The 136,394-nt window shown below is 51.6% G+C and overlaps 10 protein-coding genes and 1 pseudogene across 12 annotated transcripts; 4 read left to right on the top strand and 7 right to left on the bottom strand.

The window, feature by feature from the left end:
• Positions 1-1,706: 1,706 nt before the first annotated feature.
• Positions 1,707-18,267, bottom strand: Agap2 (ArfGAP with GTPase domain, ankyrin repeat and PH domain 2). 3 transcript variants are annotated; one of them, XM_038314527.1, is made up of 18 exons: positions 17,975-18,267; positions 10,928-10,986; positions 10,102-10,189; positions 9,858-9,943; positions 9,562-9,709; positions 8,304-8,438; positions 7,869-7,978; positions 7,304-7,462; positions 7,061-7,147; positions 6,873-6,977; positions 6,323-6,485; positions 6,064-6,180; positions 4,851-4,979; positions 3,624-3,772; positions 3,443-3,533; positions 3,079-3,301; positions 2,727-2,982; positions 1,707-2,605 (listed from the first exon to the last, which is right to left on the bottom strand). In XM_038314527.1, the coding sequence occupies exons 1-18, from the start codon at positions 18,132-18,134 to the stop codon at positions 2,363-2,365; spliced, it is 2,508 nt and encodes an 835-aa protein (XP_038170455.1). In that variant the 5' UTR covers positions 18,135-18,267; the 3' UTR covers positions 1,707-2,362. The 3 variants fall into 3 exon arrangements, with proteins under 3 accessions (XP_038170455.1, XP_038170454.1, XP_038170453.1); XM_038314526.1 differs by having other exon boundaries at positions 6,064-6,183; XM_038314525.1 differs by lacking the exon at positions 17,975-18,267 and adding an exon at positions 12,592-13,741 and having other exon boundaries at positions 6,064-6,183.
• Positions 18,268-22,696: 4,429 nt separating this feature from the next.
• Tspan31 (tetraspanin 31) lies at positions 22,697-25,653 on the top strand. The gene is made up of 6 exons (XM_038314529.1): positions 22,697-22,889; positions 23,466-23,633; positions 23,974-24,054; positions 24,282-24,413; positions 24,586-24,699; positions 24,791-25,653. Exons 1-6 carry the CDS (start codon positions 22,827-22,829, stop codon positions 24,863-24,865), a joined length of 633 nt encoding a protein of 210 aa, XP_038170457.1. The 5' UTR covers positions 22,697-22,826; the 3' UTR covers positions 24,866-25,653.
• On the bottom strand, positions 25,637-28,941 carry Cdk4 (cyclin dependent kinase 4). Its single transcript, XM_038314528.1, has 8 exons — positions 28,748-28,941; positions 28,071-28,307; positions 27,794-27,929; positions 27,513-27,680; positions 27,250-27,359; positions 26,694-26,744; positions 26,426-26,561; positions 25,637-26,006 (listed from the first exon to the last, which is right to left on the bottom strand). The coding sequence occupies exons 2-8, from the start codon at positions 28,286-28,288 to the stop codon at positions 25,914-25,916; spliced, it is 912 nt and encodes a 303-aa protein (XP_038170456.1). The 5' UTR covers positions 28,289-28,307; positions 28,748-28,941; the 3' UTR covers positions 25,637-25,913.
• Positions 28,942-32,990: 4,049 nt separating this feature from the next.
• On the top strand, positions 32,991-36,297 carry Marchf9 (membrane associated ring-CH-type finger 9). The gene is made up of 4 exons (XM_038314927.1): positions 32,991-33,347; positions 34,341-34,496; positions 35,009-35,201; positions 35,438-36,297. The coding sequence occupies exons 1-4, from the start codon at positions 32,991-32,993 to the stop codon at positions 35,770-35,772; spliced, it is 1,041 nt and encodes a 346-aa protein (XP_038170855.1). The 3' UTR covers positions 35,773-36,297.
• A 3,624-nt stretch (positions 36,298-39,921) lies between these two features.
• On the bottom strand, positions 39,922-43,676 carry LOC119803686 (25-hydroxyvitamin D-1 alpha hydroxylase, mitochondrial). The gene is made up of 9 exons (XM_038315105.1): positions 43,470-43,676; positions 42,700-42,890; positions 42,085-42,287; positions 41,793-41,993; positions 41,508-41,680; positions 41,145-41,311; positions 40,902-40,980; positions 40,317-40,514; positions 39,922-40,035 (listed from the first exon to the last, which is right to left on the bottom strand). Exons 1-9 carry the CDS (start codon positions 43,662-43,664, stop codon positions 39,922-39,924), a joined length of 1,521 nt encoding a protein of 506 aa, XP_038171033.1. The 5' UTR covers positions 43,665-43,676.
• Positions 43,677-45,385: 1,709 nt separating this feature from the next.
• On the bottom strand, positions 45,386-49,531 carry Mettl1 (methyltransferase 1, tRNA methylguanosine). Its single transcript, XM_038314706.1, has 6 exons — positions 49,399-49,531; positions 48,398-48,561; positions 46,979-47,163; positions 46,752-46,865; positions 46,306-46,407; positions 45,386-46,152 (listed from the first exon to the last, which is right to left on the bottom strand). Exons 1-6 carry the CDS (start codon positions 49,485-49,487, stop codon positions 45,997-45,999), a joined length of 810 nt encoding a protein of 269 aa, XP_038170634.1. The 5' UTR covers positions 49,488-49,531; the 3' UTR covers positions 45,386-45,996.
• A 488-nt stretch (positions 49,532-50,019) lies between these two features.
• Positions 50,020-58,082, top strand: Eef1akmt3 (EEF1A lysine methyltransferase 3). The gene is made up of 3 exons (XM_038314707.1): positions 50,020-50,260; positions 50,380-50,491; positions 57,376-58,082. The coding sequence occupies exons 1-3, from the start codon at positions 50,084-50,086 to the stop codon at positions 57,783-57,785; spliced, it is 699 nt and encodes a 232-aa protein (XP_038170635.1). The 5' UTR covers positions 50,020-50,083; the 3' UTR covers positions 57,786-58,082.
• Positions 58,083-59,663: 1,581 nt separating this feature from the next.
• Tsfm (Ts translation elongation factor, mitochondrial) lies at positions 59,664-67,165 on the top strand. The gene is made up of 6 exons (XM_038314663.1): positions 59,664-59,789; positions 59,959-60,129; positions 60,964-61,092; positions 62,098-62,220; positions 64,466-64,553; positions 66,683-67,165. Exons 1-6 carry the CDS (start codon positions 59,736-59,738, stop codon positions 67,087-67,089), a joined length of 972 nt encoding a protein of 323 aa, XP_038170591.1. The 5' UTR covers positions 59,664-59,735; the 3' UTR covers positions 67,090-67,165.
• A 2,084-nt stretch (positions 67,166-69,249) lies between these two features.
• Positions 69,250-88,468, bottom strand: Avil (advillin). The gene is made up of 19 exons (XM_038314874.1): positions 88,403-88,468; positions 86,710-86,784; positions 85,311-85,507; positions 83,942-84,050; positions 83,753-83,863; positions 83,281-83,483; positions 82,804-82,882; positions 82,584-82,682; positions 81,430-81,583; positions 81,231-81,331; positions 80,648-80,785; positions 80,407-80,565; positions 79,589-79,768; positions 77,087-77,232; positions 76,299-76,443; positions 73,686-73,874; positions 72,975-73,043; positions 71,294-71,419; positions 69,250-69,426 (listed from the first exon to the last, which is right to left on the bottom strand). The coding sequence occupies exons 1-19, from the start codon at positions 88,466-88,468 to the stop codon at positions 69,313-69,315; spliced, it is 2,460 nt and encodes an 819-aa protein (XP_038170802.1). The 3' UTR covers positions 69,250-69,312.
• A 3,312-nt stretch (positions 88,469-91,780) lies between these two features.
• Positions 91,781-113,280, bottom strand: Ctdsp2 (CTD small phosphatase 2). The gene is made up of 8 exons (XM_038314863.2): positions 112,911-113,280; positions 100,598-100,743; positions 99,047-99,085; positions 98,613-98,714; positions 97,913-97,969; positions 95,839-95,931; positions 95,555-95,740; positions 91,781-95,411 (listed from the first exon to the last, which is right to left on the bottom strand). Exons 1-8 carry the CDS (start codon positions 112,972-112,974, stop codon positions 95,286-95,288), a joined length of 813 nt encoding a protein of 270 aa, XP_038170791.1. The 5' UTR covers positions 112,975-113,280; the 3' UTR covers positions 91,781-95,285.
• A 13,262-nt stretch (positions 113,281-126,542) lies between these two features.
• On the bottom strand, positions 126,543-126,931 carry LOC119803216 (annotated as a pseudogene).
• Positions 126,932-136,394: the final 9,463 nt, after the last annotated feature.

The following is a 136,394-nucleotide window of genomic DNA, read 5'->3' on the forward strand; positions in this document are numbered from 1 at the left end:
AGGGTCCTTGTTCCTCCCCATATCTAACTCCCTGAGCTTCTGAGGAAGGAAGATGAAGACGGCCAACGGTCTCAGCTGATAGACAGCAGGACCTGCCAGTCTTCCTGTCTTTCCCCAGACCACACACCTCCCTGCCCTCAAGTCTGTTCCTCCCTCGGTCAGACTGATGTGTGAGGCTCTGCAGAACAGCTTCCAGGGTTATGACCGGATCTTATCAGTTCCCACACTTCTAAAGATAAAGACTTATGGAGGACACCCAAGAGTTAGAGTGAACTCTACCCCAAGACGCCAATACCACCAACCCAGTCCTTAAGATGTGCTACAGCATGTGGGACCAAACCTGCATTTGCTACCAGCCTAGCCTTTATCCGGCCTGATGCTTATACTTCTACACCCCAAAACCCAGCAGGGTTGACTACGCAACAGGCTGTGGTGCAGTGACCCAGGTTTCTGTGACCTGTGTGACCTCATAATAAAAGTAGGCAAATGCCTACATCAACTGGCGTGGATCTTGTGGACACAGGGGAACTGCAAATGGTTGAGAAAGCTCTTACCCCTGCAGTCCCTGGCACCCCCTATTGGCTCTGATGCCTGTGATCAAGGTAACCTACTGAGCAGGCTACCCTAGGGCAGTGCCTCCCCAGGATCACAGCACTTACAAGTGCCCTCTCAACATATGTCCCTGAAGTCACTTGCCCAGCATACCCAGGCTAAGGAACATGGGCCAGGTTTTGAAACTAAATCTCATTCTTGAACCCAAACAAGCCCACTGTTTCAGACCTCAACTCCCCAGGTCTGTCTGTTTCTCCAAACACCATGCTCCAACTCTGCGAAGCTTGGCATCAACCCCCTACCATTGCGCCTACCTCACAAACCCAGGATTGCACAAAGCTGAGACTACCTCTGTGCCTGTGGGTAGTGCCCTGACCCCAGACCAGAGGGGACCTCTGCCTGGCCCTTCCCCGTCTCCAGTTCCCCAACATCCACCAAGACCATACCCTCGCCTGCCTCTTCAATAACAGACCAGCAGCTCACCCCCTAGACAAAATCACTTCCTCTTTAATTGCTGTTAAAGATTCACATAACCTGCTTTGGAGGTGAGGGGGGCAACCCCTGCCCCCTCCTCACCCCACTCTCCGATTACCTGGTCTTTTGCAAAATATTTTAGCCAGGAAGAAAAAAAAAAAAAGACCGGAAACCACTGACACAGACGGCCCAAAGCCTGGGTTGACTGAGGAAGGCAGGGCTGGGCTAGGTAAATCCATTCCACTTCCCCCTTTCTGGGGACAGGGGGTCAGGACCTGGACACCTTCCCAGCCGCTGCACAGCCTCTCAGCCCTGGCTGGGAGGGAGCAAAGGATAGAAAAACAGATCTGGAGCTGCTCCAGTCAGAGAGGGGCTGGACAGAAAGGATTGTGGGGGAGGGGCCCCATTATAGGGGTGCCCCCTTCCCCAGATCACCACGGGCGCTGCACAGTCACACGTACGCAGTCACAGTCACAGACACAACCCGAGAGCACCCCCACCCCACCCCACCCCTGCCCACCCTTGGCTTCCCCTACCCTGAAATGCCCTCCCCTCGCCCCTACCCACCCCAATTGGGGAACAAAGCAATAAATTACAAGGCCCCTCTCTAGCCCCCTCCTGTCCCAATCCTTCTCCCCCACCCCAAGATCGTAAGGGGAAGGACCCAGGCTCTCGGCTCCCCCTGGCTCTTTAGCTTCCATTCATAGACATGTAGAGGGAGATTCTGATTTCCACTCCTCATGGACCCTTTCACAGAAAGGGTTGGGGACCCCTCCACCTCCACGGGCAGCAGGGGTCCTGCCCCTCGCTGCCCTTCCCCCTCACTGGGCAGTGAGATCAGCATGGAAGGGGTGGGGTCCCCATATTGGTCCGAAGTCCCAGGACTAGTCTTCCACCTACTAACCCCTCCCTGTGGCGTGGCGTTGCCCCAGGAGCCAGCCTGGGTTTTGGGCTTCGGCCACCAGATTGTAGAACGCAGGCAGGACTGGATCTTTTACCCGCCCCTAGGTGGGGACGAGCCAGTAAGTCCGAGCGCCCTGGAGCCGGCACAGCTGCAAAGGCAGCAAGTATACAGACCCAGGGTAATCCAAGTATGGAAACAGTGGAGTAGGGGCGTGTTGAGCTAGGGTCTCCATGCCTCGTGGGGAGAGGGAGGTGAGTTTGTGTCTCCTGGGAGGCGTGTGGGACTGTGCCCTCGTGGGGGGGTAGGAAGTGCTCCCGTGGGACTGGGTGCGGACTGGAGAGGTGAGTGGGTGCATCTGTCCAGCGGTCCACCCGGTGTGGTCGTGCCCGGCCCGCGCAGGGGTGGGAGTGTGTCTCTCCCGCTGCTGAGCAACTATACCAGCGCTATCGTGGTATCCACGCGGCCCAAGCTGGCAGCGCTGCTCCGGCGCCTCGGGCTGGGCGTGGCGGTAATGCTGGGGGTGGTGGCCGCGCTCGGTGTGGTGGCTGTGCTGCCGCCCTCTCCCGGGCAGCCGTGCTGGAGGAGGATATCTGCACACAGCTGGCTGCCAGCTTGGCGGGCGTAGAACAGTGCCGTGCGGCCCTGCGCATCACGGGCCGCCACGTCCGCGCCGTACTGCAGGAGGAAAGAGCCGTATGACCACGCGCCATCCAAGGGACCTCCACCCGCACACCTCCCACTCTACGCCTCCAAATCCACCTCCGGGCTCCTTTTCCCTACCTCTCGGCTCACGTACCCACAACAGCAGCTGCGTGATGACAACGTGGGCGAGCTCAGCCGCCAAGTGGAGCGGCGAACGGAGCTGCGGGTCCTCCACGCTGGTGTCGAGTGGCCCATGTCGCGCGTGGGCCAGAAGCAGCAGAACGGTGGCCACGTCCTGGGCCTGCACAGCGGCCCACAGCTGGCGGCCCAACGGCTCCTCTGTGGTACCCAGAGGCGCCAGGAACAGCAGCTGCTCGTACTTGGCGCGAATCCACGACTCACGCTCCTCCCTGCAGTACCAGGGACCAAAGGAAAGAGTTGTAGGGGACCTCTAATCAGGACCTCCCAGGAACCATACCCTCTCCACACTGATGCTCTATTCTTACCGCGAAGAGTCCCGCGTGGGCTTGGCACGGCCCCGAGTGTCGCTCTCCCACACGCGGTTGGCCGTGTCGTTGCCAATAGCCATCAGCACCAGGGTCAGCTCCCGCGGCCAGTCATCCAAGTCCAGCGAACGCACGCGGGACAGGTGTGTGCCCAGGTTCCGGTGGATGCCAGAACACTCAATGCAGATGAGCGCACCCAGATTCAAACTGGCCCACGTGGGGTCTGGGGATAGGATGCAACACAAGCGATAAACTCAGGTTAGCAGCAGGTCAACAAGACACCCCACCTTTTGCCAGACTCCAGCTAGTCTGGGATCCTGCCCCCCTGTTCCCTCGGCAGTACCCCCGCCTGCCTCGCACTCACTGGGAGCTCCACAGTCCACGCAGGTAGAGTTTCCCTTTGCGTTTCGGATTGCCTGGATGGCCACAGCTTCGCTTTGGCTGTCAGTGCGCAGCTGCAGAGAAAAGTGAGGTCAGAGCTGCACCTCTCTGACCCTCAGCCACTGTAGCTAGCTAGCGTCCATCAATAGCTCAAAGACGTTTACCTTGACCTTGCTGCTTTCACAGCACTGCAGACTGGCCAGAATCTGACTCTCGATGGCCTGAACCCAGGCATCCCGCTCCTCGAAGCTGGCTGCCTCAAAGTGCCACGTCTGCCCAGTGCTGGACACGATCAGGAACTCAAAGTTTTCCTCTGGGTAGGTGGATGGGAGAGGTCATGAGGGGCAGAGTTCAAGCAGGAGGCCTTCCCCAAACCCTTCCTCCCTGATGTCCTTGGAGCCCCTAGGAGTGGGACAATGGAGGGAGGGGAAGCAGAGGGTGGGAAACAGCAGGAAGCCCGAGCACATGCAGGGAGAAGCAGGGCACCCCCACCCCTCTGCACCCCAGCTTAGCACCCCTCCCGGCTCCCGCTTGTTACCTGCTTTATAAATATTTCTTAAACTACCAAAGGATTTTAGTTTCCACATTTTGCGCTTGGCTGGTTTCCCGAAGCGAAGGAGATAGAGACAGAATGGAAAGAACAACAGAGAAAGAGACCAAGGAAAGAGGAAGAGGCAGATGGAGAGATGGAGAGACGGTGACAGAGACAGCCAGAGACGAAGCAGGACAGACAGATGGGGAGAGAAAGCAGAACTAAAGTCAGTGGCCCCGGAGCAGAGTGGAGCGGAAGCCAAGAGCCATGAGAGTCGGCAGATCTGGAACCTGGGTCTCAGCACCCGGCAGAGAACGGGGCAGCAGTGGGTGGGGAGGCCAGGCAGGTATTGTGACTAGAGAGAAATCTGGTCTCTGTAGGGGGAGGGGTGTCAGACTTCGTGTGAACAGTAGGAAAGGGGCAGAGATGAGGGGCCTGGGGCTCAGAAGGCAGAAGAACTGGGAGCAGGGATTATTATTGGGGGGTGGGGATGGGGACGAGGACAGGTATGGGGTGAGTGCCTGAGGCCTCCTGGAGGAACCTGCCAATCATGGGTTATTGAGAGCAGGGTCTGGGGAGTCAATAGGGACACCGAGTCCAGGGGTTGCAGTACCAAATATGGGTACAAAGGATGGGGTCAGAGTGCAGGAACTAGGAGAAAAGAGCAGGAGCTGGGAGTAGTGGGGTGGACAGGAGCTGTGTGGTGTTCATCCATTTCCCCACCGAGTTATGTGCGGTGGTAATGACAGTCAGGCACTCGGTTCACACACCTATCCCGCTCTGCGAGAGCTAGGTCAGGGGTTCGGATAGGGGATGAGGGTCCGAAGTGGGAGTGGAACCCCGCCCAGCACAGCCTCACCTTCAGCCTGCACGGTTGAGCCTTCAGTCTTGGACGGTGTGCTCAATTTCTTCCTCCTCTGCTTCTTTACCATGGGAGAAGGTGGGGGTTCCCGACTTAGGGGGCTCAGGTCTCCAGATGGGGTACAGTCTTAGGGAAGGGGACACAGTGTCTCAGCTGCCCTTCCATAGACTCCCCTATAACTAGTATCCTGCCCTGAACTTTCATTTTAGGGTATTCCTTCTCAGCTGTCCCTGTCCAAGAGCCCTCCCCCCATCATTCCTGGGAGGTGAGGGCTTTAGAATCAGATCTGCATTCAACTCTTCTTAAAAATAATTTATTTTCGAGCCAGGCGGTGGTGGCGCACGCCTTTAATCCCAGCACTTGGGAGGCAGAGGCAGGCGGATCTCTGAGTTCGAGGCCAGCCTGGTCTACAAGAGCTAGTTCCAGGACAGGCTCTAGAAACTACAGGAAACCCTGTCTCGAAAAACCAAAAAAAAATTTATTTTCATTTTATGTGCATTGGTGTTTTGTCTACATGGATGTCTATGTGGGGGGTGTTGGATCCCCTGTAACTGGAGTTACAGACAGTTGTAAGCAGCCATGTGGGTGCTGGGGATTGAACCCAGGTCCTCCGGAAGAGCAGCTGGTACCCTTAACCGCTGAGCCATCTTTCCAGCCCATGCTCAACTCTTGACTGTGCAACTTACTAGCCTTGAGACCCTGAACAAGTTAATTTATTTTCTGAGCCTCAGATTTTTTTTCATCCCTAAAATGGGGATAATAACGTTGACCTGGTAAGTTGCTGTGAGAAACATTTACTACGGTGTTACTTCCTATTCGTGTCTATATTTGTATACTCTACACATCGTATACAGTTTATAGATATAATGTCCAAACACTTCAAACACTGATGGCTGACTATGTGCTGGTCAAGACCCTCAGCTTGTTAAACTAAGCCTCGGAGAAACTTCCTATAGGGTAGACACTGGGGCATGACGAGGTCCTGTGGCAAGGCAAGGATCTGAGCTCAGGCAGGCAGACTAGCTCTCGAGTCTAGCTGTCTTCAGTGCCAGGACAGACACAGCATATGAGCTTGGTGCCAGTCACCCAGCAGACATCCCTCGTGTTCCCTCAAACATTTGTTCCTGCACCAAGCCTCCACTTGATTTCACTTCCCACCCAGATCCCATTTGGATTTGGAAGCCAGTAGATGGAGGATGGTCCCACTAACCAGTGCTAAGGGCCCGGGCCAAATTCCGGTCTGGCTTCAGCAGGTGCTTGGATGTCTGGTCCGGTGGAAGCTGCAGGGAGCTGGGGCTGGGGCTGGGGCTGGGCATGGGAGTAGTGGCTTCTGTGGGAAGGAGAGGGAGAAATACCAGTGAGCTTGTCTCCAGGCACCACGCCACACAGCCAGGGTAGCACCAGCTCCTCTCGCCACCTTCCTCTGTCCCTGTCTCCTTCCCTGGGCACTTGTCATGGGCCCCACTTACCAGGGCCTTCGCCCATCTGGACGGTGCTCATGTCCTTGACCAAACCGTTGATGCTGGCTGAGGGGCCAAAAGCAGAGATAGCTCTTGGAGGCCGCTTGCCTGGGACTTTGACAGTTGTTCGTAGCAAGTCCATCTCTTTGCCGTGTGTACTGTGGATGTAATCCTGTAGAGGTACAGGGTTGAGAGTTGCACGGGTGGGGGGGGTGGGGAGTTCCAGCTTTTGTGCTGGAAAGTAAGCAGTATTAATACGATACAGAGGGGCTCTGAGAGCTGACTGGACTGGAAAGAGCTCGTAGGGGGCAGTCCTGCCAGACTTGGCTAGGAAACATTCCTTGAATGGCAGGCTTCCCTGGGCCTGTCCATGGTACTCCCCCAACTGCAAGTTCCTGGAGCAAGGAGTTTACTTCCTATGCCCAGCACAGACAAGCTTCATAAGCCTAAGAGAATAGAACTAAAGGCCCCCAGAAATGATGCCAGGACTTGTCAGAGACACAGAAAGAACTAGAAGGACATCCAAGGTTTTCTGGCGTGGACCATCTCTGCTACTCACGTTGATGCTGGGGTGGTAGAGTAGAAAGCCATTACTAGAAAGAGTCACGTATTTCTTCTTCCACTCTTTGTTCAAGGAATTGCCACTTCTCTTTAGCAAGAAGCTCTGGAAGAGCAGGAAGATGTGTGGGAGAAAAGTCAGCTAAGAACGGCTGCTTCCGACCCTTCTTCAGCTTCCAAACCCCTTACCTGTTTAATGGGGATGGCTCGCCCACTCCCAGTTGTCTCTCCCCGACTGTCTAGGCTCCGCTTCTCAGAGTCACTGCCCCGACGGTTCTGGAATGGTTACTGGAATTAGCCAGAGGATGGGTAGGATACGAGGAAGGGAAGTAGCGGAAAGGAAAAGGGGGAGAGCCAAAAGAGACATCCAGAGACTGAGGACGACAGGCAGGCAACAGAACAGGAGGAAAAGGGGGCCGGTATGTCCAATACCGCAAAAAGGCTGGTCCTTCGCTTGGCTGCTCGGTGTAGGGACCCTGGGGTGCTTAACCCAGCCACAGTGGCAGCCTCAGCTCGGAGCTCCCGGTGTCCAACATTGGGCGAGGATGGAAGTGAAGAAGAGTAGTCGCTAGTGTGGCCCCCGTTACTAGCCTGGAGGCATACGGAGGAGTCAGCAGAGCTTAGCACCTACACCCACCAAGCCAAGCTGACACCCAGTATGAGACATTCCCTACTGCCCCATCCTTATTCACTCAGTGCCATCACCAACATGACTCTTCCCTAGCTCTGTCATACCACTGTTTCAAGTGTTGCAAAGTCTGGTTTCCTGATAAAGGCAGGTGGCTGGCTTAGAGACATTGCAAACGGCAGCCCTGGCCCCTCTGGAGCTCACCATGTAGATCAGGTTATCCTCAAACTCAGAGATCCACCTGCCCCTGTCTCTGGAGTGCTGGGATTCAAGTCGTGTGCCACCACTGCCCAGCTTCAATGTTGTTCTCGAAGCCCACTCATTTCCCTGCTTCTGAATTTGACATCAGTCTCTGACACCCAAACTCACCTGCCCAGCTACAGGAGTAGAAGCGGCTGAATGGCTTGGTGAGCTGGGCAGGGACTTGCAGGCAGCCAGGAGTTGCTGCTGTTTGCGCAAAGTCACCACCTTCTGGGCCACTGGAGGGGAGAGGCGTTGGGGGAGTCGTGAGCAGGAAAGATACCCAAGACCACTTTCCCAGGCCCTCTTCTGAGAAGCCCCAGGAGATAAGATAGCCCCAACTTCCTTGTCTCTAGACCCCCAAGCCATCTATGGCCTAGCCAGATTCTCCAGCCCAGAAAGAATCTGTGAATTAACCGAAGCGTCCATAGGCTCCCAGACCCCTCCTCACTCCCAGAGACCAATTTCCTATCACTAGGAAACACAGAACAGAAAACTGGGCACCTACAATATCGCGTGGCCTCTGGCTTTCCATGCTCATGTGCCGGCGACTACCACACTCACCCTCCTGAAAGACCCGGTCCACATTGAGCCCGTAGGTCGCACAGGTCTCATAGTAGCTGCAGCGTTTCATGTCTGTGCAGAGAGCCCGAGCTCGAGCGTCACCCACCACTCGCGGAGAGGAGGCACTGATCCTGTCTGAGGGGACAGGCAAAGGGGCAGGATGGGTGAGGTGCCCTTCCGCCAGTGTTCATGATTCCCTTTACCATGTGTCTGGAGCCCAGGTTAGACCCTTCTAGAGTTAGGGTGTTGGAGAACATCTGTCCTCAAGCAGACTGTTAGGTGTATAATAAAGCCCCTTTGTGAATACCATGCCCAGTTAAGTCTGTGTATGTGTGTGTTTTTCTGTGTGTGTGTGTCTGTATGTCTCTGTATGTGTCTGTCTTTCTCTCTGTGTGTATGTGTCTTTCTGTGTGTCTCTATGTGTGTGTGTCTGACTTTCTCTCTTTCTGTATGTGTGTCTTTCTGTCTTTCTGTTTGTCTGTCTGTCTGTGTCTATTTTTCCAGGCAATACTCCTAAAGCTGAGTGGAGGTTCCTGACAATAGCTCAGACAAATACCCTGAGAATCACTGAACCTGAGACCTGAGGGAGAGGAAAAGTTCAATGCCAAATGTAACAGGTGGGCTACTCATTCTACAAGTCAGACAAAGGACAAGGAGGCAAGGGACAGGCGGAGGCTTGAACCTGCAACAGCATCGGCACCAACATCAGCACCAGCACGTGCAGCCACACAAAGCATCCTGCCAGCTGGACAGCAATGGCAGAGACAATGCTCCTCCTGCCATGCACGGTACAGTCTGAGTGATTCTGAGCTCCTACTAGGAGAACCGAAAGTTTTCTGCTCTCCTTATTTCTCCAGTATCTCCGTGTTTCCTCTCTGTAGAGAAATTCCTTTCTAACAGTGTCAGCCTGACCCAGCTGAAGAGAAAGGCTTTCAGCCACACTAGGACTTGACATTTTCTGTGTGTCCCACGGTAGTGGCGTCAGAAATGGCAGAGAGAACACAAGGTAGGCAACATGTCCAGAGATGGTCATTACAGCGGTCCCCTCCTCCCAGGCTGTCCTCTTTTCTCTGCTGAGACCTTGGGAGGTTTGTTTGGTTCATTATTTCCTTATTTGGACATCAGGCTCCCTCTAGAGGGTTGCCGGAATCTAAATAGCCAGTTCGACACCTTGCCAAATTATCAGCCATGGTGGGCAATACTTTAGAGGTACCCTCCACCCGCCTCTAAAAACAAGATTTCCATATTCCCTCCTTACCTTGGGTCCCAACCAGAGCCAGGGCCAGACCTCCTCGTCCTTCCCCACGAAGGGAGCTCAGCTGCCCATGGAGACGGCTCACAGCCTGGAAGCTGCTCTCATCCTCCAGGCTGAAGACGAAGATCACAGCATCCGCCCAGCCTGAGAACTTGCAGGGGATGAGAAGGCAAACACAGGGTCATACAGGCCCCATCCCCTCTGGATACCATCCAGAGGGTGTCCTAGCAAGACAGGACGCTTCCATGTCCAATACTGACCCCAGCCAGCCTACTATGGCCAGCGCCTCCGTTCCTCACCTTGGCATCGGGCGCTCCCGCTTCCTCTCGGATCAGCACCAGATGAGTCTGCCCGTCCACCAGCATCTCTTTCTTGTACTGCTCACCTGTCCAGAAGAGTTGAGCCAAGTCACCAAACCTTCTCACATTCCCTCAACTTTAGTTCTTATGCCTCAAGTCCCATCTTGGTACCTGCCCAGGCCCGGATCTTACTGGTGGATCCCTGGCCCCCAGTCTTAGCTTACTGTGGTTCCCGGGCACTCACTCTCTGTCTTCTCCAGCACCTGGTATGAACCCGTGAGGAATCTGTGGATGAGGGATGACTTCCCACTTCTGACATCACCCAGCACACCCTAAAGGAGAGATGTGGAGCAAGATGCTGGGTCTGTTCATGCCAGAGAATCCACAGGGACTGGCCACCCAAAAAGGCCCTCCAGGGCCTCCGGCCAGCTGGGAAGAGCAGGCATGGTATGGCAAGAAATGACCCCAAAGTTTAAAAAAAAAAAAAAAAAAAAAACAAGCTAAGCAATACCCTTTTGTGTTTGTGTGTGCGTGTGCATGTGTGAGCTGTTCACTAAACACATTAAACCTGTGTGTGTAGTAGGGTATAGCCCAAGGCATTAGTTGAAAGGTTTTTTACCCTGTTTAAAGCAAAAGAACACCAACCGTTTAAAAAAGAAAGTGAGGGACTGTAGAGATGGCTCAGAGGTTAAAAGCACTAGCTGCTCTTTCAGAGGTCCTGAGTTCAATTCCCAGCAACTCATGGTGGCTCACAACCATATATAGTGGGGATCTGATGCCCTCTTATGCAATAAAGGACTACGGGCAGATAGAACACTTATACATAAAATAATTTAACAAAATCTTAAGAAAAATGCTAGAAAGGAGAAGACTGGACAAATAGGAAGAGACAAAATGAAGACAAGTCATGAAGCTGTTCTAAGCCGCCAGCCCCCTTAAGAAGGCTATGCTGCTAAACTCAGATCGGAGCGTTCTTGGTTCTCGAAGAGAGGAGAGAGGCGAAGGGAGAGAATGGGGCATGCCGGGGGAAGGTAAAGCTCGCCTGTAAGCCAAGGGCCTGGGCTACTTACCAGGCGCAGTTCGGGAATTGAGCGGCTCAGAGTCCATTCCTGGCTATTGACTACAGCCTCTGCAAAGGGAAAAGTGCAGTAAGGAGGAAGGCTGTGGCCTAGGAGGACTTCCAGCCCACAGGCGCTCTCTTTTCTGAGGGCTTCAGTAACCCCTAAGACCCTGCCTGCACTGGAGCGTGGTCCCCAGTCCTCCCATCCCAGCCACTCTCTCCACAGCTGTTGCCGCCGCTCAGTGGTTGCTTAGCAACAGAGCTGGCAAGACGAAAATACTTCAGTTGGCATCTCCCTTAAAACACATCCTCAAACGTGGGTCCCTACCCCAGACCAGATCAGGACGACTTTACTAGTGATGAGTCTCCTCCCACCACATAGAATAGAGGGTCCCGTCCCCCCCTCCCGCGCCCCGACATTCTCAGAGCAGACCTAAGGAGGAAGGCCTGAGACCTAGAATGGAGTGGGTCTCCCTCAATCTCCATTTCACAGGAGCAAAGAGGTGGTGAGGGCTTTCCTGCCCTTTTTCAAGGTCAGTGGCACAGGTAGTTCTAACTCCTGTTCACCACACAAGGGGGACAGAACTTTGATTTTCCTCTGCCTAGATCTCCACAGCCTCCGAAAGAACCGTGGGGGGCGGTAAGGCTCCATTCCCAGGCAGAGAGAAGCCACAGGCCTGGGGAGAAAAGATTCTCCTTGCACCCGCCGGGTCCAACCCCCGCGCCTGACACTGGCCGGACGTTCCCGGGGCGCCGCAGCTGCGGCGGGAACTCAGGGATCCGGAGCCATCTGCTCCCACCCGCTCAGGAGCCAAACCCCCCGGGGCCGCCCCCGCTTCCAGACCCGCCTCCCCTCCAGGGAATGTGAGCGGAACCAAGTCGTGGGTCGCTACCCACCCCCCCACCCCCGCGCGCCTGTCTCTACCATTTAGAAAATAATAATAAAAGTACCCCTTGGGAGGAAAAAAAATAAAAATTAAATAAAGCTACCTCCTTGTATGGCTTCCCAAGTCTCCCGGGCTAAGAATTGTCTTTACAGCAGTTCCGCCCCCTGACTCACTCCGGGGTCAGCCCTGAGCGGGTTTCGACGCCTCTGTGGGGCGGGGGTGGGTAGTGCGGGAAGCCAGGCTTCCTATCTGCCCCCCTTTTCAGTTCACATTTAAATCTGCACGTTCCAGCCCCCGCTCACTCAAGAAACGCCCAATCCACCTTCAGTGCCTGGAAAAACCACCAGCCGGCTCTCAACCCAGGAAACCTGTCTCTGGCGAGGAACAGGCTGCAAGGTCACCGCCACACCACCTGTGCCAATTACTCAGGGGAAACTGAGGCTTCCACCTTCCCTGCATCTCCAGTGTCCCTCCACACAAGGCAAAGTCCCTATCGCCTGGCTTCTAGACTCCAACCAGGGCTGAGATTGGGGTCTGAGGCTTCTGTGGGATGCTTTCCTACAGTAAGCATGAACCAAGGCCACCGTTCTCCAGGAAGCACCAAGAACACTCCTGTCACGTCTCAACGCTTCAGGACCTCTTCCTAGTCTTTGCCTCAGCCCTTGGTCGAGAAGCGAGCCTAACTCCTCCATCCACTCAAGAGAAAAGCTTCCCTGATTCTTGCACAGCGTTCCCCCAACCCCAAATAAGCCTCCAGGTGACTCCGGCCTTGACCCTCCCTACTCACTAGGGGAGGCGCGTAGCTCTGCGCCCAGCAGCTCCCTGGACCCGCTGCTGGAAGACAAGCCTGGGGGTCCGGGAAGGGGACCGGGGCCAGGAGGCCCCCCTGTGCTCTTGGTGAAGATACCGCTGATAAACTTGAGCATCTTGCGGTCACGAGTGGACGCTCGGCCGCCCTCGCGGCCCCTTTTCAGCCCTGGAGCTGGTGGCTCCAGAGTGATAGGGGGTGCAGGCCCGAGGGGCTGCGTGGAGGTGGTGGTGACAGAAGTGGCAGGAACTGGGGTTGCTGGCACGGTGAGCGGAGGAGAGCCGGCAGTGGGTCCTGGATGCAAGTCACTATTGTCCAAGGTCTTACTCTTGCCTTTCCGAGGGGACAGCTTTCCTCTCGCTCCAGCCCCAGCCCCGACCCCACCAGAGGTCGTGACTGCAGCGCCCCCTCCCCCGCCGGTCACAGTGGCAGAAGCTCCAGTTCCGGCGCTGCTCTTTGACCCCTTGACCCTGGGCTTGCCCTCGCTTTCGGGCCATGACAGGCGGCTACCCGCGCCCTTGCCCCCGCCGGCTTTGGCTCCACTAGTGGTCACGGTCTTGAAAGGCTTGGGAGCCGGTGGAGGAGGCGCCACCTTGAGCCTTCGGCTGCCGGTGCCAGGATGCGGGGAGGACGAGCCCGGGACACCGCCTCCCGTCCGGCCTTCAGGTTCCGGACCCCCCCAGCTCGGGCTGCTGAGTAGAGGGCGTCGGGAGGAAGAGGGGGCGCCCCCCGGTTTGGAGTCTGGGCTCAGCCCCCCGGAGAGCGGGGGTCCCGGAGGGGCGGCCCAGAGGGACAGTCGGCGGCCCGGAGCCGGGGAGACCGGGCGAGCAGGACTGGCCGGAGCCGGGGACAGCGTGGGGGGCTCCGCGCCCCCGGCGCCCGCGCTACTGGTGCTGATCCACAGCGCATCCTGCCGGTGGAAAAGACGCTCGTGCCGCTTCTTGCCGGGTTCCTCCGCGCCTCGGGGGCTGCCAGGATCTCGGGGCTCGGAGCTTCTGGCCCCGGGGGCGCCGGCCGCCGCTGCAGACGGAGAAGGCGGCGGCGGAGGTACCGACTCGAGCTTGACCAGGGTCAGCGAGATGAGGTAGGTCGTTGTCCGGCGCTGAAGCGCGCCCGCGCCCCGGCTCATGGGGCCCGGAGACCCCCGAGCTGGGGAGGGGAGGGAACTCCCCGGGACTGCCTCAGGGGGGCCCGGCCATGGGGCCGCCCTGCTCGCTGCCCCCAGTCCCCGGACCCCACTGAGCCCCCAGCCCGGCTCCGCTGTCGCCGCCGCCTCCGCCGCCTCCTCTTGCGCCCCCCTCCCATCACATGGGGCGCCCCCTCCCCATGCTCCCCGCCCTGCGCTCCCACCCCCTTGGAGCCCCGGGACCTTGGTGCTGCTCCAGGGAGGCGCGCCGGACCCTGCACCCCGGCCTGGGTGGGGGCGCTGAGATGGGCGGAGGAGGGTGGGGAGGACAGTAGTGGGGGCAAATGGGTAAGAAGGAAAAAGGGGCAGAAAAGGGGACAGGGGACTGGGGGAGAAGCACGGGTGCGGGGAAGGCAGGGGCGGGAATGCGGACTCAATGGGCAGAGGCCACGGATGCAGTGGGAAAAGGGGGGTCTTGAGGGTAGGAGACTAGTAGGGCTGTCTGTGCGGGGGATTCGCTGGAGCACGGGGAGGATGCTAGGGATGGAGAGATTGGAGGCGGTGGGGGAGGAAAGAAGGAACGGGAGGGGTAGGAACCCAAGGGTCTGGGGTCTGGGAGGGGAGGGGCGTGGATCCTGGCGAAGAGTCCGGGGGGCCTCGCCCGGGATCGGCTCGGTCCGGATGCGCGTTGTGTCCGGGCGCTCCCCTCACATTGAGGAGGAGGCGGCCCGCGGGCCCCCCCACCCTATCTCCCCCCCCCCCCCCCCCCCGCCACCAGCACCGCTGTCTGCTAGGGCGGTACAAAATCCAGGACTGGATTTCCCTTCCAAAACCTGGACTGGATTTCCTGGGTCTTGGATTCACCTCTGCCAACTACCTGACACCCTCCTTTCTCACACCAAGGTTAGGGAACACGAATGTGGAGTGTGACATTTAGGGACAAAGATAAAAACACCGATCTATTGGCTGGACAGGTACAGGAAACAGAACTCTTTTGGTCTCTGTCAATTCTGGGTAACTGAAACCGGAATGTTGTGAGCCCTGACATTCCTTCCCGGGACCCCTGTTCTTTCCTTTCTCGGGGTACCTGGATGAATTTCCTTTCTCATCACCCAGCTCCCTCTTCCACCCCAACTCCCACCCCATACTGAATACTTTTACGGCACTGTGGCTTGGACTGATTGTCCCAAAGTGAACTTGCAAAGTGTTCCCCAGGGATGGGGACAAACAAGGAACTTAGTAGGGTAGAAGGGGGGGTGCGGGGGGGTTTGCCTCTCTCTAGAGGAGAGAGACTTGAGGGCTCCGGAGCCCAAGCTGCAGGCGTGAGTCAAAGGCCCCAGCTCAAGGTGGAAGAAATACATCTACCAATTGACACCCCCCTATTCCAAAATGCATCTAGTCTCCATAGCAACCGTAGCTCCAAGAGTGCCTCAGAAGCTGCGGCGGGGATAAGCGGAGAGGAGGGATCAGTGTGTAGGATGGGTGGGGGACCAATCAAGGGACGCTGGGTTAGTGAAGGCACTATCTCACACCTGGTTACCCACCTGCGGGAGATTTTGCTCCCTGGACACAAGGAACCCCCTCAGTTGAGGCAGCGGGAGCCGGCCTCGTAGGTATTTGCATTCAGTCTCCTGAGGTCTATGTAGCCGGGCTCTTAAGAGCAGGTTAAAGGGAATGGACACCATTTGCGCTGTGTCCCCACCCCTTTAGGGGCTTTGGAGTTCAAGGCTTTGTCCTCCAGAGGGGCTGAGAAACATGAGCAGTTAAATCCATGCAGAAGATAGGCTGAGTCCCCATGGAGGGGGGCGGTGGGCAGGAAGGAAGAAAGTCTCCCTGAAGCCTTGGAGACCCCTGCTCAGGATTTAGAGTCTCGGAGGTCCTTTGATTTGGCTTTCCACCCTCTTGACGCAACCGAGACTATAATAAGTGCGGGCCGTGGGCGGCTCTTGGAGGCAAGAGCCAGTAGTGTGTTCGGCCTGGTGGGGGGGTAAGGGTTGGGGGCTGAACCGGGTTGTGGGGAGCCCTTTGTCCTCCAGAGGCCCATGCCCACTCTCTTCCAGATCCTATCTTGGAGGTCAGTGGTTTCTAGGGAGTTCTCTTCAGAACTAGGATGACACACTTGGCAGGAGACACACTCTAGTCTATCATGAAGGAGAGGATAAGGGGGAATTGTTAGTTTCTTAATATTGGGGGGCATCTCAGTTTTCCTTTGTGTTCAGTGGGAACAGATTGCTGTCTCACCCAGAGTAGAGCAAATTACCCATGAAGAGAAGAGCTTTGACAAGTGAAGTGGTGTACCCTTTTGAGGATGCTGAGGCAGGAAGATTGCTGGAAATTCAAGGCCAGCCTGAGCTACACAGTGAGTTAAAGGCTAGCCTGAGCTACATAGTGAGTTCAAGACTAGCCTGAGATAGACAGTGAGTTCAAGGCTAGCCTGAGATAGACAGTGAGTTCGAGGCTAGCCTGAGCTACACAGTGAGTTCAAGGCTAGCCTGAGATAGACAGTAAGTTCAAGACTAGCCTGAGCTACACAGTGAGTTCAAGGATAGCCTGAGCTACATAGTGAGTTCAAGACTAGCCTAAAATAAACAGTGAGTTCAAAGCTAGCCTGAGATAGACAGTAGGATCCAAACCCAGTTTCAAAAAGGAAAAACAAAACAAAAGCTAGTGTGGGGCTGAGGTGTAGAGGGGTGGAGCTTGCCTGGCACCAGGACGCGTGAAGGCCCTGGGTTCCAACATTCCCAGCAACACACACCCCACACAGAAGTATGGGGAAGAGGTCTACTCTGCCTCCCACCATTCTCTCTTTGCCCCTCCTTTTTGAAACTTTTTTTTCTCAATAGTTGCTCATTATGTAGTTGAGTCTGAGGCTGGTTTAGGATTTGCTATGTAATCCAGGCTGCCCTAGAACTCTTAATCCTGCTCCGTTCTCCTGGGTCGTGAGGCTATAGTGCTAGGATTACTGGTGTGCCCCATCACACTAGCTCTCCCCTTTTCTAGAACTAAGCGGGGTGTCTTTGCCTGGTCCCAACCCCACTCTACTTCCGACGAAGGTAGGATCTAGAGTTCTTTCCTAGGTGGTCCTACTAGGTCTCCTTTTCATCACCTGGGATATCCGAGGAGACACAGCTGTTGTCCTGTCAGAGGGTTGGATGCAGGAGCTGAATGATACTAGCTACAGAAGAGCAAGGAGAAGAGGGAGGCATGGGAAGGGAATGGGACTATCCCACCAAATCCTAAACCATCCAAACCTTCCTCTAAACTGTGCCCTGGTGTCAGGAGGTGTCCTTGATGGAATTTTTTTTTTTTTTTTGACATTTCCTTCCTGGAAAAGTTGCTGAGAATGGAGACGCTTGGTATCTGGAATGGTCAGGGTATGATAAAGATGGGTTTCTGCCTGACACACTTCACAGGCAAGAAAACTTGCTTTTGTGAGTTCCTGGGCATCCAAAGATGGATGAAATATAAACAGATTACCCCAGTTCCTCTGTGGTGGGCCTTTGTGGATGGAGAACAGGCTTGCCAGGGCCCCACCACAGGATCCAAGGCTACAGTGGGCAAGGAGGATGTGGCGGATGGTGTTGCCATGACAGCACTTCCTCCCTGTGTTGTCATCACCTATTCTAATGGCACTAAGGAGGCAGAACGGAAGGCACTAAGGAGGTGAGGGGGAAGACAAGAAAGGGAACACAGGAGGAGAGGGACTGAGTCAAGTCCTGGGGACCTCACCACACTGCAGCTATACAAAGCATGCAGCTTAAGTGTGAGTGTGTCCCTGACATATCAGACCCCCTCCCTTCTGCATGTGTGTTTCTCTCAGCTGGAAAGAAGAGGTCCCTGATCTTTAGTGGGTCCTGGGAATGAATACATTATCAAGTCCCAGAACCTCCTGCCCCTGAGTGCCTCCCATTCTGGACTCCCCAGACAGGGACTACATCTATCTAAAGGGTCTGTTACAGCCTGTCTCCCCAACGCTTATCCACTCTCTACTGCCGAGAAGGTCGGCTCCACAATGACTATTATTTTGTTCAGAGGCGATTTTGGAAAGGGGAATAATGATGCTCCCCTCCACATCTTTTGCCATCCTCCCCAAACGTCCTCTTCCCGAGTCCCAGCTCCATCTTACGAACTAGGAAGTGACTGCTTGAACAGCAAGCAGTTATGACATGGTTAAGCCTTTCTGTGTCCCCTGCTGGTCCCCAAAACAGTCAGGTTAGGGATTGATGTGCCTCTTACCTCGTATGTTGTCCAGTGAGGCCTGGATGCCATCTCGGAGATCAGGGTCACCCACTCTCTCTGCCAGCTTCCTGAGTCGGCTTAGAGCCTGCTTGGCCACCTCATGTCGTCTGACTTCTGCTCTTACTGTGGCTAGAGCCAGCTGCCTCTGGGCATGCATGTTGCACAGACCTGGCTCGCCAGACTAACAACCACCCCTGGCCCTGAAACCCATGACCTCCCGGCCCCCAAACTTCAGAAGGCCCCTTCTGCTGTGCCCCAGAACTCCTCAACCCTGCCCGCCCTTCCGTCTGTCGGCCTCACTTCCTGACTGGTGAGTTTCAAACCCACAACCCACACAGTACTTACTACCTCTTACACCTCCTGCCCCCTCTAGCGTTGGCCCTTCAGTTCTGACAATCAGTCCCGGTACGACTCCAGTCAGGTGAAGGGAGCGACCTTAATAAGAGTTCTCACAGCCTCTGTGGGAGGTAGCTAATTAAGATGGGTGTTGGTTCTGGGAGAATGTGGCCAGCGAGATCACAGGTAGGGTCTTGCACTCTTGAGAATCACACAGAAATCCACATGCCCTTGGCCTGTCACCACAGAGGCCTGTATGCTAGTGTTATTACTAGTCATTACTTTAGGCTCAGCCGTTAAAGCTAAGAGTCATCCTGCTGAACATCAAGAGTTCAAGTCCTAGTTATTCACCCCTCTGTCTACATGTTCCTATTGGCTTCCCTTAGTCAGCTATTCTCTAGAACCATCTCCTGTTTATAGGACCCAAGTAGTTATGGGAAGAATGGGTTATAGGGGAGGAAAATAACCTATAGCCAGATAAAACTATGTGCTCCAAGTCCAGCTTCTGTCATAATAATTAGCATGTCTTAATAATAATAATAATAATAAGCATGTGTATAGCATTTAATCATTTAAAACATGCTTTTATATATAATAACGACAAGCCCAAAGGGTAGGATAATTTACCACCATTATGCAGAAGTGCAAAGTATTGCTCAGAAAGGCCCATATCCGGTGAACAAAGATCCAATTGTACTTTTAATCTAATACACACACAATTGAGATACTTGCCAGCTAGTCCCTCAGTACCATTGTTCTGCTCTTGAGTCATGGCCTGATATAGAAGAAGAATGAGGAATTGGAAGAGAAAAGGGAGATAAAGCAAGTTGGGGAGGTTGTAGGTAATGGGTAGTTGGCCCAATTATTATTGTTTTTTTGGCAGGTGTATGGTGTGTGTGTTCTCATATGTTCTGGTTTCATCTCTTTTACTGTGTTACAGTTCCCTGGCAAAAAATGAACTTAGTCAAGAAGGGTTTATTTCAGCTATGGTTCTGTATTATAGCCATTGCTGTGGGGTGTCATATGCTCATCTGTTTGTGTTCCGCTCTATTTTTTTTATTTTTTATTTTTTTTTATTTCTTTTTTTATTTTGGTTTTTTCGAGACAAGGTTTCTTTGTAGCTTTGTAGCCTGTCCTGGAACTAGCTCTTGTAGACCAGGCTGGCCTCGAACTCACAGAGATCCGCCTGCCTCTGCCTCCCGAGTGCTGGGATTAAAGGTGTGCGCCGCCACCACCACCACCACCCGGCTTGTGTTCTGCTCTGTTGCCACTCTTGTGCAGGTCATAACTTCCTGCCTACGGAATGGGACCACCGACTGTGGACCGGTTCTTTTTCACATCAGTTAACTTAATTAAGACACCCCCACAGAGACTTGCCCACGAGTCAACCTCAGGTAGAAAAACTGTCATTGAGCCCCTCTCCCCAGATGATCCTAAACCCTATCAACACAGTTAGAGCTGCCCATCACAGCATGCGTGTGTGGGTGCACATGGGAATGCATGTGCGGGTGCACACGGGCATGCGTGTGCAATGCACACGGACGTGCGTGTGCGATGCACATGGGCGTGCGTGTGCGGGTGCACGTGGGCGTGCGGGTGCGGGTGCACGTGGGCATGCGTGCCTTTGTGTGTGGGGGTTAGTCCAAACTTGTCATTGTGTCTTCCTTGATTGCTCTCCTGACGTGAGAATTTACAAAGGTCTTTATTACGGGGATTCAAAGGGAAATGTAGGCTCACAAAACACAGGACAAGGTGGAAGCCGCTATGGGTCCAGCTGCCCGACCTCCCAAGAGAGTGAGAGAGACCCCTCCTCTTCCTAATAAGAGATCAGAAACTACAGGGAAACCCTGTCTCGAAAAACCAAAAAAAAAAAAGAGAGAGATCACGTCTGCACACAGAAGCCATGCCCTAAGACCGGTACCCCAAAACTACTGGCGGAAATGAACTCCCACAACACTCTCCATGGTATTCATTGAGGCAAGGTCTTTCAGCAAGCCTAGAACTTTCTGACTAAACTAGCTAGCCAGCTTTCCCTGAAGACCCCGTCTCCACCTCTAGAGTGCCAGAGTTACAGGAAGCAGGCTGCCCGGCCTTTATGTACACTCTGGGATCCAAGTTCTGGTCCGTACACTTGCAGAACAAGCCCCTTCTCTCCACAGCTTTGGCCTAATTATTTTGTTTCAAAGACAGATTGAACAATATACCAAATTATTTAATTTTGTATCACTTCTTTAAAAAAAACTATTTTAAAAGTATTTATTTTATTTTATTGTTTTTTGAGACAGAGGTTTTCTCTGTAGCCCTTGCTGTCCTGGAACTCACTCTGTAGACCAGGCTGGCCTTGAACTCACAGAGATCTGTCTGCCTCTGTTTTCCAAGTGTTGGGATTAAAGGCGAGCACCACTATGGATCAGCCATAATTTTTAAAAAATATTTATTTATTTATTTATTTATTTATTTATTTATTTATTTATTTATTATGTATAGAATGTTCTGTCTGTGTGTATGCCTGCAAGCCAGAAGAGGGCACCAGACCTCATTACAGATGGTTGTGAGCCACCATGTGGTTGCTGGGAATTGAACTCAGGACCTCTGGAAGAGCAGCCAGTGCTCTTAACCTCTGAGCCATCTCTCCAGCCCCATTATTTATTTTATTTAAAAATTTATTTATTTTCTGTGTATGAGTGTGCCTGCACATATGTATGTGTGCTACGTGTGTGCTTGGTGCCTCTGTAGGTAAGAAGGTGTTGGGTCCTGTGGAACTGGAGCTATGGATGGTTGTGAGCCACCAGGTGGGTTCTGGGGACTGAACTTGAGTACCAACTCTTTAGATTTTCATGCATATTTTTTGAGGATAGTTTACAAAGAGTAACTATGGACAGCTTTATATTTAAAGAGATGGGGGTTAAGTTTGGATCATTTACTGGACTCCATAAAAATGGGTTAAACAGTAATAACCGAGTTGCTAGGTACTGGGTATTGACTGGGGCATTTTATATATTCTAGCTCCCTCAGTGCTCACAAGAATCTGGGAGTTTCCAGAGCAGCATTGTTAGAGGTAGGTGCATCGCCATCTATCCCCATTTTATGGCTGAAGAAGTAGAGAGGGCTTAAGTACTTTGCACACACAGATAGTCAGTCCCAAAGTTAAAACCCTGCAGTTTGACTCCCCCATTAGGACTAGACTGTAGGGAAGGATTGTGCCATCTCTCACTCCTATTCAAAGGGTACTATGTTATTGCTTATGCAATAACGTTATTGACCCATTATACCCCCATCTGAAGTGGAAGTATGGAAAATCGGGGTTGGAGAGATGGCTCAGTGGTTAAGAACACTGGCTGCTTCCCCAGAGGACCTGGATTAAATTTCCAACATCCACAGGACAGCTCACAACTGTCTAACTCCAGTTCCCGGGGATCTGAAACCCTCGCACAGACATACGTACAGGCAAAAGGCTAATGCACTTAGAGTAAAAAAAAAAAAAAAAAAAAAAAAAAACAAAGTATGGCCGGGCGGTGGTGGCGCACGCCTTAATCCCTTAATCCCAGCACTCGGGAGGCAGAGGCAGGCGAATCCCTGTGAGTTCGAGGCCAGCCTGGTCTACAAGAGCTAGTTCCAGGACAGCTAGTACTGTTATACAGGGAATCACTGTCTCAAAAAACAAAACAAACAAAAAGTATGGATACTCTTTATTTATTCATATTCCGGTCCCGCCCCCACACATGTGTCATTTTGTGCCAGCCATGTGTTCTAAGGACACCAGTCTGCGCCTGTAATTTTGTCAGGAATGGGAATGCACCGGCTTCCAAGTCACGGTTTCTACTTGAATTTCTGGCATGGTCACTGCAGAGGAAGGAATGCAGAACAGGACATGCGTACTAGTAGACACATTTAACAAATGCGTGAGGATTTGCCGGCTGTTGCTATGCCTGACTTGGATCCTCTCTAGCTGGGCTGCACAGCTCAATATCTGTGTCCTCTTGCTGATCCAGAGTGTGACGCACGAACAACAAAACGACGGCATCATCGTGAGATTACCGTGAAACATGAGGTAAACGGCGGGGAAGGGTTATCCTTGGAGGGGAGGAGCCCCTTCCTCCCACGTCTACAAGCCCCCCTTTTTTTTCTGTTCACCTGAGTTCCTCGGGTTCCTAATGTCGCAGCTCGGAGCACAGGAATCCAGGGCTTTGAAGTTTAGGCTCTGTTCCCTAAGAAACTGTCTAGAAACCCAGTCTTCAGTTTTTTTTAAGTTTCGTCCAATGAAGAAAGTGAGGGAAGGACTAGGAGGCGGGCTGGTGACGTAATGCAGATTGATTGGCACTGAAATCCTGGATGTCCTGGATTAGCCACGAGTTTCGCCAATCCAGAGGCAGGGGTGGGACGGTGCAGGCGCAGAGAATTGATTTGACTGGTTTGTATTTAAAGCGATAGAAGCTGTTGGAGTCCTACAAGACGGTTCCCAATACCCTCTCCTCAAGTCCTTGGGACCATTTGGGTCCCCAGAACTGGGGAGATGGTTTGCGGCGGATTTGCCTGTTCCAAGAATGCGTTATGTGCTCTCAACGTGGTTTATATGGTGAGGATTTGGAGGTGGGGAAAGCTCTGGGACGGAAAGAAGGGAAGAATTTCTAGGGTACTTCCGGTGGGAAGAGGGGTTTACTAGGGGTTCTGGGAAGCTTCCCAGAAACTTCCGGCGAAGAGGGAATTCCTGGGGACTTCCGTGGAAGAGAAGAGACTTCCGGTGATGAGGGGTTTGTTTGGTGGTGGGGAGGGGTGGATCGAAGACTGTGGGCCTATAGTCCCAGTCTTCACTTATGCTCCAGTTTTTTTCCCAGAATAGAGATGCTGGACAACCCTGAGGGGTTCGTATCTCGAGACGCTACTGCCATTGCCCCACGGTCCCAGCTATTCCAAGTTACTTGCGAAGAGCGCCCAGAAAGCATATCTCAGTTGGTTACCCTATTTATCTATCACAAGGGGACGTGGACTAGCCTTTGGCCGTGCTGCATGCTAGAATTCTTTGGCGATGACAGGGTCTCACTATGTAGCGAGTACAGGTTAACCTGGAACTTTGTTGTGCTGAGGTTGCATGGATCACAAGTGTGAGCCACCACATCAGGCTGAAGTGTACTCTACTTTCTGTTTCTTGCAGCTCGTGGGCTTATTGCTCATTGGCGTGGCTGCCTGGGGCAAGGGCCTGGGTCTGGTGTCCAGCATTCACATCATTGGAGGAGTCATTGCTGTGGGAGTCTTCCTTCTCCTGATTGCGGTGGCTGGTCTCGTGGGGGCTGTTAATCACCACCAAGTGCTGCTCTTCTTTGTATCCTGACCTGGAGTAATTGGGGTCCCTGGGTAGGCTTTTCCTAGAGGGGCAGGAAACCTCAGATGTATCTTTGTTTTTATTCTGTAACTCACAGAAATTGACATTTTTGTTCTCAACTCGATAAAACTATGGTTTTATGGACAGAGAAGGGCCTTGAACTCTGCCCCCTCGCCTGCCACATTGCAGTTACAAATTACACTGAGTGAGATTTTTAAAAAAAAAAAAAAAATGGGATCGTGCTACATAGTCCTGCTAGCCTGGAACTTACACCAGGCTGGCCTTCACACTGAGATATTTTCAATGGAAACCAGATCTTTTTGCCATAACTTCCTCTCAGTACATGATCATCCTTGGCTTGGTCTTCATCTTCCAGTTTGGAATCTCTTGCTCATGTCTGGCTATTAACCGCAGCAAACAGGTAAGGTGATGCCCTCTCAAGTGCGTGCTTTCCCCGCCTTTAGAGCTAAGTCTGACCATTTCACACCTTCATCCTCTGACATGTATGGCTACTTCCCTAAGATGTAGACTCTGAGACACTTGACATTGTGACCATGACATGCGCCCTGTGTCTGTGGGATTCTGTGTGCTGATTGCCCTTGCTGGAGTGCAGGGGTAGGTTGACGCTCCTCTGCCTATATGCTCTAGACAGATGTCATCAATGCATCTTGGTGGGTCATGAGCAACAGTACCCGGCATGAATTGGAGAGAAGCTTTGACTGCTGTGGTTTGTTCAACCTTACAGCTCCATACCCACAAGACGATACTTCCTGCGGTGCGGTAAGTTCAAGGATGGGGAGCACAGCTAGGAAGTAGGCAAGGGGCACAGGTCGCCGCAGGGTGAGGCATCAGTCTCCACTGAGCGATGCTAAAGAAATAGAGGCTGCAAGGGTTTAACCAAGTGGGGCTCCAGTCTGGGAATGACGTGCACCGCAGCTACTTTTGTCCTCAGATGTGCAAGACCAGGAGTTCTCCGTGCCAGATGTGTGGGGAGAAGTTCCTTAAACACTCAGACAAAGCCCTGAAAATCCTAGGTGGTGTTGGGCTCTTCTTTAGCTTCACAGAGGTAATGATTCCCATTTCCTTCATGTAGACACCTATAAGCCTTAAAACCCAAGACTGGAAAATAACTTGCTTTCTCTCTCCCTTTCCTGTAGATCCTCGGTGTTTGGCTGGCAATGAGATTCCGGAATCAGAAGGACCCCCGAGCCAACCCCAGCGCCTTTCTATAAGCTTGGTCTTCCAGACGGCCTTGGCTGGCTTCCAACTTTCCATGTAGCCAAGGATGACCCTGGGTTCTGGATCCCCCTGCCACAGCCCCCAGGTGGTAGGATTACAGGTGTGTCACCACACTCAGCAAGTCTCTGGATCCTCCTGACTTGGTTTTCGGTTCTCCCAGCTTTTTTTACCACCCCCCCACACACCTAAATTTTTGAAAACCTGGGTGGGGACCGCCATCTGGTTTTTGTTTTAAAGAAAAAGGCCCCTTGCCTCATTTCCTAAAACTCATCAATACATATTTTGATGGGAACAAGATATAGGAAAAGGAAAACTTGATACCTCTCCCTAGAGAATACTCTTAGAAGCATGGGTGGGGGCTGCATACCCTTCATAACCGTTTCCCCTCCTTTTTACTCCTTAGGTTGGCTCCAAGGACAAATCAGAAAGTGCCAGGGGGAAACAACTTTGGGGGGGGGGTGCTGGGGCTTTAGCCCAGGGCCTCACACATGCCAGGCAAGTGTTCCCACCACTGAACTATAGTCCCACCAGAGCCCCAGCTCTACAAGTCTTGCCAAGGCAGGACTCAGAATGAAGCAGTGAACTCGAAACTAAAGCCATTTTAACTGAGTATTCAGAGAAAGGAATTGAAAGATTCTTTCCAACCTTGTCAGCCAAAGAGTTGGGCTGCTCATCTGGGTCCTGTGTAACCGTCTACAGATGTTACAGGGAACCTTCCCACGGGGCCCTCAAATCTCCCAAAGGCAAAGCCAATCAGAAAAACATTAAAGAAAAGACCATATTTCTTTGTCTTGTTTTGCTGTATAAAAAAGATCCCAATATAAATCAGGGAGGGGAGAAGACAGATACACCCGCCCTTTAGTGTAGAGAATCGGGGGGCAAGAGGGTAAGCCTCCTAAGGAGAAGTGGGGAAGGGAATGTCATTTAAGGCTTAAAATATTCTCTGTAAAAAACTGGAGGAGTCTCCACAGCCCCAGAGGAAGGCAGAGGTTGAGTCTCGTGCTCGGTGTCCAGAGACGAGGAAAGGCAGCCAGCTACTCCTCACTCTGGGTCACTTTCTTCCTTGTGGAGGTAAGAGTGCTGCAGGGCCCGGAAGGCAGAGATCCGCTTATGTGGGTTAAAAGTCAGCATCTCCTAAGGGGAGAGGCAAAGGTCAGAAAGAGCGGAAGAGGGGGATGCCCACTCCAGCAAAGCTGCGAGGGGTTTCCTTCGCCCTCCTCTGCCACCCATTCTCAGCAGCAATGAAAACCACAGCCTGTCCACTAACCAGACCTGGGCTGCACGCTGGTCTGTGTGTGCACGTGTTCATGTGTGAGAGAATGTGGGCGTGTCACGGTGCCTCACTTTCTTGTCAGTACTGTATTCACCAGGCTATCTGGCCTGTGAGCTTCCAGGGAATTCTGCCCCCACTCCCATCTTGCTGTAGTAACACTAGAGAAGCTAGCTGCCACACACAGCTTGGTTCTGGGGATTTGAACTCAGGTCCACACTTATGTCCTAAGAGCTTCATCCACAGAGCCACCCCCGCCCCCACCCCAGCCCATGCACAGTACCAGCAGCAGCTGTGCTCCGGATTCCTCCATCTCCGGCACCACCGACTGCACTGGCCGAGGCCCTCTCGGGGAAAAGGCTCCTCGGGGCAGAGAGACCTCTCGAGGCCAGTCCTCTTCTGGAGGCAACCCAATCAGACTGTAGGGATAGGACAACCCTGCTCAGGGGGCCTTTCCGGTTCTCATCTCCAGGGTGAGCCAGTTGCCCACTGGAGCTGAGCAGAAATGGAACTCAGAAAGGGAATTTCCTTCCTCCTGACTGAATACTTACTCAAAGATTTTGCCCAACTGATCGGCTTCCGAGTTTCCACAGAAGAGAGGCCTAAGGTAGAAAAATATCCCAAGTATATATTATTTCAGGAACAGGAGCGTGCCAACCATGAAGGCTCAGATTAGAGAGGACAGAGGATGAAGGGGGTGTGATGTTTCCAACTCCGAAGCATTTCAGGAGATTCGTCATTTCCAGTTTTAGGCAAGGCTGCCAACAGGGTATGTTGGGACTATAGCTGGGTGGCAGGGTACGCACCTAACACATGCGAGAGCCTAGGTTGGGGGTCTAGCATGGTCAAAAACAGATACGTCTTATAAAAAGACGTGGGTGGGGATTGTAGTTTGGTGGGATAGAGCATTTGCCCCGTGTACGTCCGGTTCTGATTTCAGCATCCAACACCATAAATAATAACAGGCTTGTGGAACTGAAGGTGGCTTAAGAGTTCCAAGCCCTGAGCCAGGCAGATCTGAGTTCAAGGCTAGCATGGTCTACAGAGGGAGTCTACAGAACAGAGAGAAACCCTGTCTCAAAAACAAAAGAGTTTCAAGTCCCATACTTTCGACGGAACATCTCCGCGAAGATACAGCCAACACTCCACATGTCCACAGGTGTGGCGTAGGTGGACTGCAGGAGGACTTCAGGGGCGCGGTACCAGAGCGTGACAACCTGAACAGAAGAGGAGACACCAGTGAGGGCCCGTCACGGGACTCCTAGCTGCCTGGCTTGGGAAACATCAAGTCCAGGATGGCCTGAGTCCCTATGGGCAATTACATCCTACCCACCATCCCAGCCCATTTGGGCGGCCATCTTTCTACTGACCACAGGGGTGAGGGCCATCTGGTAGCTGTAGATTCTGGCTAAGCCAAAGTCAGCCAGCTTGACGGTCCCATTGCTTGTCACCAGGATGTTCTCCGGTTTCAGGTCTCGGTGAACAATGCAATTTGCATGAAGAAAATCTAGGCCGCTTAGAAACTGCCGCATCAGATCCTGGTTTTGAAGAAGAAAGCACAGACCATTGGAAACTATGGAATGTGGCCAAAAATCCCAACAAGTTCTACTGCAAAGATCCCAATCCACTTCTCAGTGTCCACCCCACTCACCTTGATGGTCTCAACTGGCAAGCCTGGAGGCGGGGCTTTGTCCAGGTATGTCCTTAGGTCCTGGTCTATGTGCTCAAACACTAGGGTAACCTTGATGTCTCGGTCAGTTCGGGAAGTAGCACAGACATCCATTAGCCTGACAAAAATAAATGGTCACCAACGGGCCAACCTCCTTTGATCCATCGTGGCCCCCAGATTTCTACGGTCCCACTCCTGACCACACACCCGAATTACAGATCCTATTCTTTCCTCCCGACTCCCAACCCAACCTTCTCACCGTACAACATTGGGATGTTCAAAGGCCTCCAACCTCCTCAGTAAGGCCACCTCACGAACTGTGCTGATGGGAAGGCCCCCTCCAGCTCCTCCTCCGTTAGGAACTCTCACACTCTTGAGGGCCACAAAGTGGCCACTGTGGGGATCCCGGGCCTTGTACACCGTCCCATAGGCGCCGACACCGATTTCAGCCACTGGTTCATACCGAGAGGTTGCCATTCTCGGAGCAGGGGATCTCCTACAATCACAGAGGCTTCAAATACCAAACTCTCTTTCACAGCTGGGAGGGGGATGTCCCAGCAGTAACAAAGGAATTCCTGCCCGCGACCGCACCAACTCAGCAGCCCATCCCCTTCACACTTGCAGAGCCCGCGCCTCAGGTAACACAAAAGGCTCTACCACCAAGCCCTCCAGCCACGTGATGTCCTGGAGAAAAAAGAATGCTTTTCTCTCGGAGGACACCGCACTGGGCACAAAGAAGATCAACACAGTGCACAGGGCGGGTATCGAAGATTCCACACCTCATTCTCTAAAATCACACCCTCGCCCGTGACCACAAAGGCCCCACTTCCCGCCCTTGGGCCACCCTTCCATAAGCAGCCAGCGACGCGCACCCGAGGGGAGCGAGGCGGTGGTGGCGGGGACTGGCACCCCATCCCTGGAAGGGGCTGCACTCACCTTACGCCCGGCCGAGAGCTGGGGAGGTGGCCCTTTATCTGGGCCCGGGAGCCGGTTCCTGCGGCGCCATACACCGGGGATCGGTCCCGGGCAGCTGGACGCTACGGGCCAGACCATAGACACAGGCCGCGAGCTAGAGAGGCCCCCTCACCCCCACCCTCACCATGTGACCAGCTGCCAGAGAGGCGCGCGGAAACTGGGGGGGCGGGGCGAACGCCGGACGTTCGGGACACGTGACCTCCATCCGTCCTGCGCACTGGGTGACCGGGGCCGCTTTGATGGGAGGGGTGTGGTGGAGGAAGGGGGCGGGGACCGGGGGCGACCACGTGACCTGTTGCTATCCCACGTGACACCTCGACTTTGCTCTGAGAAGCAGAGGTGTGGTTACGCTGTGTGGCACGTGACTGGGGTGCCGTTCCCTGATTGCCGAGGGGGGGGTGTGGGGGCGAGAGAGGGTGGAGCACCAGGCGGTGCCATGGCAACCGGGCCAACCAGCGCTCCACACTCGGCTCAAGGCCGAGCCTGAGCGCGTCTTTAGTCTCACTACACGTCTGTACGTGGGCGGGAGGTCGGGGTGCTAGTGGGAGATCCTGGTACCAGAGATGGTGCTGTTACGTTTTCACTCCACCGCCGTGGGGAAACATTCGTATTTGCGTCTTTGTTTTTTACTCGTTCATTCAACAAAATTTTACTAAGTGCTTCCTTTCACTTGGTATGCGATGTTTTTGTTTTGGAGTTTTTCAGTCATCCGCCCTTTAAAGTAACGACAAGGATAGCTAATGTAGGCGAGTGTGGTCTTATGAAACGAGGAGGAGACACTTTCTATCTGAGGGGGAAACTAGAATTAAAAGATGGACGGAAGAAAAGATTAATATAGTTAGCCACTGCAGGGGAAGAGTGGCCCTCCCCTCTTCCAACTTGTAAACCTCCCTGGGAACATTCAAAGCAGCAAGGAGTTATTGGAAATAAGGACACTTGATCGTAAAAGGCTCTTAACACTAAGATTCTGTGTTCTGTTACATGTGTGTGTGGTTGTACATATGAATAGACAACAGCATGTACAAGCGCGGTCACCAGCTCCACTGTAGACCACCACGTTGCCTGAGAATCTCGTGTCTCTGCAAACCTGCGACTCTTGATTGGTGTCACATCCCTTTTAGTTTTCAGGGCAGCCTTTGTAGCGCTACTCTTGCCTAAATAGCATTTCTCAAGTGGTGTGTCTGCCTACAGAAATCTAGGTAGACAGGTATATTGGACATTCGTTGTCTTATGGGCTCCAACTCCTTTATTATTTCCCATCATTAAGGTATATGGGAATAAAGAACCATGTACTCACTTGTGGGAAACAACCTAAAATCTCGAGCTAATTTAAAAAATTTTTTTTAACCAGGCAATGGTGGTGCACGTCTTTAATCCCAGAACCCCGAACGCAGAGGGAGGTGGATCTCTGTGAATTTGAGGCCAGCCTGGTCTACAGAGAGAGTTCCAGGACAGCCCCGGGACTACACAGAGAAACCCTGCCTCAAAACAAACAAACAAACAAACAAACAAATAAAATTGGTTTTAAGTGCTAGGAATTGGAGTCAGTGTTTTTAATTTTTTAATGTGGTAAGCATGTGTTCAGTCACTGTGCTATACTCCAAAACCCTAAACTGAAATCATGTTTGAGACGTATAGCCGAGGCTGGCCTTAAGTTCACAGCAGTTGCTCTGCCTTAGCCTCCTAAATGCTGTTTTTACAGACTTGAGCAGCGACTATGGCTCTGCTTTATTTTTTTGTGGAATTTTGTTTTAATGAGATAAGGTCAACCCAGGTTGACCTTGAAACAGACACGAAGCTAGGCTAGCCTCAAATGTTTGATTGCTTGGTCCTACTGCTCCATCTCTCCAGTAGGTTAGTGGCATGCACTACGATTAATTTCGTTGCTTTCTTTCTTTCTTTTCTTCTTTTTTTTTTTCTCGACAGAGTCTTTTCCTTGTAGCCCAGGCTGACTCCAAACTCTCTGAAGTCCAAGTGCTTGGATTCCAGACCTGAGCCACAACTAGCCTGAAACCATTTTAGCATCTGGTTTGCCACGTGTTCCATTCTAACTTTTATCCTTACTTTCCTGGTTGAGAATGTAACAGTGGTGGGGCATGGTGGGACATGGTGGGGCATGGTGGCACACATCTTTAATCCCGGGGAGGGGCTGGGGGGCAGAGGCAGACGCAGGTGGATGGCCAGCCTGATCTAGTTAGTGAGTTCCAGGCTAGCCAGGAACACATAATCAAACCTTGTCTGAGAGGGGGGTGGGGAGTGGATACACACACACACACACACACACACACACACACACAAACACACACGTCAATGTAACAGCATCGACTCAATATTAATGTAACTCATAATCGAGGACAAAATGGGAGGCACATCAGACAGATTTCCTCTCCTGCTGCTGCTGCTGCTTCTTGTGCCAAGGAGACTGTAAGAAAAACATCAGGGCTAAGGGGCTGGAGAGGTGGGTGTTTCATTGGCTACATTCCTAGGGCTGTTTGGGGGGGGGTTTAGCTTTTTGAAAGGCTACGTGTATGTGAGTTTATTAACACAGTTCTGGTTTTCCTGAGACAGGGTCTCACTGTGTAGCCCTGGTTGTCCTGGAAATTGGTAGACTAGGCTGGCCTCCAACTGACAGAGAGCGCCTGCCTCTGACTTCCGAATGCTGGAATTAAAGACCATCACTGACCTGCTTTATTTATTTATTTTTGTTGGTTGGTTTGGTTTGGTTTTCCCAGTACAGGTATTACCTGCTTCATCTTGCCGCTCCTATCAGCACACTGCAGCTCGCTGTGCTTACAGGAAAAACTATCTTCTTTGTCTTTAACTCACAGACTTTCCCTCTGCTTCATTCATTGGTCCACCCAAAGCACTTGGATGTTTTGCACAAACATGACTGTCTTCGCTACCACTTTCCATTGAGGAGTCTTAATTTGGCAATCTGTCCCTTGTTCGACTTGCTCATTCCCTTCCTTCTCTGTTAATTACTCTTTTACTAATTAATTTTTTTTCTGTGTCTTTGACCCAGTGGGTTCCCGGGGAATCCTTTTTCCCTCAGCTTCACAAAGAGGCTGGGAGGGAAGGTGTAAACATAAAGCCGGGAAAAAAAATGATAGTCTGGTAGTAGTTCTAGGGGTCAACTTGAAACAAAGATTTACGCGTGTATGTGTGGTACTCACTTCAGAGTAGTGGAGCTGAGGACAGGGGGGCATCAAGCAAGACACACCCATGCGTTTGGCATTCCTTTTTCTTCTCGTTCACCACCTTCACACATTAGAATCAATCGCTCGTGTCTCACACACTCTGATTCCTGCACACCACCATCTCACGGTACCGTGCCCGGCACCCTCTACCATCTTTTGTGTGCTACTAGGGGCCATCTCCTGCCCACTCAACGCCCGTACACCTCTAACCCCTTGCGGAGCTCTTTCTCTGCACATTCCCATTGTGCACACACCTCTGGGCCTCGTTACACCTACAGCCTCTGACGACTCTACCTTCCATCCTCACGCCCACCCGCGCGCACACACCTATTCTTCTACCAGGGTACACACTCCCCTTCCTTAGCCACTCCCCTCATTCCTTGTCTCGCACACTCGCCCCGCCCCTGGGGACACCTGCTCGTGCTGGGCAGGGCGGGGATGCGCAGCCGCGGCCCCTTCTCCTCCGCTCCCCCTCCCCGCCCCACCCCTCCCTCCATCCCTCACCGGCTCCCCGGCTCCCGCCCCGCCCGCCCGCCGCTCCGGGGGGGTCTCCGCCGCCGCCGCCGCCGGAAGGAGCCGCCATTTGCCACCGCCGAGCGCACGGGCCGAGCCGAGCCGGATCCGGGAGTCGGAGCGGGACTGGGGCCGGGAGGACAGCGATGGGGGGCGGCCCCGCCGCAGGAGGACCGGGGCGCGTAAGCCCCGGCTCCCGGCCGGCTCCGGACCCCGACCCGCGGGGCGCGGCCCCCTGAGCCTCTTCCCCGCCCCCTGCCCCTGCTCGGGCCATGCCTGTCCACCCTGCCATCCCCGGGCTGATGGCCCTCTCGGCCCCGCGGGCCCTGGAGCCCCGGCGGTGGCAGCAGTGAACGGCGCTTGCAGGCCGCGGAGACCCCGGCCCGGTCCGGCGCTCCCGCGCGCGCCCCCTTCCCGGCCTTGTCCTCGCCCCTCCCCCCGCCGCCCGGGAGCCCCCCCTCGCTCGCCGCCCCCCGCCCCCCGGTGCCCGGACGATGCTCAAGTCTCGGCTCCGCATGTTCCTGAACGAGCTGAAGCTGCTGGTGCTGACGGGCGGGGGGCGGCCCCGGGCCGAGCCGCAGCCCCGGGGGGGCGGGGGAGGCGGCTGCGGCTGGGCGCCCTTCGCTGGCTGCTCCGCCCGGGACGGCGACGGCGACGAGGAGGAGTACTACGGGTCGGAGCCGCGGGCCCGGGGCCTGGCCGGCGACAAGGAACCGCGGGCCGGACCCCCGCCGCCGCCCGCGCCGCCGCCGCCGCCCCCAGGCGCGCTGGACGCCCTGTCGCTCAGCAGCAGCCTGGACAGTGGGCTCCGAACCCCCCAGTGCAGGATCTGCTTCCAAGGCCCGGAGCAGGTCAGGCTCGCCCGAGCACCTGGCTGGGCGGGGAGGGGTGGGGGCGCGCACCTGGGGTGTCCGCGGAGACCGGAGCAGGGGGCGGGGCCTGGGGCAGCTGGGCGGGACCCAGGACCCCGAGTGGGAGTGCGGTGAGCTTGGCCTGTCTGGAGACTGCTGGAGTGTGTCAAGATTGGGGCAGGGGGAGTCGGGGGCTCCCAGAATGGGGTGGGGCTCTCTCCTAGGAGGGCTCAGGATCTCTGTCACCCATTATCAGGGACAGCTGTTAGCACCTGCTCCCTCACCTTAGGGTCGTCGCCATTAGCTGAGGGAGCCCATTTTTCCCGAGGTGGGCCGAGAGGAGAGTACATTTGTTCGCACCTTGAGAGGAGAGGCCGGCCGGGACCCTGCCTCACTCAGTCTCTCCTCTGGTGAGGCACTTTTTGCTCCCATCTGCAACTTTCCAGTTCATTCTAAAGAGCCTTCTTTGTTTAATTTTATAGGTAAAGTTGTCTCGGGATAGTACCGGAGGGCATCCCTGTGCCGTGAGAAATGACTGCTTGACTAAAAGGGACCATGTTGTCCCACTCTTGACCGCAGAACGTCTCCCCATTGTAGTGTGGTTTTATCTATCCTAGTTGGCACCAGACCTATATGCTGGAAGTACTATGGAGTGGGTGAAGGAAGGCATAGCTCAGCCGCTCTGACTCTCCCCTCCCTCCAGATCCTTAGGGAAAGGCTGTCATAATCACCTTTGCAGTTTCTTGGCAAGGGGAGAATGGGCTTCCCTCCCACCCCAAACTGAATCCCTTTAGTTGCAGAAGTTTTTTCTTGAGCTCTGACTTCTTACTTTTATACTGCAGCCATAGCTTCTTTGCTTCTTTCTTAACCCTGCTTTGGGTTAAAAGCCAAAGCACTTAAATGTAGTAGTGTAAGCGGTTTCCTTTCCAGGAGTGCAGCAGAAGGGGTCCGGGTGATGATGGCTGACTGGGGCCCTCCCCTCTCTTCCTCCAGGGGGAGCTCCTGAGTCCTTGCCGCTGTGACGGCTCAGTGCGTTGTACACACCAGCCCTGCCTCATCCGCTGGATCAGTGAGAGGGGCTCTTGGAGCTGTGAACTCTGCTACTTCAAGTACCAGGTCCTGGCGATCAGCACCAAGAACCCATTGCAGGTGAGGTGCCGGGAGAGGACTCAGAATGGGCAAAGGCCGGGTCCATCTTCTTTGCTGTTTTCCTCCCTCTACCGTTATGGCATTCCAAGACTCTGTTCTGGCGCTATTCTAGGGACCTTAGAACAACAGGGAGGGAAAAGATAATATCGGCGATGATAGTGCGTGTACTCTGTTTCCTGTGTGCCGTTTGTTGTATATTAACTCTTCTTACTGGGTATCATGATTATGCCTGTCTTTAGAAACACAGGCACTGACTCACGTAGAATTACTCAACCAGTAAGAGATGGAATTAAGATTGGAGTGCCAATGTATATGTTTGGGTTTCAAAGCTCTTGTCCAATCGCGCCTTTCTAGAATAAGCTAGACTAGTTGTCTCATCTTAGGTTAGACCACTGTATGGAGAAGACAGATTGCTAGTCCTGCCTGGGGTTTAGGGAAGGCTTCTGGAATCTTCTCCTTGCCCCGCTGCCTATCCCTTCCTGTGACTTTTTGGAGCATTTTCTCCCAAACAGTGGCAGGCCATCTCCCTGACTGTCATCGAGAAGGTCCAGATTGCGGCCATAGTTCTGGGCTCACTGTTCCTCGTCGCCAGCATCTCCTGGCTCATCTGGTCCTCGCTCAGCCCTTCAGCCAAGTGGCAGCGCCAGGATCTTCTCTTCCAGATCTGCTACGGCATGTATGGCTTCATGGATGTCGTCTGCATAGGTGAGGACACCTCTCTGCCCTCCCTCTACCCGCTTAGCATCGCCTTTATTCATTCGCCTGACTCCCTGCCCATCTTTCGGTTTCATAGTCCTAACCCAACCCCTGGAGACTGTCGGGGCTATCCTGGGGCCGTCCTCTGTGCTCTGTCTTCTCAGTCTGCAGACACGAATGCTCACGGACCCGTGGCCTATACGTGGGCAGCAGTTCACCCTGGTTCTCTCATCCCTCTTGTTCAGGCCTCATCGTTCACGAAGGCTCTTCCGTCTACCGCATCTTCAAGCGCTGGCAAGCAGTGAACCAACAGTGGAAGGTCCTGAATTATGACAAGACCAAGGACATAGGAGGAGATGCAGGGGGAGGGACAGCAGGGAAACCAGGCCCCAGGACCTCAAGGACCAGCCCCCCGGCTGGGGCCCCCAGCCGGCCCCCAGCTGCCCAGCGCATGCGGACGCTCTTGCCTCAGCGCTGTGGTTATACAATCCTGCATCTCCTTGGACAGCTGCGGCCACCGGATGCCCGTTCCAGCTCTCATTCTGGTCGAGAGGTTGTCATGAGGGTCACTACAGTTTGACCTGGACTCCAGGAGCAGGGATTTCAACTCAGAGCGGCAGCCAGAGATGAGCCCTCCTGGCTGCTGAAGGTACAGCCTAAACAAGGTGTTTGGGGCACAGCGGGCCCACCACTGAGGATCTCTGCGGACAGCCTCAAGCTTGGAAACATTGTCTGGCCTCTACTGCCCACAGAGTAGAGACACCTGGATGACATTCCAGCTCCCACCGACACCACCTCGTGCTCATTTTGAGGATGGCCGGCCAGCAGGCAGGCGGGCGAGCAGCTTTTCTTCTTGGAGAGAACCATCTTTACCTCAGCTCTAGGGCCTCCAGTCCCCTGGCTCCACCATGGTGACTTGGTAAAGGGAGACCAATGCCAGAACACAAGGGGCTGTAGACCCCCATTCCCCACCCCATGGCCACAGGGCATCTGGCAATAAGACTAGTAAACATTGACCTCCCGTTCCCTGCATGAGGGCGGGGGACTTCCCCCTGCCCCACCCCCCATTGCATGGGGGAAGGGCATAAAGAATCATTTATACGCACGTGGAGACTCCTTTCTCATGGGGGCTTTTCTGAAGGCTGGAGGGTGTGGGGAGGCTCCTCAGCATAGGTTCAGAGTCCAAGTGTGGCTGCGCGTTGGTAGCTGGAGGAGGGACCCCTGCTTGCTGGCGAATAGTTCACGCTGGCTGCTAGGTGGCAGTACTTGAGGTAGCAGAGGAAGGTGGACTTGACACCTGTGAGTTATACGACTTAGAAAAAATAATCTGGTCTTTTTTTCCCCCGTCTACCTCATAGACTGGGAGTGAGGCTAAATGAGGGATGGGTTAAATGCCAGGGCAAAGAGAGTTGGTGGTGGTGGAAGAAGGTTCTGGGCTCATTGCTGTCCACTGATTTCAGGCAGTCGGCGGCATATTGTCTGAAGGGCACGGAACTTTAGCGTTCTGAGTGACAGTTACAGTGACCGCAGGACAGTGGTTACTGTAGGAATGAGAACTCTTTGACTCCCCAAACACTGGACTTGGGGCAACGCTGGAGCTACTCAGCCTGTTCTGAGAACACCTGTGTTCAGTCCTTTCCAGGGACTGCGTTCCCCCAAACATGGTGTGCAATGAACATGGACTCATTCGGAATGGCAGGGAAGGAGCCTCTTCCCTCATGGTTAGGTTTTTAATCCCAGTTGAAGCTGTGGCAGTTCAGGGTCACAGGTTTGATCCGGGTGTGCCCAGCTAGTGGTATTACTGGAAGGTAGAAGCATAGGAGAGCTGTTGTTTATTAGAGAAACGGTTTGGGGGTGCGGGTCCGAGGGCTGGGGGTGCGGGTCCGTGGTAGGGGTGCTTGCTGGTGTGCATGAGGTCCTGAGTTTAACTCTCATACCACCAAAAAAACTATGTGGGTCAGCTTGAAGCTTGGTCCCTTTCACCTGAAGCCTGTGGCTGGGTATTATATGAATGATGGTGTCTTTTCAGTGAACCATTCATGAGCAATTAAAAAAATTCCTTCATACATTGCTAAAGTCAGATTCAGAGGCATTTTGTACTATTGGTCCTCTAATAGAAGGTCTGCTCTGCCTCCTCTTGGGAAAGCCTGGAAAAAAAAATGTCTTCTAACAGCCTTACCTTCCCTGGAGCACAGGGAACCTTGTTTATGCCTCTCCAGAAGCGGGGGTGGTGGTGGTGGGGTGACCTTTGGCTGCTGTCCATGGTGCTGGCATCAGTTTGGCTTGTGGGTGTAGGAACCGAAGCTGCGCTGGAGGTCTGACTGACTTCCAAGTGTCCTGAGAGGATGGGGTGAAGAGGGGACCAATACAGAGCTCTCCAGCTCTCTAATAGCAAATTTTTTTTTACCAGAGACACACCCCTCTACTCCTCCCACCAGAAGACAATGGGGCCGGGGTTTATTGATGTTAACAGAAGAGCTAGTGGTGATCGGATGGGGAACAGAAAATCAGCGATTATTCTGCGAAGGAACTCAGATAAGACAAGCATGGGACTTCTGGGCCGAGCCAATGATGTTCATGGTGGCCCTTCATGGAAGTAGGCCATACTTAAGAACACACACACACACACACACACACACACACACGTATCCATGCGCAGTCTGAGTCCCCAAGGCCCACTTGCCCCTCCAGCACCATCTTGGGATGGGGCAATGCAGCTATCTATAGAATCTGTTGCCTGTTTCCGAATTTACAGACCCTTGTCCAGGAAAGGGATTATAGCCACTGTTGTCTCTTCAAAGTGGCATTCTGCATTTCTGTGTAGTCACTGGGTGGCACTGGCAGGTAGACCCTTTACTGAGTTCAGGGAGACAGGTCTCATAGCTTAGGCTGTACTCTCCCCTCCAGCTCAGGTCTACTAAACCTCAGGTATTTTACATTCAGGTTGAACTTGGTGGTGGGTGAGTAGAAGCAGATACTGAATGTATAGTAGAGACGAGAGGAGGCGTAAGGCATGTCCAAAAACCTTGTTCTCTGCGCAAGGCTTCCAAGCATGCCCTGATTCTCTCGGTCATGTCTGACTGGCTCTCCATGGGAAGTTCACCGGCTGACAGCTTCTGTGGTTAGGAGGCCATGTCTGATGGGCCAGAGGAAGTGTGAAGCAGAACCTACACCCAGTTAATTGGAGTGGGAGGGAAGGAAGGAGAAAGAGGCAAGTCCTGACATGGGGAGGGTAGTCTGGGCTAGTACAGAGTGCTGAGAGATCACGTGGGTGGAGGATGAGTGATTCTGGATACATCAGACGGGGAATACTGTGTGCAGCCTGTGAGGGTGGCCAGAGAGTGCTGCCTTAGGCAAACAGAGGTTCTCTTGGCCTGGCCCCTTCTCCTACCCCGGGGCTCCAGGGTTCCTGCCCACTTCTATTCTTTCGTCCCGCCTGATTGACTCCATTTCTCCACCCGTATCCCTGTCTTCCTTTGAGGGAGGGCAGAGTGGTCAGTCTAGGACGGCCTTTGATTCTGGTGGTCCAGGCTCTGAAAGCTCCTTTGTCACCAAGAGTCGAGCTGCCTCTGAGCCATCTCGGTGGAACCATTGGTACCCAGACCCCTGTACATAGGCTTCTGTGCTTACTGTTCACCTCCACGAAGCCCGACTAGGCTTGGCTGTTCCCAGCACAGAGAGAAACTTGTCTGGGTTTGTCACAACACCCTTTTCCAGACGGATCATCCAGACCGCCCATCGTTAAGGGAGTTACTCCCAGAGCCTGAGAAGCCAAGGTGGGAGACGGGGGTCAGATCTTGCCAGGAGTGGGAGGAAAATAGACCCCAAACCAAGGAGTAAACATTTTATTTTAACACTTGATAATATAAATTATTTTCAATATAAAAAAGAAGACAGGCTGGGGGAAGGGACAAGCCAACAGACGTGAAGTAAGAAGTGGAGCAGACCCACTTTAGAGTGGCCGAAGAGCCGAGGGGAGCTTTAAAATACCATAAATGAGACTGGGACAGACTCGCTTTCGTAGAGAAAAGGGGCAGGCAGAGCCTGGTGAGTGTTCATCCCTTCTGCCACAAGGCCCAGATTCGATCTGAGAATGTACATGGTGTTACGTAGCCAGAGATGGACCCTGACAGGTTTAGAGACTGCTAAGACTCTGAGTGGTAGTTTCTGTCTGGAACCCCAACCCTTGGCAAGGTGAAATAAAGAGGGTTGTGAGTTCAAAGACAGCATGAATCACACGTGAATCACACAACAAGTGTCTGACTCAAAAAAGAAACAAAGAAGCCTAATAAACCAATAAGACTTCATCACTCTTCTCAAAGAGCTCAGGTGCTTAGACAGGGACCAACCAGGTGTGCACCAGGTGTGCAGTCACTTAGCTCATGCCATGGTAAACGCTTAGACAGCATATTGGTGAATGCTGTAAGCACGGGAGGAATGGGTTGAATTCCTCCCCAAGTCACCCAGGGCTATTAACTATCATCCGAGTTGACTCTTTAAGGATGTGTTAAAATCTGATGGCTTTGGTCCTTGAAGAGTGACCAGGAGAAGTACCGAGCGAGAGAAAGGGTTGTGGTTCCGTGGGGGCCGGCTGAGTCAGGCCACGCACACACTTTACACGTAGGTCACGTCCTACTTTCTGAAGTTTGTCCAGACAGACAGACCTCGAGGGGAGGTGTGCCCCCTGTGCCTAAGAGAGGGCAGATGACTCCAGCTTCCTTCCGTAGGGCTATCTGTCTATAAACTGCAGGTTGATGCTCCTCTCAGGTACCAGGACAGTCCGGGTCATGGGTCTGACTGGGAGAGCACCCGGCTCAGGCAGCACCTCAAAATGGGTCAAGATCTAAAGAGGGAAGAAGGTTATCACTATGGGTGAGCCTTGATTGGCAAAGAACATTTTTAGCATCAGAATGGCCACTGTTGGGATGGCATCTGTGGCCAGAAAGGGACTTCTTGGTCAACGAAGGCAGGAGTTATGGAAGGGAAAATGAGTGTTTATACTCCAGACCTATAATGGGAATTGGCTGAGTCTTACATATTTCACTGTGTTTGTCAGAGGCCAAGAACACCCATGTTGATTGGGCCTTTCCAGTCAGGGGCTAGTAGAAGTTCTAGATCACTTACCTGGACCAAAGCCATTTGTAGTTCAAGCTCCGCCAGGCGCCTCCCTATGCAGCTGCGTTTGCCAAAGCCAAAAGGAAGAGATGCAAATGGGTGGGGGGCTGAACCGCCCCCCAGCCAGCGAGCTGGATTAAAAGAATTTGGCTCTGGAAACTGGGCGGGGTCCCTTGAAGTGGCATAGTGGCATAGAGAGACCAGCGTCTGAAGGGGGTAAATGCAAACTTGTCAGTTCAGTAGCCAGATTTTGAGTCCACACTAGCAGTTCTAGCCCTCAGGAAACAAGCAGGAGGATGGTGAGTTCAAGGCCAACTGAGGCTATACAGCAAGATCCCATTTCTACACTCCTCCCCTTCCCCCCAAAGCACAGAGCTACAGTTTGAGCCTGAGAGTGCAAGATGGGGAACTCTGAAGAAGATTCATGGACTAGTGTAAAGGCAGGCCCTGGTTGATGGTGAGGAACTTTCTTTATTGCTCCATTATATCTTAGAAAAAGGTATGATGGGGGGAGTCTGGAAGGTTTGGGGGAGTGTTTGAGGATGGCTTGGGCCCACGGGGGTAAGGAATGGCTTAGCAGAAGGATCTACTCACATTTTGGGGGATAATATAGTCACCCACACAGATATCTCTGTCTGGGACACGGGAATTCCCAGGTACCACAGGGTACAATCTAGGTCACAAAACAAATGATGGATTCAGCAAGGTGCGGCTGGGGACCCAGTTCCTCCTCCTCCTTCTCAGAGAGCCAGTTTCCCCTGCTCTCACTCTCTCTCGGCTTCCTCAGCATTTTCTCCCCCAGCATTTTCTCTATTTCCTACTTTTCTCCACGCTCACCTTAACACTTCCTTGATCACAGCCTTCAACAGGCGTAGCTGGGACAGAGCTTGGGGCTGGGCACAGGAACCAGGGGCCACAGCGGCTTTGATCTCACAGTGAAGTGCCGCCTGGACTTCGGGGTGCCGGGACAGCTCATAGAGCGTCCAGGAGAGCGTATTGGATACCTGGAGGAACAGGCCAGACCGTCTGGTGTTAGACATGGGAATCCTGCTGAAGGGGGTAGCAAAGGGAGGGCGTGGTCAGGAACCAAACAGTGACTAAGGCCAAGCCTGTGTACTCGATCAGAGTGGATGCCCTGAATAGTGGCCCTGGAGCCAGGGGAAACTGCGCTCTGGAAATGGGACTATAGAGAATCCTCACCGTGTCCACTCCAGCCAGTAGTAGCTCTGTCACGTTCCCCACGATCGACTGGACTGACAACTTTTCCCGAAAAAGGAAGTGGGTTAAGTGATGCCCAGACTGCACGTCCTCCCCAAGTTTTCCCGGTTTTCTCACGGCTGCTTCGCCTTCTCGCTGCTCCACGTGCTTCTGGGCTGAGAAAGGCAGACTGATGCCTCATGATGCCGGTACAGCTTTAGATACTCCAACACGCCTCCCCTTCTCCCCCACCACCTCCCCCAGCCAACACACACTTCTGTGCCTTACCAAAGGCGAACATTTGGTCCCAGTCTCGGCATAGGCGGGCCCAGGGTCCGGGTACAAGGCGGTGCATCCAGTTGGGCATTGCCATGGTCAAGAGTGTGGACACAAACACCGAGCCCACCGCATGGATGAAGGTCTCTGTGTCCGGAGGGACTTCAGCCTCCAGGCAGCCCAGGCGCGAACCCAGCAGCACCGCACCTATGCCTGACCGGCCGGAAGGGGGCACAGTCAGACACCAGGCGGCTAGGGCCCAGAGCCACCGACACCTGTCCCTAACTGCTATTTTAGGATTCACCTTCTAGGCCAAATTTGTAAAACTCTCCCGCCACATCCTGAACGAGGTTGGGTAGCCCAGAGCCACGACCCCGCTGGCGCCTTAGTCGTCGCACAAGGTCACGGACCACGTTGTCGAGAGTTCCTGCATAGCCAGCCGCTGCTTGAGGCCGGAGGAGTAGCGGGGCCAGGAGACTTCGGAGCCTCTGCCACTCTTCACCATCCCTGCCCGGGTGCAGAGAGCGCGCATCAGGGAAGTGAGCGTGTGTGGAGAAGGCTAGGGTGACCAGAAGTATCGTGCCTGTTCCCTCCGAGTGTAGGAACCTGCCCCTGACCTAACCCATCCTTCATCTCCCTTCTTTACTCATTTCCTGCCCAGGGATGGGAGTGGGTTCTAGGGTAAGTAACATTACGTCCAGATGCTAGTACCACGGATTCTTAGGATCCTGGCCTCAAAGCGGGGAGGGGGAGCGGGGCGGGCAAGGACTCGGCTCTGCCTGAGTTTGGATGGTACAGATTGGAGAACTCGGAGATGCCAGAAGGTTGGTGGAAACTGCCGACTTTTCTCCAAGCCCAACTTGGCTGGATACAGGAGAAGGGTAGGGATGGAGGATTGGGAGGTCAAGGGATCACTCACGCTGTTAGTAATCCGCAAGCCCGTTGGTAGCGGCGTCGGTGCTCTGCCCAAGATGAGAAGCTGCAGCGCTCTGGACAGGCGCTCTCTTGTCGCAGCAGCTGCTCCACAAGTGCAGGGGAGGCCACATACACAGTGCGAAGTGTCCCGAAGCTACCGGACCATATTGGCCCGTAGCGCGCAGCTCCCTGAACCTGAGAACCCGTGCAGAGGACGTTTGAACACTTGGGAGGGTGACTCTCAGTTTGGCTTGTGCCAAGGCCAAGGCGGTGGCTAGGCTTGGTTAAGGGGAGCTTTGCCAGTGCCGGCCCAGATGCGGCAAACTTTTTCTCCCATCCCACGAAAGTTTTGTGGGGAATGACAAAATAGAGGAACTTTGCATAAAGCAGACGTTTAGGACTTCTTTTTAGTTATCTGGCTCTAGCCTAGGGGGAGCAGTTTCTTTAAGGCTCCTCTGCTAGATTGCACCTCAAGACAAGTCTCCAGAAAAAAAAAAAAAAAGGAATGTGCAGCTTTAAGCCAAGAAGGATAGCACAACGCTCTCACCCCTCCGGTACCCTTGTCCTGGATCTGCAGGGTCTCCTATAAGTGATAGCACACCCCTTTGCCAGGTGTGGGTGTAGACTGTGGGGCAATAGAATGGTCTCTAGTTCATTACCCACAGGTACCCATTCTCACTGGCCCTCCTTCTTGCATTCTTCACCGTGGTCCTTTCTGCCATTAAAGCCAGATCTCCCAGCTTAGTCCCACCAATGGCAGGGACTGACCCTTACCTGCAGTTCATGTAGCCTGGACAGCCCCCCTTTGCAGAAAAGTTCTGCCAGGAATCTTGGCATAGAGGGCCCAGGGATGTCAGACAAGCTCTGGAAAGCTAAGTCAGAGCTTCTGGAGGCCAGTGAGGCATCCAGCTGTGGAGGCAGGTGCACTCGATGGAGCACTCTGGAGGCGAGGTTGACAGCCTGGGTCATGTTTTATGTGCAGGGAGTCCTCCACTTCTCCAGAGCATCTTTTGCACTTGCCTGAACCCCTTTATAACCCATTGCCTTGGGGGTGAAGACGCCCCTATCCAGCCCTTCAGCCAATCCCTTTTGCAGAGAGCACAGCACCCAGGAGCAGTAGGCGGGGCTGATTCCCTTGCTCGTTTAGGTCTCCTGTGGTAATGATTGCCATCAGGGCTCCCTCAGTGCTGCTCTTTTTGCTTTGGTCCAGCGGCAGCAGCCAAAAGTTCTCTTCCTGGGAAAGGTTACTGAGCATGGATTTTGGAAGCTAGCACCTCATAGTTCCACCACTTCCCTGGGGAGCCAAGTCTCTTCAGGCCCAGTTCTCTCTTCTCTATCACCCTGAAGTAAGGTAAAGGCAGTTTCAGCTGTCTCCATATCCTAGGTTCTCCCCTTCTCTGCTGCAGGGATTTACCTGTGATACCTAGCCACAACTCTCCTCCTCCTATGCCTAACACGGACAACACCACATGTAGGTTAATGGGTTAAAATGGTACCTTTTTTTTTTTTTGGTATTTTAGTGTTTTTTATGTGTATGATTTGCCTTAATCTGTGTGTGACTTATGCCTGGTGACAGTGGAAGTCAGGAGTTAGAGCCCCTGAACTTTAAGGATGGTTGAGCTACCTGTGAGTGCTGAGAACTGAATCCAGGTTTTCTACAAGAGCAACAAGTGCTCTTAACCACTGAGCCATAGCTCTAATCTCTTTTCTTTGTAAAGATTTTAAACTATGCAGATGTATGTTGGTTTGTGTGTGTATGTGTGCACATGCGCACACGTATATGCATGCTCAGAATCCAGGAGAGGACATCGGGTCTCCTGGAACAGGAGTTACAAGCTGTTGAAAGCCATTCATCCTGGGTGCCGGGAATCGATATCGGGTCTTCTAGAAGACTGAGTGCTCTTATCCACTGAGTCATCTCTCCAGACTCCATTTTTGTTTCTTGGGAGAGGGAGGGTCTTAGCTCCACAAGTCCCTTCCTTTCAGACACGGTGATTAGGGTTTGAAGAGAAAGGAAGAGAGTGTTTCTAGGGCCAGCAAGAAAGTGAACTTGACACCAAGCTGAAGATCTGAGTTTGATTCCAGGGACCCACGGAGCGGAAGATGAGAGGTGACTCCATTGAGTGGTCCTCTACCATCACACATGGGCCTGTGCACACCCTCACCTCCACACACACATGTAAATAATACACGTCAGGCGGTGGTGCACGCCTTTATCCCAGCACTCGGGAGGCAGAGGCAAGCGGATCTCTGTGAGTTTGAGGCCAGCCTGGTCTACAGAGTGAGTTCCAGGACAGCCAGGGCTACACAGAGAAACCCTGTCTTGAGAAACCAATGATACAAAGGAGTTTTGTTGTTGTTTTTGGAAAGTATGTAAGTTTGGAGATTCCGTCTTTGGATAGTATGAAGGCTAAGGTCACTCAGCCTCTTTTAGGCATCTTTGTGGTCAGCAGCCACATACTACTTTGAGCCACAGAATCCTCCTGCTCAGGGGCTGGAGAGATGGTTCAACAGTTAAGAGCACTGACTGCTCTTACAGACGAACAGGGCTTGGTTCCCAGCACCCACATCAGTCTCTCCCAACTGTTTGTAGCTCCAGTTCCAGGGGAACCAACTCCCTTTTCTGGCCCCCAAGGGCCCAGGCACAAGTGTGGCACACATACCTACATGCAGGCAAATACTCACACACATACATTTTAAAAACTAATATTCCGGTTTAGCTCCCTGCTCCTCGGTCTTTCTTCCTCCGCCTTCCCTCCCTCATCCCATCAGGTAGTATGCCAGTCAGTTGGCTGGGAAGGTCTGGAATCAAAGGTCACTGTGGTATCCCTCTCACCCTCCAGTACGAGAGACGGCAACAATAACAGCAGCACAGACAGCCAGGTCAGACTGTAAGCCAGGAGACGGGAGGAGGCACGTGATACACACCCCAGCATTCCTGGGAAACAGCAGCATGGGCACGCGGGCACACACACTATCCCCAGGACTGCAGAGTAAACACAACGGGGGGTGGGCAACCTGAGCCAAACACACAGCTTAGACAGCAGGGCGCTGCCCTCTTCACTCCAGCTGAGGAGAACAAAACCCCACACCCCTCCAAATACACCCTCTGGTCCAAGGTCCTTTGACCTTCTCGGTCAGCTTCTTCTGCTTTCTTCTGACAGTGGAGGGGCAAGAACACAGGCCACACCCAGCTTCTCGGAGAGATCATGCCCCTATCCCAGCAGTCGGAGCAGGCATGGAATGGGAGTTGATCTTTTTTCTAGTTACTAGATGAGTCCAGCTCAGGCAGGATTAGAAGTCAGTGGTCAGGCAGGGTGGGATTGGGGGTCACTGTCTGGAGGACGGGATCCAGTATCCTTCGGAAGATGGCCGGGAAATTCTTTCCTCCATTGCGTAGAACTTTCTTTCCTTCCTCAGTTGAAGTGCCTAGATGTTCCACAATGGGATCTTCACTCTGCAGAAAGAGGGTCCGGCATGTCCCTATCCACCTTTCAAACTGCCCTGGCTGACGAGACTCCCATTCCTGGCCCTACGCTAAGTTCAAGGACTATAGAACCACTTTGAATAGGGCTGGATTCTTGCAATTTCCCTCAGGCATCTTACTTACTAGCTCTTCCAGAGGCACACGCTCAAACAGTGGGTGCTCTTCAAAATGGGTGCACATCCACTGGTGTAGTTCCAGCACATCGGTGATGGTGTATACCAGGCCCTAGAGAGACAACATCATCTAGATATGGGCTGAACGCAACTGAGCAACGAGATGGGCGTGATAGTATGAGTGCCTAAAGGTCCCCCCCAGTTAATTCTTTTTTTTAAAGATTTATTTATTAATTATGTATACAGTATTCTCCGTATTCTATCTGCAAACCAGAAGAGGGGCACCAGATCTTATTATAGATGGTTGTGAGCCACCATGTGGTTGCTGGGAATTAAACTCAGGACCTTTGGAAGAGCAGGCAGTGCTCTTAACCACTAAGCCATCTCTCCAGCCACACCCCCCGTTAATTCTTAGTGGAGAGCCCCGGGCAGGCCACTGACACCCTCCCCGCTCACCCCCACGCTCAGCACGTAGGCATATTCCGCCAGGAGCGTGGCACTGATGATTCGCCACTTATGCTTCGTTCGCTTAAAATGTGGGTCGGGAAAGAGGAAGAACATCTTCGTCAGCTGTGGGACAGATGTGCGCCAACAGGATGGCTTGTGAGTGCCTGGCTTCCCCGCTCCACTGGCCGACCAGCCCACCCCACCCCACCCCACCCCGGCTGCTCCCCAGGCGGCACCTGGCCCTTGCGGAAGAAGTTAGGCAGGTGTTTCATGGCGTTACTGCGGAGGCAGGCAATGTTCTGGAATCCACCTCCAGGGGCGGCACGGAGGGCCCGGATCCTGTCTTGTACGTAGTCCGACACCTTTACCCGGATCTCCAGGCCCAGAATCAGGGTATCTGGGAAGAGTGGCGACAGTGCCACTGGGGACAGAGACGGCAATGGGGTCATCAGCGTCACAGTTCGAGGAAGGACAAAGAGGTTTTAACAGAGGAGAGAAAGTTTCTGTGTGCAGATATCTAAGCCATGAGCAGGGCAGACACCCACACCCGCAGAGTTCTCTGCAGGAGACAGAAAAGACACAGAACTGTCACACGTCACAGGAGCAGCGTGGTGGCTCATGCCTTTAATCCTAAGCATTGGAAATAGGGGAAGGGGGACAGAGGCAGGCAGGATCTCTGTGAGTTCAAAGCCAGCTTGCTCCATATAGCAAGTTCCAGACCAGACAGGGCTACATGGCAAGATCCTGTCTCAAAAAATAAAGTAAAAACCAACAAAAAGATCTGTCGTGTAGACTAGAGTACAAGGGCAGAGACTACAAGCATAGCTGCGCTTGTTTCAGAACAGTGTTTCAACTTCCTGATGCTGTGCGAGAACTTTAGCTCCTCATGGTGTGCTGACCCAACCACACAATTATTTCACTGCTACTTATAATCGTAGTTTTGCTACTGTTATGAGCTGTAATATAAATATGTGATATGCTATCCCAAAGGGTGGCGACCCACAGGTTGAGAACCGCTGCTTGAGCGTCTCTCATGACAAAGTCTCATTTGATCCTTTTCGCGCTCGGTGGCAGAATGTGAAGGTGGGGAAACTGAGGGTCGGAAACGCTCACGATCATAGAACTAACAGGGGAGAACTCAGACGTGAGGCAACATTTCCAGTCTCTACCGCGTTCTCTATAGGGGAAGGGTGAAACACGGGCGAGTAGTTTGGCATGCATGCTCTCGAAACACAACACAACACAACAACACAACAGGAATCCCAGATCCTAAGAGAGTGGGGGCAGAATGTGTTCTGGTAAGAAAGCGGGTAGAAGGGAGAAGCTGGTGGAATCCCCAAGAAAGGCAGTTCGGGATCAGTGCCCGCGGTAGCTGATCTCTGACGCTTGTGCTGACCCAGCACAAGGCAGGTGACATGGCTTGTGTAGGGACTGGAGCCAGACAGAACGGCCCAGTCCTAAGAGACATTTCAGGGAGCCCCCTCCCTTCTCCAGGGCAAAGGCCACAGACCCAGGGTAGAAGAAAGGTGGAGGCTCGCCACCTGATGTCACTGCATCTGGTCACAGGAGGAAAGGTCAACTAACTCTGCGCCTGACCTGCTGAGGTTGCAGATCCCAGGCCTCTCTTTGTCCCAGGGAGACCGCCGGTACCTTACCTAACAAACCACCATAGCCACACCCTATGTCTGCAAACTCCACTTGGGCCCCAGCTTGCTTCTCTTTCTCATCCTTTGCATCATCATGGCTCTTATTTTGAGTAAGCGGAGCAAAGAACTCTGGGTAAAGCTCAGACCAGTCCATCTCTTCTGGTTTCACAGGGCTATTGGAAAGAAGACAGACACATGAGACTGAAGGGCACGCCATTGTGATGTGCTTGAGTAGGGGTGGTGGGGGGTGATGGTAGATTTCTCAAAAAATCCAGTCATGGGCCATGCGGTATCTAGAGGACATGACAGAAAGTCCCCTGGCCCCTAGAGAGTGGATCACAGCCCTTCATGAGGCTATGATTGCTGACCTGCCAATCTCTACTTCTGGGTAGTAATGTGCCAGGCCAGGGAGCTCTCCTTTCTGGAACGCAAGTTCTTTCTCCCAGACACTGACTACCTGAGGCACTGGGACACTAATCTATTTATGTATGTGTTTTCTGTGCAGAGGATGAAGCAAGGGGTGGCCAGGAATGTGTATATGTTTATCTTTTTATAAACTAAAAAAAAATAAAATAAAAGTAAATCGGAGCCCGGTATGGTGGCGCACGCCTTTAATCTCAGTACTCAGGAGGCTGAGGGAGGTGGATCTCCGTGAGTTCGAGGCCAGCCTGGTCTACAGCGCAAGTTCCAGGACAGCCAGAGCTGCCCAGAGAAACCCTGTCTCGAAAAATCAACTTGCTTCGCTTCTTCATTTTAGTTTCAGCAATAGTGCTTTTCTCTTCCCAGATCTGGTTGGCAAGTCCACCCAGACCTGATCTACAACACCACGACCCCTCCCAGCCGCCAGCCGGTCAACTCCGCCTTCTGCTCGCCTCCCTAACCCGTCCCCAGCTGACGTGTCACCCGGACAACCCTCCCGGGTCCTTCTCAGGTCCTAGTTCTGGGGTCAGCCCTTCCCAGGCTGCTTGAGGCGCCCTGCCTCCCTCCCGGATCCCGCCAGGCTCGCTCACTAGCGCAGCGTGTGGTCCGCCATGGGGTTGGAGTGGGCGCGCTGCCGGTAATAGCGCTTCTGCGGCTGGGGGGCCTCCGTTCCCGCCATGATGCCACAGAATCCACGTGGAGAGCCGTGGCTTCGGGCGCAGGTTGATGACGCAGACCGCGGGCTGCCAGTAGGCCCCGCCCCTTAAAGAACCAAGGGCGAATTCTGCTGGACGTGAGGGGAGGACCCTGAAGGGGCGAGCAGGGGAGAGCAAACGCTCTGCTGGACTGACTGAGCTCGCGGGATGGCCAGCTCCAGGCACCCCGCCTTTTCTGTTGGCTTGCTTCTGCCTACTCTGGGCTCCCAGATGCCTCCATGCACCTGTGCGCCCCACAGGTGAGCGGGCTATGCGGAACCCGCCTCTGACAGTCGCATCAAGCATTATTTCTTCTCCCTCCTGGTGGTCTCAGACCAAGTCAGCCGGGTGCGACCTGTGTGGTGCTGCATGGGTCCTGGTCTGTGTGCGCCAGGGACCCGAGCTCGAGGGGTCGTCCCCATCCATCTCCAGGAAGTCCAGCTGGAGGGAGGAGGGCCAGCTGGGGAGGCGGGGCGCGGTGCCTGGGAGCAGCCCAGATGGCTGGCAGTCCCCAGCCTCAACCCAGCCACGGAGTGGGATCCGAGCGCCGGCCGACGTGCTCCGGTGCCCTCTCTGCCTGATGGCCAGCTCTCACCCGGATCCTGAACCCGAGCCCGAATCCGTGTTCCCACGGGAGGTCCGGCTCTTCACCGACTCTTACTCGGAGAGCAGCCGGTTCTGCTTCTGTGGGCACCAGCTGAGCATCACGCAAAACTTTGGGTCGCGCCTTGGGGTGGCGGCACGCGTGTGGGATGCGGTGAGGAAGGGGCTGACCTCAGTGAGGGTCCCTGCGAGATCCAGTTCCCGGACCCCGCCTCTCCCATATGGAACCACGGTCATGACAATCTCTCTCTTTTTCTTTCCAACCCCTCGTAGGCTCTGAGCCTGTGTAACTATTTCGAGAGTCAGAATGTGGATTTTCGAGGCAAGAAGGTGATCGAACTGGGCGCTGGGACGGGCATCGTGGGAATTTTGGCGGCGCTGCAGGGTGCGTGAGCTGGCATCGCAGGAGGAGGGGAGCCGAGTGTGGAAAGTTAATACGTGGATTCCTTGGGGTGGGCAGGACTTTTGAACTCAACTCAGTTCTTTCGTTTTAACAAACCCCTACTTTACTGTGAGGCAGACAGCGCTGGTCGGAGTTCAGAACACCCAGGCTAGTTGGTACAAGGGTGGACAAAACAAACCAAGAAAAATGCTGGAGATGCTCTTGCGTTAAAATGCATGTGTGGGTGGGTATTCGGAAGGGAGAAGAGACCTAGGGCGTTAAACCTCATCAAAGCTTTATAGCTTCATTATGTTAGAGTTTTTTTTAAAAAATCTTCTTTAATCTCTCTTTCTTCTCTCTCTCTCTCTCTTTCTCTTTCTTCTCTCTCTCTCTCTCTTTCTCTCTCTCTCTCCACCCCCCCTCTCCCCCCCCCCCCTCTCTCTCTCTCTCGGATCTGGGATGGGGTGTGGTCTAGTCTAGAAAAGTCTCTTGTTGCCCAGGCTGGCCTAAAATGGTCTTCATGCCTCAATTTTCCAAATGCTGGAATTACAGGTGCATACCACCATACCAAATACAGCTTTAGGTTTTTATTGCTAGAAAAAACAAGGGTGTGAATTTTGGAGGGCTAGGGTGTAATGGTATATATATATATATATATATATATATATATATATATATATATATGTATATGTATATGTATATACATACACACACACATATATATATACATATATATGTGTGTATATATATACATATATATGTATATATATATATACACACACACACATACATATACATTTTAGATGTAGGGGGTAATTAATAGTCAGAAACTAAAAAAGTTCCTTACCTGTGGTCTAAGTCATGCAAATAAGATGTCCTTGTCGTAGGGGCCATAACTGGGTCACGCTGAGGGAAGGCTTTGCAGACACAGACATTCTTCTGTTCATTCAGCCAACATGTATTCTAAGTCCTCTGTGTGCCAAGAGTCGGGCTGGGGGCGCTGACATGGATAACAAGGATTTCCTCTCTTCAAGAACTCGTAGTCTAGGGAGTGGCAGTGTGAGAAGACGCTATGGCACATACTCAGCGGCGGGGCTCTTGTCAGAGCTATTTTGATTGCTGAAGGGTCCATCAAGGGGAGGCTGACAGCTGAGGGGTTGAGGAGGGTGGGTGGATGAGAGTCCGAAAGTTACATGAGGAGGAGAGAAGCTAACTCTAGGGGTTCTTGCCTGTAACCCCAGCACTCAGGAGGCAGAGGTAGGAAGATTGGTCAAGGGTCAACCTGGGCTACAGCATAAGACCCTGTCTCAGGTAGGAAGGGAGGGAAGGAGGAAAGAGAAATGTGTGTATGCGTGCTCGCGCATGTGTGTGCGTGTGTGTGTGTGTGTGTGTGTGTGTGAGAGAGAGAGAGAGAGAGAGAGAGAGAGAGAGAGAGAGAGAGCGAGAGAGAGCGCGCACCTATCTTCACATCTTCACTTACTGTCAGGCCAGCAGGTGCCTTTTTGTGCCTTGTTTAGTTGCCAAGTCTGAAATCTGAGTATGATCTATTCTCTTACTTTGTGTCCCAGAAATCAGCCGGTCCTGTATTCTTAACACACGCACAACTGCCTATTCCTTGTTCATATTTGGTTTGTCCACCACTTCTTGCCCCAGTTTTCCTAAGTGTCTTCATGCTTCCTGATGGGAAGTGTTACCACCTCCAAACTGACCCTGTGATCTTTTCCCACCAAACCTGTTTCTCCCTCAGGCTCTCCCGTCACAAAGCCACCACCCACCCAGTATGGAACCTCGAGTCACCTTTGTCATGTCCCTGCTTTTCTTCCTCATACCCTTCATGTCCTGTGGATTTTAACTCGTAAAAATCTCTTGGATTTTCTTGTGTTTTCTCGACTCCCCTCCTGGCTCCACAGCCTGAGCCACTACCATCATCTGCTCAGACTATAATAAGGAGTTAAACTGGCTGGTCTTCTTGCTTTGAGTTCTGGCCCCCACCTACATCCTGGCTTATTCACACCACCCTGCAATCAGAATGGCTTTTTCAAAATACAGGTAGCATCGCCACACCTCACCACACTCGATCCCTATTTCTTTCCATGTAAAAGTGACCCCTTCAATGTCCCGCCTCCCTCTGTGACCTCTTTCTGTTCTGCTCCCTGGCCTGTATCTATTACTTTTCTCTCCTTTCTACAAACCTGCTTTGATGTCTCCTTCCTTAGGGACTTTGTGGGGGCTGCACTTTCTGCTTGAAACAGTTTTACTGCTTGGCTAATGCAAATGTATTCTTCATCGCTAGGCTCAAATAGCCCTTCCTGCCTCCCCACCACCCCCAGCCCAGGCTGGCTTGGATCTCTCAGTACTCACACAACTGTGCTCATAGACTCACTTTAAGCTGGTTTTCGCTGAGCTCAGGTGGGTTCTTGTGCTACCCAGCTAGCTTGTCAAATTTCCTTTGCCTGCTTATTCTTCCACGCTCTTAGAGTCTATTTCCTAACCTTCTTATTCTTCAAACTGTGGATGCCTCCTCTGCAATTACCACCCTTATCTGTGACTCTGTCTGTCTGTCTATCTATCTCTATCTCTCTATCTCTATCTATCTATCTATCTATCTATCTATCTATCTATCTATCTATCTATCCTTTACACACAGAGTAGTAGCTACATACTGGCTGTGTGTATGCATGTGTATATGATTGATATATATGTACATAGTCATGCTGAATTTCTATTGTGGGGAAGTCAGCGGCCGATCCTACATCATCCCTTACATCCCGTGAGCCATTTCTCTGCTCCGGAGAGAGTAAATCCAAATGTTCACGTCACTGTAGTCCTCTCCTGTCCTTTCCTCAGTCCACCCCAGTTAGGCACTCCCTCCGGGTCTCTAGCTGAGGTTGTGTTTTGAACTCAGGACTAGTTTCTAATGCACTCCAGTTGACTCAGCACTGGACATGATATTCTTCTCTCCTTGAATGTCCTTTGCTTTCTGGGCCAGCGCACTTCTGGCTTCCACCTACACTGCTGGCATACTTTTCCATCCTTTTTATATTAATTCCTTTTCATCCTTACAACAGAGACTTTGAGCACCCCAGAGCTCAGGAGTAGCCCTTTTGACCCCTTATTTTTTTCTGGCTATGCTCCCTCCTGAGAAGTCACATGATTTTGTGGCTTTGAGTGTCCTTTTTATGGTGAGGACCAGGATTCTCACATTTCTATATCCAGACTTGTTTACATAACCCACTGCCTACTCAGTATCTTCACGGGATTGTTTGATAGACATTTCAAACTTTGCTCACAAACGAAATCACGCTCCTGTTTCCAAGTCTGCCTCCTCTCCTGAAGCCCTCTTCAATTACATCACGGGCAATTTGGTCTGAGTTAGGTCAAATGTTCAAAAAACATCCTCAGTCAGTGGTGGCGCATGCTTTTAACCCCAGCACTTGGGAGGCAGAGATAGGCAGATCTCTGTGAGTTTGAGGCCAGCCTGGTCTACAAGAGCTAGTTCCAGGACAGGCTCCAAAGCTACAGAGAAACCCTGTCTCGATTCAAAATAAAAATCCTTAATAAAAATCTCTGTGATTTTTATTAAGAGAGAGAGAGAGAGAGAGAGAGAGAGAGAGAGAGAGAGAGAGAGAGAGAGAGAGAGAGAGAGAGAGAGAATCAGCTTGTTGACACTGGCAGCACCTTCAGAATATATTCAGAATCTGACTGCTTCTTCGTCTTTGTCACTGACCCGATTTCCAACCAAGATCATCTTGCCCCATGACAAGTACCTTTGCAGTTGCCTACTAACTAAATTCCCCTGCTCTGTCCTTGCTCTGCTGCAGTCTTTTGCCTGTGTGTGTGTGTGTGTGTGTTTTAAAGATTTATTTATTTGTGTGTGTGTGTGTGTTCTGCCTGCATGTGTGTACCACATGCGATCCTGGTTCCTGAAGATGTCCGAAGAAAGCACCAGATCACCTGGAACTGGGGTTGCAGATGGTTGTGAGCCACCATGTGGGTCACATGATGGCAGTCAAGCTGGGGTCCTCTGCAAGAGCAACACAAACACGTGCTCGTAACTGCTGAGCCACCTCTCCAGCCGCTTGTGGGTTTTGTTGTTGTTTTTTGTTGTTGTTGTTGTTGTTGTTTAAATCACAGCAATCAAAGTACACCTAGTAAACCCTGAGTCAGTGTAGAAAGTCCTTCCACTTAAAACTGCCCCAGCTTCTCTCGTCACAGGAGTTGGTCCCCCTGTCCCCCCTCCCTCTGCTCCTGCTGCTGTTTGTCCCTGCTGCTCCATCTTCACACATGCCAGGCACCTTCCTGCCTCAAGCTGTCTGTGCCTGCTTGCTGATCAGGTGTTTGGTAGACTTTAGCCAGGGAGAGCCACGTGGATTACTCCATCCCTGCTTCTCTTTGGGTCTTTCCCAAGAATGCTTAGGGAGGATTTCCCAAGCCGTCTGTCCTCAAAGGACTCATGCCTCTTCCTTGCTTGGTGTATTGTGTGTCTTACTTCTTTTTTGCGTTGTTCTTTTAGATGAGGTCTAATGTAACCCTGGTTGGCCTTAAACTGCTCATCTTCTGGCCTCTGTTTCCCAAGTGCTGGGATTATAGGTGTGAGCCACCAGGCCCTGTTTAGTTTTGGTTTGTTGACAATGTGTCTTGCCAATGTAGCCCCAGATGGTCTGAGACTAATAGTCCCTCTGCTTCAGCCTCCCTAGTGCTACGATTACAGGCAGGTGGGTACCACTAGGCTTGGGTATTTCTTTTCTTTTGGTCATGTCTTCTCTTCTTGCCACTGCTTCTTCTTGTTGTTGTTTTTGAAACAGGGCTTCACTGTGTAGTCCTGGCTGTCCTGGAACCCACTCTGTAGACCAGGCTGGCCTCGAACTCAGATCTGCCTGTCTCTGCCTCCCACGTGCTGGGATTAAAGGCGTGCCCACCACTGTCTGGCACCGCTGTTCTTTGTTTAATTGAAAAAGTTACATTTGTTTATTGAGGGGAGCTTACTTGTCATGGCACATGTGTGGAGGTCAAAAGAACATTTGTGGGAGTCAGTTCTCTCTTTCCACCGTATGGGGCTCAAAACTCAAACTCAGATTGTAAGGCTTGGTGGCAAGCGTCTTTATCCACTGAGTTACCTTATTGCCCCATCCCCCTATTTTTGAAACAGAGTCTCCTGGAGTCTAGGCTGGCCTCAAAGTACATAACCAAGGATGACCTTGAACTTCTGATTTGGCTGCCTATTCCTCTCTAGTGTTGGGATTACAGGCATGTACTATCACTTTCGGTCTAAAAATTAATTACTTAATTTATTTGGTGGAATAAAACCAAGGGCCTTATGTATCCTACCAACTGAGCTACAACTCCAGCCTGCTCCCTTTTTAAAACTATTTTATTTTGAAACATTATTATTACTATTATTAGTAGTAGTGTTTTGTTTTTCGCTCCAGCCCTCCTCTAGTTTACTCAGGTGGGGTCTTGCTGTGTAGTTGGTCTCTAAGTGATGATTGTCCCGATTCTGCTCCCCTAGTGCTAAAATCACAGGCAGGTTTTGCCACACCTACACTATTCTATAAACTCAATGGGGGGTGGATTATTATTATTATTATTATTATTATTATTATTATTATTTTGGTTTTTAGAGACAGGGTTTCTCTGTAGTTTTGAAGCGTGTCCTGGAACTTGCTCTTGTAGACCGGATTGGCCTCGAACTCACAGAGATGGGCCTGCTTCTGCCTCCCGAGTGCTGGGATTAAAGGCATGTGCCACCACCGCCCGGTGAGGGGTGGATTCTTATCTGTCTTGTTCACGGCTGTATGCCAGACACCTGGCACAGAGGATCCGTGATGAGGATGGATGAGTGAGATCTTATTGCTTCTGCTTTCTATACTGTTAATTCTGCTTCCGATTAAGTAGTTACTTTTGTGATTTGTGTGTGAGTGTTTCCATGTCCAGAATGAAACTTTAGGGAGGCTGTAGTTTGGTTTTGCTTCCCGTTGTATCCCTAGCATTTAGCAAGAACTCAGTCCCCATTCGTTGTGTGAGTGAAGTATTCTGTAATACTGATCTGATCATCTTTACCCCAGATTCTGCTCTTCAAACCTGTTTCTTGGACCGGGAATATAGCGGCAGAGTGCTTGCTCAGCATGTGAACACACTCTTAAGCCTGACTCTCCTTAGCGTACCATCGGCCTTGGGTAGGGTCTTGACATTTTAGAGCAGTGGTTCTCAGTGTTCCTAATGCTTTAACATTTTAATTCCATGCCTCATGGTGTGGTGACCCCCGGCCATAAAACTATTTTTGTTGTTACTTCATGCCTGTAATTTTACTACTGTTAAATTGTAATGTGAATCTCTGTGTTTACTTCATGCCTGTAATTTTACTGCTGTTGTGAATTGTATGAATCTGTGTTTTCCCGTGGCCATTTGGGGGTAGAGACCTGTAGGTTGAGAACCGCTTTTCTAGACTGTAGCCTTCCTTAACTATGCCGTGCCCTTCGCCTTCCAGGCCCTTGTGCTTTGTTTCGTGCTTGGCAAGCTTCGTCGGACCAACTGTGCTTGTTCTCTGAGGCTCAGCTGAGGTCACGTCTTCTGAGTTTGGGTGGGTAGGTGGGTGGGGGCACACAGCTCGTCGCCAACTTAGTCCTGCCTGGGCTTTTGCTGACATCTGGTTGTTGTGTGTTGGGCAGAGAGGTTGAAGATTAGCTCGGAGAGAATGTTGATGTTGTAGAATGTAGAGTAACGAGACTGGCATGGGTGAGGCTGGGGTTAGGGCAGCTAAAAGCCAAAGTATGGACTTCGGGCTTTCAAGGCATGAGGTCTTGAGGTCTCTGGACCCTCCCGGGCAGGAGTCATGAGCCCTTTCATGGTCCCTCTGACTTGGATTTCTCTTCCTTGCTCTCCCTCAGGGGGGGATGTTACCATCACTGATCTACCATTGGCCTTAGAGCAGATCCAGTATAATGTCCGCGCTAATGTACCGTCTGGAGGCCGGGTGAAGGTTTGTGCCTTGTCCTGGGGAATTGACCAGCATGGCTTTCCTGGAAACTATGACTTGGTGCTGGGGGCAGATATCGTGTACCTGGAACCTACCTTCCCACTGCTGGTGGGGACCCTCCAACACCTGTGTGGGCCTCATGGCACCATCTACCTGGCCTGCAAGATGAGAGAAGAGCATGGGACTGAGAGCTTCTTTCGGCACTTCCTGCCCCAGCACTTCCAGCTGGAGCTGGCCCAGCGGGATGAGGATGTGAATATCAACATCTATAGGGCCAGGCACAGGGAAGTGAGACCTGCTGGGCCTCACCCCTGCTGCTGAGCCCAGCCCCTGCCTCAGCAGAGGATGGCATATCTCCAGAGCCATAAACATCTGGACAAAAGGGAAGGATGGATTGCCTGTCTTCTTTCTTCCCTCTTCCAGTTTGCTCCCCGAGGTATTCTTGTTAAAAATAGCAGAGCCCTAGAAGCATTGAGTTTAAAGCACAAAGAGGGGCCTTCGGCGGAGGAGGATGAGACGGTGTGCAGGATATGGGGGTAAGAGAGGCAAACTGGGTATGAATAGCGGCTGCGGAGAGACTGCCACTGATTACTTCCAGCTCTTTAGAGTGGACGTTTTTGCTTGTTTTTCTGAGACAGGGTTTCTCTGTGTAGCCTTGTCTGTCTTAGAACTCTATGGACCAGGCTGGCCTCGAACACAGAGATTCACCTGCCTCTGCCTCCTGAGGGCTGAGATTAAAGGTGTGTGCCACCACCACCCAGCTTCAGAAAGGACTTTTGAAAAAAAAAAAAGCACATTCTTTGCTTGGGGTGGTGCATGCCTTTAACCCTCCAGCACTCCAGAGGCAGAAGTAGGTGGACCTCTGTGAGTCTGAGGTCTACAGGGTCTACATAGTGAGTTCGAGGCCAGCCAGACTATATAGCGAGATCCTGCCAAACAAACAAACAAACAAACAAACAAACAAAAAACATTCTTTGACATTCTTTAAGGGAAAAATGAGCATTAATCATTTCTTCTGCACCCCCAAAATGTAGATATTGAGGGGGAGCTGGTACCAAGACACCTCAGAACACCTGCTTCTTGCCTGCTATGATACGACTCTCACCAAGACCTGAGCCTGGGAGGGACAAGCTGCAGAGCTGTTCCTTGGGTTATACTTCTTCATCTTTGCAAAGTTCAAGGCCTGACCACAGATTATCACAGATTATCCAACCTGGATTGAGTTCTAGGTTCTTCTGATCTCTAGCTTTTCCTTCCTAATTTGTCTTCCCTTCACGTCTCGTCTCTGCCCTCTGAAGCGGTCTGGACGGGCCTCTTTGCTTACGGTTTAGGCGCACAGCTATCTCTGGTGTGTCTACTGCCTTCTTCTTACCTCCAAACCATTCTTCAGATTCTTGCAGCCTTCCCAAATCTGCTGCATTTAGCTTCTACAGCAGAAACGAATGTCTCTGCCTGGTACTCAGGCTACACCTGCGCGCTCACAAACTGCTTTGTATTTCATTTCCTACCCCTTTGTATTGCACTTTTGACCAAATTGCTAAAGTCCTACTCTTGGTTCCCTAGCTCTGTGCCTGCATTTCCTTACTTCTGTGCTCTTCTTACAGGAAGGGCCACTGCTTCCTGTTAAAATTCACTCTTTGCTTCTGGAAAAACAAAACAAAACCACCCTCCTTTTCCTGGTCCTTCTGTTTGGCTGTGACTTCCTTCTTGGGAGATCTTTATCTGGTAAGGGACCTTATCTTGCCATCTGATTCTATTTCCTCACCAATAGATAGATACCTTGTAGCACAGGGCTGTCTGTGGTTTATTCATCACTAATCCCCTGAAACTGACAACAGCCCGGGCACACTGGTGTTCAGTAGATATTTTGCTGATTTAGTAATTATATATTCGGTTTGTTGAAGGAACTCCATGCCACCTCTCCAGGTGACTTTGGATAGTTTACTGAGCCCACCTACCTGCTTCCCTTTTGTCCTGAGTCATAAATGAATACTGAAAATTGGAAATAAACACAAACTATTGCCTACATGTCATGTGTTGTTATTTTGTAACAATGTTATCCTGTCGTTTTTCTGTTTTACCCACTGAGGTCTAAGTCTTTTGATACAGTTTAAAAAGTCAAGTCAAAGAGGCGATTATATTCCTCCGGTCTGCAGGTGGCAGCATCCTCGCTCGACACGTTCCGCGAGGAGTTTTGGCCCTCGCGCCACGCCGTAGGCCGGGCGTCTCACCTGTGCGCCGGCGCGCGGGCGTGTCCGGCTGCTAGAGAGGATGTCGCTGCTGCGGTCGCTGCGCTTCTTCCCGGTCGCGTGCACCGGCCGCTCGGTGAGGGCTCGTGGTCCAGGGGCTAACCTGCGTCCCCGGGCGTGCCCTTCCCGTTCCTCGATCCAGGCTCCGCGCCGTCCACCCGGCTCGCCCTGCGGACGTGCCCCCGCGCCTCTGTCCAGCCCCGGCCGCTCCCGACTGCTCATCCCTTTCTCCTTCCTCCCTCCAGGCGAGGTCCGTCCTGCTTCAGTCGTCTCAGCCATGGCACACGTTTCACGCGGGCCCCTCGTTGGCATCTGCCTCCAGCAAGGAGCTCCTTATGAAGCTGCGGCGGAAAACAGGCTACTCCTTCGTCAACTGCAAGAAAGCTCTGGAGACTTGTGGCGGTGACCTCAAACAGGTGGGAGGAGGCGCTGCCCGACCTGGTGCTGCCGCTCGACATCATACTTTTCTTCCGGGGCCATTCTGGGGAGCATAGACGTGACCTACGGCCCAGCGTCATTAACGACAGAGCCAAAGCGAAGAATTTGACTTAAACGGTTTTGTCTTCAATTGACCCAGAATCCTAGAGTTGATCCCATGTTAAAGGCCCGTGGGATCAGTGTTTGTGTAAATTTTGAAGTTAGACGCCAGAGGCCCTTGCGCGCCGTAATTTTGTACGTTGCAGTTAATCCTTTAGAGCTATGTCAGCGTTGTCTGTGTAACGAAGACACTATCCCGTAGTGGGGTTGTGAAGATTAAAGCACCGGCTACCTACGGTGCTCGTGTAGAGCACTTAATAGGCACTAGATTTTGTTACAGAATGTGGGAGTGCAGAAAGAATCGGTTGGTTTGGATATAATTTTTGTTTTTTGTTTTGTTTTTCAAGACGGATTTCTATTTGTAGCCTTGGCCGTCCTGGAACTCACTTTGTAGACCAGGCTGACCTCGAACTCACAGAGATCCGCCTGCCTCTGTCTCCCAAGTGCTGGGATTAAAGGCACGCGCCACCACCGCCAGGCTGGTTTGGATATACTTTAAAGCACCATTCATTTTGAGGTAGGTTTAGAAACTAATAGAAGGGTGTGGTAGCTCTCACTTGTGATCTCAACACTTGGGAGACTGAGGCAGGAGGATTACTGTGGTTTTGAGGGCAGCTAGGCGAAAGTGAACGCCTGACTCCTTTACCCCTGAAAAAAATGATAAGAAAGTAAAATAGATTGTTAAAGTTAGTTTTCCTCTTTTCCATTTGTAGGCAGAGGCCTGGCTGCACAAGCAGGCCCAGAAGGAAGGCTGGAGCAAAGCAGCCAAGCTCTATGGGAGGAAGGCCAAAGAAGGCTTGATTGGACTATTGCAGGAGGGAAACACATCCGTGTTAGTAGAGGTGAGTCGTTGGGGATTCCGCGTATTAGAAACAGCTTGTCTTGGAGTACAAGGTCCATGGTGGGGCCTTCGTGTGCTTAAGGGATCTGTTGAGAACTGCAGTGGTGGTCAGAGTTCGGGTCTCATGGCTTGGGTTTAGTGTGGAGATGCACAGGCGTCTTGATGGGAAATGGCCTAGCAACCTAGATCATTTCTCCTCAGTGTGGATCCAGTGCAGCCTTGTTACCTGGAACAGGTAGGTTTAGAAACTAGTAGAAGGGTGTGGTAGCTCTCACCTGTGATCTCAACACTTGGGAGACTGAGGCAGGAGGATTACTGTGGGCTTGAGGGCAGCTAGGCGAAAGTGAACGCCTGACCCCTTTACCCCTGAATAAAAACGGTAAGAAAGTAAGATAGATTGTTAAAGTTAGTAATTATCTTAACGTGTTACTCTGTAACTGAGGACTAGTAAGTAGCGGATTTAGAGGAGGCTGGAGGGTCGGGACTGACAGCAGATGCAGAGAGGCTGGACTAGTAAGTAGCGGATTTAGAGGAGGCTGGAGGGTCGGGACTGACAGCAGATGCAGAGAGGCTGCAGTAAAGGAAGGAGAATAAACAACTGAAGGTAACAGTGGTTTGGAGAGTGGGCATGGTGGTTCCTGGGTGTAATGCTAGCACTTAGAGGCAGAGGGTCATCCACGGCTACTCACCCAATTCACGACCAGCCTGAGACCCTTTCACCAAACAGAAAAGGTTTGGAGTCGGATGGGGTCAATGGACGAAGTGACTGTGGCGTGTGGTGAACTCGGGAGTCCTTCAGGGTGTTCTGGGGTCCCTGCCATGGCAGCAGTCACTTCCTGGTTCCTGCCTCACCAGGACTATGGAACTGCAGCTTTGAACCCTGGGCTGGTTTGCTTCTGTGGAGTCTGCAGCTTGTTCTGTCGACCTCTTGGCTTAGCCGCCAACCTCAAGGACGTTTGAAGACTGTTCGTAAGCAGCTTGTGCAGCTGTACATTTGTTCCCACAGGTGAACTGTGAGACAGATTTTGTCTCTAGAAATTTAAAGTTTCAGCAGTTGGTCCAGCAAGTCGCCCTGGGGACCCTGTCTCACTGTCAGAGCCTACAGGACCAACTGTCCACCTACACCAAGGTGAGTCTGAAGGGCGTCTCTGTTCGCTGAATTTGTCACCACGCCTTAGGGGGTCTGTTCTTTATGCGAGTGCTGGGGATCCAGGTCTCACTGCCTGACCTGGTGACCTCGAGGAAACCCTTCCCAGAAGATTTCCCCTCAGCGATGCTCATTTTGCAGTCCCTGCCAGCATCGATTGTCCGTGTAAAGCAAAGCTTTCACATCGGTGTTCTGGTCTCTTGATAATCACAAGCCCCAGCTGATCAGAAACCTCAGATTGTTAATCCAGAATATCACATCAATGACTCTAATAGAGTCTTTAAAGGAACTATCAAAACAAAGATAAGAGAGATCTTATTCCTTCTCTCTTAAAGATTTTTTATTGCATTGTTATCACAATGTACTTACCGGTGCGTGTGTGCGTGTTTCTGCGTGTGTGTGTGTGTGTGTGTGTGTGTGCTTGGCAGGACTCAGTTCTGTCCTTCCACTGTGTTGGTTCTGCAGCAGCTCAGGTGGTCAGGCTTGGCGGCACACGCCTTTGCCCACTGAGCTGTCTCACTGCCCCCCTTACTCCCTTTTGAATCTCATTATTTTTTCTTATATAAGGTTTATTTTATGTTTATTTGTTTGCACGCACTTGGGTGCCCACAAAGGTAGATGAGAAGGAGTCACAGTGGTTGTCAACTGCCCAATATGGGTGCTGGGAACTGAACTCAGCTTCTCTGTAAGAGCCTTATGTGCTCTTAACCTCTGAGCTGTCTCTCCAGCCTTGAATCCCATTCTCCTTTCTTTCCTTTTTTAAGATTTATTTTTATATTATGCATATGATTGTTTTACCTATATAACGCACTATGTGTGTACGGTGCCCTCACAGGTCAGGAAGAGCGCTGGGTCCCTTGAAACTGGGCTTATAGACAGTTGCGAGCTGCCATATGGTGCTGGGAATTGAACTCTGGTCCTCTGGAAGAGCAAGCAGTCAGTGCTTTTAACCACTGAGCCATCTCTCCAGCTTCTCGAAACCCCATTCTCACCCACTTTTGTAAATAAGTGGGCTCATTGGATCGTGGTTTGACTTTTAAGTATTTCTTGTTACGAAGTATGTGTAAATGTACATTTGATTCCGGTACAGATGGTGACGTGCACACTCGTTTTTTCACTTGTGTGTACCGTGGGAACAGTTCACCGCAGTTCATAAAGACCTTCCTTTGTTCCACCGTGTTCACTATCTCTTTGTCTTTTTTTCCTAGCTCCATAGTGTTCTGCTGTGTGGGTTACTCACTCAGTCTCCTGTGTTTGGGCATTTAGGCTATTGCCAAAATTCAACAATTAGAAATCAAAATTCATTGCTCAATGAATAATGTTGTGTATTTGCACTTTTAAAAAACTCATCAGGGCTGGAGAGATGGCTCAGAGGTTAAGAGCACTGGCTGCTCTTCCAGAGGACCTGAATTCCATTCCTAGCAACCACATGGTAGCTCACAACCATCTGTAATGAGGTCTGGTGCCCTCTTCTGGCCTACAGGCATACACACAGACAGACTATTATATACATAATAACTAAATAAATATTTTTTTAAAAAAACTCATCCTTTTTTATCTTTGAAAGTTCATCACCAAGCTGGTTGTGATGTGTATTTGTAATCCCAGCACTTGGGTGGCAGAGGCAGGAAGATTTCCAGGAGTTAGAGGTCAGCCTGGGCTACAATATTTGTTCCAAGATTTTCAAGATTACAGAATATGACCCTGTCCCCAGAAAATAGTAATAAAAAAAGGAGGAGTGTCCTCAGATGCCCCTTCCTGGGACACAGAGTCAAAGGCTAAGTGCTCAGCTGAAATGGCTCTGCCCTCTCCTGCTCCTGCAGCATCACGAGTTCCTGGCAGCACCCCAAACCCACGAGGGTTGGTCCTCTGTGAGTGTGTAAAATCCTGGCAACACCCCAAAACCACGAGGGTTGGTCCTCTGTGATTGTGTAAAATCCTGGCAACACCCCCAAAACCAAGAGGGTTGATCCTTCATGAGTGTGTAAAATCCTGGTCCCGGTTTCTAGGAGATCTTAAGGAGGTTGCCTGGGATGAGGGTCGAATGGAGAAGGGGGGTGCCCTAGGAGAGTGAGGTTTGTAGGCGTGGCGATGCTGTCGGTCTTTAGCATCCTGGGCCTAGCGGAAGCCTCGTCTGTTTATAGATGGTCATCTTACCATCTTCCCGGGTCCAGGCTCTTTGATTCCATCAGTGCAGAGCCTGCTCATGCTTGTCTCCTGTGCGTAGGGCTTCCTGAACTCCTCTGAGCTTTCTGAACTTGCAGCTGGGCCCGGCACAGAAGGCTCTCTCAAGGATCACTTGGCCTTAGCGATTGGTGAGTATCTGAGGGTTCTGGGAAGTGTAAGTTAAGATCTGGGTTTCCTGCTATTTTCGGTGTACCCCCAAATCTCATGCAGTAATTGTGACCCCTGTTCAGGAGTTGGAGGCAGGTGGTAGGAATGAATATGATAGAAATATGTCATACGTACACATGTGTGAAGCTGTCAGTAATAAATGTGATAGAAATGTGTCATACATGTGTGACATTCTCAGTAGTAAATATGATAGAAATGTGTCATATACGTGTATGAAATTCTCAGTAATAACTAATAAAAAAAAGAATGTGAATCTGGGTTGGCCTGGGAAGCAGCAGACACCCTGAAGAGCACAGGAGGCAGCATCCCCAGGCTCTGACTGGGTAGCGAATTGAGGGACCTGGAGCTCTCACTACTCACTAAACAAAGATGAGGTGGCTCTAGCTTCCAGGTGACCCCTTCTGTGTGTGTTGTAGGGAAAAACACACTAAAGGTGAAAAAAATTTGAGGGGTTGGAGGATGGCTCAGAAGTTAAGAGCCCTGGCTGTTTTTCCAGAGGACCCTGGTTTGATTCCTAACACCAGCTTGGTGGCTAGCGACCATTTCTAACTCCAGTCCTGAGGGATTCTGGCTTTCAAGGGCACAACATGCATGTGGTTCGCAGACACCCATGCAGTCAGAACACCCTACACATGAAATAAAAATAAATCTTTTTTTTCTAAAGAAAATGTAAGCTCATGTGCTTTGGGAATCAGCTGGTAAGTTTATGAGGATGCCCGTCTGCAGAAGCCACTGTGGGGGAGCCCCACCTGGTCACAGGGCTTCAGGAGGGCCGCCTACCCCCTTTCCATGTGTCCTGATGGAGCGAGGGAAGCAGGCTGGTTTTCACTGCTGGGAGTTTCCTGCCGTCTGCAGCTTGTAGTCACAAGGCATAGTTCTGCTTTTGCAAGGTGACCTCGTCCTGCTGCCCAGCAAATCATGGGTGAGCAGCCAGGCCAGCAGCTGTGTTAAGAAATCCTGAAGGAGGGGGCTGGAGAGATGGCTCAGTGGTTAAGAGCACTGCTTGCTCTTCCAAAGGTCCTGAGTTCAATTCCCAGCAACCACATGGTGGCTCACAACCATCTATAGTAAGATCTGGTGCTCTCTTCTGGCTTGCAGACATACATGCAGACAGAATACTGTATACATAATTAATAAATAAATCTTTAAAAAAAAAGAAATCCTGAAGGAAATGGGGGTTTTGATCTTGGCAGCTTCTGGTAGTTGTCTGTTGGGTAGAATTCTGATCTGTCTTCCTATTTACTTGATTTCTGGGTCTTTCTCACTTTATAACCTCTAGCTAGAAGTGTGGCTGTCACTGCATCTTCCCGGACCCTGCTGTTTGGCCTTTGTCCCTCTCTAGTCTTTGTTTCGGCTTCTGGTGGACGGGGATCCTGGGGAAAAGGAGAAGACTAGAGTCTGCTTTTGGTTCTCATGAGGTTTTGAGAGTGTTATCTTTGTACTTCTGGCAGGCGGAAGTTGAAACTGTCAGGGGCTTTTGGTTATAGACCTTTCCCAGACCCTGGTTGTAATGCGAGTTGTGTGTTTCTGTGTGGTTGTGTTTTCAGTGGAGTGGTGTGTGGTGGGGAGAAAATACAGTTACTGCTTCGGGGTCCACTCTGAGTTGTAATTCCAACTCTGCCACATATAGGTGGGTGCATCGCTTGACCTCTCTGAGCCTGAGTTTAGTCTGATGAAAGTAGCCAGGTTCTGAGTACACACTATGTATGAGACACCAGAAGACATGCTTCTTGCGTATGTCGCCTCTTTATTTCTCACAGTAGCCCTGAAAGGTAGGTAGTATTTCCATTGTATAGGTGAGGAAGCTAAGGCTCGGGCAGTTGATAAATGCCCAAGGTCACAGAGCTAGGAAGAGGCAGAACCGCGTGGTGAGTCTGCGGCAGCCAGCCCCATCTAGGATATCCTGTAGGGACTCTGCCATTTTCCTTCCTGCCCGTCCTCCTAGGATACAAGATGAGGCTCGCATCTTCTGTCTCATTGAAGATTTACTGCATGGACAGAAAGGTCGCCATGCACACCTGGCCACATTCGTGCCAGCCTGGTCACCACAATCCAGTGGTCGTTGTTTCTTGTTTTTGCTCTTTTGTAGGGAAACTGGGAGAAAACATGATTCTTAAGCGAGCTGCCTGGGTGAAGGTGCCGTCTGGGTTTTATGTTGGCTCTTACGTGCACGGAGTAACCCAGAGCCCCTCCCTCCACAACCTGGTCCTGGGGAGGTATGCGGCCCTGGTCGTCTGCCAGACCTGTGAGCAGAGCGCAGACCTGCAGGATGTGGGCCGCCGCCTGGGGCAGCATGTGGTGGGCATGGCCCCTCTCTCGGTTGGCTCCCTGGACGATGAGCCTGGAGGAGAGACTGAGACCAGAATGCTGTCTCAACCGTACCTGCTGGACCCTTCCATCACACTGGGGCAGTACGTGCAGCCCCAGGGCGTGTCTGTAGTGGACTTCGTGCGCTTCGAATGTGGAGAAGTGGAAGAGGCAGCGGAGGCTGAATAGGTCTTTGGCCCAGGTGGAAATATTTATTTTTAGATCTGGATTTCCTTATTAAAAATTATTTTCTAAACCTCTCCAACCCTTTGGTTTTTCTTTTTAGCTTATAATGAAATTATATACTCGCTGGTAAAGTTGTTAAATAGTAATAAAGTAGAATTTTCCTCATTTGCATAATACTAGATTTAACTATTTTTGGAATTTTGAAACACTGTAAGTGTATGAGCACACACATGCCAGGCTTGTGTGGTAAGCACTTTTACCCAGCAGGCCATCTCCCCAGTGTTAGTATTCAGGCGTCTGCACTGGCCTGCCCTTGGGGTCCTGACCAGATACATCCTCAGCTGCAGCCACTAAACACCTCCCGTGCACATTCGCCATGTTCTCTTTTAGAAGGTGGGCCTTGCCTCCCATCTCCTTTTCCTCTCTTTTCTGCTGTTCCTGTCCCCAGAGACTGGTTTCCTCCCTCCCATTCCCCCTTTTCCCATTCCCTTTCCCCCAATTAAAAAAAAACCTCCATGTGAGCCCTGTCACGTGCCATCTTTCTCTCTTTTACCATTTTTTAAATTCCAGCACCCAGTCCCCATTGTCAATCTATCACATTGTTCCTTAAGTTTTTTACGGACTCTGTCTTGTTCTATGACAAAACAATCTCTGATTCTGCTTCCATTCTGTGACATTTTAGACCATGCATCTTTCCAGGAGCTTCCCCTGCAGTGTTATCCTGTGCTAGAGTTGTCTGGAAGATGTGGACTCCAATGCTAATGACTGCAGTGTGCCCTCTGAAGTGTGTACACACTAGCATGTGCCCCTGACAACTTCAGCGTGCCCTCTGAAGTGTGTACACACTAGTGTGTGCCCCTGACTACAGCATGCCCTCTGAAGTGTGTACACACTAGCGTGTGCCGTTGACAACTGCAGCGTGCCCTCTGAAGTGTGTATACACTAGCGTGTGCCCCTGACAACTGCAGCGTGCCCTCTGAAGTGTAGACACACTAGCATGTGCTCATGAAATGTGTGTGATTTCCCGGGTAGCTATGAGTCAGGTTTTGACATCCTTGTGCCCGAGACAAAAATATAGTGGTTCAGTTAACTACACGGCTCTCACAATGTTGCCATTTATTTATTTGCTTTTGATGCTGGGGATTGAACTCAGGACCTCAGGCATATTGCCAGGTAAGCATTTTACTACTGTGCACTTTTCTTTTTTTAAAGATTTACTTTTATGTGTATGAGTGTTTGCCTGCATATGTGCATATGTACCGAGTCCATGCCTGGTGCCTGCTTGAGATCAAAAGAAGACATTGGAGCCCCTGGAACTGGAGCTACAGCTGTTTGTGAACCACCATGTGGGAGCTGGGGACTGGCCCTGGGTCCTCTGCAAGAACAGTAAGTGCTCTCAACCCCTGAGCCATCTCTCGGGCGGTGGTGGTGCACACCTTTAATCCCAGCACCCGGGAGGCAGAGGCAGGCGGATCTCTGTGAGTTCCAGACCAGCCTGGTCTACAGAGTGAGTTCCAGGGCAGGCTCCAAAGCTGCAAGGAGAAACCCTGTCTTGGAACTCCCTTCCCCACCCCAAAAAATTCGGAGACTGGCTCTTTGTAATTCACTGAGCTTGGCCTTGAATTCACCCCGCAGTCCAGGCAGGCCTTGACCTCACTGTGTACCTGCCCCAGCTGAGCCGGTAGCTGGGATTACAGGTTTGTTTGTGACCCAGGCCCAGCTTCAGCATGGCTTCTGTGCTTTCTCAGCACTGAAATGCTACTAAAGTCACCATAAGAAGGAAGACTGGAGAGGACGCCGCTGTGCTCGTGTGGCCTCTTTATTTCAAAAGTTGAGCATGCTCTGGTACATGGTAGACCTGGGCCTTTGGAGTCTGGCCTTCAGTGCGTGCAGTAACGCCAGTGCTTGGGGGTACAGGGTGTAGCTTAAAGCAAATGTGGGCCCTGAGGCATTAAATATTTTAAGCTCAGTTTCCAGTTCTCTCAACCTGTCTACATTCATGCTTTCTGCTAAGGCCACAAAAGCCAAACCGTGCGTAGGCAACATTTTAGTATACGACAACCAAGGAATGCAAGGATGAATGGGAAGGAGAAAAGAGCACGCCAGGACTTTCAGATCTGTTGTATCTGAAGCCGCCGAATGCCAGGCTCAGTTGGTGTGACTTCGTGGCTGACGTTGGCACTGTGTGCTTGCTCTCTGATGTGGACAGACACCAGACGCCTGGCTTTAGAAAAGCCCCCTTTCTTTCTTCAGCTGGAGCTGTTTCCAGCCGGGCAGAGCAGTGAACTGTCCTCTTGTCATGCCGAACACAGACACAAAGTCTTGCTCCGAGAGGTAATTCTGTGAGAAAAGGAAACTTGTAATGAGAGGGAAGGCAGAGAGGGAAGGCAGGGCCGGCATCAGTGCCAGCAGGTGAGGGGGTGGGTGGGCTGGCCAAGCAGCTGCGCGACTGGGCGCTTGCCTAGCATGCAAGCGATCCTGCCTGGCTTTGAACCCTAGCACCACAGACAGCAATGGCAGGCCCTGGAAGGCCTGCATCAGATGGATGTCCAGGAAGAATGTAACAGACCAAAGTTCTTCATTGGCCACGGAGTCCCACTGGGCCAGCGGGAGCAGCTGATTGGATTTACAACACGGTTCTGGTTCCTTGCCCCATAGGCAGTGAATGGGTTTTTTAATGTTCTGGATGGATTATAAACATTTGATTTTGGAAGAATGGAGAATCGAATGGAGTGTTCTTTGCTTCGTGCCCTTAACTACCATTCTTTTTTTTTTAAAAATATTTATTTATTATGCATACAATATTCTGTCTGTGTGTATGCCTGCAGGCCAGAAGAGGGCATCAGACCTCATTACAGATGGTTGTCAGCCACCATGTGGTTGCCAGAAATTGAACTCAGGACCTCTGGAAGAGCAGGCAATGCTCTTAACCACTGAGCCATCTCTCCAGCCCCCCCCCCCTTAACTACCATTCTTATTGAACACTTATTTGGTGCTAGAGAGTAGCCCCAGGACTGTCTGAGGAGCCTGAGAATGTGCTCTACCCCTGCACTGTACCCCTAAACCCCAGAATTCTTAAAATGCAAGGTTGAGTAGCTCACACCAATCCAGTGCCCATGTTGAGGTCATTAAGCTACAACCTTTATTTACTATTATTTTCCGAAAGAGCATCTCACCATAGCCCAGGCTGTCATGGAACTCACTGCAGGGCCTTGCTGGCTTGGAACTATAGTGACTCCCCTGCCTTAGTCACCCTAGTGCCTGGATTACTGTCATGGGTCCCCAAGCCCAACTGACCTGTGGCCTCTGCATCTAAGAACAGTGTAGTCTAGATGCTTAAGACTGGGTCATAACATCTTAAGATGTTACAGAATATACAGACTCTTTTAATCAACTCTTTCAAGGGGAAAAACCCATTCACTCATCTGTCCATTCAGCCTGAATATATTCATTCATTTAACTAAAACCTAAGACTTGACAGTCCAAGGGGGTGCGCACTGCAGGGAGGGGGAGGTCGGGACATAGGAAATTGGCAGTCAGGGAAGGCCAACCAGAGCTGAACTCTAACCGGCAAGGGGCTGGCTCTTCTAGGAGCTAGCGTACCGATGCCATGGCTGGAGTGAGCATGTTCGAGGGATAGGAAAGCAGGGCTAGGAGGGTGTTGAGACCCCAAGGAGAGGGCCAGACTGGAGGTCTTTTCAGTGGAAAGCCATTGGAGATGGTATAAAATTTTCACTTGTGAGGGATGCATTTAGAGATCAGGGATTAACTTGTGGGACAATCATCTCCTCACACTATGTGGGTCCTGAGTGCTGAACTCAGGTCATTAAGTTTGATGGCAGATGCCTTTACCCTCTGAGTGGTCTTGCCAGCCTGTGAGGTGTTTATTTTAAATAGAGCGGCATCAGCTGCTTTTGAACAATCCCTGGCTGTTAATTATGATTATGCCAGGGAAGAATTTGGGGCATGGTGAGCAAACAGGTTAGTTCACAGTGCACGGTGGCTGGACTGGACCAGCAGCAGAGAGGCTACCGGATGGATTCCTTTGGGGGTAGGAAGGAAGTCAAGGAGGAGCCTCCAATTGAGTCAGTAGCGCAGATGCCCCTAGAGTGCCTGCCGTGTGTCCAAGCTCCTAAGCCATTTCTCAAGGTTGGTGCTTTAACCTGTGGGGAGTCCACCCCCCACCTTCAGCCCCACGGCTGCATACCTCCTTTTTGGCAGGGTTCACATCCTCGGGCAGCCCCTGGTTCTGACTTTTCCGTAGGACTTCTACAGGGTGATACTTTGGCTCACTCTCATTAGAATTCAGGGAGAGGGTTGCGTTCTTCATATCCTACGTAAGGGAAGAGCACAGACATGGGCAGGGACTGGTGTCTTACGTGTCAGTTCTGTGTGTGCAAGGTTTACATTTTGGCTTCTGCTGCTTTTTAGTCTTTGTGATCATCTTCCAGAATGGTGGTCCCCAAAGCTGGACGCATGTCAGAATGACCTTGGAAAGTTGATTCAGGAGGCCTAACGTGAGTGCTTAGAGCCAGGGCTGTGTACACAATGCACTAGGTCTTTACTGTACTTATTATGTAGTACTGTATTCATTATGTAGTACTGTATTTATTTATGTAGTGCATACTTAGGTCTTTACTGTATTTATTTATGTAGTGCTGAGATTTGAACCCAGAGTTCGTGGGCTAGGCAGGTGCTCTGCCACTGACTCCTGCCTCCAGCCGCAAGGCTTCCCTGAACACTCTGACTACATCCCTTTCCTTGGCATTTTTATTTAGGTCCCATGTTTCCAGTGACTAAACGCCTTGAGACTAAAGGCACGCTTACGTCCAATTTAAACACACTAACCGCCTCCCATTCGCTTTGGGATCTGACATTGTAGAGCACGGTGTTGAACACCCTGTGCCATGCATCCTGTCCTGACACTCCAGGGCTGCTGGCTGCTGGCTGTAAGCTCCACTTTTTTAGCTGTTGAAATAGGGGTCAGCAGCCTGAGCTGCTGCGGATTTCATTGTCGGAAACTAGTATCATTTGGGTTAGAAGCTTGCCTCTGAGAAATACTGCCAGTAACCTTAATCTCTCCTGAGAGGCAGAAAAGCTGAATAATAAGGTAGGTTTTATTCTTATTCTTTCTTTCTTATTTAGTTTGGTTTTTGACGCAGGGTTCATGTATACTCCACTTAATATGTCACCAAGGATGACCTTAAACTCAAGTTGATTTTGTATATTATGTCTGTGGGGGCGTCTATGTGCACACAAGTACAGATGCTCTTGGAGCCAGAGGAACATATACTTCTGGGGCTGTAGTTACCGTCTCTCGTGAGCCACTCAGCACACATGCTGGCAATCTGGACGAACAGCGCATGCTCTCTCTGCCAAGCCAGCACTCCACCCCTATTCCCTCGAGGGCACCCAGCTAAGCCAGCTCTCCGCCCCTGCCCCTCCCCATGTTCTGTAAGGCAGGAAATTAGGAGCTTGGCTCTGAGACCTGCTTTTTCTCCCCCTCCTCCACCCGCCACTATTTTTGAGACGAAGGTCTTACTGTGTAGACTAGGTTGGCCTAGACCTCAGGATTCTCCCATGTTTGCTTTTTAAGTGCTTGTGACCTGCTTTTCTGCTGATTTAAAATACCTCTGAGGATGGGTGTAATTCAACAGTAGAGTCTAGTCTGCACCTCAAACAAAACAAAAACCCCTTTGCATCCAAGGAGACAACTGGGGGAGTCCTTAAAGGCGCCAAGGGTTTGCCTGTGTGGCATCTGTAGCATATGCTGTCGCTCCATGATTCTGGAGAGCCTTGTCTAAGGGAAATAGCACCCCCTTCCCTCCCCTTGGCTGTGATTCGCATGAGAGCAGTGGCAGCCTTGTCTGAGGGTAGACCCCACTTACGGCGGTGATGCGCACGATAGCAGCGGCATCTCCCAGTTCTTTCTTTAACTGCTCGTACGATTTTCCCGCCTGCGAAGAGACAGAGAAAACAGGATGAGGTATTGGCTGATAACAGGGAAGAGGCATCTGAGGGACGGTGTGTATTTTCAGGAAAAGCAAAACGTGGTAGAATCTTTTGTTTTAAATCTTATTTTTCTTTTCTTTCTTTCTTTCTTTCTTTCTTTCTTTCTTTCTTTCTTTCTTTCTTTCTTTCTTTCTTTCTTATGTATACAATATTTTGTCTACATGTGTCCCTACTGGCCAGAAGAGGGCACCAGACCTCATTACAGATGGTTGTGAGCCACCATGTGGTTGCTGGGAATTGAACTCAGGACCTTTGGAAGAGCAGGCAATGCTCTTAACCGCTGAGCCATCTCTCCAGCCCCACGTGGTAGAATCTTAAAGGATTTCGGTTTGCTTGAAGGTCATGTAGGGTCCAAAGGGCCTTACACATGATCGACGTTCTTTGGTGGCAAGAAGAAGCAGGTGGCCACCTCTCAGAGCTCAGCTTTCTCCTGTGGGACTGAAGCCCAAGAGAAGCAAAGCAAGGCAAGGACTTCAGTGGGAAGGGAGAGTGAGGGCCTGGTTTTACTTGGCTCTTGAGTCAGTACCCAACCCCCGCCCTGGGTTCTGAGCTCCCTGGCAGTCAGAACGGCACCCCCAGTTTCTTACACTCCACATGTGAGGGTCCCATGCCAGGAACCAGCCAGTGAAGGTAGGAGGCTCAAAGCCCTGCTTGATGATCAGGATCGGCGTGTCGGGGTCTCGGCCGCTGGGGTGAGTTACCAGGTACTCCTGGGCAGTCGAGAGGGCCCCTTCCTTCTCCATGGCATTGGCCTCAGCTCCTATCCACAGGAACACCTGTGGCACCAGTTTTATAATGTCAGTGTGGTCACGGCAAGGACTAGGTGCTGCTGTGCACATCGCCCCATCCCCCCAGCCAGTCAGAGCCACAGACAATGCTCTCGGCCTCATGTGTGGTCTCAAGAGGAAGGTTCTAGAAGCAGCTTGATTTTGTGATTTTTTTTAATCACCATGTGTCTCTTCATTCCTAAACCTAAGCTTCCCGAGTTAACAGCCTACAAAACAGTCATGCTTTCTCTGTGTTCCTCAAACCTCAGCAGAGCCAAATGTAGCCCTTTCTGTCTAAGTGCCTACTGAAATGTCCATTCTTGGTATGCCTGAGCCATCCAGTCACCCTAGGCTAGGACGTCATGACAGTCCGGGCCATAGTCTATATCCAGTGAGTCGTTGGACTTGCCAGCTTGACCAAGGCAGACCTCTGGTCTGTCACCACCTCTCTCTTCCTGTCACTGCCTTCGTGCAGCCAGCAGCAGCTCTTTCTGGGCCCCCATCCTGCTCTCCAGTGATTGATAGGCCAGGTCCACAGTCCACAGCTACTTCTCAGATGCTATCCCTAGGGTGCATCTTAGCTCTGTCTTTCTGTTTGTTTGGTTGGTTTTGAGACAGTATCTCACTCTATAGCCCAGGCTGGCCTCAAGCTTACTCTTTCCCTCTGCAGCCAAAGCTAACCATTAACTCACATAAATTCTCCTGCCTCAGCCTCCCAAGTGCTGGGATTTCAAGTGTGACCCACCTTGTCAGGCTTATTTTACTCTCTGTTAGGATTTCATGTCTTACTGTCCAGGTACCAGTTCCTTTGCCCCGGACCCTACTCATCCTTTGCTATTCATCTGGGAGCCGTCTCCTCCAGGAGATTCCTCTCAGAACCCTGAACCATATTGAATGTCTTCTATACCTCATAAAGCACTGATGATTCTTTGCCTGGCCCTCCCCAGTAGCCTGTAAACACTGTCGGGTGGGCTCTTCACCCGGCGACATTGCTTAGCTCACCCATTAGCATGGAGGAAGCTCGCTAAGCTGCTCTGAAGACAATGACACACTCAGGGAGACATCTCATTCATACTTCCTAGAAGGCTTTGGGATCCGGTGTCATCCATCCTCAAATAGGGGCAGGATATATGCTACGTACGCTTTGCTTTCCAAAGTAAGGCGAGAAAGTTCCCAGGGTGGTGAGAGGAATTTGTTTCGTTTAAATTTTCTATTGTATCCATTTATTTAACATATGTGGGCACATGTGTGCCACAGTGTAGGTGTGGAGGTCAGAGGGCAACTTACAGGAGTCAGAGTTCTTGCCTTCCACTGTGTGGGTCTTGGGGATTGAACTCTGGTCATCACCTTTGGTGGCAAGCACCTTACTCACTGGGCTGTCTTGCTAGCCCAATTTCTAGGTTTTTGAGACAGGGACCCTGGCTGGCCTTAAACTTTGATCCTCCTGCCTCTACCTGCTAGCTGGGTTTCTATATAGCTGGATTCCAGGCATGTGCCGGTATATGGGCTTAAGGCTGGTGTCGTTTGAAAGAAACTGGGTCTCAAAGTGAGTGGCACTCTCAGGAATGTGGCCTTGTTGGAGTAGGGGTGGTCTTGTTGGAGGAAATGTGTCACTGGGGAGGCGGGCTTTGAGGTCTCTTATATGCTCAAGCTATGCCCAGCATAACAGACTACTTCCTGTTACCTGTGAGTCAAGATGTAAGAACTCTCAGCCCCTTCTCTCGGAGTCATGTCTACCTGCATGCTGTCTTGCTTTCTCATTGGAGAAATTCTCATTGCTTTCTCATTGTCTCATGGAGACAATGGGATTAAACTTCTGAACTGTAAGCGAGCCACCCCAATTAAATCTTTTCATTTATAAGAGTTGCTGTGGTTATGGTGTCTTATCACAGCAATAGAAACCCTAATATAGTTTGTGAGTTTCATTGTTATTGTTGTTTTGAGACAGGGTTTCTATATGTAGCTGTCCTGAAACTCACCCTGCAGAACAGGCTGGCCCTAAACCCAGAGATCGCCTGCCCCTGCCTCCTGAGCGCTGGGATTAAAGGCATGAGCCGCCACACCCTGTCTTAGCTGGAAAGGTTTTTTTTTTTTTTGGTTTTTCGAGACAGGGTTTCCCTGTAGTTTCTAGAGCCTGTCCTGGAACTAGCTCTTGTAGACCAGGCTGGCCTCGAACTCGCAGAGATCCGCCTGCCTCTGCCTCCCGAGTGCTGGGATTAAAGGCGTGCGCCACCACCGCCCGGCTTTTAGCTGGAAAGTTTTAAAGACCATTCTGTTCTGACTGTGGCATAAAGCAGTCTCTCTAGTAACCACTGAAGATGTTTTACTTAGTTGGTCCAGCACTAGCTTTCATCCTGGGTGGGGACGCCACGCATAATCCGGCCCAAACTATGATCTTTGCTAGTCGTCCTGAACTCTAGGGCTGTGTCTTACCTGGTCCCAGGTGTCCAGGAGCATCACATCACCTGTGTTCAGGTCATCCTGGGTGAAGTCCGTGACCTCGGTAACAAGGAACCGGCCAGTCTTATTGGAACATTCGAAGAGCCGGACCTGTACGTCCAGGATTCCTTGCTGTAGCCTGCAGGACAGTCATGCGGAAGGGCAGAGCTGCACAGGAATCCTGGTCATTGTGTGGGTGCCTGTGTGTGTGCACGCACATGTGTGCATGTACACATGAGGGCAGAGGTGGCTTTGGGTGTCTTCCTCCGTAGCGCTCCACCCTCGTTTTTTGAGACAGGGTCTCTCACAGAGCCTGGAGTGTGTCAATTTGGCTAGACTAGCTGGCCAGCAGTCTAAGGGATCCTCTTGTCTCCACCCCACCCCCAGCGGCAGGATTGCAGCCCTGTGTTGCAGTAGCTATTTTTTGTCTGTCTGTCTTGTTGGGTTTTTTTGTTTGTTTGTTTTTTCGAGACAGGGTTTCCCTGTAGTTTCTAGAGCCTGTCCTGGAACTAGCTCTTGTAGACCAGGCTGGCCTCGAACTCAGAGATCCGCCTGCCTCTGCCTCCCGAGTGCTGGGATTAAAGGCGTGCGCCACCTCCGCCCAGCTGTCTGTCTGTCTTGTAATGTACATTCTGAGGGATGGAACTCAGGCCCGATGCTTGCACAAGGACTTTGCTGTGTCCCCAGCTCAGAAATCACATTTAACACCATGAAGGATCTTAGGATCTGTACAGGCCATGAGCCTAGAGGAACCAGGATACAGGGCTGGTGTGTTCATGTACCTTTTGTCATTAGCATAGGGTGCTTTTCCTCCCAGAAGGCCCCAGAACTCAGGTGGCTCCTGGCCCTCGGCCACAGTGTCCGCGTTGCCATCACAGAGAAGTTCCACCAGCTCCTTAGCCATTGCCCGCTCATCCCCGCTGGACCCCTGAGTGGGTGAGGGAGGCATAGGTGTTAGAAACATGGGGCTCTTTGATAGGGGACGCAAGACTGGATGGGGTCAGCTCTGAGCTGCACCGCCTAAGGATGGGGAGGGGAGGAAGGCAGGACATGCAGGCAAAGGGTAGGCCTGTTCCGGAGCCCGCAGCGGTCACTGCTGGTTTAGCTTCACCAAGAATCCCAGCGCATGAGCTCCCTGATTGTAAATGCGGGGGTATTCAGCCTAGGGTCGTGCACATGCATAGCAAATGCTTTGCCTCTAGAGCAAGCACTAGATCTCCCAGGCCTAATGTGCACTTTTCATTCTTTCTCTTGGTGCAAGGGTTTTCAAGACGGGGTTTCTCTGTATAACAGCCCTGGCTGTCCTGGAACTCACTCTGTAGACCAGGCTGGCCTTGAACTCACAGAGATTCACCTGCCTCTGCCTCCCAAGTACTGGGATTAAAGGCGTGTGCCACCACCCGGTCTCTGTGCTGTAATATTTTTTAAAATTACAGTGAAGTTGACTGTGCTGGGCTCCACAAGGCTTAAAAACAGAACTCGGTTGCCACAGTGCCATTACGGTGACATTTCCTACCCGTCTGGAGGGGAGCCCTGAACTTGTGACAGCTGCTAAACGAGGCTGTTCTCCGTTAGAACAATCTCGCCATTTCTAGACTCTCTTAAGTGGAAGCAAGTGACATTCAGCCTCAGCGTTCGGATACTTTGAGTCAGCATGAATTGAAGACTCCTCCACGCTGAGTGTGCAAGTGGCTTTCATCTTCACTGCAGAGTGCTCCATTGTATGAACACACTTGTGTCTCTCCGTCCTCCAGATTTCTTCTGATTTGGGGGGATTGCGAATACGTGTGCTCTCCAAGTGTGTACAACTCTTTGTGTAAGGGGTTTTTGTTTGCTGGGTGTTTTTTTTAGGATTTATTTTATGTGTATGAGTGTTTTGTCCGTGTGTGTATGCACTAATGCGTGCAGTGCCTGGAGGTCAAAGAGCACTGGATCTCCTGGAACAAGGGCTACAGATGGCTATGAGCCACATGTGGGAACTAAGCCCAGGTCCTGTGCAAGAGGCACCTCTGCTGAGCCGTTTCTCCAGCCCCTAAAGAGTGTGCGTCTCTGTGTTCGTGTTCGTGTGTGTGTGTGTGTGTGTGTGTGTGTGTGTATGTGTATATATGTGTGTATGTGTGTGCATATATGTGTGTGTGTGTATGTGTGTATGCATGCCTATATGTGTGTGCAGGTTATTCTCAGCCTTTCGTGGTGCTGGGGATCAGAACCCGGGTGCTTGTGCTATAACAGCAAAGCCCCGTACCGGGTGCGCCATCTCCCTAGCCACTGAGGACGGTGGTTTAGTCTACTGCAGTAAATATGCAGGGGTTGTGTTGCTGGATTGTGTGGTAAATGTGAGTATAATTTTATTAGAAACTGTCAGGCTCTTTTCTAAAATACGCCCCACTTTGCAGCCCTACAAACAGTGCAGGACGTTCCTGCGCCATGTTTTATATTATTTGTGTTTTCGTCATCCGATAGAAGGGTAGTGACACCTTACTATAGCATTCCCCAGCAATGATATCTGGTGTTTTTCTTAGCCAGATCCCCATTTTTTGCTTGTTTCTTTTTTTTTGGCACAGGGTCTTGCTGTGCCAGGCTCTCCTTGAGCTTGGGATGTTTCCACACCAACCTCCCAAGTAGCGAGAAATATAGGTTCATGCCACCATATTCATTTCCTCTCATTTTAAAATTTAGTTAATTGACTGATTAATTATTGTATGTGTTTTTATGATGGAGGCACGCATGCCGGAGTACATGTATGGCAGTCAGAGGGCCACTTTTGGGAGTCAGATCCCTCTTTCCACCGTGGGATACAGGGATCAAAGCCATATTGTTGACAATCTTTACCCCTTGAGCCAACTCACCCGCACCATCTTCACCCCACCCCAGAAACTCTTTTGTTTTTTTTGAGATAGGTTCTGACTGTGCCCAGACAGTCTGGCCTCAGACTCATGATCCTCCTGCCTCAGCCTCCCAAGTGCTGGTTAAGCCACACATCACCACACTGGGCCCTGAATTCTCTTTTAAAGCTCTTGCGCCGCCTGGAGTGATGGCACCTCCTGTGCTTTGTCCTTGTCAGCCTGTCCCGCCCCAGGGTCCACGCATGGGAACACGTGCCGTGTCTCTGGGGGCCCTGACTGCGGAATGTGGATGCTTCCTCTGAAGACTCAACGGGGCAGGCCCTCCTCTTGACGGCACCAGCCTACTCTTTAGTACCTTTTGCCTTGCTGGCGGGGCTGAGGGTGGAGCCAGGGCAAGCGTGGCAAGCTCCAGGGGCTAGGACCTACCAGCCATCTTACCTTGCCATACCACAGGTAGTGTTCCGTCTGAGTTCGCAGCAGGAAGACGTCGTTAGAGTTGAGCGAGGAAGCGAAGGCCGAGACTTCCACTGCTTTGGTGTTGGATTTGTCATTTCCTTGGATCTGGAAGAGTCTCACCGGAGGGTCAGGCTCTGCATTTCCCTTCCTAGAAGTCCCGCCCTAGAGAGAAAGAAAAGAAAGTGGAGGCCAGATCTATGGAGGACCACGTGAGGTGGCTGTCGTGGACCGAGATGTACTGGATTCCGTCTTTACCCCTCAAGGTCTCCTAGGCTACCTGGAAAGGATCCGAGTGGGAATGTCGCCCTACACCCGTGTCTGCCACCACTCACCGACCTCGGTATAATTCTGTGAATCGTATGTTACTCCACCGTGCCCACGAGGAAGCAGATTAAGAAACTTGGCTTCTACGTGGCAAGGGACTCGATGTGACAACTGACAGGACCACTGCATTGCCCGCCCTTGCTCCGCCAGGGCTCCACAGAAGTGGGCCTTAGACATCTGGGCAGTGAGGGAGGAGGAGCAGAGCAGTGTCGGAAGGGTGCAGGGTGGGCAACTGGGGCAGCTACACCTGTACCGGTAACACGGCTCAGATTGCAAAAGACCGTGAGCACCAACTGGACAGGGGTTTGGACTCGGAGCCCTAGCCATTGGAGATTCCCTTGACTGTCATTGTCATTGTCCCCTGTGTTGACCCCCTGACGCACACCCCCCTCACCCAACCCTGGCCTGCCCTGCTCTATACGGACTCCTCAGCCCTGAGCATTCCTGCACAGGTGGTTTTGTCTGCAGGTCCTCACCTCGTAGATAACCAGCTTTCCTTTAAAGATGGCCATGAAGTGGCGTGGCTCCTTCCCCATGCTCACCCGAACCTGCACTGGGGCTCCACCAAACTGCTGATCCACCTCCACAGCCTGGTAGGCCGAGGCTGCCAGCTCATCCTGTGAGGCGTGGCGGCCCTGCAGTGGTGAGAGAGGAGTTGTGGACCTCGGACCCGTGGCCGGGGCATCTGGATCCATCACTGAGAGCTGGCCGACCTACCTGCCAGATGTATAGGATGTAGTGGGGCTTCCCATTTACTTCGTAAGTGTAGAACACCAGATAGCAGTCTCCTCCGTAGAAGAAGCCGTACCACTTATGTTCCACAGGGACCAACTCCAGGTTTTCAATTCTCCAGACCTGGGCATGAGAGGAGACACTAGGCTACCCAGAGAGGGGCATCCTGTTCAGAGAATTCCACCTACGGGGAACTGGGCAATGTTTCACAGAACCCAAGAGGGGATGGTGCTAACATCCACCCCAAGTACTCCCTCTCTCTGCATCTTTTCTGCCTGGAAGGCCAATCACATTGTGTGATATGAATTCTGAGGGTAGGGGTCACAGGTCACACTGGTCCAGTACAACCTAGGTCTTTGTAGACTGAGTGATGGCTTAGATGTGTCTTCTAGGTGAGGGCCATTGTGGGGGATGTGCCTCTCACTTTCCTTTTCCTGAATGTTGTGGGGGAATAGCCAACTCCAAGCCTCTTAGAGAGCACAGAATTGTGGAGTGGCTGCAGAACAGGCTGCTCCCCCTCTGCAGCAGGGCCATGGCAGGGGCCTAGTGTTGCCCTCGCCAGGCGCACCTCGACTTTGCCATTGCCATCATCCACCATCCTCTCCTGGGCAGCCACTTCTGGCTTGGTGTGCAGGAGACTCACGTCGAACTTCTCCTGGAAAACTTTAGCTGCAGAGAAAGGGGCGGAGAAGGCCGAGTGAGCAAGACACACGCGTGCCTCATCCTAGGGCTCCAAGTACAAGAACACACATAAGGGGAAAACTCACCAATTTTGCCAAAGCTAAATATTTTGCCCAAGCCTGTAGTCTGGTCCTTCACGGACCATTTCTGGAACAACTGTCTGAACATGGCTGACTCAGCGCCATCATTGACGGTCTCCACGTTGGTGCTGCTGGGATAACCCTTCATCTTGATGAAATCCTACGGCACCCCCATACAAAAAGGACATCAGTCAGGGCACATGCCAAGTGTTTGCTCATCTGGTACTTTATTCCTCTGAAGTCACGTGGTAGGACCCTCCCTTCCCCGCCCTTGGGAATCATAGCCAACCTCTACCTCACTTTTGTCTAAGGTCCCATGTAACCTGCCACCAAAAGATACAAACACCTTGGGTCTCCTCATTAGACTGCCATGATTATGACCATTATCGGTTGATTTTGCAAGACCTACTTTGTAACTCTACCAACTTTGTATCATAGTTCAGTTATTGCTTTTTCTTTTTTTTTTTGTTTTTTGTTTTTTGTTTTTTGTTTTTCGAGACAGGGTTTCTCTGCAGCTTTAGAGCCTGTCCTGGAACTAGCTCTTGTAGACCAGGCTGTGCTTTTTCTTAAAAGAAATTCTGAGACAGGCATTTATTGTTTTTAAGGAATCACACCTGGGTTATGTGCTAGGTCTGAAAAATTTAGTAAATGCCCCTTGAAGACTGGTCCCTTAATGTGGACATGTGATATCCCCTTCACTAACAGCAGAACCTTCCAGAAGCAGCTTCTGTGTTCCAGTATGGTTCTGAATGTTTTATGACTTTTTGTTTCTGTTTCTTTTGTTTTTTGAGACAGGGTTCTCTGTGTTGCCCTGGCTATCCTGGAACTCACTCTGTGGACCAGGCTGGCCTCGGACTTACAGAGATCTACCTGCCTCTGCCTTCTGAGTGCTGGAATTAAAGGCATGCACCACTACCTCCCAGCATGGTTCTGGGAGACAGGGGTAGGTACCCCTGTTAGATATCAGGAACTGAAGCTCAGAGGTCTTGCTCAGAACACTCAGCTGGAAAAGGTAAATCCTGCCTTTGTATCCCACTCGCTCTGTTTACTGTGAAGTTCTTGCCACTTGTTCTGTGCTCGGGGCCTGGTGTGTCTGGGGTGCATGTCTCTGGTGACCCTGGCATAGTATTTGGGTGGTATCACATATTTACAGCTCCTACCAGGGCTTTGGACATGGCTGCCTGTTTCTCAACCTTCGTGGCTCCTTTGCCTTTCCACACGTAGATCTTGGTTCCACTTTGGTCCAGGATGTAGCAGTCCTGAGTCAGCCAGGAATAGGTATGGTTACTGATACAGGAGCTGGAAGGAGGACTCTGCCCAGGGTCTGCCTCTGAAGTTACTCCGGCTTTCCTAAGCAAAGCCCCCTCCAGGTCTACTTACATCGTGGTTCAGTAGGTCCTGGACCAGAGGCCTTGTTGCCACCTCTGTGATTGCCAGCTGTCCAGCTGCATCTGAGACACTGGTGAAGGAGGGAGACTAACCTGTACCTTCTCTCTGGAGAGCATCCGATAGATAGCTAAAGTCATGCTGTAGTGCAGCTTGAGTACAGAGAGGAAGACAAACTCTGTTCTCTGAAGGTGATTGTGTGTCCCTTCCAAACTCTATCCCGTCCACATCTGCTGGCGTGGATATACCAGAGTACAGGAAGTCTCACTCAGAGGTCAGGAGACTCTAACAAGAATAGAGGATAGCTACCTCCTCGAGAGGGGCTGTCTCTGAGCTGCTTGTGGGAGATACATTTAAGAAGGCTGACCCAAGAGCAAAAGTAGATGCCTCTGCCCAGTCTGACTGCCTGGTCTTCTAGGGGCCGTCTCCCCACCCCCAGTCTCCAGCCCACAGCCAGGATTGAGTGCTCACTGATACAACGTGATATTTGATTTCTGCTGCTGATCCACGATCTCGTCAGGAACTGCAGGCTTGATAATGGAGCACCGGCCAAGGGAGTCCTGGAGGACTGTCATCAGCTCCGGGCTGGCTGCCTCTTTGTCTCCCTCAACCACTCCGATTTCAGCACGGCCCCCTCGCTCCCTGTCCCGAATGTCCTTTGCCAGAAGCATGGCCTGCCAAAGAAGCCCACGGGAGACTCAACTCACCCAGTACCCCTTCCTTCCAGATGGCTTCAGTGGGAGCCACCAGGATTGCAGACAAATTACCCTGACGCCGAGGAGCCCCAGGGTGAGACCTGCCCTCGGTCTAGCTGTAAGCCAGGGTCTGCTCTAAGGCAGGAGTCCTCCTGGAACCTCAGAAGGTCAGCCAGCATAGAAGGCGAAGGGCAAAGGCACCCAAGGAGCCCAGCTCTAGGCCTGGAGGGGACGGGAGAGAGCGAGACCTTGAGTCGTTCCCCACTGTTGCTCTCCGGGCCGTTCCACTGGATGATGACCATTCCAAGGTCCAGCAAGAAGACGTCGCCTCGGTTAAAACTGTCCCAGCTCATTTCCACCTGTGTGGGGAAGGTCAGGGCTGTTTAGAGGGCTGGTCCTAGGTGTCGGGGGCAGGACAGTCACAGGGTGGGACTCACCTCCGTGGCCCTGACGTTCCTCTTCCCTTTCACGTGTAGAAGCCGCTTCACGTCGTATGTGTTGGTCTCCACGTGCTTCATCCCGGAGGCCACGCCCCCCTTTTTGTAACTGAGGGGGCAGCAATCTAGTTACTGTTGGATGCCCACTCCTTGCTAGGTTCTAGGAGGTCATTGTGAATTAAATGCAGTAATGACACGCAGGCTTGAGTTTCTACCCACGTGGGGTATTTTGCAAATGTACAAAGTAAATGTAGACCTGCACCTGCTCTCCCGAGGGTCACTTCGGTGTCTAAGGCCAGGGCTGTCTTTCTGAAGGGACATTTGAGCCGAGGTATTATAATGCCAAGTCCCAAGAACCAGAAGGGCAGTACTAAGGGCAGAGGGAACCTCACAAGTTTGGATTACAGACGTGTGCCACACCCATGTTAAGTCTATATATCCCCACACCCACGTGCAACCTCCCAGAACTCTCCCTGACACGACGCTTCTCATATCCTGGCAGATTAATGTCCCTTCTTCACTTAGTGAAATGTGTCCTATTGCCTGTGAGCACGATTTTTTTTTTTTTTTTGGTTTTTTTTTCGAGACAGGGTTTCTCTGCAGCTTATTTAGAGCCTGTCCTGGACCTAGCTCTTATAGACCAGGCTGGCCTCGAACTCACAGAGATCCGCCTGCCTCTGCCTCCCGAGTGCAGGGATTAAAGGCGTGCGCCACCACCGCCCGGCCGATTTTTTTTTTTTATAGAAAAAGAAGTTGGCACTCTGTTGTACATCTCAGCCTGTGTCTTTGTGTGTGTGTGTGCTAGGTGTGTATTTAATCTGCTGCTGCCAATGCACACATCTCCCTGTGATGGACACTTACATTGACCCCAGCCTCCTCCCACCACTAACGCACTGTCGAGAATGCTCTGGAACAGCTGGGCGGTGGTGGCACAGGCCTTAATTCCCAGCACCTGGGAGGAATCTATGCGTTCAAGGCCAGCCTGGTCTACGAAGCGAGTTCCAGGACAGCCAGAACTGTTACACAGAGAGACTCTGTCTTGAAAAACCCAAACCGAAACCAAAACAAAAAACAAGAAAATAAAACACAAAACAAAACACCACAATTCACGCACACTCAGGCCCTAGGTGTGTGAAGGGTTTAGAGTTCTGAGAAATGGAATTTGCCTCAGCAGCCCTAGTCATGCCCCAGCATGCAATGCGGGTCCTCAGCCCGCCCAGCACTGGGCCCCGCCCCACCCTGATGGGCACGGGTGACTGCTCTGCTTTACTCTTGGCTTTGGTCTCTCTGGTCTCTTCCAAGGCCTACGGACCCTTTAGTTTCCGCTCTCGGAAACAGCTGTGTCCTTCTCTCCCGCGCATAGACTCACATGACACCCTGCTTGAAGTAGCCCCGGAAGGTGTCCGACTCGTGGTACTGGACCTCGCGGTGCTGCACGGGGCCGCCTCCCAGGTAGTCGTCCAGCTGTGTTGTGTAGATGGCTGCACAGCTTTGCTCATCCTGGGAGGAGTCCTTCCCGATCCAAAAGTGAATGTCCTGGGAGAGAAGGCTGCCCACTCTCCGGGTCTAGGGGGTAGCCGGAGAGGCGGGTGAGGTCCACACTCCTGTCTGCCGCTCTGCCGATTTTCCCGGCACGCAGCCTCTGCAGTCTGTAAATGGGCACTAGAACCGGCCCGACCCATCTACAGGCCTGCTTGCCCACATTGGCGGAAGTTGGCAGCTTGTTCCCAAAGTGGGGACTCTTTCCCCAGTTGTATACTGCAGGCTTAGTCTTTAGGTCCCCTGCACTCAACAACCGTACAGCTCCCAGCACTGTCCATGCAAGGTGTTGTTTCCTCCACCAGAATGAACACTTTTTTAAAAAAGTTATTGTGTAGCCCAAGCTAGCTCAAATTCTCTGAGGCTGGTCCTAAATTCACAATCTTCCGGTTTCACCTCCCACACAAGTGTTAGCTCTTGTAAACCAGGCTGGTCTCAAACTCACAGAGATCCGCCTGCCTCTGCCTCCCGAGTGCTGGGATTAAAGGCGTGTGCCACCACCGCCCAACTCACACAAGTGTTAGGATTGTAGGAGGGGCTACCCTGCTCTACTGTTTTGGTTTTTGGAGACAGAATGTTTGTGTATATCTCAGGCTAGTCAAGAACTCCCTAGGTAGCCCAGGCTAACCTTGGAGTTGGGAATCCTTCTGCCTTAGCTTCCCAAGTGCTCTGATGATAGGCCTATACCACTTGTCCTGCTTAGTTCTTCTTGACTGGTGATTGACGTGGGAGGGCCCCGCCCATTACAGGTGGATGGTCCCACCCATTACAGGTGGTGCCAACCCCAGGCAGGTGGCCCTGGGATATATAAAAATAAAAGTCACGCTGTATGATGAAATAAAACCCTTTCCTCCCCAAGCTGCTTTTGGTCAGGACATTTATCACAGCAACAGAAACTCTCTCTAGCTCACAATGAGAACTTTGTTGCCACAGACAGGTTGTATATTTGTGTAGCCTTAATCAGAACACTTCAGTGTGCGGCTGACCGTGGGAGAGGGAGGCGCTGTGTGTGTGTGTGTGTGTGTGTGTGTGTGTGTGTGGTGTGTGTGTGTGTGTCGGGGGCAGGGGCTTGTGCCTACCCTCTAATGCACAATCACAACCCCAGGCTTGGTGGTGGCCATTCTCAGTCAGTTTGAGGCTCTGCATGCCATGACGGAGAATCTAGACAGACACAGGCCTGGGAACTGCCTGCTGAGGAAGGAATGTTGCATGTGGAAGACATTGCTCACCGAAAGGATGACGTAGCAGTCCCCCTCGTAGAAGTTACCATGAGCACTCTGAGGCACCAGCACCAGCTCCATTTTCTAGAAGGATTAGAAGAGTATGTAGCCATACTGCCTCCCGCCCTCCCTGCAGCCTCCCTCTACCTTTCTCACGGATCGAGGAAGAGCTGTCGTCACAGCCTTGTGGGGCAGGTGGCCAACACAGCACAGGCCTGCTGCTCTGACTAGGAGCTCGCCCCAATCACTCTGGCTCCGAATCTGCTGTGGTGTCCTCCCCGTGTCCTTCCCGTGTCCTGCTTGTTCATCCCTAGTCCTCTGGAAAGGCCTGTGGGCCCCCTGAGGCAAGTCCATGGAAGGGGAAGAACTGGCTGAGTAAAAGTCCCTCCTCTGGCCAACCCTCAGCCCCCCCACTGACTTAGAGCCACGAGGCTGCTCAAAGGAAGTCTGGGAAGCTGAGCAAAAGGGGAGGCTAGCAGCAGGGAGAGAGCCAGCAGATGGTGGTACTGAGGCTGAGTGTCTTGCACTCAGAGCACGAGTTGGGGCCCTCCCTGATTTGCTCATCCTAGGAGGGCCATATATACAGCCTCACATGAAAACGACACAATTTCTTCCCAAGTAAGGCAAGCCTGCAGCCATATTTGTGTAAGTTCTGTGTAAAATCTGGATTTTGAGTGTGAAAAGATTAGATATATAACTTTTTTTTTTTTTTTTTTTTTTTTTTTGGGTTTTCGAGACAGGGTTTCCCTGTAGTTTCTAGGGTCTGTCCTGGAGCTAGCTCTTGTAGACCAGGCTGGCCTCGAACTCACAGAGATCCGCCTGCCTCTGCCTCCCGAGTGCTGGGATTAAAGGCGCGCGCCACCACCGCCCGGCTAGATATATAACTTTTGATGAGTCCAGTTTAGTGCCTATTCCTCTCTCTCTCTCTCTCTCTCTCTCTCTCTCTCTCTCTCTCTCTCTCTCTCTCTCTCTCTCTCTCTCTCCCCATTTATTTATGGGGCATGCCCAAGAGCCACATTGTACATATGGGGGTCAGAGAATCTTGAGGGAGTCGGTTCTCTTCCTCCACTACATGAGTCCCAGGGCTCACACACAGGTTCAGGCTTGGCTGCACAATACCTATATCCACTGAGCCACCTGGAGAGCTCTTCCTATTCATTTCGAAGTAAATGGGGAGCCTTAAACACTGGAAGTAGGCTGGGCTTCCCATAAGCCTCTTGGAGGCTTGCCAGAAAGCAGTGACTCACACTTTGGAAATGAGCCGGGACGTGTTACTTGTGGTGTTCAAGCTGCTGCAACTGACTAGGTAGACGTGGGTGTGTCCTGTATCCAGTAGTGACCCAGACCAGAGCTCAGAGCCACCCAGAGGAGACCAAACCCACAGGGTAAAGGGATGAGCAATGGCCATCTGTGCAGCAGGTCCCTCCCCACCCCAAACTGGTAGGGACCAGTGTTCCTACGATGATTATGTTGTTTCTCTGACCAGCCGCCAAGAATCTCTGGGGAAGGTAAACATCTTTCGGAGGTGTTTACTGGAAGTGCAGACTCACCAAGCAGATGGCTGGATGAAGGACAAGCTTGGTTCTGTTTGGGGACCTGCACTGAGCACAAGGCTGGGAAAACCTGCCCTTGATGCTGGCCTTCAGTGGCCACAGGCTTGAATCCCAGTCGACAGGGTGGGTGTGATTCCCATTCCGCTCACCTCAATTCTCCAGGTGATGATCCCAGGGTCATTGCCCACGGCCCTGAAAGCACTGCTCAGGGACATAGTGTGTCTTCCTGGAACTGAAATATCACAAAGCCGGAGGTGACACCCCTCACAGTGGACAGGGAACCGCCGCTTCTCCCAAGACTTCCGTCGCCTCAGCCATCATGCTGCATGGCCTTTTGGTGCCCCCCCCCCCCCCCGCCCCACCATCTCACCGCGGTAGACAGTAGTTCAAGATCACAGGGATGATCCGGCTGGACCAGCCCTGCCCTCGAAGGTTTGTTTCCACCTGCTGCTCCCTGGTCGAGAGCTGATAGCAATCTGTGTGTTGGTGAGTGTGTGCATGGGCTGTGGGTGCCCCTGGGAGGCAAAGGTGTTAGAGTCCCTGAAGCTGGAGCTACAGGTGGTTGTGAGCCACCTAAGCAGGTGCTGGGAATCAAAGTCAGGCTCTCTGGAAGAGCAGCAGCATCTCTCTATTGGGTGCCATCAGCTCTCTGTTGGGGGCAGGGGGTGATGTCAAGCCTGCCTTGATTCACTTTGCATACATCGTGCCCTGCCTAGGCGGTGGCCCTGTCACGTCCTAGCACAAATGAGGTCTAAAGAGGTAGTAACTAACTTGTCTATGGGCACACACTAGAAAGAGATCTGTTTCGTTCACAGCGTCTCACCACATAGCCCAGTTGGTCGCAGACTCCGTCTGCCTTGGCCTCCTGACCTGCTTCAGTTACGGACTTCTACCACTAGCCCCAGCCCCATACCTTTTATTTTCATGTCTTCACATCTGATTGTGAAAGCCTGTTTTAAACATTTTTTTCATGCCTGCTCCCCTTCCCCCAAACTAAGTTCAGCGGCCCATAGAGAGGAGATCCAGTGAGATAGTGTTTCTGAAGGAAGCCACGACCTCCTAGTTCCTGATGAGATCTTATAACCCCACCTGCTCTCGGCTTTTAATTTTGTAAACTGTCTACAACAGTTATATCCTTTATTATGACTAATGCATTAGCTGGTCTTGCAGAAAAATAGGGAAAGTAGGATAAGAGCCTGGGACAAAGGGCTCAGGGTGCCCATGGGGGAAGGTGGGTGTGGCCTCCTTGCCCCTACCCCAGCTTCTCTCCCACTAGTGTTCAGTGAGCCTGGAGGTGCCCAGCACCTGCAGGGCTGAGGAAGGCTGTGAGGGAGGAAGTGCTCTGGAGACCTTGGGGACCCTTTCTACGGTCAGATGTGACTTGGTTATTAACACAGGGTTATCCTGGACCTGTGTACATGGCGCCCTCAAGTCCTGCTCTCAGGGAGACTGGGCTGACAGTTCGCCAAATGACTTCTAGCCTGCTTTCTCCTGAGACTCAAAGTAGGAATGGGATGGGTGGATTTATGAGAGATTAAAAAGCAAAACTCACTGCCGGGTGGGGGATTGTGTGGATGTTTGCTATCTGGTGGTATACTGGGCTGGTCAAGTGTAGCATGTCTGGGATGGGGTGTAGTTCAAATGGTAGGGCCATTTGTCATCCCTAGTGTCACCCCACCCCTTAAAGGAAAGTGACCATTTTTTTTCGTGATCCTTGATGGATAAAACCAGGTTTGGGGAGGATTGTGCCATGACCACCAAAAAGCCAGGTCCCTTTGTGTGCAGCTGGCAGCAGACTAAGGCAGAGCCGTGATGCGGAACTGCCAGTGTTTGAGGATTTAATTTGATAAATTGTGCTGCCCCACCCTGCGCGGCTCAGAATCACCAGGAAATACTCCGGTTTTCTTCAGGCCCTAAGTTTTTAAGTCTAATGCTTGACCCACTCAGCAAAGGGAACCAGAACCAATATATTCCCAATTAATCCAGTAAAGCCTAACCAACTGGCATTAGCACAGTGAGTCTCAGAACCCCAATTACAGCCCCATGTCCCCCACCGACTTCAAAATCCAGGAGCTGACTAGGGACACAAGATCCAGGTACTGCCACACCCAGAAGGCCAATCAAATCCACCCTCCACAGCAAAGTGCCCCAAAGCTGGATCTTTCTTCCCAAGTCCCAGTCATCAGCCCTTTAGGATTCTCAGGGGGCTGTGATGATCAGGGGCACAGGGTGTGGTTTGGGGAATTTCAAATTAAAAGCTAGTGGCTTGTAATCTGCTGGGGTTTAAACTTCTCTTGCTCCACAGAGGAACAGATTTGGGGGGGTGACTTTTCTCTCCTTCCCCCCTCACCCCATCCCCCGTGCCTTGAGAACGTGCTCAGCTTCCTCAGTGGGCTCTACAGGTACTTCCTCTAGTAAGTTCACAAAGCTGGTCACAAACTCCTGGCTCAATCTTTTCAACAGCTTCGTTCCAGAAGACAAAAGCAAAGCAAGGTCCACCAGTCCTCCACTTTCTGCCTTACCTACTCAGCATCTGACTCAAGTACAGAAAGTATACAGACAACACTTACCTCGCCCTCTCCGTCCTGTTTGCTGGCAAAGCAGCAGGTGAAGTACTGATGAACTACCCCCCAGAAGCAGGCAGCTTCAGGTCCTGCTGCCTCAGTTCAGCAATGGCTGCACAGACGCCGGGATATATTTGCTTGAGTTTGCATCATAACCACATTTTCCTAGCTCTGGCCAATCATAGCCAACCTAGCCCTGGGCTTGACTTATTCAAACCAGAGGGAAAGCTTTATCTCTCTGCTCCTATTCAAAATAGAGAAAACAAGAGGAGCAGACCTTCTAGCTCCACGCCCTGGTCTATTGATTTTTTTTTTAAGTGCACAGCCCATCAATAATTCAGCGAAAGGGAGGATATGAAATCTGCCATATTGTAGATATGAATGCATTCTGCTGATGACAGAAGACGGGCTAGAGCTGCCCACCGTGTGCCTGGACATTCAGGATGGCGGGCTGCCCTGTCAGAAATGGTTCTGGGTGTTTTTCAGGGATTCTTCAGCGTCACACTGCAGGCTTGGACTTCCAGGGTGGCAGGGCTCTCCGAGATGGCTCTGGCAGTGTTTCAGGGATTCTGTAGAGCCAGGAAGGCTTTATTTCTTGGCGTTTTGACTTGCCATCCTACTATGTTCCAGGAAGCTATGATGGGCTCTGAATCTCAGGGCTCCTTGTTTGGCACCATCAAGAATGAACACAGGAGCATCAAATCCCCTAGGGCTTCAGTTTATACCCTGCAGTCAATAGGACACCAAGCATATGCTTGTTAAGCACCCGGAGATGAAGGAGTTGGCCCAAATCGGGCTGGAGAAGAGCTAATGTAGTCTAACCCCTGTAACCTTGATCAGAAACTCAGTGTATGTTCTGCTGGGGGCTATAGCTTCATGACCAAAGAGGTCATATGGGAAGGACAGTACCCAGAGTGACAAAATCAGGGGCGGCAAGGAAGGCAGGCAGCTCCCATTCTTGTACAGGTTTAAAAACCAGCCTTTATTAACTAATTGTAAGTAATACAAATATTCCAAAAATATAAACAGACTCTTAATGGCATCCTACATTTCAAGTTTTTGAATACAACAAATGTATCAAATCATGAAGCAGGGTGGTCAAGGATCCCATAGCCCAGTCACAGTGGGACGCAGACCCCTCCCCTCCAAATGGCATCTTGAAAGGAGAAATAGGCAAATCTGGGGTAATTACAGGCAAAGAACATCACCAGTCTGAGAGGGGCTGTCCCAGGAGCTGACCCTGCACTGAAGGTGTGGGTGGGACAGCTGGTCAGACTTGTCACCTCTATTTTCTAAAGAGACAAAAGGGGAGCTGGGGTGTAGTTCAGTTGGTGGTGCCTGCCTAGCATGCATGCAGCCCTGGGTTGAGCCAGCACCACATGAGCCAGTATGTGGCCACACCTAGAATCCCAGCACTCAGAAGTTCAAGATCATCCCTGGCTAAACAGTGAGTTCAAACACCTGCCTGGATTCATAAAACCCTGTCTGAAAAACAAAAAACAAAAAAGGACAAAGCTAAGGTATATATATATATATATATAAAAAGGAACGGAGAAGTAGCCATGGTTAAGTAGCCCAAAGGGAAAACAGGCTAACTGTTCTCACACTTAGCCAGGCTGACACACTCGGGCTGCACTGCCAAGAGGCCTCTGGAACAGGGCAGGGCATGGAATCGCTGAGGATCCATTTCCCAGAGAACGGCTGTTTTGAAAGCCCCATGCTTTTAGTACGAAGCTTTTCTGAGCCACTGTTAACAGAGGGGGCTACACACTTACATAGAAATCTTTGGGAGGCAGGAGGGAGTGAAACAGGTCCCTGGTTAAATGAAGGCAAATTCACTCAACCTCTTTAATTAGGGACCCACGGGCCTACAGCGTCCCCTCTACAATGTGCAGAGTGGAAACCTTTACCTGGCCCTTTAACAAACTGGTCCTGTGTCCAAAGCTCCCCCTATAAGAGGGACACGAACATCAGGCTTTTGACTTAGAAGCCCAATCAGAGAGACACACTGTGTCCCTGAAGAGGCACCTTAAAGAGCTGAACCTGACAGCTGGGCGGATTCCTGGCATGGCTCGAGTGGGTGGATGCTAACAGCAGGCCAGGTGGTCTGCTGAAGACTAGTTTGCAATGGGAAGGCCTGTGGCAAGCCTGGTGACAGACAGACTTCAGGATGAGCTGGCTCCCCCCAGCCTTGCCCTGCTCTGTGCCTGTCCAAGTTCTCTGAGCAGCACCTCCCAACCATCGCCTGCCTCTAAGACACGATCTAGCAAGCAGGACAAGTCTTTAGGTTTGGAAAGAGAGGATGGCCTCGCAGTAGCAGACTACAGGTGGGCGGGGCTTTGACGACAGACAGGCCCAGAAAGCTGGAGCTCCTTGTAGAAGCAGCAGGACTCATCCGTGAAGCTGCACTGGGTTTTGGTCAAGACTCATCTAGTCCTTCCATATGCCTACCAGCGATGGTGGAGCGCAGGCGCTTCTTCCTCTCCGAGGTAAAACATGGAGACACAGAAGAGGGCAGAAAGGGACCTTGATATTCAACTCTGAGGCTCTTATTGCTTAATCAGGGCTAGCCCCCAGAGCAGGCCTTGTGAGAGAACCCCCTCCTGTAGTATTAGGGTGGCGTTAAGACCAGGACCTGGATCTGAAGCCACAACCAATCCCCTGTGCTCCTGGCTAGCACCTGGAGTCCTCCCCATCACCTCGGCAGGATCCCACAGGCACCAGCAAATGATGCTGGGGAAAATGGCATGAGCTTGATGAATGTTCTACTGCATCACCAAAGCAAAAGAGAAGGCGCCACAGTCTTGGACTAAGGAAGGAAGACTGCATAATGCTAGAAGGTGCCAGACAGTCAGCTTCCACTCACACCAAGCTCCACCACCAGGATTTCTCAAAATGGCTAGTTCCTGAGGCAGGACCTAGAGAGTGGAAAGTAAAATAATATTGTATGGCTCCTGAGTGGGCGGTGACCACACCTGAAACAATTCACAAATGCTGGCACCTGCCTCCAGGGAAAGCAGAGATGCAGCTAGGAACTCCACCCAGCTCAGAGAGAGGGGCAGGACTCAATTAAGGCAGTGATGCTGAGGTGGGGCAGGCACCTCAGGGGCCCCTTGTGCTCGAACACAGCAGCACCTCCCTTCCGTTTTCAACCCTTGGAAGCGTCCTTTCTGCGACTCATCTAAAGCATTGAAGATGGAGAACCCAGAGAGCCCAGAGTGCAGGTCTGAGGACCTTGCTTGGTCCTACTACACCAGAGCAGGAGGCATTTGCCCATTTGGCAAACAAATGACAGCAAGGCATGCGACCCCTCAGTCCTGGGAAACGAGTTCTCCCAAGGCCCTGGAGAGGAAGAGAACAGCCAGGAAGGACAGAGGCTAGATCAGAGAGACAACTAGGACAGGACACCAGGGGAGACACAATACAGAGCCTGCCTGGGCAACAGGAGGGCTGCAGCAGCCCAGCAACCCTTCCTGTCCTTTGGAGCTATTATCCTTACATCAGCACCAGCACAGAATCCCTGAAGAGCACTTTCAGGATCTACAAACAAGGAGACACACATTTTGCTTTGGACATTTGTTTCCCCTGTACCCTAGCACCTCCCATATGCATCTCAAACCCAGGACTGCAGCTCGGCCAGATACAAACCAGGCCCACCACTCCATGTTTAGAAATAATTTTAAGGAGTTAAAAGAACAGAAATCGGTTCTCTGTCCTCTTCCAGGGCAGGTAGAAGACCGCTTTCCCCATGGGAGTAAGACGATGGCTAGGGAACGAGAAGGCTGGCTTGGTGCTGGAGCCCGCAGAGACACAGCAGGACCCATGACAGGTGCTCTGCTGGAGCCGGATGCAGCCTGGGGAACACAGGACCAGATGACTTTGAGTACTGGCTCTGCATGCTCTCATCTTCCCTGGTATGTCTGCTGCTACTGGCTAGTATTTCATGTTTTCAGAAAGGTGTGTGCCTGGGGCATCAAGGCAGCCTCTGGCCTCTCCTTTCTCCTTGGCACAGGCCTTGTGAAGCTGAGGAAAAGCCACGGTTTGGCAAGGGAGCCTGCAATATTTTCTATCACTGTAAAGCTCAACAGCTCAAGGAGACACACAACTCGGACTGAGTCTTGGATCTTTCAGCTTCTTCCCTACTGGAACACTGGACACCATAGGCCACAGTTTACTTATGAATGCGCGTGCGCGCACACACACACACACACACACACACACCCCACACACACACACGCTCTGTCTCTCTCTCCCCTGGAAACCAAATATAGGGTGCAAACAGCTCTGGATAGGTCTGATTTGCCTGCTCTGCATCTAACCTGCCCTAAAGTCAACCACTTTCCAGCTCCTTCCAGACCCTCTGGGCAAGTGTTCCAGCTTCTGCTCGGCTGAGTCAGTCAGGCTGATCAGAAAGGCACAGTGTAGCAAAGTCCCCTACTGGGATGGCCGTTTCTTGGAAGCAAGAAGGCTAAGGGGCCCGCAGCTGCCCAAGGCTGGTGTAGACATCATCCGCTCCACTCAGCTCCTCAAAGACTGGGATTAGGTTCAGCAACTCTGTGTCTGCCATGTCATCAAACCAGGACTGCACAGGCACCTGGGGTGGGAAAAGGTGATGTTAATCTGTTTTTTCCTTTCCTTGCTAGTACTACTGGAGGCTGCTGGGCCACACTGGGGTGGTGCACTCTGGTGAAGGCCCTCTTCCCAGCCCGAGGCCTTGGGGCCTATGTGACCACTCACTGCATTCTCTGGGTGGAAGATGTAAGATGCAGGCGAGTTGTCCAGGATGAGGGTTTTTCTCAGATCCCTTCCCAGGCGGCTGAGGTCCTTGACATAGCAGCCCTGGTGGAACACACACGATTCCCGAAACAGGCGGGCCCGGAACACCCCACACCGGTCCAGGAGGTCTGTCACAGGGTCAGCATACTGGAAGAAGAAGAGAGGCCTTAGCTTGGGTGCCGTACTGGGTCCCCCGTGGCTGCTCCATCATCTCCTCTTCTTTCCTCCCATCCTCTCTCGGGTACCTTGGCTAGGCTGGCAGTGAAGAGAACACATTCAAAGAGCTCCCCCATTCGTCTCAGGAACTCATCAACGTAAGGCCTCTTGAGCACATATACCTGCAGAGGCAGAGAGGGCTGCTGGAGATACTTCATGAGGAGGTAGCACTGTCCACCTTCCCACCGCCACAGAGAAACCACCAGGCCTAGGTATTCATGCCAAGACCCTAGGAACCTCTGCCCCACCAAGGATGGCTCCACAGGCCAGTCCTAAACTGAGGAAGGCAGGCACACCATGTCCCAGAAGCCATCTTCATTCCGGGGTGGACCATTAGCTGCCTCCAGAAACAAGTAATCAAGAATAGGCCTCACAGATGGAAATAGCCTATCCTGGATTACTTGAATCCAGCCACAGCCTCCACAGCAGCTTCTGTGCGAGATCCCAACGGGACAGCCTGTGTAGGCCCCCATCTGGCAAGGACCTCAATCCCTTGTCAGACCCATGCCCCACAGGGCCTCTGTGAACTGGAGAAGGGCACACCACCTGTGAGGACTGCTCGCATTGCTTACAGGTTCTTCGGTTGCTCATGCCTCCCCCCGTCTACAGCCTACTGCTTTCCACCTTCAGCCTGCACAAAGGCTCCTCCCGCCATTTCTGTTTTTAAATGATTTATTTGTTTGTACTTTATGTGAATTGGTATTTTGTGAGGGTGTCAGATCCCCTGGAGGTAGAGTTACAGGCGGTTGTGAGCTGCCACGTGGGTGCTGGGAACTCAGGACCTCTGGAAGAACTGCCAGTATTCTTAACTGCTGAGCCATCTCTCCAGCCCCGTGTCCATTTCTTAAAGCTCTGTTTACACTACATCCTACCACAGTGTGTGCCTGCTACAATGTCCTCCTAGCCTGAGTTAGCCACTAATTCCTCAGGAGCGCCATCGCAGTTTAGCAGCAGCACCCCTTCAGGCTGTTCCTCCACTTCAAACACAAGCCCCTCCTCAATCATTACATCCAACATGACCTCTCTACTCATTCTCTTCTCAGACCCACACTGCGCAGGCAGCCCTCCCCTTCTTAATTCCACTAGTCTTTAATTCAAGCCTCTAGTAACCACAAGTCCCTGCACAGATCTGCCCATTCGAAGGCTGATTAGACTGTGAGGGACGACAGGCCTAGCCAGGACGCTGTGGTGCAGACAGCCTGTGAAGGGAGGTGGAGCGTGCCAAAGCCATGAACCCCTCAAGCCACACTTTCCCCATCAGTATCTATCTGACCAGCCCACGAAACAGGTACCATGCCTGTTATGAATGACATCTGCAGCAATGGTCCCTGACCTTCAGTTCCAGACAGAGCTGGATATGCATGGCCAATGTCTACTGAGCACTTAAAGAACCCAGTGTAAAAACCCAGAGGACAGGATGTCAGGGAAGGGGCATAGGAGAGGTCTGGGCTGTGGGCATGGAGAGGAGCCCTCCAGGCAGGGAACAGAGGCTCTTTGTTTCCTGCCTCTTACAGGCAGAGACACTGTTACCAAAGGAAAAAAAGGGAGTAAATCCTAATGGTGCTGTAAAAAAAATGAGGCTCCTGTTCACTTGGCAGGGATGGTGATTAAGAAACGACAGTTACAGGGGCTGCAGAGATGGCTCAGCGGTTAAAAGCATTGGCTGCTCTTCCACAGGTCGGGGCTCAGTTCCCAGCACCCACACGACAGTTCTAGGGGATCTGACTCCCTCACACAGACACATGAGAAAGCAAAACACCAATGCATATTACAAAAAAAAATCATCAAAAAAGGAAATGATGGCTATGACTATTATTTAAAACCAGCCTGGTCTTTGCAGCAAGTTCCAGGACACAGCCAGAATTAAATAAAGAAACTCTGCCAAAAAAAAAAAAAAAAAAAGGAGAGAAAGAGAGAGAGAGAGAGAGAAGAGACTGTTCTCACAGTCAGACTGTGAATGTAGGCAGGCTAGGAGGAGATATGGATGAGAGTTGGAGAGTTGAATCACTAATAAAATAGGAGAAGCTGAAGAAAAGGAATGGTTAATAGGTCACAATGACCTATTTCCTATTTGAGGCTGGTGTGGCCTGGCAGACAGCTCACCTGGTGAGTGGTCCCCTCAATCTCTACAGGCACTATGAAGTCAGCATTGTTGATTGGCTGGAAAACAGAAGTTAATGGCGTCAGCATGGCAGTGGACAGGAAACTCCCATCATCCTCCTGGAGACAGCCCACTAAGCAGTTCTTGAACAACACAGGGTAAGTAGCTTCCTCCTCCTCATCTGTCCTACCTGTGGAAGTCTACCAGAGATGAATTCCAGAGCTTTGACAGGCTAGCCTCTAATTCATGGTCCCATCAGTCAAAGACCTGCACCATTTTATGTCTCGCTTTTTCAAGATGGGCTCTTACTGTGCAGCTCAGGGCATCCTAAAACTTATGATCTTCCTGCCTCAGTTTCCCAAGTGCTGGGATTATGGAAGTGCATACGCACCCAATTTAAGGCTTTCTTGTGTTAAGAAATACACTGGTGAGAAAACCAAAGTGCCAAAACAGATTTAACTACTATTCCATGCTAAGTGGAGACAGACACAGCATGTAGGTAATGATTTATGATGGGTGTGTGTGTGCACATGTGTGTGAAGGTTCCTAACACTCTTCAGTATGGCCCCTGGGTACCTGTGACTCCAGGGTGGCCTGGCTCCTCCCCTCCATCACTTCTGTCTTCACCTGCAGAGCACCTCCCAGCACCTGCTGTAGAGCTCAGACAGGTCCTGAGGAAGGAGGGGCCATGTGCTGCCTTACCTTAAAGGAACTGTGCACAAGGGTCTCATCCAGGTCGATGACCACACAGATTCGTCCTTGGTCTTGCTCTGTCACCTCTGGGAGCAGGCAGGTCCCAGGTATCTAAAATCAGAGCCAGGCTGCTGAGATGTGCCCATCAAGAAGCACGCCCAGTCCCACCTCAGCAGAAGGCTAGAAGATCCAGGCTGTATGGAGAGTCACCAACCCAGGAAGACCCTGCTTAAAGGCAGAGGAAGAGGCAGCAGGTCGGTGTTAGCCGTAGAAGGCTGAAAACAGTGGGACCTTTGGGTGCTGGTCAGGGCTGGTGTGGGAGAGATAGCAGAGACAAGAGGGATCCTTGGCAAATACTCAGCATAAATGGCTTCCCAAGGTACAGGTGATCACCCCACCTGCCAGGTCAGCTAGGGCCCGGAGGGTCGGCCAAATGGACATACCTGATAAAACTGGTACTGGAGACATTGCAACAGATCCGACTGTGGGAGAGAAAGGAGGTGCTGAGTGCCAACCTGTCAGCTCCGCCTGCCCTAACCAAGCCACTGCTTCTGCCTCTCCAAGACCCAGTCACCTAGCAGCTCCTCAGTGACTAAAGTGACCATTTTCTGGGGAGCTGGACAGAAACAAGGAAGGCCTCCTCTCCATAAAGTGAGCAGACAGGACTTAGGGACTCAAATCTGAACTGCCCTCTGTGGTTAACCTCTGCCTAGTCCCTTAAACCTAGCTTCTTGCTGATAATGTATGTTTCCTCTTGCCTCCTGTGTGTAGGTACTGAAATACTGAGTACACCAGCATAAAACACTACTGGGGTGTCCGAGAATATGAAGGGAGACTGAATACAGAGAGCACAAAGACAGCACTGCAAATGTTACACAGTGTACCAAGTGTTCCTAGTGTAAATCTTGAAGAAAAAAAAAAAAGCTAAATTCTGAACTTAGAAAAACCTAAGATTGTCATTTGGGCATGTTTCTTTCAAGGACAGCCTAGCATTTCCCTATGGTAATATATGATTTTACATTTTAATTTAACTGTGCAAATAAGTACTTCTTTAATTTTATTTATTTATGCATTTTTATTTTTTTAGGTATGAGCACTCTGACTGCATTAAGCCTTTATGCCAGCAGAGGGCACAAGATCTTATTACAGATGGTTGTGAGCCACCATGTGGTTGCTGGGAATTGAACTCTGAAGACTAGCCAGGGCTCTTAACCTCTGAGCCATCTCTCCAGCCCCAGATAAGTATTTCTTAATGTTACTAAGAATGCTCCATAAAAATGAACTGCTTAGCAATGCTGTGGGGTTGTATTTACTCAACCATCCCCCTGGACGAAAGGGCTCTTTCTGCAAGCTGTTCCTGTGCACAGCCTGGCTGTGTGAGCACAGCTAGACATGGCTGTGTAAGTCACACTAGGGTTTAGAGGAGGTGTTTTATCATTGAGGTACAAACAGTCACACATTTCCAAGTGACTCATGGTGGCATAGCTGCAATCTGCTGCAGGGTTTGCTTGTTGGTTGCTGCTTTTGTTTTGAGAAAAAAAAAATCTCACTATGTAGCTCAAGCTGGCGTGAAACTTGCTATGTAGATCAAGCTGGCTTTGAACTCAGATCCACCTACCTCTGCCTCCTGAGTGCTATCAGGGTTATTAAGAGCATGGGCCTTTTTAAATCCTTGGTTCCTACAAAAAAATCCACTTGGAAGGCAGTTTTGAGTACTAGACAATAATAACACAGGCTTCAGAGCCAGAGATTTGAGTTCCAATCCCACCACTATCAGTGGCTAATTTGGGGTACACTTATTACATCCCTGGACCTGAGCTTTCATGTCTGCAAGGGATCTTTCAGGGGTCCTGGAATCTGCACCATCTCAACTGCCCACCCCACTGATGGGAAGTATCAGAAAGGAGACAGGCTAAGGAAAGAGAGGAAGGGCCTTTAGACCAGGGATCCTCATGGCCCCAGACCAGGTCAGAATGCCCGCCCCAGCCTGCTACCTTAGCGATGGTGTTTGTCTCCTCCTTGTACGTGAGCTCAGTTGAAGAGCTTGACTGGCCAACATGCTGGGTATGGAAACAGCAGAAGAGGGCCTTGAAGATGTTCCGGCCACGGGGCTTCTTAGGCGAAGACTTGGAGACTAGGCCTAAGAGAACAAGGAATGACAAAGGCCATTAGCTACAGGGATATTAGTTTCTGTCAGCAGTTATCAAATGGCTCTGCTAGAGTAGTCAACACTGCTCACTGAAATGCCACACACTAATAACAAAATGTGCGTGTATCTCCTAGCATGCTCCCTTCAGTGAGGAGACAGTAGTGATCCCCACTCTCTGGTCTGAGAATAGGAGACCTGGGCTGCACAGGGCTGATCTTCACACTCTGGTGCGTCTTGAGAGGGTATCACAATGGGCTCTATGTTAGTACACTACCATCCAAATGAACCTGTAAGGTCCCAAGTTCTCCTGACCCAGTCTCTAGGAAGACTCCCAGTTCTAGGAAAGGGATCAACCATGATTCAGCTCCACGACGCTTCCCTAAATCCTGGATCAGTGGCAACAGAACTGAGCCTAAAATCTCAGAAGTTCTTCACAATGGGCTGGCTGAGATGTCAGTGGGGAAAGATACTTGCCACCTGAGTGCCACCATATGGTGGGAGAGAAGAACAACGCCTGCAAGTTCTAATGCTGCTTGCCCTTGTGCACACGCACAAATTGAACAAACAAAACAATTCCCTCCTCAAGCCTCAGCTCCAAGCAGGAGGCATGTTAGTTTTCTTCTCAGGATTTCTAATTTTTTCCTAATACTTCACTGACCACCCACTCTCCTCTCCTATTCCAAGGAGTCTGTTGGAAAACAGATGGTTACGGCCCCAGGCCGTGCACATCCTGCAGCCTTCAGTCTGCTTCTCAGACTGAAGCTGTTCTGCCCTACCTTGGCCACCTGAGCTTTGGAAATATAAAGCCACTTTAACAAGAAGTTTTCCAATGCAGCTCCAGAAAGACCAAACTGATACAAAGCAAAGGGCATTATAGGCCCAGCAGCAATGGGCTTCAGACTGTCCTTTTCAAGTTGCAGGACTCCAGAAATTGCTCTGGTAACAAGGAGCTGCTGCAAAGAGTATTGTGGCCAGAAGGTGGCGCTGTACATCCAATTATGGAATGGTCCCCAGACACAGGTTCCTCCTGGGCGTCTGAGTGTCCCAGAGCCTAAGTGAGACAAGCTGGTCCACTGTGAAGCAGAGGACCAACTGTGCAGGCAAGTAAGTGCCAGAAATGCCTCTGTGGGGGAAAGCAAAACAGAAAGAACCCCCAGAGCTTCCCTATGTTCTTAGGGGAGGCCACCTGTGGGCATCTCTTGATCTCTCAACATCAGAAGAGCCAACCCCCCCATGGGGGATGCGGAGTTCTCTCCCCTTCTGGGTTAGGGCCACTGAGGATCACTCCAAAAGCAACTGAGCCTTCCCAGGAAACTGCCTGGAAATCTGGGCGTCACTTTAAAAACCATGAAGTTAGAGGACAAATTTTTATGACTTCCTCCCACCTGTATGTGGGTTCCAGGCTGTCAGGCCTGCAGGACAGTAAGCACTTTTACCTCTGGAACCATCTTGCTGGCCTTTGGCATCACTTCTAACCTCTTGGCTACATATGAGGAATTAAGATTTCTTTGGGCATTTTGTCATGAAGTGTTTCTGCCAAAGCAGTCTCCAAGACCAAATTCAAAGCTAGGCCCAGTACTTAACAGCAAAGGGATAAGAAGCTGTCTATCCCTTGAGGAGCATCCTCCAGATACTTCCTAGTCATCTCTGCAGAAACCAGAGGGACTCAGGAGATGCCGACACAGAGCTCCAAGATAGAATCTGAGCCTTTCCCTTTGCTCCGTGGTTTCTTCAGGCACAACCACAACTGAAGGCTTGACCCAGGCACAGTCTTTCTTAAAAGGGCACATAACCCAGGCCTTTCCTGAAGAGAGGCCACATCAGGAATGTGCTCAATACCTTAGTGTAGTAACAGGTAAGGGTAAAACAGGCAGCTGGCTGGGGCCACAGAGAGGCCCCATAGGCACCAGCTTCCCAGGCCTAAGCGCAACCTTGAACTTTGCAGGGGTGAGGGGCTTCTCCAAAGCATGGAGTGACCAACAGTGTCTGCATTTTAAGAGATCACAAACACACACACTGACCTTGAGGGCAGGCTCTCAGAGCAAACACCCCACACAACTGTCTACTCAGGAGGCTAGTCTACCAACCCCGCTTCTCACAGGCCCCATTGCACAGCAACCTTATGTTACAAACACTACTCTTGAGGGTCATCAAGGCTGAACTCAGCTTCCCCCAACATGGCTGCTTCCCCTCAGGGCTAACATAGGCTTTGTCTGTTAAATTCAAAGCCTTTGGCCCCTTGGCCGGCAGGTGTTTAATAATTTCACCAACTGACTACAGGGCCTCCAGCTAAGCCCTGGAGAAGCCTGCATTCTTCTGTCATTTCCCAGAACTGGGAACAGAAAAGCCTCCACGTGAGAGGAAGGAGGTACTGAAGCAGCTGGGTGACTGAACCAAGCCAGGAGGCTTTCTGGGCCACAGTCAAGTTTACAGACCTGTGTTAAGACCTCTGCTATCACAGCCCCCGATTTGCAGGAGGGAAACTGAGACAGTTAGTTCATCAGTCTGTGGGGGTGAGGGTGCCACGTGAAGGTATGACAGCAGGATCAGAATTTGAACCCAGAGCCACGACTCTCAGGCATTTCCCATCAGCCTCTGAAAGGGACACTGGTGCATGTCCATGCACTATTGCCAGGCTTGGGTGGAGCCTTTCAATGGCTCCTTATAGTCCACACTCTGCACTGCATCCCTGAGAGCCAGGAGCAGGCCAGTCCACCAGTGTCATAGGGAGAACCAGTCCACCTCCCCTGGAGAGGAACAGGGGCAGGCGCAAAAGTGGTCAGGTATGAAGGGATTTTACAGTGCAAAGTATCCCCAACAAGGAGGTAGGGTCCCCCTAGAAAGCTGCTCAGCCTCCTCCCCACCCCATCCTCTCCATGATCCTGCCTCCAGATAAGTACCTGCTCTTCTTGCCCTAAACCTTGGGATGTCTGAAAAGGCCAGCAAAGGCACAATGGGGAAGCCAGCCCTGAGCAGAGTGGGGGACTAGAGACTAGAAGTCAACACCTGCTCACCAGCCCTCCAACTCAAGACTGCTGGCTTCCTATAGAGAGAAGCCGCTAGGGAGGTGCCTCTCTATGGGGCTCTGCCAGCTACTGATTCAACCATGCAACCTTAGTTTCCTTGTCCATAAACCGGGTTAGTAGCAAGACCTCATTCAGGACAGCTGAAACATACAAGTAAGGTCCTGGACAGCCTCTAAAACTAAATAAAAGCAACTACTAACCGGCAACAGCCTGGGCCTCAACTGCAGGCATCAACATGAACCGGAGTTGACATGGGTCTCATTCCAGAAGCCCAGCAACAAGGGATTAAGGGTTTCCTACCCACACCATATGGTTGAAGTTCAAGGTCAGACGAGGGAAGAGTGCCTGGGAGAAATCCCTCCACCTATTCCCCAATCCAGCAAAGAACTCATAAACTGTAGATGGTACCCTGACATGACAAGCATCACTTGCTGTGAACATTGCCCTCTCCCCGTGCACCCCCACAGCCTCAGTAAGAACCTTTGCCTGTAAGAAGCATGTGTTTGCACATGTGTGTGTGCACACGTACAAATGAACCCTGGCCTTGCCAGGATAACATTATTTTTAACCTTCTGAAGGTCAGGTCCAGCTACCATGGTTGCCAACAACACAGCTTTGGATCCTAGGAATACCTCACAGGAAATCCACGCAGCCTTGGACTGGCAGAAGGCAACTCCTTGAGCTATGGGACTTTAACAAGACCATTCCCATACAAGGACAGTTCACTCCCCCCAGCTCCCATTCCTCACAGCAAAGGGCAGGGCTGGCTCCCACTATAAAATGGCCTCTCTGAGTGGCCTCCCTCCCCTTTGCTATTGGAGGAAGGAGAGTATTTGGAGCATTTCCGGCCCTTCTTGGCCTGCTGCCTGGGCCCTGCAGCCAAGACACATCTGACTGGGGTTCCCTGTGGAGAGAAGTCCTCCCAGGTTGTCAGCAAGCGGCATCTGTGTCTTGGCTAAGGACTTGCTCCGAAGTGCCAGATATATGGAAGGGTCCCTTGGACCAGCAGGTAAGTGGGCAAGGAGACAAAAGAGGGTAAGAGATGCCGAGACAGCTCCACGGGCCCAGAAGGCTGCAAACAACGGGAAGGTACACCTCTCGATCTACAATGCCCAACCACAGATGTGTTCTGCTAACAAGGCAGACAGGGCAAAAAGTAGATGTGAGTCTCACTGCATGGAGTTTGCGGCACAGGACTTGGCTCACACTGGCCAGCATGACGTACGCTGGGCACTGGTAGTCCCCCATCCAACAGCGTCTTGGTTCCTCATCCCTGGGCAAGAGTTTGCCTCTCCTCTTTCTTTCCTGTGTATGTGTATGTATCTGAGGCAGCCCAGGTAGCTCAAGTTATCTTCAAATGCCTGCCTGGGCCTAGCAGTCTCAGGGCAGGGTCAGTCTTCCGCTCCCACACCTCACAATCTGGTCACCCTCAGACCTCTCGGGGTCTCTGGTCTCAATTTCAGGGACCTTCTTCCCTTAGGAAGATCTTAGTTTTGGGAACAAGGATTCCTTTGCTGTGGGGAATGGGAGCTGGGGGTAGTGAACCGTCCTTGTATGGGAATGGTCTTGTTAAAGTCCCATAGCTCAAGGAGTTGCCTTCTGCCCAGTCCAAGGCTGCGTGGATTTCCTGTGAGGCATTCCTTGATTTCAGAAGGTGCCTCTAATTGAATTATTGGCAAGAAAAAAAGGCAGATTTCAATATTAAAAAAAAAGTTTAAAGGTGTGCTGGGTGGGGGGGGGGGCAAAATAGCAGGTTCTGGGCCAGCAGGGACAAACCTGAAATGCCATTCAAAAAATTGTCAAGGGCTAGCGCCTACCTTGCCACACACAGTGCCAGCTAGAGCAAGGGGACACTGCTGGGTACTAGACAGCAGGCAGCCACATTAGCTCTCCCACTCCTGAGGAGGACAGAGAAGGCTCATGGGTGGGCTAAGAGAAACCTGACAAGCAGGACACAAACACTACTTTGGTGGCGGTGGCTTTGTGGAGAACCCAGAAGAACCAGTCTCTTCTTAGGCTTCCTTTGTTGCCTTAGGTTGTCAGACACAGCAGGAGAGCAAGCAGAACCAGGGCAAGGAGGCACAGGATGGAGCGGGCAGAATGGCTACCTAAGGTGCTACTGGCTCTGAGGGCAGGGGTGAAGCTCAATGGGTTAAATCTCCACCAGCAAAACTTAAAGTTAATTCTGGCTTTGGCACAAGTACTGCATGTGACCAGGAGTCTCGTTTTTTTCCATCTGTAAAGTGGCAAGAGGACCACTAAATCAAAGAGTGAGGATTTTAAGGGCTTCTGAACGCTGGCATAAACCCCAGACATTAAGATCAGAGCACTTCCAGTCTTGGGCCTCAGTCTCAGAAGGTTCACAGTATGACACCACTGAGATTTATTTCAGAGGCTGCACAGCAGAACCAGTGGGACAGGGACAGGCCTGGGAAATAGCCTTTCCTGGCACTCCACAAAACTGATTTGTCTGTGTGTCTGCCTCAGAGGCTGGCCAACCTGTTCCTCCTTCAGGTTCCGGCCTCCACAGTGGCTTTCTGCCCACTTTCAGGACCCCTGTTCCTCCCCACTCGCCCCTGCTTCCCCTATGAGACCCAGCCAACAAGAACACACTCTATATTCCTGAGCAGTTCTCTGTAGCTCTGGGTTCATCTGCAGGCCAACAGGGAAAGTCTCCCTGCAGAGCACTCTGGGAAGTGACTTCAGAGCTTGGCGTAATGGCAGCACAAGTAAGAGGGCCCTTGCAGGGCCTGGGCAAGGGTGGCTTCCACAGGCCAGGTCAAGCAAGACTCTTCAGCCCTCAGCAGACTCCTCCTCCATCTGGCAAGTGGGAATTACTTCTATCTCCTAAGGTTGCTGAGACAAAACCCTAGTCAGAGCACCAGGCCCACGATGAGTGCTCTGTAAATACTGGCTGTGGCTATTCCTGAGTAAGCAAGAACAATCGCTCTGCCCATTCACACAGAAAAACTCCTCCAGTTCCCAGAAGAACCGCAAGCTTCCTGAGTGAATCTGGACCCTGAGGGGAATCTGCTCAGGGCTGAGCAGGCAGTTGGCTTCTCTGCTGAGCTTCCTGGCTCTTCTCCCAGGACACCTGTCAAGATCAGGGGGAGCATTTGGAACACACATGCCTGACCCACCTGCTGTGCTCTGAGTCAGTGGGTCCCAGGTGTGTGTGTTGGGGGTGGGGGGCTGTATTTTTAGTAAGTGTCATAGGAGATTCTGACGTGCATGTCCCTGGCTGAGCGCCAGAGAATCCTAAACCCCTTCCAGGATTAGAAGGTAGTTCAGCCAAAACCCCAGCAGCCCTCTCCACATCAGATCTGATGAGTTCAGACCCTCAGGCCCGGGAAGAGTTGGACTTGAGTTTGCCTCTAAGGCCACTTGTTTTATTCCAAAACCGAACCAAACCCCAGTCAAGAGATCTGAGTTCACAGTACCCCTCGTCCCCTCAGTCACCAGGGAGGAGGGGCCTCCTTCCGCTGCTGAGCAAACAAGAGGTGGACGCACTGTCCCTTCCCTGTGCCACAGCCTTTTACTCACTGAGCTGAAGCCATGTTTGCTCCCTGGCAACAGTGCGGGTGGGTAAGAGCAAATTCAATAGGATGGAGCGTCTGTCTCTAAGAGGCCGGACAAGGTGGCCAGCCTCCCTCTGATCCCAGCACAGGCAGGAGGCGGGAGAAGCTCATGGGCTCAGTCTCAACACTACAACAAAACAAAGTGGTGTGTGTGTATAAGAAAAACCACTGAAAGGGAAAGGAAATGTCAAGTCCACTCAGATCAGGTTCAAGGCTAATTGGTAGGAAAACTAACCAATAAAAAGAAAATACCCACTCCTGCCCAGAGGGAGGCTGTCGTGTCCATGGGACCATGCTACAGGAGAAGGTCTCATGAAGGCTCACTCTGGCTTGAAGGGCTGGATACTCAGACGGGAGTCTGTTCTACTGAGTCTCTGATTCTCAGTCTTGTCTCCCCCTTGATGTCTACTGGTTTCTTCCTAACATCTGCCTGTTGCATGTTCATCTACATTACAGCTGGGAACTAGCTTTCAGTGCTGAACATGTGAGAGAAACACAATCAGAGACCCAACCACACTTTTCTCAGTCATTTCTAGGCGCCCCATAGCCAGCCAGCTTTAGACACAATAAGAGCAGTTTAATGCTTTCTCAATGTGTTCTACGCTCAGACCAAAGTCATAAAGGCCAAGATTAAGAACATCTACTTGTCGGGCAGTGGTATCACACGGCTTTAATCCCAACACTCAGGAGGCAGAGATAGGTGGATCTCTGTGAATTCAAGACAAGCATGACCTACAAAGCAAGTTCCAAGACAGTCACAGCTACAGTGAGAGAGACCCTGTATCTATTCTCGACAAAACCTATCTTTCTCATTGTTATTAAGAGTATGTAAAAGATGGCTTAGTGTTAAGAGCACTGGCTGCTCTTCCAGAGGACCAGGTTCAATTCCCAGCAACCACATGGCAGCTCACAACTGTGTGTAATTTAAGTTCCAATAGATCTGACACCCTCACACCAATGCACATAAAACAAATTATATATGTATGTATTTATGTGTGTGTATTTATATGAGTGTATCTACAAGAAATCTGAATCCTGCTGAGCTCATTAACTCCCAAGGCAAGTGAAGACAGTGGCAGCTATTGATAGTTCCATCCCTAAGAAGGTTTAGAGACTCTTTAGGAGGCACAAGATTCCAGCTCCCACCCCACCAAGTCACACAGGCAAAAAAGCAGTCTACAATAAGTCTGTGGAAGGCTCAGAGCTAACCCTTCCAAGAGGCCAAGCCCGTCCACATTAATGTTCCCTCAGACCCTGGGGCATTATCTTTGGCAGAAAACCCACACACCACTGGGTACTGTTTATACAGTGCTTCTTTGGGGGATAAAGCAGGAGGGCAGACAGCAGTCAAGCCGCATTTAGGAAACAGTAACAACCAACACTAACCTCCCTACACAACCCTTGGTCTCACTGCCTCACCAATCCAAGAATCAAACATCCCAAGATAGAAATAAAGGAAGAGAGTAAAGGAGGAGATGCTGTCAGATGCACACACTAGAGCGCACACACTTACACACAAGCCATTTCACGTGCTGTCTCTCTTTCCCATATAAACATTTCTATTAAGTCTCCACAGAAAGGTTGGGAGCATCAAATCTTGTTAGAAATTTGTCTATCTAGTTACTCCCCCCCCACACTTTTTTTCCCCAAGATAGGGTTTCTCCTTGTAACAATCATGGCTGTCCTCAAACTCACAGAGCCCCCCCCATCTCTGCCTCCCAAGTGCTGGGATTAAAGGCATGGGCCACCCACTACCCAGCTAGTATTTCCTTCAATAAAATTTATTAAGGACTGATTAGGAAGGACACAGGCCCACCCACACACTGCTTCTCTATCTAAGGGCCTTTTTCTTTTCTAAGATTCATTTATGAGTGTTCTCTCTGCACACCAGAAGAGGACACCAGATCTCATTACAGATGGTTGTGAGCCACCCTGTGGTTGCTGGGAATTGAACCCAGGTCCTCTGGAAGAGCAGCCCATGCTCTTAACCTCTCAGCCACCACTCCAGCTCCCCCAGGGACTTCTCACCCAGACTCTGAAGTCTTGCTTAGTTTAAACCTCTCCAAGTCAGCTGGCAAACCACATTTACAAACACTAGCTTAAAAGGCCTCAACCAGATTCCAGGACGGTGGAAATCCAAAGCTCGAGGAGCACCTCCACGACCAGAGGGAGTAAGACTGACACTGTCACCTCCCACCCTTGTAGGCTGGCTGAGGAAGGCCTTACCCAACACAGATGCTGACAAAACTCCTTTCAAAGCTTTTCCTAGTAAAGGCTTAGCTGCATCTGCAGGCCTCTTGGGGAAAAGGAAGACTTTCCCCCTTCTGTGGAGAGCACGAAGAAAAACTTGTCACCACGGGGCTGGAGAGATGGCTCAGAGGTTTAAAGCACTGGCTGCTCTTTCAGAGGACCTGGGTTCAATTCCCAACACACACAGAGACACACAGACACAGACAAAGACACACAGACACACACACACACACACACACACACACGGTGGCTCACAACCACCTAACTCTAGCTGCAGGGGATGGGATGCCATCTTCTGACCTTTGTGGGCACTAGGCACCTACGTGGCACACAGACATACATGCAGGCCAAACACGTATATATGTAAAATAAATTTAAGAAAAACTTGCCATCATTCTGCTTTTTAGGGATAGCAGTCTTGGAGAAGAACCCTCAGTGTAACTAGCTTCCAGACCCCGCCCAGTTCCAGATGTGAGCAGAGCAATCCAAAGCTTAGGTCACTCTTCCAAGAGTGGGCACATGAGCATCCCTTAACAAGTCCCCCCCCCCAATATGCTGCTGAACTGAGGAGGCCTCACCCCTGTCTCACATTGGTCTATTACAGGGTGGAGCCTTGTTTCCTTTGCTTTCCCCCATCTAAGCCCAAAGCTGGGCACAATCTCCCAGCATCTGGGTGACATCCTCACATGATGCTGTAGTAAGTGCCCATTCTTGCCAAAGGGATACTTATATTTTTGATGTCATACACAACCGCTCCTTGCTGTATCAGGGAGCCATTTCTCCCATCTGCTTGGAAAGATGATCCAATTTTGATGCTTTTATCATCAATGACTTCAGCAACTTTGTTCCACTTCCCCTACTGTAATTACTTTTGAATCATCAGCACACACCAGGCAGTCTTTAAGCTCAGAGGACAGAATGCGAAAAAGGAAAATATCGGCAGTGGTAAACAACTTTACTGAGAGGCCACTGGAGCCAGAGGCAGCTTGCTTCTTTCCGAAATCAACTCATTAATAAACTGTTCCACAGTGCTCCCTCACTCTTCCAAAGGTAGATGAGGGTTGGTTGGTGAGGGGAGGTGGTGAGAGGAGGGAGGGGCAGGAACTCCTCAAGTAGAGAGCATTTGCTCCCTCCCACTGCTGTGTGTTTTAAGATGCAGGTTCTGTTTGTAAACTCAGCTAGTTGGCTTGGTTGTCGGTGCCAAAGCAGTCCAAAACAAAGCATGCCCCCCCCCCATGCAATCAAATTTACAAGGTGGGGAAGACCAAGAAGCAAGCTGTTGGCTCGAGAATTCAGATTCCTCCAGGAAGAAGTTTGAAGGACAAACTACATACACAAAAAAGAAAAAAACAGAAAGAAAACAAAAACACAACTCCAAGAAAATAAACCAAGCCAGCAACCCGACAGTCAGGAACTCAGCTGCTCGGCTCTGCTGCCATGGCACGGAACAGATTTCCCATCTACCCTGCTGTGGTCCTGCCACACTCAGGACACCGCCAGGGGACCCTGCGGGTGGGAAGGATGCACACTCATGCGGTCCTGGTTTTCCACTACACCCCCTCCTCTTATGTCCTTGTCCATCCTGATTTCTTCACCTCTGCCTGAAGCTTGGGTCCTTTTCCTGGGACAAGGTTGTGAAAGGTACTGGAAGACTCTGGCAGTAAATTATAAATAAACACAGGCAGCCTCCCTTTGCAGTCCTTAGCACCACACACAGGCCAAGAGAGGAGGTAAAGTTGCTGCCTGGATCACACAGCAGGGTCAGCGATGCAGTCAAGAACAGGGACCCTGGCAAGGAGGAGGGGGCCTTCCTGGGGCTAAGATCTGAGCAAGCAGGGCTTTCACCTCTCTTCAGCACTCGCCGCTGCTTTAGGCGGCCGAGAAAGACGAACTGCTCCCCTTCCCCCATCCTACTGAGGAATTCCAGAGAGGCTGGGAAACCATCGCGGCGGCTCTGCCCCTAGGCTAGGCAAGTTAGGTAGACTCCTTGGAAAAGTGAGCCCCACGGAAAAGTGACCTGCTGATGATTAATATTAATCAATAGGGGGATGAGGTCCTACACCCAGGCCCCACAGCTGGCAGCCTTCCAAGGTCTAGGCCTCAGTCTATTGAACTGTGGCACGGGCCTTTTATGCCCCATTAGAGTGGAGAGAAAGGGTAGCAGGCTTGGGATTTGGTCCCAAGAGCGTGCTTTCCACTCAGCCAAGGAGCCAAGTGACCGCAATCCTGGGAGTTCACTAGGATTTAAAAAAAAAAAAAAAAAAGCAACAACGCTAGTCCTTACACTCGGCAGAAATTTCTACCAGCTATTTTGGACACAATTCTCAGAGCCTGATGAACAGAGGGGAAGGGGAAGAGTTTTAGGGTACCCCACTGTGATCAAACCCAGCGATTCCATCTTCCTGGCCCCAACCTCCTCCCCGCCCCCGCGGGAGGCCGAGGCCTTCGCTCCAGTCCCCAAGCAGACCCCAGAGAGGGCCTGCGACACCCCTGTCTTCTCCAATCCGACCCTCCCACCCTCCAGTCCCCCAACAGGCGGGGGTCACGAGCCCCTGCCCACAGACAACTCGCACTTTTTCGCTGCGCGGTTCAGAAACACACCGGGTCCGATGCCATCCGGCGAATTATGTAACCAGGGACACCGCTCCCGGGCTAAACAAACGCGGCTCTGTGTGTGCGTGCAGCGGCGGCCCCGGGGGAGCGCACCGGGCAGGGAGGGGCTCCGGCCGGGCCTCGGGTCTGGCTCGTGGGCTCCGCCGAACCGCCCGACTCCCGCGCCCAGCGGTGACCGCGGCCCGACCCCTCCCCCACGGCCGCCCCCGCCTCGGGCCGGTGAACTTCGCCCCGAGTCCCCGCGCGCCGCCACGGCCGACCGCCCTGGCAGCCCGGGCTCGCGGGCCTGCGTGAGAACTCGACTGGCGGCGGCGTTCCAGCTCGGGACCCCCCCACACCCTGTTCTCTCCCCGCGGCTCCCCGGACGGACGGGCGCGCCGCGGTGGGGAGGGGGAAGAAAAGTGACCACTCCAGAGCCGCGGCTCGGGTGGGGGCGGCGCGGGTGGCCTGGCGCGCCGCGCGCCCCAGGAGTCTCTGCCCCCGGGGGGGGGAGGGGTGGCCCGACGGGTGACAGCTGCGCGGATGACACCCTCCCGCTGGGCGCTGGCAGCACGGGCCTCGCTCGAGCCCCCCCACGGGGGTCGGAGTGCCGACGGGTGCGCCGGGGCTGACCGACCCCGGGTCCCGCCGGATTCTCCCGCCCCTCCTCGCCCGGGGGGCGACGCAAAGTTTTGGGAAGTTGCGCCCCTACCTTGCTTGGTGAGCACCAGGGCGTCTTCCCTCCGCGCCTGGGTGATGATGGAGCCGTGTTCCATCTAACAATCCCGCGGGCCCGGGCTGGCTGGGCGGGAGGACGCGCGGGCGGGCGGCCGGGCGCGCGGGCGGGCTGGGGGGCCTGGGCGGGGGCCCGTCGGGCTCCGGCTCCCGAGACTCCGACTCCCACAGCTGCTCACATCCCCACCTCGCGTTTCCTCCCCGGGTCGGGAAGGGAGGAGGCCTGCACAGAGGACGGACGGCCCAGGCAGCGGCTCCCCGGTATCCCCAGCCCCGATCCCCCGGTGGCAGCTCCGGGCTCCTCAGTTTGGGTCCAACATGGAGAATCCGGAGCGAAAACAAGAGGAGGAAATGGGACACGGGGCGGTTTCCAGGCTCCCCCCTCCCCTCCGTACTCCAGATAAACAACCCGCGGCTGCAGCGCCCACCCCCGCGCTCCTCCCCGCTCTTGAACCGGCGTCTCCACGGCCTGCCGGCGCGTCCCGCTCCGGGCCAGCGTCCTAGGCGCCGGGACCCTCCACCAGCGAGCCGCAGGGGCTGCGGACCTGGCAGAGGTTTGCTATTTTGTTACGGAAAAAGCGAATCCCCGAGGGGGGGTGGGGTGGCGGGCGGGCAAGGCTGGCGGGGGAGACTTGAAACCGCTCCGGTACTCCGATTGGTCCGCTCGCAGAAAGGGGGCGTGGCCCCTCCTTACTATGCGGTGCAAGGACCCAACAACATTCCAGTCGCCGCGGCCACGCCCCCGGGCCACTCCCCGCCTGCTGGGCTGCCGCCTCCTAGTCCTCTCGGCCACACCCCCTTCCCAACTACTTAAAATGCCACTCCAAGGATTGGTGTCCCTGTTCGGGGCCCAGGTGTTTGTGTTTCTGTCCCTTACTCGCGAAGGCTCAATGGCTCTGCCATGCGAAACCTGGGCAAATGGAGAAGCCAAACCTGGGTTCGAGTCAATTACGGCATTTCCTGCTTAGAACCCAGCGCCTTATATAAGACTATCGCTAATAAATCTGGAAAGGAGTGTGAAGGGGACGGAACCAGGACTCCAGAGTGTAAGAAATGGAATTGACCTCTGGACTGGGTGACCTCCACACTAAAATGACCCCTTATGTGCCAGGACACCTTAGGTGCCAGTCACTCCCGAATCAGGCATCCTATCCTCCTAGCCCAGCTCCCCACCACCATCTCATAGTTCCATCCTCATTTTGAGGAGGACAGAGGTGCCTAATGGACACAGACAGCCCTTCCTCATTCTTTAAGCCTCCAGGCCTGGACTTGAACTCTCCAGCTGCTCAAGGTTTCACGGGAAGGGGTCCCATTAGTCTTCAAGGAGCAGCAGCCCCAAAGGAGCGGTTCCAAGTCCATGTCAGGTTATTTTAAAAATTATTGTGTTGTGTGTGCGCCCCGCTGCACTGGAGGAGATCTGGGGACATTTTCCCAGAGTCTGTTCTGTCCTTCCACTCTGGAAGGATCAAAACTCTGGGGATCAAACTTAGATCCAACACTTTCATGGGAAACGCTCTTACAGTCTGAGCCGTCCCGTTGCCCCATTTCAAGTGTTTTTTGGTGATCTGTCCTCCATAAGTTGCCTTGGGAGAAAGATTTGCCCAGGTGGGGCTGATAAGACTGTTAAAGCAGTCAAACTGTAGTGGATGACTTCAAAGTGAAGTTGAGTGGAACGCCCTGCTAAGGAAGGCCAAGACCTTAATACACGGGAGATGGGGGCAGCGGGTGTGCCCCCCACTCTACTTCTCATAGCCTGACATTTGTCTCTCCTAATTTTGTCCAAGTAGGTCAAAACCTACAAAGTGATATCGTCATGATATGTATATACCAGTGTTCCTTAAGAGTGCACATGCTTGCCTGTTCCTACACACACACACACACACACACACACCACACACACACACTACTTTTTTACATAACACCATTTTTAATGAAAATGCTGTTTTTTCCAAAATGAAAGCAACTGTTAGAGAAGCTCTGAATGATGCTTATGTAACTCTAAACGTCTGGGTTCGGGTAGATCCTAATTCATAACGGGAAAGAAGCTGGCGGAGGAGTTCTGACAGATTTGCCTCCCACCATGAAAACAATGGGGTCAGTAAAGCTCATCTTAATGGGCTGCTAAGGGGCCTTGATAGACTTTGGTCCAGCCCTCTTACAAGGTAGTTCAGTGTAGCGAACAGTACAGGCAGGGCTGAGTACTGAGGAGACCTGCTTTCTTCTTCTGCTGGGTGAAACCTCCCGTGTTCATTTCCTCATCCATAGATAGTCTTTCCCCTCGTATATTTACAAAGTACTTCATAGGTATTGTCTGGCTCATTCGATCTTTCATTTCGAGGTTAGCAGAATGAATATGTTCATCGTATAGAAGAAGAAACATGGTCTAGAAAGGTTAATTGATTCAGGTCTCATAGCTTATGAAGCAGCAGCAGCAGTGGGGGCAGGGTGGTGTACACCAGTAGTCTCAGCACTGGGGAAACTGAGGCAGGGGTGTCATGAGTTCAAGTCCTTCCACACACCTTAAGTAGGAACTGCCTCCCTTGAGACTGGGAGCTGTCGGTTTCTGATGGGCTCTCTTGTGTCTTGTGTATAACATGACAGAACAAGAGGCATGTTTGCCCCACACGTGTTGACTGCATGTGTCCAGGGCGCAGCGGCTCACAGCTGAAAGTACATTTCATATTGTGAGACAATGGTGATCAATGCTTTATGAGACTCCTTATCCTTGGAATGTGTACAGTCTGATATTTCCATTGTATGTGCTGTCTTCCATTGCTTTGGGTTTTGTTTCTTAAAGGAGGGTGTTGCCATGTTAGCCCATGTTGGCCTTGAACCTACATTGATCATCCTGCCTCAGGTCCCTGGGTCATGGGATTCCAAGTACCTCTCCATCTCCATCCATGTCTTCTATTTTCTCTTTGAAGGTGGTGATCCAAAGGTGGCCTCCTTAAGACCATAATCCATGTCCTCTATGTATTGAGCTCTGGGCTTCTCAGAAAGATGCAGAGGAGGCCCCAAGCTTTCCTTGCTCCGAAGTCAAGGACAGTTCATGTGTAACCAGTGAAAAGAAAGGCCGGGACAGTGTGAACACAGCAGGAAGGAAGGAGGTGGATGGGAAGGTCCCTGAGAGGCCTGTTGGGACTCCTGCCCATGGAGTCTAGAAAGGTCTAGAAAGGTCGTGCTAGCATCACTGGAACCCCCAGACCTGGACAGAAAAACTTGGGGCACCCTTCTATTCATAGATTTCCATCCCAGAAATCCCTCTGGGGTTTCGGTAATAGACCCTTTTCTCAGTTAACGTGGTCAGGGAGGTGGGAGGCAAGTGGTTCTTCTAACTTTGGTCTAGCAGCTTTACAAATCACTCCTGCCTACAAACCCTGGACCAGATACCCAGGATGTAACTTTAACTTCGAGTGGGGGCTGGAGAGACGGCTTGGCCCTAAGAGCACTTGCTGAGGACCGGGGTTTAATTCCTAGCACATGTGAGGGTTCATAACCATCCATAACTCCAGTTCCAGGGCCTCCAATGGTCTCTTCTGGCTTCTAGGGCACTGTATGCAAGAGGTGTACAGGCATACATGCAGGCAAAAATCCCCACACCCCAACACAGAGTAGCAAGTAAAACCTGGGCTCTGTAGGTCCAAGTACCCCTCTCAAGAGGGGGCCGGCTGACTCTCTCCTGTCACCTGCCAGCTCCATTCGCTGTTGGACTCTGAAAACAGCAGCACTTCCCTCAGTACTGGGACAGACGGATGGGTGGGTGGGTGTGGCATGTGTGTGTGTGGGTGGGGGGGGGGGGGACTGACCGACAACACAGGACAGACAGGACTCGAGTAGAGCAGCTGCCTTGTTTCCTCTGGTGATTGAGAAGATCCTATGGGTATTCCTGGGCCAAGCCTGAACCAAAGGAAGCAGAACTGGAAGGGGCTGGAAGAGCTTCCTCTGGACCTGCAGGCTTATGATGCCCTTCTATAAAAAGCAAGTGGGAAGGCCAAGAGAGACCTTCCGTGGCCCTATCTGAGGTCACTGTTATGTTTTATTTATTTATTTTAAAGACTTATTTATGCATACAAGTGCTTTATACGTTGCCTGAACACCTAAGAGGGCACTGAATCGTGAGCTGCCACGTGGTTGCTGGAAATTGAACTCGGAACCTCTGGAAGAGCAGCCAAGTGCCTTTATCCGCTGAGTCCAGCCCAGCCCAGCCCAGAAATGTTATATTAAAAAAATTATTACATTTTTCTTGAGACAGGACCTCATGTATCCCAGGTTATCCTCAAACTCATAAGGGTAGCTCAAGATCTTGAACTTCTTACGTGCGCGCACATGTGTGTGTGTGTGTGTGCGTGTGTGCGCGCGCGCATGTGTGTTCCTGTGAGTGTGTGCACATTGTATGTGTGCATGTGGAGGCCAGAAAGCTGATCCCAGGTGTCTTTCTCAATCACTCAGTCACCTTATTTTCTGAGGCGGGAGTCTTGTATTGAATACGGAGCAAATCAGTTGGGCTTGGGTAGCAGCCGGTAAGCTCCAGGGTGGACCCCTCTGCCTCTGCTCCCCTTCTCCCTGCCAGCGTACCACCTCATCTAACGTCTACACAAATGCTGGAGATAGGAGCTCAGGGCTTCACACGCACACAGTAGGTCCTTTACCATCTCTCCGGCCATGGATGACCCTGATCCTTCCACCTCCGTCTTCTAGATCCTGGGATTCCAGATGCTTGCGTGCCAGCATGCAGTTTCTGTGTTGCTGGAGCTCACACCCAGGACAGGTACATGCACTTTGCCCACTGACCTACGCCTTAGTCCATTTTTTCATTATTATTTTGCTTATTTATCGATTGGTTCTTTTTGGAGACAGGGTCTCTCTGTGTAGCTCTGGCGGACCTCAGAGTTACAAAGATTCACCTGCCTCTGCCTCCTAGTGCCTCACCAGGACTGGCCATTGTTATTTTAGCAACAGAAACAGTGCACAGTCCGGAGTTTGCTGTTGTTTTTGCTTCATTTGGTTGTTGTCTGATTGTTCTCAACACCAGGGGCGCACAGTCCCGTTTGGGACTGACCAGAGACAGTGACTGAGGTGGGGACCCCTAGACATGGGGCTGGGGCGGGGAGCTGGTGCAGGGAGCATAGCTTCCCTGCAGTGTGGACTGGGAAGTGCCCAGGGCCTTGATTCTGAACGATACTTCTGCACAGTGTTGGAGGCCGGTACCCAGCCACACCACTTCTTCCCGCTCCTTCTTCTTTCAGGAAAGATAACAGACTCCCTCAAGGCTGGTTGTGAAGATTCAAAAAGAAAACAGGTAAAGCCGGGTCGTGGTGGTGCCAGCCTTTAATCCCAGCACTTGGGAGGCAGAGACAGTCGGATCTCTGTGAGTTCGAGGCCAGCTTGGCCTACAGAGTGAGCTCCAGGACAGGCTCCAAAGCCACAGAGAAACCCTGTCTCGAGAAACCAAAAATGAAAAGAAGGAAGGAAGGAAGGAAGGAAGGAAGGAAGGAAGGAAGGAAGAAGAAAGGTGAGCTGTGGGGGCCTGAAACACCACTAATAAAACCACTTCATCAACCTGTTCATCAGCTGGGAGAGCCTAAGTCACCGTTCCCTGCAAGCCCTCCGCTCACATCCACCTCCAGTGAGTCCTGAACACTGATGGTGCCTCCCTTTCCGTTCACTGGCAGCAGGTGCCTCATCGGTCCTTTTCGCCCCCAAGCCCAGAATCCAAATCCATCCTGCTCTCCCAGATGCGAGTCTGATGCTGTCTACATGGAATGACGCAGCAGTTCACCCGAGGCTTCCGGGATGAAGCCCAAAGGCTGGGCTGGGCACACAAGCACACCCCCCTCCCCATGTGGCTTCCCTACCTCACCCCTTCCCTTTCTTACATTCTCTGCTGCTGTGAGGAAGCTACTGAGACCTGGGACACCTTGTGCCTCCATATTTTAGCTCGGAAATTTCTGCCTGCCTGGAGGCCGTCCTGTCTTCGTGGTACCGCTTTATGGTAGATGAGGTTCAAATCCAGCTCCTCTTCAAATCCTCACAGGCCGGTGTGTGTGTTAGGTACTGGCCTGCAGGAGCCTAAGCTCAAAGTCTGTCTTGTTTTCTATGCTCCCCTCTCAGACTGGCAGGGAGGCTGCTTTCCCACCACCCAGGACAAGAAAAACTCAGAGCCCCAGAGTTGAGCATGTGGCTCCAGAATCAGGTCTACATCGAATTCTGTATCTAGACTCAAGCCTACTGAGGCTTCGTCCAAATTTTCAGAAAGGGCACGTAGGCCGCAAAAGCCAGGGCAGGGCCGACATGCCACCCTGACACCTCATTCAGTATGGGGGCGGAGGGAGTAAGTGTGAACTAAATGCTGAACTATTTGGGGGTCTGAACCCAAGTCCCCTCAGCTGATCTGCATCCATCTGGAAGCAAAGGCTCGTCTTGCCCTCCCAGGTCCTGGGAGACCCACGTGAGCTGGGCGCGCAGCAATGGGGACCCAGCCTGATCCTAAATAAGGAAGCCACAGATGCAGATCAAGTTTCCCGGAGTCCGGTATTTACAGGTTCCCTGGACCAGACCAAACTCTCTCTCCTTAACTGCTCTCGGCTTGCCCAGTAGGGGAAAGAATAGAAGGGGCCCCTTCTGCGCCCCATCCCCCTCCCTTCCAAACAGGCGCGCCTCTCCCTCCCTCTCTCCCCTCCCTGCTGCTCGCTGGCCTCTCTGGGAACACAGCTCTGGTCGCTGCATTCCAAAGCCCCAGCGGCTCTTTGAGGTCACGTGGTGCAATGGGGGTGGGAAGGCAGGACGCCCCTGACCTGGCTGGCGGCCTTGACGCTACGCGTTGTTGCAGGTTCTGGTCCTGTCCTTACACCCCCACCCCCACCCCCACCCCCACACCTCCCGACCTCCCAGGGTCAGCTTTGGTGGCCTCTGGCGCGTCAAGGGAGCAAATTGGGTTTTTGCCCTCCTTGAGCCTGCTGTCTGTCTGTTTTCGGGGTCTGCCTACCTTTCCCAATCCAGGACCGTGGTGGGAGTCAGGAGGGTCCGCCTACCGGAGGGACTGGAATCTAGGCCCCTGGCCTGAAAAATGGACTGAGAAGAGAGAAAATTGGATAAAACCAGTCGCGTAGCGAAGGCCACAATCTATCCTTGTCAAGCAAAGTCTAAATGGGTACCCTCTGTTAAGTCTGGTTGAAGTTTCTGAAAGCTGTCTTTTGGGACCAGGGACTCTCAGAGGATTGATCGGTTTCCTTCCAAAATGGGCAGAGACTCCCAAGCAAGTAATTCGAATGTAGTGTAAACTTAGAAAAACCCTGCCCTGGAGTTGACCCTGATCACAGGAAGGGGTCCTGGATTCCTCTCGGGGTCGAGGCTAGACAGGGATGGCTTGAGGAGTTGACCATACCCTACCTCCAACCTGCCTCAGAAGTATGATCTTGTGGGAAGGAGGGACGGACAAGGTGGAACGCCGAGCAGAGATCAGGATTCTCATGATGAGAGGGGAGTGACTTCTTCGTGAGTCATTAATTCACTCATTCGAATGTTTATTGAGCCCTTAGTAAAAATGACACGTGCGTTCATCCGGGACTCCACCGTGCTCTCTAGGCCCTTTCATACTGTGTTGTGTAGTAAAGGCTACAGCTGGAGCCTGGGAAGGAAGAGACTGGGGGGAAAGGCGATGGTTAGGAAGGAAGTTTACCTGAGGCGTGAAAGAGAAGCCAGAATCCAGCTGGAGAGAGAGTGGACTGAGGAAGATAAGAGAAACAGGTTAAGAAGCCCAGGGTCATGGGAACTGAAACAGTTCTGCCGCCAGCTGATGGCCACCGCTGGAACAGGAGGAGACGGGAAAATTGCACTGGAGAAAGAAGTGTTAAGCTGAGGAGTAGTGCCCACCCCAGAGGATGTAGGGACACCCCTGCCGTCCCCAGCTCCACTGAGTTCTGCAGGCATGTGGCGGGGAGGCTGTGATTTCAGCGCTGTAGCGGCTTTACAAAATTAATATTTATCTTATCAAAATAGCGTGCTCACGGCTTAAAAATCAAACAGTGCCCAAAGGCTTCCGACAGGATCTGAAATCCCCCTGGCTTTTCTCCTAACGCTGATCCGAGTCCCTGGGGACCACTCCTTTCATTTCCTGGCCCTTTCTTCTGCTGTCTCCTCCTTGTTTCTGTTCCCCCCTTGTTTTGGTAGAGGGGCTTTGCTTCTCTGCTGGCTTTTTTTGACGGTGTAAGTGCTTCATCAACTTTGTAAATATTGCTGTTTCTCCGTGCAAGTTTTCTGGTTACATTTCCTTTCCTATTGTGACTTTTTGTTGTTTGCTGTGTTTACATCTCCTTTCTATTACAACTGTTTTAATTTTATTTATTTATTTTTGTCAGCTGTCTCATTTTGTATTTGCTTGGTTTCTTTGACTCTCTGGTCCTGTCTTCCCACCCCCTTCAACAGCTCTGCAAAGAACACCCTCAGTCAGTTTCGCATATGGCCAGAGCTGTCAGAATTCTATCATGGTGGTTTTCTTCCCTCACAGACATGTGTCCTGGGATACTCCATCCCGGCAATTTCATTCCAGACGTGTTTAGTAGGCCTATGGTACACTTGTAGGCTTTTTGAGACAGGGTTTCCCTGGGTAGCTCTGGCTGTCCTGGGACTTGCTTTGTAGACCAGGCTGGCCTGGAACTCACTGAGATCCGCCTACCTCTGCCTCCCAAGTTCTGGGATTAAAAGCATGAGCCACTATTGCAAATATGGTTTCTGTGTGGTTATTTCAGGGCTGAGCAGCTGGGAACAAACAAGCGGCCTCCTACAACTGCCCAGCTCTCTTTCCCTCTTGCTGTGAATGGAACATAGGTTTCACACATACTAGGCAGGTGCTCTCTGCATGAGCTCCCTCCCAAACTCGTCTCTGTTCTTCTCTTTCTCGAACTCAGTACTTTCTTCTTGCTTGTTTTACTCTCTTGTCTTAATGAAGAATATCCTCCAGTAGCTCCCTGAGAAAGACCGCCTAAGAGGTAACGTTTTTTAATAAGACTTCTGCATATTTTTAAATATTTAAATATTATTTTTGCATATTTAAAATTCCATTCTTGTACTTGATTGATAGTTTTGGCTGGGTAAGGAATTTTAAGTTGAAAATTACTTTCCTTCAGAATTTTGAAGACATTGTTCCTTTACGTTTCAGTTTCTAGCAGTTGAGAAGTTCTTGTTATTTCCTTAGTTTTGAGACTTTGAATTCATCAATTCCCCTCCTTTTACTTATTTATTTTGTTTTTTCTGAGACAGAGTTTCTCTATGTCGCCCTGACTGTTTTGGAACTTGCTCTGTAGACCAGGCTGGCCTGGAACTCACAGAGTTCTGCCTGCCTCTGCCTCCCGAGTGCTAGGATTAAAGGTGTGCGCCACCACCGCCTGACTTGTTCCCCTCCTTTTATTCCCCCTTTCTTTTAAGATCTTTTTTTTTTTTTTTTTTTTTTTTTTTTTTTTTTTTTTGAGACAGGATTTCTCTATGCATCCCTAGAATTTGCTCTGCAGATCAGGCTAGCCTCAAACTCACAGAGCTCCACCTGCCTCTGCCTCCTGAGGGAGGAGACTAAAGGTGTGCTCTGCCGTACCCAGCTGGAATGTTTGTCTTTCAGCTATACTATATTGAAAGGCTGCTGACACAGCCCAGTTTTACATTCACCTGTCTTGACATTTGGAGGCTCTTGTCCATCGAAAACCATGTTCAAACCGTGATCTTCAGGCCCACAGCATCAAGGTGGTCTGTGGGAACATTCCAGAAATGCAGATTCTAGGCCTGGAGACAGCTCAGCAGGTAGAAATACTCACTACCAAGTCTGATGACCTATGTTGATTCCCAGGGCCTACATGGCCGCTGATTCTCACATGTGAGCTGCGGTATTCCTTCTCCAACTCCCTTCCCCAATGCAGCTTATTAAAACAGCTCTGGCCCAAAGCCCACACCTACCGGACAGAAACTCCCTCCTGGCCCACGCTGACATGGAAGACCCTCTATGCTACAGTTTATGCTCCTCAATCCCAAGAACTTCTTATTTATTTAAATGTCTTCCATTACTGTTTTTCTCTGTTCATACCTTTACTTTTAAATTATGTTTTTTTTTAAAAAAATTATTGTCTCTGGGCTTGACAACATATACCCGTTCTCTCAGAGCTGTTTTATTGGTACTCTATTCTTTTCTTTTTCGAAACAGGGTCTCAGGTTGGACATGGTGGCACACACCTTTAATCCCAGCACTCAGGAGGCAGAGGCAAGTGGATCTTTTCAAGTTCTAGGACAGCCAGAGCTATGTACAGAGACCCTGTCAGAGAGAAGAGACAGAGAGAGAGAGAGAGAGAGAGAGAGAGAGAGAGAGAGAGAGAGAGAGAGAGAGAGAGAGAGAGAGAGAGAGAGAGAGAGAGGGAGGGAGGGAGAGAGGGAGGGAGGGAAAGAAAGAAGGAAAGAAAGAAAGAAAGAAAGAAAGAGGGTCTCCTAAGCTCTCTATGCATTACAGATGACACTGCCTCCACATCCTGCCTCCACCTTCTCAGTGCTGGAGCACGGGGACCCCGTACCCTACTTTGCCCATTCTTTCTATAACTTCTATTATTTGAATCCTGCTTTCTTAGATGGATTCTCTAATTTTCTTTTTCTCTTTTGTTAACCGTGTCTTTGTCCTGTTCCCTGGGACACATTTTCTATGTACTGCCCCAATCTGTTGACTCAGTATATTGTTAGAACCTTTTTTCTTTTCTTTCAAATCTTTTGAGTGTTTTCAGACTGGCTAGATTTTTCTTTCTTCTTTTTTAAAAACAGTTTCATGTTCTTTGGATGCATCCCCCCCCCCCTTTTCTGGCTATGACTTTGAAATTTTCCCCCTTTGGTCATTGTCCCTTTTTCCTTTGATTTCGTGTTTCCTGTTTCTCTGATTTCTATCATTTTTATGACGTTCCTCTGCAATCTGCTACCTCTTTGCTGCCCATTAACCTCCGAGAGGAGACCTCGAGCCAGGTGGAAGCTACCCATGCAGGTTCGTGGCCCAGCAGCCCAGAGCTTGGGGACTCTCCCTGGGAAGCCCCATTAGCATGTCAGTGGCCATTTTTCTCTGTGCAGTTTGCTTTTCCCAGAGACCTGTCAGTATCTTCCCCCTACTTACAAGTTACAAGCCATCCACCTGCTCAGGGATGGATGGTAGATCCTTACCCAACAGGCTCAAGGCCCTGGGTTTCATCCCGAAACACACACACACACACACACACACACACACACACACATGAACACATACATACTCAGAGTCCTAGAGCTGGGATGTGAACAACAGGTTTGTGCCTGGGATCTGATCTGGCTCAGGATGCTCGCTTTTAGTTTTCGGTCCCACTCCTTTTTCTCTGGTTCCACATCGCCAACAGATCGTCCTGTCTCCCGTTTGAATGTTGACAGGGAACAGGGACACAGGAGGTCCCCTGATTATTCTGGCTGTGACTGGATATCGACGCTCTAGCTACTCTCTAAACAGATCTTCGGGAAGTCCCTATGTTTGAGCCTCACCCCACCCGGGAGAGAATGGTCTGAAAATGTCAGAGAGGAGGGGACTAACCCGGGGGAAAAGTAGTGTCACTCAACAAGCAAACCCTGCTAGGCGGACACCCTGAAACAGGCTAGGATACAGTGATGAAGGAGGGGCACTCAGTCTGGGTGCAACGGGGAGCGCGCCATGAAAGAAACGGTAAGGAAATGGAAGGCGACTTTAGGAGGTGGCTTGTATTCCTTTCTTCCTTCCCTTCTCATTCTGTTGTATTTCAGATAGAGTTTTGCTATGTAGCTCAGGCTGATCATCCTGATTCAGATTCCCACATGTTAAAGTATAATTGATTTGCTAGCTTGTTTTTGAAACAGGGTAGCCTTGGCTAGCCTCAAACCTGCAATGTATTTTAGGGTGACTCAGCTCCTTTCGCCTATACTCGCTGAGTGCTGGGATTATGGGTACACGCCACCACATCCAGTTTTATTCAGTGTTTGAGATCAAACCCAGGGCTTCATTGGTGTGGGAGGTCCTTCTGTCTATGTGTTGCTTTCGTTGGTTAATGAATAAAGAAACTGCCTTGGCCTGTTGAAAGGGCAGAACTTAGGTAGGTGGGGAAAACTAAATGGCATGCTGGGAGAAAGGAGGCAGAGTCAGAGAGGAACTCCTTGGAGCTGCCAGAAACAGTGCTTAGGAATTTTAGCCGGTAAGCCACTGCCATGTGGCGATACACAGATGACTACAAATGGGTTAAATTAATATAAGAGTTAGCCAGTAAAAAGCTAGAGCTAATAGGCCATGCAGTGTTTTAATGAATATGGTTTCTGTGTGATTATTTCAGGGGTAAGCTAGCCAGGTGGCCGGGCCAAACAAGTGGGCCCTCCTCCTACACTTCATGAAGGCTAAGCAAACACTCTAGCAACGGAATTATTATCCCCATCCCTGGAGGGTTAACTTAGATAGATGGTAGCCAGGACAACCCTGTAAGGAGACCCAGAAGATGGAAGTAGCTAGCCCACGAGGAGCCACACAAAGGCCGTGAAGAAGGAGCAGCTGCCTCCAGCCTGCCTAGGGTAGTTGGAATCCAGCTGTCAGTCATTCAAGGAAGGGAAGAGATGCAGGGGCAGAGTCTGCCATGGAGGCTTCTGTAGACCAAGAGTGGTAGCAACTGGAGATTACAGCTCCCAGGCCTTCCATAAGCATCACCTCCCCTAGACAGGTCAAGCTAGGTGTCAGTAACTTTCTAGAGGCTGGAAAAGTTCGAATGGAATCCGAGGGGCAGGAGCCTGTGTTGAAGGAGCGATACCTGGGGTTCGCAAATGACCTATGTCTCTGGGACCCAAGCACACGGCTGCCGCCTGTTCTCCCCACCTTCACATCTACCTAGCCACATAGTGTTTCTGAAACGTTTCTTCCTGAGCTGTTTCTGCTGGCGTTTGCGTGGTGCAGACACCATGACAGAAAGCCAATAGTCAGCTTCATGGAGCTTTCTAGGGTCTATGTGAAGTCTAGGTGACTTCTGCAAAGCCAGATGACCTGAGTTCCAGCCCCATGACCCACATGGTAGAAATAGAGGACTGACCTCTGCAAGTGTTGACCTCTGACTTCCACATGCTAACACACACACACATACACACACACACACACAGAGAGAGAGAGAGAGAGAGAGAGAGAGAGAGAGAGAGAGAGAGAGAGAGGAGAGACAAATGAACCTTCTAATCAAGATCCTATGACACCACATCTCAAACCGAAAACTGTCACCTCTGTGTTGTGGGGTACACCTGTAACCCTAACATTGAAGAGGTAGAGGCAGGAGAGTCAGCAGTTCAAGGTTATCCTAGTTACACATGTCCGAGGACATACAAACCCTATGCATAGCTGTAGACTGTGGGTAGCAGTCACACACTGCGTTTGGTGTTTGTCTACCATCTACTGCGTTGCTACAACCTTCTAGCCAGCTGCCAACAGCCCTGCCTTCCTCACCCACAACTCCTTTCTTTTTTTCTTTTTTCTTTCTTTTTTCTTTTTTTCTTTTTTCTTTTGGAGGAGCCAATACAATGGCTAGTTTATTGAAGGGGAAGTTTTCCATCACATTCTGAAAAGTTAACGCAGGGCTCAGTGGGCCAGTTGGTGGGGCACCAGCTTATAATGGGTTCCACAGCTTGGGCACCACTGAGTCTCGCCTTTGTGAAGCCAAAACCAGATGACGGTACAGTTGTCCTCTTCACAGATGCAGCCCACTATCTGCTTGTTGGTGATGGATGGGACTAAATTAGGATCTTCCTTGGTGCCCGAAGCTGCCTTTGGAGGTAGCATATTGTATGGATCCAGGCCTTCTCTGTGGCTCTCATGAGCTCCCTCTCCAGCCCTGTAGCCTGCTCCTTATCAGTAGGAACACCACCTCCAGAAGCCATGGAACACTTCGCAACCGCGCCATGGGGCCCTCAGGCCCTCAGGCCCTGAGCCGCCAGAGCGCCCACTCTGCGAAGTAACCTTGAAGCCATCTCTCTGGAGACAAGTAGATGCACTTCCCCCACAACTCCTTTCTTCTGCCAGATCCCTTCGGTGGCATGGCGATCTGGCATGTGATTTCTGCTCATCCTGTGCCTTCCCGCCAGTCTCCTAGGGACGTGGAGGGACCAGTCAACCAGGCTGGACTCTTTCTCACAGGTGATAGTGTCCTAGAGGGCTTCATCAGAGTCAAACAGTTTGAGGATCTTCCCAGTGTACAAGGTCCAGATTTTGGATGTTCCTGTAGCTGACCACACAGGAAGAAGGCGTCTGGGCCCCCCTGCAGGTGTGGACCACAAACACTTGTTCTCCCTCATCCAATTCACACCCCAGTTTTCTGTGGTGGGATCTCTCAGTTGTTTCCGTTTATAGCTGAGGTGGCTTGGATGAGGATGGACCCTATAGATTCGTATATTTTTGAATGTTTGGTGTCCAGTTGGTGGATTGTATGCTTAGGAAGAACGTGGCCTGGCTGGAGGAGGTACTTCACTGGGGGGGGTCAGGCTTTGAGGTATGTGAGTGCTGAGCGGCTGTTGCCTACCTGTCTGTCACCACACTCCCCGCCATCATAGCCGTGGACTAACCCTCTGAAGCCACAAACAGTCAGCGTGCAGATCCACAGCCTTTGCACCAGCTCTTGCTTCCAGGTTCCTGCCCTGACGTCCTTCAGTGAAGTGATGTGGAAGTGTTAGCGAAACCAACCCTTTCCTTCCCAGCCTGCTTCGGCCGTGACGGTTCCTCACGGCGATAGGAGCCCCAGCTAAGACAGGCACACAGAGGCCAAAAATCTCTTACTTTCCTCAAACAAACTAGCAAGTGGTGGAGCCAGGATCTGATGGAACCAGAGCAGAATGACGGCTGCCACCCCCTGTCTATCCATCATGCGCACTGCCAAATTGCTTATTCCAGGAATTTCCCTTCTCCGGGCTTCAACACACGGATAACTGAGCTTGGGGCCCCATTGAGCAAGGACCAACCCGAGCTCCCCGCCACGAGAGGGAGGAATTCCAGGAGAGATACGCCGCCTTGGCTGGTTTTCTTGAATGTTCCCAGAAGGAGAGCTCCAGCCTTTAATTTGCCAGGTGTCGGTTGTTGCAGTGAACAGCAGAGTCAGCCTTTAGCCAGAATCCTGCCTGTAGCTGCAGTCCGTGACCCTGCGCTCAGAGGCCACCCTCTGACAGAGGACATGGCTAGGCTGGAGTTCCCTGGGCCTCATCCATAAAGCACCAGCATGAGCCATCCTTTTTCTGGTGGAGGCCAAGGAAGCAGCGTGCAGGAAGAGGAAGAACCAGGCTAGAACGGCTCCTCTTTGCGTCTCTGGATTTTCTTCCAAAATGCTGTCAGGGCTGCCAGTTGGAAAATAGTCTTCTCCTCCCTTTGTCTTCTTATTTAAAAAAAAAAAAGCCATCTGGAGTCAAATTCACTCCTGGCACATCATAAAGGGTAGCACTAAAAATGTCCCTGAAAAACTAAAAGCAAAACCACAGCCTTACACATGAATTTAATCGCGGCATCCCATAATTTCAGAGTTGCTAGGAGCTCGGAGATCAAACCCTTTCCCTACACAGGAAGAAACCGAGGCGGAGAACCATTAGGTCACGAGGAAAGGTTTATTGGGCACCTACTGTGTTCAGAGCACTCACTCCAGGTGCGAGAGAGAAATGGGCAAAATCAATCTCTGCTGCGTTGAACTTGTTTGTCAGTGGGAGGGAGTCCTGCCTGAGGTCCGGGTCTCGAGGCAGGAGCCAAGTCCTGCTCTAGAGGCAGCAACAAGCTGTGTGTACATCTTCTGCTGCTTGTGCCCCGTCTCCCCTCCCCGCAAAGAGCTGCCATTAGCTGAGGAGGTCTGCAGCCCGCTGCTCCTCAGAGCAGTCCCCTCCGAGGCCCGGTTGTCACCTCCCCAGCTTCCTCTGGTCTCAACTTTGACTCTGCATTCCTCACGGTTGAGCAACTTTCCCTCCCAAGGCGCTAAGCGGAGGCCAGGGGAGCCTTGTGCTGGGCCTCTCTCAGGATGCTTGGTTTTGGGCGCCTTGGTATCAGTCGCCAAGTTCTCCCCAGCCAAAACCTGCCTGCTGTGACACACAGGATCTGTGTGTTTGGGGGGGACCGTAGGAGTGGGGGTGGGGACGGATGACGACATCCTCTCCTTCCTGTGGCTTTGGCAGGGTGGCTGCCCAGACCAGTTGGTGTGTGGGTTTGACCCTGACCTTGACCGTGGAGTTGTTCTAAGTTGGCGATCAGGCTACAGTCAGCCCATACTGGGGTGCTGGGTGAGCTCAGATTGTTTATTTGTCTCAATTTTTGCCTTCAGTCCTCTTTGACAGTCAACAGAGGAAGATTTGTAGGGATGCCAGAAGGGGCTGCCAGCCCAGTCCTTGGTCTGAATCTAAAAGTTAGCTCCAGTCACATGACTACAACCCTGTTGTCCTTTGAGCACGCTCTCACCTTCACAGAACGTCAGCCTATCTCTGGAAGAATGTCTGTTTCTAGTTGCTTGGCTTTCGTTATAAACGAGCCCCCTCTGACGCACAGACCCCTGGGAACTCAGAGGCGCACTCCATGCAAGCTCTGGAGCCGCATCAAGCCTCCTGCTCCTCTCTCAGCTCCAAGAGCCAGGCTGTGGAATCTTCGGGGTGGAGTAGGGTTAGACAAACGGCTCAAGTCAGGACCATTTGACTGGGTCACCACTGTATTTAAGGCTCCTAAAACAATGCTTGGTTCCTGGTGGGGGTTCAACTAATAGTTAAAGAGAGAATGAATGATTGATTATGAAGTGATTTTCAGATTCCTAAGAATTCAATCCATGGGGCTGGAGAGATGGCCCTGAGGATAAGAGAGCTTGCTGCTCTCATGGAGGACCTGGATTTGGTTCTCAGCACCTGCGTGGTGGTTCACAGTCATTGATAACTCCGGTCCCAGGGGATCTGACACCCTCTCCTGGCCTCCTTCGGTACCGACATGCATGTGGTATACATATATACATGAAGGCAAACATGCAGGCATATAAAATAAAAATAAATATTTTAAAAAGAAAAGAATTAGGTCTATGATCTTTTTGTTCTATTTATGTATGTGTTTATTTATTTATTTTGGTGCTTTGAGACAGGGTTTCTATGTGAAGCGCTGGCTGTCCTGGAACTCACTCTAGAGACCTGGTCAGCCTTGAACTTAAAGATTGGCCTGCCTCTGTCTCCTGAGTCCTGGGGTTAAAAGCATGAGCCACCACTGCCCAATGACCTTTTATTTGCTTATTTATTTAGTTTTTTTTTTTCCAAGACAGGGTTTCTCTGTGTAACAGCTCTGGCTGCCCTGGAACTCGCTCTGTAGACCAGGCTGGCCTCACAGAGATCCCCCTGCCTCTGCCTCCCAAGTGCTGGGATTAAAGACGCGCACCACCTGGATTTGTCAGGACTCTTTTAGATACTTTTTATTTTTACGTGTCTGAGTGTTTTGCTTGCATGCATCTCTATGCACCACATGATGCAGTGCCTAGGACACCCAAAGAGGGCATCAGATCCCCCGGAACTGGTGTTAATCCACAGCTGCGAGCCTCCATGTGGGTGCTGGGAACCAAACCTGAGTCCCTGGAAAGAACAGCCAGTACTCTTAACCCTCTCCAGACCCTGAAGTCTTTTCTTTTAATGAGATGATTGATTAATTATGTTATTGCTATTTTGAGATGCTTTGGTCTCAAACTTGCTCTGCAGTTGAGGGCAATCCTCCACCTCCACCACCTCCAGTCTGCACGCTAGGATTACAGGCCTGTGTTGCCGCGCTGGACTTCTGTGTGGCTAAGAACCGAACATGGGGCTCTGTACGTGCTAACAAGAACTCTGCCAACAAAACTATATCCAAACCTCTCCTTTTAATGAACAAAATGTAGATTTTGTAGCAAAGGTAGTATATGGAATTTATGCAAACTTGTAAGCCAGTTTCCTCAAAGTTAACATCTCTACCCCGCCCTGGTACATTCGTCAAAATGGAGAAACTTGACATAGCTCCCACACTCCTAGCCAGACTGCAGATTTTATTTGGATTTCATGCTTGCCCATCAGTGCCTGCGTGTGTCAGGATCCCTTCAGAGATACCATTGCTTCAGGGAGGTAAGCCTTTCACTGTGTAATGTAATCCACTCTCCTTGTGTGGGAGCCTTGTCCCCAGGGATGCGGCAGGAAGCAGAGCCCTTGGCACAGACGGAGCTCCCTGTCCCGAGGCCTAGGAAACACCTTGAGCCCAGGATTTCCTACCGCTGCTATTAAGGGTGACTGGCTCTGAGAGCACCTGGTACAGATCCAGATTCCCAAGGCCTCCCTGTCCCTTCCCTCCAAATATATACACACCTGGGAGGACGAAGCCGCTGTTCGAGCTCACCGGCATTGCCGCTGGACCTGGCTCATCTGCACTGCACCACTGAAGTCCTTGGTCTTCACGAGGGGCAAGCCCCCATCCACCCCTCCTTAGCCCCACCCTTCCTCTTCTCAGTCCTGGAGCATCTTCTGACCCCAGGTCCTCCCAAGTGAGTTAGCCTTCAGCCTACAGATGAATGACAGTTCAGTGAGTCATAAAGAGATGCAGCTAGGGTCCCTGCTCCCCAGGGGCTCCTGTCATAGTGACAAGTGATGAGAATGAATAATTGTGTGCCTTGTGGGATGGGCCCTATTGGAGTGAACACGCGTATGTGGTAAAAGCATGTGTGTGGCAGGCAGCTCACAGACAAAGCCTGATGCTGGGACAGTGAGGGACCACAGGGACAGCTTCTCAGATGAAGTCACGCGGCGTTAGGACTTGAAGGGCGGATGTTGGAGAGAGGTGAGAAAGGCGCTCCGGGCAGCATCAGCAGCAGGTACAAGGTGAAAGGGTCTTTTTTCTTTTTTTTCTTTTTTTTTTGGTTTTTCGAGACAGGGTTTCTCTGCAGCTTTTTTTTAGAGCCTGTCCTGGAACTAGCTCTTGTAGACCAGGTTGGCTTCTAACTCACAGAGATCCGCCTGCCTCTGCCTCCCGAGTGCTGGGATTAAAGGTGTGCGCCACCACCGCCCGGCTGAAAGGGTCTTTGAGAGCAGCACCGGAGAAGCAGGACCATGGGGAGAAGATTGGCAGTCCTACCTTCAAGAAAACAATGGTCAGCGGCTTCCAGAAGCCGTGGAATTCTTAGCTTGGCCCTTTGGGAAGCCCTGAGGATTGTGACTGGGGACTGGGGCATCTGCATAAAAATTTAAGGGAGAAACCGTGTGACCTGGGCCAGAGTAGTCGGGCTGGGCATGGGGGACAGACCTCAGGGACTGTAGGGGGCCGTACTTAGAGGGTGGGGACCGTGAAAGGAGTTTTGTGGTTCCAAAATTCTGCTTGCCTGGAGGAGAAAAGGGACCAAAGGAGAAGCGGAATGGGTGGCATTATCTTTCTCTACCACCCAGAAAAGTGTCTCGAGTGGGTGTGGAAGTATGCTGTAGAGTGACTGGGCTGGCTGGACTCTGCCTTCACTTCTCATGGGGGTTGGTAAAGAAGACACAGCCTGGGAACTGCCAGCATGTCGTTCCTGAGATCCTGGTGGGGGTGGGATGGCACATGGAAGGAAGGGCCTCTGAGAGCCACTGGGGTTGAAGATGAAGGCGGCACAGTTTGGGGGAATCAGGAGAAGGCATTAGATCAGCTCAGATGCAGAAGCCAGAGAAGAAATCAGTACCCTTCTCTCTCCTGGGTGTAAACAGCAAAAATCGTGGGATTTCCGTGGGAACTCTGAGGGTCGCAGAGGTGAGCAGGCCCAGGATGCCATCTTTAGACCTGCTAGAACTCTGGAAGTGGCTGAAATCTCACCCGGAGGGGCTGTCCTCTGTTTGATACAGGAGGGGTCCACGTACTGGCAAACACCTGTGTGGGTGGCTTGGGAGCCAGGAGGAGACCAAGAACGGAAGTCTACTAACTCTCCCTCCCCCAAGAAAGTACAGCTCTTTGCTGAATACCATCGGGGGCTGCAAAGGGCCTGAGACTGTACCCTACATACAGGCTAACAAACCAGCCCACCCACATCATGGCTGCTGGTAAAAGCCATGCCTGCTGAGCGAGGGATGAAGACCATTTATGGCTCAAGGCAGTTGCAGAAGCAGGGGCAATGGTGTCGGAAGTCCAGGTCCCCAGGGCCTCCAGGGCTTTGCTGAAGGACCAAGTGATGCTCGGGCACAGGAAGGATTCTATTTCAGGAGGGGAACCCTCATAAGGGGAACCCAAAACATTTATGATGGACAGGTGCTTATTCCATAGCGGGGCAGTGTGCTCACCCCTTGCGTACTCCTTAGCTATGTTTGTTAGATCCTGGAAATGATCATCTGGAGCAAAAGGCCCTTGGAGGAGGTGGAAGAGTGGAAGAAAACCCTGGAAAATTGTCTTTCCCCCCACAGGGAACCAACATTGCATTTCCATACCTTCCTTCAGCTGGGTGTGGCGCTGGAATCAGGCTACTGTCTTTTAGCCTTGCCTTACATGGAAACTTTGGGGAAATCTCAATGGCTGGTATGGAACCTGGACACTTTCGTCCCATGTCCTTTTCGTGTGGATGCCTGGAGTGTGGATATGATGTCAGAGCTTGAGCAGCCTTGTTGGATCAAGAGGGATAACTCTGGGAACTAGGAATGGCAGAGCGGCAAGCAGCCTAGGTGCTGACAGCGGTGGGAGTGAGCAGCTAGTGGACTTGCTGTGTACTGGTAACCTTATGACAGAAGAAGAAACTTCCATCTTGTTCTATGTTTTAAAATTTACGCTCATCAGAACTTAATCCTAGCAGATGCTGAGCCAAGGCAGAGCAAGGGAAGACTGATGATGGCCACCAGCCAAGAGAAAGGTCAGCCACCAGCCAGGAGGAGGGTCAGCCACCAGCCAGGAGGAAGGCCACCAGGACTCCAGCCCCAACCTCACCTTAGCTTCAGCCTGATGGGTAGGGGTGGAGAGGGGAGAGTCACCTCTGGTTTCCTCGCCACCCACGGTTGCTGTCCATTCACAAGGGAGCCTGGCTGGCCACACGACCAGCAGCATCCATTTGAAGGCGGCAAGCAACAAGCTGGCCCCATTCACAAGCCCTGTCCTCCTTTGAAAACCAATCAGCTTGCGAAGCGTGACTGGGTGGTGGCCAGCATCGGCCCATCTGTCACGCCCTTTCATAGAGCCAGGCAGCAGGCGCAGGCCTGGGATGAGCCAGCCCCTTCCCTTTGTACCGGAGGGACGCCGCGGTGTGAGGAGAACACAGCGCCCACTGAATTATCTGGACCTGACCCAGTGTCGGTTGTTGTGTTATAAACAGGCAGGTGCAGATCGCTTCAGGTTCCAAACTTCCACACCAGGAGCGGGCACCTCCCTCCAGCTTTGTCCCTGTGATTTCCTGGGGTTCTGTGGCCTCGTGTGCCTTTGATTGAATCCTACTCCGCTGCTAGGCACTAGGCCTTGGCACCCTTTCCCCCGCGAGTCCTTAGGCCTCCTTCTTCATGTGGCAACTGCCCTCGTGGCCCACCCCGGCAGTGCTGTTTCTTCCTCCCATGCCTCTTGCCTTCAGCACGACTCTCGGTGACATCAGCCTTGTCCGAGGCTGCGAATGACAACACTCTCCAGCTTCCACGGCCTCACTGTGAGCAGTCTGCCCCCCAGGCCTCCTATGCTAGCCCCCGTCTCAACCCCCTGTCCTCTTTTCCCAAGCAACAGCTCCTGCCTGCTCCCTGGGGTGAGGGTCTAGAGGATCCCCTCACCCCCAGCTGGTAACGAAGGCATGTTGGGAAGGCACAGTTAAGAGTAATGGCATGCGGAGATATTTTGGGCCTGACAGACCTATTTCTGGAAGCCTTAGAATTAAAAGTGTGAAGCTTTGTGCCTGCAGCTGCTACTAGAAGGCTTGGGAGTTCTAAAGCTATGAATAGAGCTCGCAGAGCCGCGGCGGATCACCGCGGCTATTTATCCTGCTGCTGCTGCTGCTGCTTTCATTGTACCTGTTTTATTTGAAATTTTAGAGCCTTTAGATGAAGGGAACGCCGCGGCCAGTGCAGAACACACAAGATATCCCAGTGGGGGAAAATGTCCCCGTTTTTCTCTCCAATTGTCCCGCGGCTCTAGGGAGGCTCATGGGGAGTATTGCCTCTGTCTCCCCTTTGAGTGGACTCCTGGATGTTTGCTACAGTGTTGCAGGAAAAGGAGCTTCCTGAGAGAACATGCTCCCCCTCATGGCCTCTGTGTGTGGGGGACAGGAGTTGAGTTTGGTTGGACCGCATGGCAGAAAGGGGTAGGCCGCCCTGGGCCTGTTGAGAGCTCTCTCCTGTACGCCAGGAGGAAAGCTGGCTCGCTGGTTCCCATCTCCTTATAACACTCCACCTATGGGTGCTGGCCTGCCGGTGCCCTTCACGAGAAAAGGTTGTGCAGGGCAGTGGGGAAAAGCATGGGCTCCACTGTCAGAGTCACCTGGGGGTGAGGTTACCAGCTGCAGGGCCCGGGACATTCATTGTTTAGGTCGCTGTGATGTGTGAGGCACCTGGCATGTGTGAAGTGACAATATCAGTTAGAGAATAGAAGTCCGAGGCCAGCCTGGTCTACAGCGCGAGTTCTGGAATTCTAGGACAGTCTCCAAACTCCAAAGCTACACAGAGAAACCCTTGTCTCAAAAAACAAAAAACAAAACAAAAAAAAAAAAAGAAGAAGAAAAAAAGAAAAAGGAAAAATAAAATAAAATAAAATAAAATTGAAGTTAGCCGGGAACTTAGGAGAGCTAGGGCTCCCTGCCTGTGGCACTTGTTCTGACCCAGGGAGGGACTCAGGCTCTGTTATGTCCTGGTTTTGTGAGATTGGGCGGGTTCTGTCACATCACCAAACCTCAGTTTCTTTAGTTGTAATAAAGACCCCTTGTAGGATCCTAGGGAGGATCTCCTTGACGTTTATAAACATTCACTAAGGGGCTGCAAGGGTGGAGGTGAGTTCAGGTCTCCAGCACCTATGTAAAAAGCTGGGGGACCCTGCTGTGTGCCTGCAATCCCACTGCTCGGAGGAAGAGACTGGGGATCCCCCAAACTCTGGGCTAATCCAGCAGAGTCAGTGAGTTCTAGGTTCAGTGGAGAGACACTGTCCTAATGAAGCCATGAGAGGTGGCTCAGAGGTTAAGAGCATTGGCTGCCCCTCCAAAGGGCCTGAGTTCGATTCTAAGCATCCACATGGTGGTTTTGTAAGTCCAGTTCAAGGGGTCCTCTGGTCTCTCTAGAGGACGCTCTGGAGGCACCAGGCATGCACAGGATGTGTGGTGCACAGATACACACACAGGCAAAACACTCATACATTAAAAAAATGAAATTTTAAAAAGTTAACGTCTATAAATAATTGTCCCTAAAGGGCTAGGGAGACAGTTTAGTTGGTAATGTGCTTGTCTGGAAAACTTGAGAACCTGAGTTCAGTCTTCACTCTGTGTGTGTGTGTGTGCATGTGTGTGTATGTGTGAGC

The sequence above is a fragment of the Arvicola amphibius genome, chromosome 17, assembly GCF_903992535.2.
Source record: "Arvicola amphibius chromosome 17, mArvAmp1.2, whole genome shotgun sequence".
Taxonomy (NCBI): Eukaryota; Metazoa; Chordata; class Mammalia; order Rodentia; family Cricetidae; genus Arvicola; species Arvicola amphibius.

Excerpts from the sequence above, each read along its gene's own strand:
- Tspan31 (XM_038314529.1), top strand. The coding sequence starts at position 22,827 with ATGGTTTGCGGCGGATTTGCCTGTTCCAAGAATGCGTTATGTGCTCTC. Across the intron at positions 23,634-23,973 it reads ACCAAGTGCTGCTCTTCTTT|TACATGATCATCCTTGGCTT; the intron begins GTATCCTGACCT and ends ACTTCCTCTCAG. Across the intron at positions 24,055-24,281 it reads CTATTAACCGCAGCAAACAG|ACAGATGTCATCAATGCATC; the intron begins GTAAGGTGATGC and ends TATATGCTCTAG.
- Mettl1 (XM_038314706.1), bottom strand. The coding sequence starts at position 49,487 with ATGGCGGGAACGGAGGCCCCCCAGCCGCAGAAGCGCTATTACCGGCAG. Across the intron at positions 47,164-48,397 it reads TGGCTATGGTGGTTTGTTAG|TGGCACTGTCGCCACTCTTC; the intron begins GTAAGGTACCGG and ends CTCTGTCCCCAG. Across the intron at positions 46,153-46,305 it reads GTGTGCCTCTGGAAGAGCTA|AGTGAAGATCCCATTGTGGA; the intron begins GTAAGTAAGATG and ends CTCTTTCTGCAG.
- Eef1akmt3 (XM_038314707.1), top strand. The coding sequence starts at position 50,084 with ATGGCCAGCTCTCACCCGGATCCTGAACCCGAGCCCGAATCCGTGTTC. Across the intron at positions 50,261-50,379 it reads CGGCACGCGTGTGGGATGCG|GCTCTGAGCCTGTGTAACTA; the intron begins GTGAGGAAGGGG and ends AACCCCTCGTAG. Across the intron at positions 50,492-57,375 it reads AATTTTGGCGGCGCTGCAGG|GGGGGGATGTTACCATCACT; the intron begins GTGCGTGAGCTG and ends GCTCTCCCTCAG.
- Marchf9 (XM_038314927.1), top strand. The coding sequence starts at position 32,991 with ATGCTCAAGTCTCGGCTCCGCATGTTCCTGAACGAGCTGAAGCTGCTG. Across the intron at positions 33,348-34,340 it reads GCTTCCAAGGCCCGGAGCAG|GGGGAGCTCCTGAGTCCTTG; the intron begins GTCAGGCTCGCC and ends CTCTTCCTCCAG. Across the intron at positions 35,202-35,437 it reads CATGGATGTCGTCTGCATAG|GCCTCATCGTTCACGAAGGC; the intron begins GTGAGGACACCT and ends CCTCTTGTTCAG.
- Tsfm (XM_038314663.1), top strand. The coding sequence starts at position 59,736 with ATGTCGCTGCTGCGGTCGCTGCGCTTCTTCCCGGTCGCGTGCACCGGC. Across the intron at positions 59,790-59,958 it reads TCGCGTGCACCGGCCGCTCG|GCGAGGTCCGTCCTGCTTCA; the intron begins GTGAGGGCTCGT and ends TCCTCCCTCCAG. Across the intron at positions 60,130-60,963 it reads GTGGCGGTGACCTCAAACAG|GCAGAGGCCTGGCTGCACAA; the intron begins GTGGGAGGAGGC and ends TTCCATTTGTAG.
- LOC119803686 (XM_038315105.1), bottom strand. The coding sequence starts at position 43,664 with ATGACCCAGGCTGTCAACCTCGCCTCCAGAGTGCTCCATCGAGTGCAC. Across the intron at positions 42,288-42,699 it reads GCTTGCGGATTACTAACAGC|GGATGGTGAAGAGTGGCAGA; the intron begins GTGAGTGATCCC and ends GCACCCGGGCAG. Across the intron at positions 41,312-41,507 it reads TACTGGCTGGAGTGGACACG|GTATCCAATACGCTCTCCTG; the intron begins GTGAGGATTCTC and ends CTGTTCCTCCAG.
- Ctdsp2 (XM_038314863.2), bottom strand. The coding sequence starts at position 112,974 with ATGGAACACGGCTCCATCATCACCCAGGCGCGGAGGGAAGACGCCCTG. Across the intron at positions 97,970-98,612 it reads TTGTGCACAGTTCCTTTAAG|CCAATCAACAATGCTGACTT; the intron begins GTAAGGCAGCAC and ends TCTGTTTTCCAG. Across the intron at positions 95,932-97,912 it reads TTGAGGGGACCACTCACCAG|GTATATGTGCTCAAGAGGCC; the intron begins GTGAGCTGTCTG and ends CTGCCTCTGCAG.
- Agap2 (XM_038314525.1), bottom strand. The coding sequence starts at position 13,741 with ATGAGCCGGGGCGCGGGCGCGCTTCAGCGCCGGACAACGACCTACCTC. Across the intron at positions 7,148-7,303 it reads GAAGGACCAGCCTTTTTGCG|AACCGTCGGGGCAGTGACTC; the intron begins GTATTGGACATA and ends TAACCATTCCAG. Across the intron at positions 6,978-7,060 it reads GAGCCATCCCCATTAAACAG|AGCTTCTTGCTAAAGAGAAG; the intron begins GTAAGGGGTTTG and ends CTGCTCTTCCAG.
- Avil (XM_038314874.1), bottom strand. The coding sequence starts at position 88,468 with ATGTCCCTGAGCAGTGCTTTCAGGGCCGTGGGCAATGACCCTGGGATC. Across the intron at positions 82,883-83,280 it reads TCAAATATCACGTTGTATCA|TGTCTCAGATGCAGCTGGAC; the intron begins GTGAGCACTCAA and ends CTCCTTCACCAG. Across the intron at positions 73,875-76,298 it reads TCCTGGACACCTGGGACCAG|GTGTTCCTGTGGATAGGAGC; the intron begins GTAAGACACAGC and ends CTGGTGCCACAG.
- Cdk4 (XM_038314528.1), bottom strand. The coding sequence starts at position 28,288 with ATGGCAACCTCTCGGTATGAACCAGTGGCTGAAATCGGTGTCGGCGCC. Across the intron at positions 27,930-28,070 it reads GAACATCCCAATGTTGTACG|GCTAATGGATGTCTGTGCTA; the intron begins GTGAGAAGGTTG and ends TATTTTTGTCAG. Across the intron at positions 26,007-26,425 it reads CCGGAGCACAGCTGCTGCTG|GAGATGCTGACTTTTAACCC; the intron begins GTACTGTGCATG and ends CTCTCCCCTTAG.